This window comes from Monodon monoceros, unplaced genomic scaffold (genome assembly GCF_005190385.1).
Source record: "Monodon monoceros isolate NGI ecotype Baffin Bay Population unplaced genomic scaffold, NGI_Narwhal_1 Super_Scaffold_6, whole genome shotgun sequence".
Classification (NCBI taxonomy): domain Eukaryota; kingdom Metazoa; phylum Chordata; class Mammalia; order Artiodactyla; family Monodontidae; genus Monodon; species Monodon monoceros.
In genome coordinates, this window is record NW_021703783.1 from 83,122,753 (window position 1) to 83,266,931 (window position 144,179).

At 42.9% G+C, this 144,179-nt stretch overlaps 3 protein-coding genes and 1 non-coding gene across 5 annotated transcripts; 2 read left to right on the forward strand and 2 right to left on the reverse strand.

Annotated features, from left to right (window-relative positions):
• Nucleotides 1–17,536: 17,536 nt before the first annotated feature.
• TRNAA-UGC lies at nucleotides 17,537–17,608 on the reverse strand. Its single transcript has one exon. It is a non-coding gene; the product is annotated as a tRNA-Ala (tRNA).
• A 7,511-nt stretch (nucleotides 17,609–25,119) lies between these two features.
• TXNRD1 (thioredoxin reductase 1) lies at nucleotides 25,120–99,259 on the forward strand. Of its 2 annotated transcripts, none has more exons than XM_029204409.1 (14): nucleotides 25,120–25,242; nucleotides 46,215–46,337; nucleotides 47,787–47,859; nucleotides 49,426–49,545; nucleotides 63,973–64,115; nucleotides 64,529–64,644; nucleotides 66,234–66,459; nucleotides 68,725–68,817; nucleotides 69,407–69,483; nucleotides 70,773–70,929; nucleotides 77,375–77,482; nucleotides 80,296–80,391; nucleotides 83,776–83,910; nucleotides 93,643–94,137. In XM_029204409.1, the coding sequence occupies exons 2-14, from the start codon at nucleotides 46,251–46,253 to the stop codon at nucleotides 93,703–93,705; spliced, it is 1,494 nt and encodes a 497-aa protein (XP_029060242.1). In that variant the 5' UTR covers nucleotides 25,120–25,242; nucleotides 46,215–46,250; the 3' UTR covers nucleotides 93,706–94,137. The 2 variants fall into 2 exon arrangements, with proteins under 2 accessions (XP_029060242.1, XP_029060240.1); XM_029204407.1 differs by lacking the exon at nucleotides 25,120–25,242 and adding an exon at nucleotides 26,520–26,708 and having other exon boundaries at nucleotides 93,643–99,259.
• Nucleotides 36,495–37,842, forward strand: EID3 (EP300 interacting inhibitor of differentiation 3). Its single transcript, XM_029204410.1, has one exon. It carries the CDS (start codon nucleotides 36,600–36,602, stop codon nucleotides 37,704–37,706), a length of 1,107 nt encoding a protein of 368 aa, XP_029060243.1. The 5' UTR covers nucleotides 36,495–36,599; the 3' UTR covers nucleotides 37,707–37,842.
• Nucleotides 53,259–57,645, reverse strand: LOC114885073 (kelch-like protein 15). Its single transcript, XM_029204406.1, is given in 4 exon segments — nucleotides 53,259–56,791; nucleotides 56,793–56,883; nucleotides 56,886–57,265; nucleotides 57,267–57,645. Coding segments are annotated over 4 exon segments (1,830 nt in total). The 5' UTR covers nucleotides 57,551–57,645; the 3' UTR covers nucleotides 53,259–55,716.
• Nucleotides 99,260–144,179: the final 44,920 nt, after the last annotated feature.

The following is a 144,179-nucleotide window of genomic DNA, read 5'->3' on the forward strand; positions in this document are numbered from 1 at the left end:
GATAACTACCTTAAGTGTGAATGAATTAAATGCTCCAACCAAAAGACACAGGCTTGCTGAATGGATACAAAAACAATACCCATATATATACTGTGTAGAAGAGACCCACTTCCAATCTAGGGACACGTACAGGCTGAAAGTGAGGAGATGGAAAAAGATATTCCATGCAAATGAAAATCAAAAAAAGCTGGAGTAGCAATACTCATATCAGATAAAATAGACTTCAAAATAAAGAATGTTACAAGAGACAAGGAAGGACACTACATAATGATCAAGGGATCAACCCAAGAAGAAGATATAACAATTATAAATATATATGCACCCAACATAGGAGCACCTCAATACATAAAGCAACTGCTAACAGCTGTAAAAGAGGAAATAAACAGTAACACAATAATAGTGGGGGACCTTAACACCTCACTTACACCAATGCACAGATCATCCAAACAGAAAATTAACAAGGAAACACAAGCTTTAAATGACACAATAGACCAGATAGATTTAATTGATATTTATAGGACATTCCATCCAAAAACAGCAGATTACACTTTCTTCTCAAGTGTGCACGGAACATTCTCCAGGATAGATCACATCTTGAGTCACAAATCAAGCCTCAGTAAATTTAAGAAAATTGGAATCATATCAAGCATCTTTTCTGACAACAATGCTATGAGATTAGAAATGAATTACAGGGGAAAAAACGTAAACAACACAAACACATGGAGGCTAAACAATACGTTACTAAATAACCAAGAGATCACTGAAGAAATCAAAGAGGAAATGAAAAAATACCTAGAGACAAATGACAATGAAAACACGACGATCCAAAACCTATGGGATGCAGCAAAAGCAGTTCTAAAAGGGAAGTTTATAGCTATACAAGCCTACCTCAAGAAACAAGAAAAATCTCAAATAAACAATCTAACCTTACACCTAAAGGAACTAGAGAAAGAAGAACAAACAAAACCCAAAGTTAGTAGAAGGAAAGACATCATAAAGATCAGAGCAGAAATAAATGAAATAGAAACAAAGAAAACAATAGCAAAGATCAATAAAACTAAAAGCTGGTTCTTTGAGAAGATAAACAAAATTGATAAACCATTAGCCAGACTCATCACGAAAAAGAGGGAGAGGACTCAAATCAATAAAATTAGCAATGAAAAAGGAGAGGTTACAACAGACACCGCAGAAATACAAAGCATCCTAAGACACTACTACAAGCAACTCTATGCCAATAAAATGGACAACCTGGAAGAAATGGACAAATTCTTAGAAAGGTATAACCTTCCAAGACTGAACCAGGAAGAAATAGAAAATATGAACAGACCAATCACAAGTAATGAAATTGAAACTGTGATTAAAAATCTTCCAGCAAACAAAAGTCCAGGACCAGATGGCTTCACAGGTGAATTCTATCAAACATTTAGAGAGGAGCTAACACCCGTCCTTCTCAAAATCTTCCAAAAAATTAGAAAGGAAGGAACACTGCCAAACTCGTTCTATGAGGCCACCATCACCCTGATACCAAAACCAGACAAAGATATTACAAAAAGAGAAAATTAGAGACCAATATCACTCATGAATATCAATTCAAAAATCTTCAACAAAATATTAGCAAACAGAATTGAACAACACATTAAAAGGACCATATACCATGATCAAGTGGAATTTATCCCAGGGAGGCAAGGATTCTTGAATATACACAAATCAATCAATGTGATACACCATATTAACAAATTGAAGAAGAAAAACCATATGATCATCTCAACAGATGCAGAAAAATCTTTTGAGAAAATTCAACACGCATTTATGATAAAAACTCTACAGAAAGTGGGCATAGAGGGAACCTACCTCAACATAATAAAGGCCATATACGACACACCCACAGTAAACCTCATTCTTAATGAAACTGAAAGCATTTCCTCTAAGATCAGGAACAAGACAAGGATGTCCACTATCACCACTGTTATTCAAAATAGTTTTGGAAGTCCTAGCCATGGCAATCAGAGAAGAAGAAGAAATAAAAGGAATACAAATTGGAAAAGAAGAAGTAAAACTATAACTGTTTGCAGGTGACATGATGCTATACACAGAGAATCCTAAAGATGCCACCAGAAAACTACCAGAGCTAATCAGTGAATTTGGTAAAGTTGCAGGATACAAAAGTAATGCACAGAAATCTCTTGCATTCCTATACACTAATGATAAAAATTCTGAAAGAGAAATTAAGGAAACATTCCCATTTACCATTGCAACAAAAAGAATAAAATACCTAGGAATAAACCTACCTAGGGAGACAAAAGACCTCTATGCAGAAAACTATAAGACACTGATGAAAGAAATTAAAGATGATATAGGGGCTTCCCTGGTGGCACAGTGGTTGAGAGTCTGCCTGCCGATGCAGGGGACACGGGTTTGTGCCCCAGTCCGGGAAGATCCCACATGCCGCGGAGTGGCTGGGCCCGTGAGCCATGGCCGCTGAGCCTGCGCGTCCGGAGCCTGTGCTCCGCAACGGGAGAGGCCACAACAGTGAGAGGCCCGTGTACTGCAAAAAAAAAAAAAAAAAAAAAGATGATATAAACAGATGGAGAGGTATACCATGTTCTTGGGTTGGGATAATCAATATTGTGAAAATGACTATACTACCCAAAGCAATCTACAGATTCAATGCAATCCCTATGAAATTACCAATGGAATTTTTTACAGAACTAGAACAAAAAATCTTAAAATTTGTATGGAGACACAAAAGACCCCGATTAGCCAAAGTGGTCTTGAGGGGAAAAAACGGAGCCGGAGGAATCAGACTCCCTGACTTCAGACTATACTACAAAGCTACAGTAATCAAGACAATATGGTACTGGCACAAAAGCAGAAATATAGATCAATGGAACAGGATAGAAAGCCCAGAGATAAATCCACGCACCTATGGTCAACTAATCTATGACAGAGGAGGCAAGGATATACAATGGAGAAAAGACAGCCTCTTCAATAAGTGGTGCTGGGAAAACTGGACAGCTACATGTAAAAGAATGAAATTAGAATACTCCCTAACACCATATACAAAAATAAACTCAAAATGGACTAGAGACCTAAATGTAAGACCGGACACTATAAAACTCTTAGAGGAAAACATAGGAAGAACACTCTCTGACATAAATCACAGCAGGATCTTTTTTGATCCACCTCCTAGAGTAATGGAAATAATAACAAAAATAAATAAATGGGACCTAGTGAAACTTAAAAGCTTTTGCAAAGCAAAGGAGACTACAAACAAGATGAAAAGACAGCCCTCAGAATGGGAGAAAATATTTGCAAATGAATCAATGGACAAAGGATTAATCTCCAAAATATATAAACAGCTCATGCAGCTCAATATTAAAAAAACAAACAACCCAATCCAAAAATGGGCAGAAGACCTAAATAGACATTTCTCCAAAGAAGATATACAGATGGCCAAGAAGCACGTGAAAAGCTGCTCAACATCACTAATTATTAGAGAAATGCAAATCAAAACTACAATGAGGTATCACCTCACACTGGTTAGAATGGGCATCATCAGAAAATGTACAAACAACAAATGCTGGAGAGGGTGTGGAGAAAAGGGAACCCTCTTGCCCTGTTAGTGGCAATATAAATTGATACAGCCACTATGGAGAACAGTATGGAGGTTCCTTAAACAACTAAAAATAGAATTACCATATGATCCAGCAATCCCACTACTGGGCATATACCCAGAGGAAACCATAATTCAAAAAGACACATGCACCCCAATGTTCATTGCAGCACTATTTACAATAGCCAGGTCATGGAAGCAACCTGAATGCCCATTGACAGACGAATGGGTAAAGAAGATGTGGTACATATGTATAATGGAATATGACTCAGCCATAAAAAGGAACGAAATTGGGTCATTTGTAGAGACTTGGATGGATCTAGAGACTGTCATACAGAATGAAGTAAGTCAGAAAGAGAAAAACAAATATCATATATTAACACATATATGTGGAACCTAGGAAAATGGTACAGACGAACCGGTTTGCAGGGCAGAAATTGAGACACAGATGTAGAGAACAAATGTATGGAAACCAAGGGGGGAAAGCAGCGGGGAGGTGGAGGTGGTGGTGTGATGAATTGGGTGATCGGTATTGACATGTATACACTGATGTGTATAAAATGGATGACTAATAAGAATCTGCTGTATTAAAAAATAAATAAAATAAAATTCAAAAAAAAAAAAGAGCAAAGATACACACACCCCCCAACCTTTTCAGAAAATGTGATTTTTGTTTCAGTGGGAAGTCAGAAGTATGCAGTTGGAATTAGCAAATGATGTCTCATTACAGCTTATCCACTGCTTGATATCCAGATCCACTGCCATTTCTCCATAGTGTGTCTACTTTACAGACAAAATTTACCATTCTCTACTTTTATCAATAAAAATACACTAGAAACTGGCACTTCTGATATTCAGTACAGATCTTTAATCTTATACTAATGAACAATGCGTAAGTTTAATCAGAGTTAAAATAACCTACAAAATAGTTTCTCGAAGTGGGGTCATGTGTCCTCTGGAATTTAGAGAGTATATTTTCTAAAATTTCACATATTATCATATTTTGATAATTTTGAAATTTTGATAATTTACTTTTAGGATTTACTCTCTAAATCTGGAAAACTTTTTTTTCTTTTTTTTCTGGTAACAAACTGCAAATGCTTTATTTTTAAAACTAAGCAGATAAGGAAGTCTTAAGAGTCCATGCTTTCATGTTATGACCTTTTTATTTTTAGTCTTAGAAAATGAGCACTGGCAAATGAATTGTCTTTTGTCCATGCAGTCTTCCAGCTATAGCTTTCCTTGCCCTTTCCTTCAAGTCCCTTTTTATGTAGCCCATCATTCTTAGAAAGGATTCTTATCTTTAAAATTTGGGGGTTTGCCATTAAAATTTATGTAACCTTGCTCATATGACTTTTGTAACTGATTTGTTGGTTAAAATTTACTTGGCCAAAAAGAAATAATACTTTGACTATAGTAGGATGTGTTTTTTCTCAGGGTTGCCACATGATGTTTTGGAAACCTTAAGTATTCCAGTGCCTTTTTAAACATGGTTAGTATTAAACCCATTTTATAGTGGGGTAGACTGAGTCACTAAACATGTAAAATATATTTTATGGAGCCATACAGGTGAATCACTGAAAACAGATTAGAATCAACAGATTTCAAATACCCTCTTAAATACCTTTCTGTTAACAGGGAGTATCTTGTGGGTTACATAAAAATGAACTAGAAAGTATTCAGAGGAGAAGGCTGATTGAGGAGGAAAGTAACAAACGTGGGCAAGAGACTCTACTGTTGGTTATAACTTTTTTTTTTTTTTTACATTCTCCCCCTTGTTTTTCAACTTCTTCCAGGTAAAGAAGTTATTTAAATCTATGTCTGTTCCTTATTTTTTGCTCGAACTTGATCAAGCAGGTAAGATTCTGTTTAATATGTAAATTATATCTGATGACTGTACATTTTATTTAATCTGTTCTGTCTTGTTTTTATTTTTCTTCCTTGAGGTTTTTATTGTTTAATAAGCTCTTACCAGTTTATTCCTCTTTTTGACTGTTTAGGCAGGGCTTTCCCCTAGCACTAATCATATTTACCTTTAGTCTTTAGTTTATAGCCTTGGTATTACTCTGAGTTTCCTATTGTTGAAATCATTATTTCTACTAACCTTGAGTCTAGTTACAGGTACAGTATTTGCTAGTTTTATGGTAACTTTATTATTTTTGCAAATTTGCCTCCTTTCTGGAAAGTCATATCAAATAATATTTTAATTAAATATAAATCGAGATGTATTTAGAAACTGTGGCAAGAACATATAAATACCAGTAATGATAAAGATCCATGAAAGGAACCATTGGGAAATAGTTGCATATGGTTAGAAATCCCGGGGAAAGAAAGGTAGGTAGAGGAAAGTGGATAGCCTCTTCCTAGGACCAGGGCAATCATGCTTTTTGTTCGTGGGTCAGAAAATCCCAAAGACTCAGCAGTCAAACATTATTAAGAATCTGATCAAGTGGCCAGCATCATCATTTCTCTTCTAGAAAGTGGGTCCTTCCAGATCAGGAAGTATAGGTAATCTTCAGGCCTAGTAGCTTGGGGAAGCAGAGTCCTAAGCATTTATAGTCTCAGCCCAGTCTCCAAAGGAATAAAACAATAGAGAAGAGACTCAGCTAGAGAGAGACATGGTAACTAGGATAGAAAGCTCATTTCTAGGCTCAGCAGAAAGGAGGTAGTGGTGGGGCAGGAAACTATTATTTGATGCTTCTAAAGACAGCCCCAACACAGACCAGATAATAGCTGCCTCTTATTGAATGCCTGCTGTTTCATAGGGACTCTGCTGGGTTTATATACAAAGTCACTACTCCTTACAAGAAGAGATTATCTATATTTTACAGATGAAGAAATTGAGTCCCAGAGAGGTCAAAAAACTTCCCTAAAGTCATATAACTAATATATCTGTAATTTGGACCCAGGCCTAATTCAAAAGTCTATGTTCTTTCCGTAATACCATGTTGTCTGTCTCTCCTAGCGTGAGCTTTCTATCATTCCATCAAGGAAGACTCTTGCTCCTAAACACTCCATAGTATATGAAAGGAAATCCCAATAATTAAAATTTCATTCAGGCCAAAAAGTAGCCTTTTAAAAATAAAAGTTTTCCTGGGAAAGTTAAGTCACTTGCAACTTGGTGCGAATTAGAAAAAAAAAAAAGGTAATTAAACTAACAAGATAAAGCAAATGAACATGTCCATTAAGGATGGGAAAAGTAAGGGAGGTAACACTGGAAGAGGATAGGCAGGATAGATGTGCCAGGTGCTTGAGGGGCATGAGTCAGAAGGCAAGGAGGTTGGCAAGGGTGCCAAAAGGTGGATGGGAGATCAATTAAGGCAAGCATCAACTTCTCTGAAATTTTGATTCTGGCAACACTAATCAGACAGGAAGCTCTCGCCCTGTGAGCCATAGATATATAGGTCACTGCTGGGAGCTCCCACTCCCCCCTTGCTAAAGTCCTGCTTAAAAAGTATGTGAATTGGGATAGGTTGAAGCTGTCTGTGGTTGAAGAGTGGGAGCCTCTTACTAGATGAGGGAGTGGATGGTGCTCTGTGTCCTCACTTGTTGCCTCATCACACATAAGAAGCTTTCTTCCTGTTTATGCTCACAGTCTGCCCAGCTTGCAGAGACAGATCAGGATTTATAAAGTAAGCCAGCAGTTCTCAAAATGTGGTCTGCAGACCTCTGGGGGTGCCTGTGACCTTTGGGGATACTCAAGGTCAAAATTTTTCATAATAATGTTGAAATGTTATTTACCATTACTGTTTTGACATTTTCATTGATGGTGCAAAGCAATGGTGGGTAAAACTGCTGATGGCTTAGCATGAATCAAACTAGGGGTACCAAACTATACTAGTTTATATTATATTCTTCACCACCACACACACACAGTAAAAGAAAATGTCTATTTTACTTAAGACTATTCTTGATGAAGTCATAAACATTATTAACTTTATTAAATCTCAACCCTTTGAGTATACATCTTTTTAATATTCTGTGTGATGAGAAAAGAATGCATAAAGTGTTTTGCCACAAGGAGTGTGATGATTTTCTCAAGAAGAAGCGCTTGTGCAATTAATAGTTTGCGTTGCAAACTGAACTAGCTGCTTTTTTCATGGAACACCATATATACTTGAAAGAATAACTGACAGTCAAACTATGGTTATTCAAACTTGAGTACTTGGCAGGCATTTCCCCCAAAATGAACAAAACAAGTCTGTCACTTCAAGGAAAACAACTGACAGTGTTTGTTGCTAATGATAACATTTGACCTTTCACATGAAAATTAGAATTTGGGAAGTTGTATCTGCCATGTGAGCTCAATAGCTTTTTAATACTTAAGGACTTTTCTGATGAGGGTGGTACTATTTATGAATATAATTTTTAAAAAATATTCTGGTTGAAATATGTCAATATTTGGAAGAGCTGCATAGCTTAGTGAATGAATATTTTCTTAATGATGAATGTATGATCTTACAAAGTCATTCATGGGTAAAAGAGTCATTCAAAGTGTAAGATAGACCAATGCGTTTTCATGTGCTAGAGTATGAAAACCTCATCCACATGGTTTCAGATTCCACACTGCACCTAACCTTAGTCAACCACCACTTGTTGGGTTTTGGTGTAGTATCAAAAAAGAATATCCACAATTATCTGAAAAATCTATTAAGTATTTCTCTTTTTTCTAACTACTTGTCTTTGTGAGACTGGGTTTTCTTCCTTCTTTTGGGCCAATTTTGAGCCTGTGTACATGAATTAAGGTTATTATTTGAGAACAACTGTCAAGGTGAACTCAGATCTATCGCGATTGGTGTTGGAGAGGGGCACTCAGCACCGGAAGGCATGGCAGTAGTATCTGTGTTTGGGCCGTGGTAACGGTCACAAATCCTATCCTCCCTGTGCCAGAGGCTTATGCATGCTCCCGTATTTAATCTTCAAAATACCATCAGTGAGGTAGGTAATATCACCTTCATATGATAAGGAAACAAAGCATGGAAAAGTATTAATAGGATAGTTGGCTTGCCAGTGAACCCACTGGTAATTCCTGGTCCCTCCCCTCTACTTCCACTGCCTCCGTCCTCAGAACGTTTCGTGACTCGAGCTACCTGCCTTGTGTATGGTTTTCATGGCACTGATACTATGGTAGGTGTTCCTAGATGTGAGGATGGCTGTTGTACCCGGAGGTTGTGCCACCTGCCACCGTGGCAGCTGTACGTTGGCTGCCACTCACAGGGCTGGCTGATACACGAAAGCTTGTATCTTGGTCTCGAGTGTCTGCCCAGTGACTGATCTGAGTAACAGACAACATCAAGGTAATCATCTTAATTTTGTCTGGCAGCTGCTACCATTCTTCAGCTGTCGATGTGGAAAGCAGATATAAGGTTTGAGAGGACATGTGTGACAGTTTGCTGAAAGTATGGATCTGGATGCCATATGTTACTAGCCCAGGGGTTCTGAGGTGTATCATCCTTGTCCCCTGGCTGCTTATAGAAGGCACGGCTTTAATGCCTTCAGCAAGAGGGAGCGGAACTAACATTTGAGATATATTGATGAACTAACATTCCTTTTTTATGCCAGTGTTTCACATCTCTCTCACTCAGTCCTCACAATGACCTTGTGGGGTTGCTGGATTTAATTCTGTTTCGCAAGTGAGGAAGAAGATGCTCCGCATTTTAGTAGCTTGCTCAGTGTTGCTGTGTCAAGCCCAGGCCTGTCTGGTTCCCCAGTTGCCTCTTCAGAGATTGCTTGCCTTAAACAAATAAAAGCCCCTACAGGCAGAGGAGCCCAGGCTAGCTCAGGTCTCACCACTTTGGTACTGATGCTTATTCGTTCAGCAGATGTGTTTTGGGCACCTGTTAATGTGCCAAGCACTGGCTGGAGAGAAAAAGATGAATAAGGCAGTCTCGTTCTTTAAGGTCATTCTGCTTATTTGTATCTGTCTCTCTTCTAAAGGCTGTGGGATCACAGAGTAGCTGTGATAGGGTGTTGATAGGTGTTCTCCCAGTGGAAAAAAGTAGTAAGGGAGGAATTCACGGCCGTAAACAAAAACAAGTTAGAAAACATCACGGCTTGTTCATTTAGAGTGAATGTAGTAAGGAGGGCCTGACAGAGAGAACGATCAGAGATAAAAGTGGAAAAGTAAAGAGACTTTATCCCATAGGAAGTGGGGATCCATGGAGGTTGTTCTGTTTGTTTTATGAATGAAGCTTAAGATATTCCTTAAGCATTTTGGTTTGGTCTGCAGGAATGTTCATTTGAGAAAATATAGAGGCTGCGTTATAATAAAATACAAAAATAACATATAGTTATACCCAGAGATACCCACTATTAATATTTTTGTGTATCTTTTATGTATCTTATATTCTGTTTTATTATTAAACTAGTTTGCATGTTATTACAAGTTCTTAATAATTTTCTCAGTTATGAAATATTCCATACAATATTTTTATTTAGCCATTCCACTATGGTTGGACAAATAATCTGTTGCCAATTTTTTGCTATTATGGAATAACAAGTTAGAAATATTTTTCTTTGGGCATAAAGTTTTTGCTGTATTTAGAATTATTTCTCAGGATAATTACTGGAATGAATATCTGGGTCAGAGTATGAACATTTCTAAAGTTCTAGAGCCTTTTAAGTGATGTGTACTAATTGATAACTCCACAAGTTCAATGAGTTTTCCCTGTTCTTAGTGAGTCTTAGAAATAATAGGTTTTTAAAAATTATCGTTTGCCAATTTGAGAGGTAAAAAAATATAGCTTTATTTCAATTTGTATTTCTTTGATTACTAATGCAGCAAAATTTTTCCATATGTTATATTATTGTTATTTCTATTATCTGTTCATGTTTCGCAGGAAACCCTTATATGGCAATTTCTATGAGTCACTGCTATAAGCACTTCAAGTGTTAACTAATTCAGTCATACAGTTCTGCGAGATATTACTGTTTTCTCCATTTCACAGAACAGGAAATAAAGGCACAAAGAGGTTAAAGAACTTGCTCAAGGTCATACAACCAGTAAGTGACAGAGCTAGAACTTGAAACTAGGGAATCTGGCCCAAAGGCCAGGCTCTTAATCAATGCTGAACTGTTCTCTGATCTAAGCTGTGCTTATGATCTTATTGGACATGGTACTCCCCACTAATTTCTACACACATGCATGCACACACACACACAGACACACACACACGCCTCACACACCAGGCCAGTTTTTACACCTGTATTAGTGCTATTTACGGAAATAACCACTGCATTGGTTGGACCCGTCATGTGTGCTTTGCTTTTGTATAAATGGATCAAGAGGATGGAGACCAATGGTTATATAGAAGTCACATCAGAATCCATACATATATACTTCTATTTAAGTAAATTTCTGTTTTGGAATGAATGCAAGGCAAGTAGGGAAGCTGATTATCTATTTAAGAAAACAACTTACACATTTTATAAAAGGATTTCTCTTAAATAGGAAGTAGAAAATATATCTTTGTATTATGCAGACCTGGGTTCAAATCCATGCAGGTGGGATAGTGTTACTCCTCTGTTTGAGTCGTTAGGATTAAATAGGGTGTTTGTAATGCATCTAACATGGCGTTTAATTAATGTCCTCTTCCCATTGTATTCAGATATGAAAAGGATAGATTAAGCTTTTTGTAAGGCAAGATAAATCTTTTTAATTGCCAGATACACATTCTAGTAAATTATTGATTATTTTAATTCTTTTGACAAATATTGGAGGGCCTGCTCTTATACATAAAGGATATGAGTTCTGCCTTTCATGGGCTCATTGTCTATTGTGGGTTATTAGTCATAGTCACCACAAGTAGAGGACTCTTTGCTCCTCTGAGCCTTTGTTTTCTTATCTATAAAGTGAGATTGTATGTAAAATGCCTAGTACTGTTCCTGACACATAGTCAGTGCTTAGTAGTAGCTGCTAATTCATGTAATATTATGCAGCCATTAAAAATGATTCACATAGGGCTTCCCTGGTGGTGCAGTGGTTGAGAGTCCGCCTGCCGATGCAGGGGACACGGGTTCATGTCCCGGTCCAGGAGGATCCCACATGCTGCGGAGCAGCTGGGCCCGTGAGCCATGGCCGCTGGGCCTGCACGTCCGGAGCCTGTGCTCCGCAACGGTAGAGGCCACGATGGTGAGAGGCCTGCGTACCGCCAAAAAAAAAAAAAAAGATTCACATAGAATATTTAATAGCATGGGGAAACTTTCAGTACTATAATGTTTAATGAAAAAACAAAGAGTTTAAAATAGTTTTTATAGAATAGTCATATCTTGCTTGAAAAAGTGTAGGAAAAGACTGGAAAGAAAGGCACAAAATACGAATAATCACTCAAATATTGTGCATCTATCTTGCCATGCAGTAGGTACTGAGGAAACACAGGTGAATAAGATCTGGTTCTTCCTTAGGGGGAGGTTTTAATAGACAGATGATCACAATCCAGCATTGGCTGAAGCAGAGGGAGAAGTCAGGCAAGCTGCTTCAGTTTCTGCCGTGAAGAGGGAGGATGGTTGTATCAGTCATTGAGAAAGGAGACAGGGTTTGGACCAGGGAAGATGATGAATTTGGTTTTGGACATGTTGTGATTGTCCAATGTGGATATATAGGCTAGTAGGTATATAGGTCTGGATGAGCGGGAGATACAGATTTGGAAAGGTTTAATCTATAGGTGAGGTTTGCAGCTGTGGGAAAAAATAGAAGCACTCAGGGAAAGTCTGCGGACTGAGCCAAGAGTTAGATCTTGATTGCATCCAGATGGTGAAATTTTGAATAACTCTTTTTCTTCCTTTGCTTTATTTATTTATTTATTTTAAAAATTCCTATAGTGTAAATGTAAGTGTCTCCTATAGTGTAATGTAAATGTTTCAGTTAGGATTAGGTTTTGCCATATGTGACAGCAAACCTAAAATAACAGTGGCTTAAACTAAATGTAAGCTTATTTCTCTCTCACCTAAAAGAAGTTTAGATAGGGGTAGTGTGTCCAGGGCACTTATGGCACTCTACAGTGTTGGAACCAATGTTGAGTCCTCCTATTTTCATGTTCCACAGTCCTCAGCATTTGTCTTCCATCTTATGTCCCAAGATGAGTGGCCAAAGTCCAGCCATCAGTTGGAAGAAGAGTTGAAGGACAGCATGTCCTTTCCATTTAAGATCATTTTCTGAATGTTGCACATGACACTTTGCTTACATCCTATGGGCCAGAATTTAGTCACTTAGCCATATAAGAAGATGGGGAAATGAAATTATTTTAGGAAGCTGAAAGTCAAGAATCCAGTTCGTGTTTCTAGTAACATCTTGGTTTTGCTTACCTGTGGAACAGCTGAGGTTGATTTGTCTGAAGGGATTAGTACAATAATTTCCACACATTTTTCTTCTACTTCAATTTTAAGAATAGAGGCACCATACTAAGGTCATCACATGATGGTAGTAAGCTGGAAAATACTTTGTTTTCTTAGAAAGGCCAATGACTTTACAGAGTGAGGTAAGTCAGAAAGACAAATACCATATGCTAACACATATATATGGACTCTGAAAAAAAAAATGGTTCTGAAGAACCTAGGGGCAGGACAGAAATAAAGACACAGACGTAGAGAATGGACTTGAGGACATGAGGAGGGGGAAGGGTAAGCTGGGACGAAGTGAAAGAGTGGCATGGACATATATACACTACCAAATGTAAAATAGATAGCTAGTGGGAAGCAGCCGCATAGCACAGGGAGATCAGCTCGGTGCTTTGTGACCACCTAGAGAGGTGGGATAGGGAGGGTGGGAGGGAGACGCAAGAGGGAGGAGCTATGGGGATATATGTATATGTATAGCTGATTCACTTTGTTATAAAGCAGAAACTAACACACCATTGTAAAGCAATTATACTCCAATAAAGATGTTTAAAAAAAAAAAAGGCCAATGACTGAACATTGAACTAGAGGCCTAGTAAACTCACTTAATGGGTAACATTGAACCCTATCAAGATGAGTAGGAGGTAGTCCAGCCTCCTTTATTGCAACAAGGCCTCAAAAGAGTTCCTGAGATTATTGAAAGATTAAGTGAGCGTTGTAAATCTGTAGATAAATGAATTCAGAAATATTCTGGTGGAGAACCACAATGTTCTCATCTGTCTTTAGAGTGGGAAAGTTGGTCTTAATAATACAAGTTATAAATGAGACATAGGTCACTCTTAGTTCAAATCAGCTCTGCCAATCAGGAATATTCAAGGCTACTTTATGGGTGAACATAGCCCTCCACCAACGATTTGCAGTCATAAACTCTCTTGGGATTCTGGAATTTGGGCTCTTGGAGAATTAGAGGGGGATGTTCCTCTCAATGTCAACTACCTAATAGGGTTTAAGAATTTGGAGGTTAATAATGATAATAAAGTATATGGCACTTCTTTCATCTGTAAGATCTAAAAGCTGTTTATGACTATTAATTAATACTCACACAACCCCTTGGCTCGTGGTGAGGGTGGCTGATCTCCAGTTTTATAAGACAAGACGTCTGAGGCTTGACTGCAATAAAGCCTGTACCTCCTGAGGTTCTGCTGGCCAGTTGGTTTTCTAGATTAAAAAGGTTTTCTTTCCTCTAGAATTGAAATGGGACGCTGAGAGACCTAAAACAAATGGAATGCAGGAGGGGGATGTTTCTGCACTAGTGTTTGTACATTATGCATGTATGTACATGTGATACAAAATGGATTAAAGACATGAGGAACTTTTTTTTAAGTTCCTCATGTCTTTCCATTTCTTTTAGCAAGTTGTTTGAGAAAATTACATTTTTCTTCTACCAGAGAAAGAACAAGCTGTGAGCAATGAGAGTGGATGACTGTGAAAAATGGCATGCTTAACAATAGACTGCTAATTAAAAGAAAGATGAATAGGTTACCCCCTTGAATTAAGTTTTAAACGGAGTCTAGTGTAACGCTTTTTTTTTTTTTTTTTTTTTTGCGGTACGCGGGCCTCTCACTGCCGTGGCCTCTCCTGCCGCGGAGCACAGGCTCTGGACGCGCAGGCCCAGCCGCTCCACGGCACGCGGGAGCCCCCCGGCACAAACCCGTGTCCCCCGCATCGTCAGGCAGACTCCCAACCACTGCGCCACCAGGGAAGCCCCTAGTGTAACACATTTTTAACAGTTACTGTGAATAACTAAATTGTCAAAGGAGAAAATCCAAACTCTTAACCACACTGAGGTCTTCCTAGATTTGTACCATGCCTAAGGACATAATGATGATAATAACAACTCAAATATTGAATACCTACCACATTCTGAGCCCTTTACATCTACCTACTCATTTAATTTCCACAACTGCCACATAAAATGCAGGTGCTATTTTTTATGGTCATTTACAGATAAGCAAACTGAGGCACAGAAAGGTAATGGAACTTGCCTAAGGGCATGCCACTTGTCAGCAGAAACACCAGGTTATGTGATGTCAGAGGAGGCTCCCGTAACTATTGGGCCATACTGCTTGTCAGCAGAAAGCTAGATGAGGCTGTGAGATCAGCTGAAATATTCACAAAAGAGGAGACCTGGGCACATTTGAAGACAGAAGGCTTAAATATTGAATGGTCATGGATGCAAGTTAAGAAGAGGATGTTTAAGGGATGTGGAGTCCCTAAGAGTACTTGGAATTAGAATAGGTCATGGGCTCTAATAAAGGTGAGCTTTAGCAGAGGTAGAAGAATCCTTATCCTTTTGGGGTTGCAGTGAAGTCTAAGTGTAGAGAGCTGCCGTGCAGAAGACATGTAGGAGGGAAAGTAGTTTGTACCTGATGACCTTGAGGTTTTAGATGGTGTGCTGGAGCTGGCTCTTACCAGCACAAGAGAGCCATGGTTAAACGTTCGGGAATATTGCAGGCAGGTGTGTAGCTTGAAATCAGCCAAAGTGGGGGTATCTATACCACAGAAACTGACAGATGCTACAAGTGAGGGCTTCTCCCCGCAACTGCCACCCAAAGCTGGTTTACCAGGACACCTTAGACTCTCTTCTCTTTACTTCATGAACATTCGAAAGCCTGCTATCCTGCCAGTTGAATTCAAACCTTGAGTGAGTGCCTGCCTACTATGGGGAAGGCACTGTGCCAAGTACGGGGGGTGCAAAAACCAGCCCCCAGAGTGAAAATGACTGTGGTGGAGAGGAAAGAGCATGAGGACATAAGTCCTGGACTAGCTCTCAGAACTTTGGCCACTCTCTTATCCTTGGTTTACTCATCTGCAAATGGAGATGATAATATGTATCCCAAAGGGTGAGTAAGAGGATTAATGAGAACATGTAAAGCTCTTGGCACAGAGGTGCTCACTAAGTGACAGTTCTGAGAGTGGCAGACATGTAAACAGACAGCTTTTCTGTAGCTTGACATAAGAAATAAAGGAGTAACTAATTCTGTTTGATCAGAGAAGGCTTCACAGAGATCTTGGTGCCCCAAGCAGGATTTCAGGTAGATGCTTCATGGATGAATTCTGACCTGGCTCTTGTCAGAAAATTAATCTTTTTTTTTTTTTTTTTTGGCCCTAGAGCATGTTCCTTTTGCCTTTTTTTTAGCCCTTACCTCACTATACATTATTGAGTAGTAAGACAAACAATAGATTTGGAGATAGGCACACCTAGATTTATATTCCATCTCCAACACACCTGCTTTGTGACCTTTGGCAAAATTCTTAACTTCCTGGAATTTCTGTTTCTAATTTTATAATATGGGTGTAATACTTGGATGATTTTAAAAATTAACTGAGAATGTAGGGGAAAGAGCCATACACTTGGCTGCCTTGGGAACCCCAAACTGAATCCAGTATATATTTATAGTTTCATCTCCCCTTATGTTTCTGCATGTCATGCAAAAACACACCATTTCTTTCCTACTACTGTGTCTTTGTACCTATTGCTCCCTCTGCCTAGAAAAATTCTGTTCAAGAGTTGAACAGGGGCTTCCCTGGTGGTGCAGTGGTTGAGAGTCCGCCTGCCGATGCAGGGGACACGGGTTCGTGCCCCGGTCCGGGAAGATCCCACATGCCGTGGAGCGGCTGGGCCCGTGAGCCATGGCCCCTGAGCCTGCGCGTCCGGAGCCTGTGCTCCGCAACGGGAGAGGCCACAACAGTGAGAGGTCCACATACAGAAAAAAAAAGAAGAAAAGAAAAAAGAGTTGAACAGCATCGTGGTAATAGCCAAGGGCTGGGCATCAGTCTCGGCTCTGCCAGTTATTAGCTAGGTGACCATGGGAAGATAATTTTCCTCTTTATATCTCAGGTTTTTTTCAGATATCTGTAAAATGGGGGAAATAATGGTATCTTACTCATTGGATTATTGTGAGGATTAAATTAGCCATGTAAAGACCCAAGTTTATGCCTGGCATATGGTAAGCACTGAAAAATTCTTAGGTATTACTCCCACTGCCATTACTACTACCTTTATTATTCCTCCAGGTATGGTTCAAATATCACCTGCTTCCTCAATTTCCCTACACCATGATTTGCTTGCCCTGTGTGAAGTTGATGGACCACCACATGTTCTGGGCACACTCCTAGGCATATTACAGGTGTTATTTTATTCAGATACCCAATATGTTCTCAGCCACCCTCTGGGATTGATCAAATTCTTGAAGGTCAGATTCACCTTTATAAGAGGACTGAGAATCTTTGACAGTTACTATGTAAAGACTCTTTTTCCTTTCCTCTTAGAAAAATAAGAAATCTACAAGTTAACTAGTAATATCCCCACTGTACAGATCGAATCTTTCGACAAACATTTTTTGAGCAATTACTAAGTGTGGGCACTATATTAAGTGCTGGGAACACTGTGGTGAACATAAATAATCCTGATCCCTGCCCACATGTAGCTATTTACATTTAAATTAATTAAATATAAATAAAGTTTAAAACTCAGATCAGCACTTGCACTAGCCATATTTTCCAAGGATTAAACAAGGAGAAATCAGATGGAGATGCTGGGGATTGAACCCAGGACCTCATACATGCAAAGCATGTGCTCTACCACTGAGCTACATCCCCATATGCTCTAGTTATGCTTTATTTGCTCAATAACTACATGTGGTTAGAGGCTATTGGGTTGGACAATGCTAATATAGAATATTTGCATCACCATGGAAAGTTCTATTGAACTAAGCTGTTCTAGAGGGGGAGGCTGACATTGATCAAATAACCATACTTAAAAATATAACTGCAATTGTGGTAAGTACTAATCAGAAAGAATACCTGGTAACACAAGAGCATTTCATAGGGGGATTTGGCTTATGTGACTGAGACATGTTTGAACTAAGATGTGTTGAGTGATTGGGAGTTAGCAAAGCCTGTGGTTAGATTAATTAAAGGGATTGAAAAAAGGCTAATGGCTGGGGCATAGAGACGGAGGGAAGGTTTGGGTGAGATAAAGAGGTAAAAGGACCACAGAGGACCTTGTAGAAAGAGGATGAGAAAGCTGAGAGGCTTAGTAATTTGACTGTCTAATCAGTGATGGAACCTAGATTTGACTTAAGTCTGCTGCATAATAGATGTATATAGTCAAAGTACTTTGCCTCTGTAATTTACAGATCTCATCTTGCTCCTTTCTTCTTTGGAAATCACCAAATTTCCTCTACTAGATTATTTCTTCAGCATTGAAACATGCTATAATAACTTCCTTCTTAGACAAAATCCCATTGTTTTCTGCTTTTATAGCAAAACTCCTTGGAAGAGTTGGCTATACTTACTACCTCCTTGTCCTTTTTTTCTGTTTCTTGTTGTTTTTTTTTTTTTACGGGTACGCGGGCCTCTCACTGTTGTGGCCTCTCCCATTGCGGAGCACAGGCTCTGGATGCGCAGGCACAGCAGCCATGGCTCACGGGCCCAGCCGCTCCGCGGCATGTGGGATCTTCCCGGACCGGGGCACGAACCCGTGTCCCCTGCATAGGCAGGCGGACTCTCAACCGCTGCGCCACCAGGGAAGCCCTCTGTTTCTTGTTGAACCACCTCTACTTAGGCTTTCTTTCCCCCAATCATTTTCAGTAAAGTCAGCAATAACTTCCATGATTCGGTCCTTATCTTGCAGGTTTTCTCAGCAGCACCTGATATAATCTTCCTCCTTTTCGGAGCACGTCTTCCTTGGCTTTTGATTTAGCACATTCTCTTGGTTTTCCTCCTACCTCCCTTCTCAGCCTCCTTTGCTGGACCCTTCTCCTTTGCACTTTGCCAGGGCTCAGTCCTGGACTGTCTTCATTTCTCTAAATGCATTAACTTACTAGGTAATTTCATCTAGTCGCATGATGTGATGGCTGATTTTATGGTACCCAGTTGTTTGGTCAGACACCAGTCTACATGTAGCTGTGAAGGTATTTTTTAATGTGATTAACACTGAAATCAATAGACTTTTGAGTAAAGCAGATTACTCTCCATAATGTGAGTGAGCTTCCTGCAATCAGTTGAAGGCCTTAAGAGAAAAGATTGAGGTCTCCTGCAGAGGAAAGAATTGTGCCTCCAGACTGCCTTCAGACTCGAGACTGCAACATTAAGACTGCTGGAATTTCCAGCTTGTTGACCTGTTCTGTAGGTTTCAGACTTGCCAGCCACCAAATGCTGTGAGTCATTCTCTCAAAATAAATCTTTCAAACTTCCCTGGTGGTCCAGCAGCTAAGACTCCACGCTTCCAATGCAGGGACGGCATGGGTTCCATCCCTGGTTGGGGAAGTTCCGCATGCTGCGCAGCCAGAAAAAAAAAAAAGAAAGAAAGAGAGAAAAAAAATCTCTCTCTCTCTCTCTCTCTCTCTCAGTTTCTCTGGAAAACCCCAACATTATCTACAATGCAATATCCATGTCATTAAATACCTTTTATATTTGACTAACAATTTTTATTGTTTGACTAACAATTTTTATTTCTAGCCCTGACTTCTCCCCTGAATTCCAGATTTGCATACCAACTACCTACTCAAAATCGCCATTTGGATAACAGTAGGTTTCTCAAACCATACTATGCATTTGTCCCAAACTATTGCTTTCCATCTCTCCCATTCCCATCTTTTCTCCTCCTCCCTGAGTATCCCCCCTTTTCATTAGGGAGTGCCCCCATCTACCCAGTTGCCAAGGCCAAAACCCTGGAGTCATCATCGATTCTTTTCTTTCTTTTACACCCCTCGTTCCATCCATCTGTAAAACTAATTAGGTTTATCTTCAGATATATGTTCTCAACTCACTAATCCAAACCTTCATCATCTCAGCTTGGACCACCACGGTAACTTCTTGACTGGTCTGTGTTCCTCCACGCTGAGTCCCTACCTTAGTCTCTCCTCCACACAGCAGAGCAATCCTTTAAGGATACAAACTAGATCATTTCCCTCTCCTCTCTTGTGACACTTTGGCTTCTTATCACATTAAGAATGAAATCCAAATTTCTGACTGTGGCCTTTGGGATCTGACCCCTGGCTACTCCTCTGACCTCACTACCTACCACTTTCTTCCTCACTCACTGAGCTGTAGACACATTGGTTCCCTTGCAGATCCGTGGACAAATCGGGCAGGCTCCCAGCTTAGGGAGCTGTTTCCTGTTTCCTCTGCTTAGAAAGATTTCCCCCTCTTAAGTCTTGCTCCTTCATCTCACTCTGGTCTCTGCTCGAGTGCCATATACTTAGATCTTTCCTGACCTCCCTACCCTACTTTATTCTCAGGGTACAAAGAATCCTTTCCAAAAAAATTTTTTTTCCCCCTGTGAGGGGAGAAATGATGTTGGGTGGTAACTACTGGAATTGGGCATATGGGATCTTGGGAGACTTTAAAAAATGGGAACATTACAGTGTGCTTGTATGATGATGGGAATGATCAGGTAGAGAACAAGAAACTGATGATGCCAGAGAGGGAGGCTAATGGGAGGAGTGAAGTTATGGAAGGCTGAGAAGTCAAGAAAAGATGAAAATGCGCACACAAGTGGAGAGGCTGGCCTTCATTAAATCAAGAGCGAAGGTGGGGAATATGGCAGCTTGGTGGTTGAGATGGAAGTTGGTGGGACTTTGGGACTTTCCTGGACAGTCCAGTGATTAAGACTCCTTGATCCCAATACAGGGGGCACGGGTTTGTCCCTGGTGGGGGAACTAAGATCCTGCATGCCTTATGGCACAGCCGAAAAAAAAGGGAAATAGGTGGGAGTTCTGTCTGGTTGATTCTCTTTTCTTAAAGTAGAAAGCAGGTCATGAGCCAATGGCAAGGAGTAGGTGTTGTCGACTTAAAGAAAAACACACAACATAGAAGTTGTGAGTTTAAGTTTTATTCAGGGTCTTATTGAGGACTATAGCCCAGAGACAGCACTCAGTTAGCTCTGAGGAGTTGCTCCAAAGAAGTAGGGGAGAGACCCGTTTATATATGATTTTTTTTTTTTGGCTAGGAAATACACACTGTCAAGTATACATCTTGGTAAAAGATTACTGCTAATCACAAAGAACAGATATCTCAAGTTTAAGTGCTTAGCTAAATATGAGAAGATGCAAGAATCTGGGGTCATTGAAATTCTTCCTGAGATATGCATCTAGCTACTTAAGGGCCTGTTTATCTAAAGCAGGAGTGCTTCATCCTGTTTCCATCCTGAATTCCTCTCAGGTTGGTGGGCAACTAAATTGGGTTCCGACTTAACCCTTGTAGAACTGGGTGGTGAGTGTTGGCGAGGGGGAAATTTCCCAGTCTACCCCTCTTGAGTTCTTATAGCTGGACCAATAATAAAATTGACACAGGAGGGCTTCCCTGGTGGCGCAGTGGTTGAGAGTCCGCCTGCTGATGCAGGGGACATGGGTTCGTGCCCCGGTCTGGGAAGATCCCACATGCCGCGGAGCGGCTAGGCCCGTGAGCCATGGCCGCTGAGCCTGCGCGTCCGGGGCCTGTGCTTCGCAACGGGAGAGGCCACAACAGTGAGAGGCCCGTGTACCGCCAAAAAAAAAAAAAAATTGACACAAGACATTAACAGGAGAAAGAGAAACAAATTTTAATTCATGCACATGGAGATCCCATAGAAATGGTACCCAAGAAGTGGCCAAAGCAGGCAGCTTTTATACTTTTTTAGACAAAGAAACAATACATTTGTGAGGAATTGACAGGACAAAGAAACTTAGGTTTTGGGTGCCCAACTAGTGATGATTATCAGCAGAGTTTGGGCTTGGGGTAGTATATTAAAGAAGTAATGAGTTTGTTTATATAGGCTTCCTGGCCCCAAATTCCCTATCTTTTGCGTTAAGGGTGTCCTTCTACCTCTAGATGCAAGGAGTGCACATTTCATGTGAATGACTTATTTCCTATTTTCAGTGAGACAGAAAGGAGAGTCAGAGTGTCCCTCTTGCGTTGGCTGTTTCTTTTTTTTAATTTATTTATTTAATTTATTTTTATTTTTGGCTATGTTTGGTCTTCGTTGCTGTACGTGGGCTTTCTCTAGTTTCGGCGAGCGGGGGCTACTCTTCTTTGCGGTGTGCAGGCTTCTCCTTGCGGTGGCTTCTCTTGCTGAGGAGCACAGGCTCTAGGGGCGCAGGCTTCAGTAGTTGTGGCTTGCGGGCTCTAGAGCACAGGCTCAGTAGTTGTGGCGCACGGGCTTAAGTCGCTCTGCAGCATGTGGGATCTTCCTGGACCAGGGTTCGAACCTGTGTCCCCTGCATTGGCAGGCAGATTCTTCACCACTGCACCACCGGGGAAGCCCTAAAGTGAAATTACTTTTAATTTCTGTGTTTTCTCCAGCAATGTTTTCTGGTTAAGTAGGGTACAGAATATGTGGACATCTAGGTTTAACAAGGGTGGCTGTTGCGAAGTCAGTACAATTGAGGAGTTTGGATTTTATTTAGAGGTTCCTAGAGAACTACTGGAGGATTGCACAGAGATCTGGGTGTCAGAAAGGTGGTTCTAGCTCAGTGTGTATGTGTGAGAAAGACTTATTGAGGAATGGTAGTTTAGTGCAAGAGGACCCTTGATTGAACACCCTCATAGACCTGTTAATAGTGTCCTTAGATGACAGCTCAGGAACAGAGGGTCTTTTCCAGCATTTTCTGCATACTTACAATATATAACAGGTTCTGGGAGGGCATGATAAATCAAGCAAGGTTTTGCCTTCTCAAAACTCTCTTGGCTTTAGATGATTTGTAATTATTTTTAGGTGTTTGGGGACACAGAAGAGGGAAGGAGTGATAAACACAGTGTAGAAATCAGGCAAGCCCTCCCACAGGAGATGACATTTCAGATGAGCTTTGAGGGGGTAGGCCCTTAGGGAGGGAAGATAATTTTAGGCAGGAGGAATAACATGAACCCAGTCAAGAGATGCAAGATGTACCACTAGAACAAATGCTGCATGATGAGAAATGAGGGAGGGGAGAGTGAGTGCCAGTGAGCGGCTCTTCTTCCATTGACCAGCAACTAAATAGAACTAAGGCGTTCTGTTTCCTGACAAGGGTAAGGCATCTGGGCCCTGAACTGTAGCAAGAATGGTTTGAAAGGAAAGTGAAGCTTTTTTTAACGGTGATATTTTTTTTTAACTTAAAAAATAACTACATGGAGCTGCTCTTGGAATTTGTGCTATAATCTGCTCACTTAAGAACAGTTTGAAGTTAAAATGCCTTATCTAGCCTTTTCTGGAATGCCATTAGAAAATGTTAACTATGGTAACTTGGACCTGTCTGTCCCAGAAGGCTCTTAGAAGTCAACCCTCATCACTTGCTTTTAGCACATTAAGTTAAATGATTTTAAAGTCCCTCTGTATCCTAAGACATGCTTTTGCAATAAACTGTAGCTTCTATAGATGTTTAAGAATGTGGAGTTATGACGCCAGCTCATGGGTTGTTTTGTGTAGATTAAATGAAAGAAGGCATGTAAACTGGTTAGTACAAAGCTTGGCACAGCAGCTGGGAGTAAATGGTAAGTTCTCTGCCTTAATCCCAGCTGTCTTTCCTTCACATTTTTCATTCTTCGCTTCCTAAGTCATCTTGTTTCCTGAACACCTATGTGCTAGACCCATCTTCTCTTCTAAGGACCCCAGAATCAGGTTAGGCACTCACATAAATAACCACCAAACAGAGTGTCAGTTTAGCATCTTGAAGGGGAACAAAACTTTCCACCCCCAAATGTGTCTCTTTGGTTTGAGGATGATTTGGGGCTGATTATTTTTAAGAAACAAAACTTCAGGAAGAACTTTCTACCTTCTGCCCTTAACCGCCTAAAGGGCCTATTCAGGAAGAACAACTATCACCATAGAAAACTAAAGTATACCATGAACTAGGTGTGGTAGACTAGGGGCACTCAGCAAGGCCTGTTTGATCAAAGTCCTCTCTGGGTCCCATTGTGTCTGCATGACCCAGCAAACATTTGTTTATCAAACATTTGCTCATCTTCATCTTCCTTCCCTTTGAAGTCCCAAACACTTACCCTCTTCTCCTTCTCTGGGAAGGTATACAAGCTTAAGTCGCCTAACTTGTCCTTGGACCTCATATTCTCATCTTGCTCTGCTACGTATGTAATTAAATTTGATTTTCTCCTGTTAATGTGTCTCATGCCAATTTAATTCTTAGACCAGCTAGAAGAACCTAGGAGGCTAAAGGGTTTTTTCCCTCCCCCACAATGTGTAGAGTGTGTGTGTGTTTGTGTGTGTACGCGTTCTGAAACTGAGAGGCTGCAACAAGCCTCTGCCTTGCACCTGGGAGGGGACTCAAAAGGAGCAAATTGTGGCTTCACGAAGCCTTTAGAAACCAGCAACCTGAGCATGTTTCAGTCTGGCAGTATCCAGACAAAGAAGTGGGAAAGACATTCATTTATTTATTTCTTCATCAAATATTCATAGCCACCTGCTAGCACAAGGTGCTGAGTAAGAATATGAGTAAGAGCAGGGAAGTATGAGGGAGTGTGGCTCACTCGGGTAGCTGGCTGCAGGTGCCTGGCATGGCTGGAGTTAAATATACGCAGTTTTCCTTCAACAACATGACGAACCAAAATCTGAGTGGGATAAGGAGGAAGTACTATAAAGTGAAGTTATGTGTTGGTGTAAATTTGTCACTTCTTTTCAGAATTAGGATGGACTAGACTTTTTTTTTTTAAAGCATAATCGCTTCCTTTAGGGAATCGCCAGACTGACTAATCTATTACTTTAGGGCAGTAGGTCCCAAACTGCTGTTCACTAGAATCATCCAGGGAGTTTTAAAAACCTCAGATGGCCAGGTCGCAAGCAATACCAATTACATCAGAATGTCTGCGGGTGGGAGCCAGGCGTCAGTGTTTTTGAAGATCCTCGCATGATTACAATCAGTAGCAAAGTTCGGGAGTCAGTGCCCGAGGGCATAGTCCAGTTTTGTTCAATTAAGGCACACTCTTTTGGTTCCGGTTCCAAACATTTCTTAAATTGTTTTTGCTCCTTTCTTGGGTTGGGGGCGCTGTGAGCAGGAAGAGGATGTGCTGTCACCCAATTAGGAGATCCCACTTTGCTAAGCCCATCAGCCTAGTTGCCAGTGCTGCACGAAGAGTGGGTTTTTGCTTTGTCATTCTGACTCTGGCGGTTTGCCCGCCCATTCAGAGGAGGGCGCGGCTTCTCGGAGCTACTGGGAACCCGCAGCCTTTCCTCCTCAGTTTGCTTCAGTCCCGCATTGCACCGGAGCGGCAGGTGCTGGGACGTCGGAAGAAGCGCCTGGTGCCCAAGGACTCGTGTTCGTGTAAGCTTGGGGTTTACTGAAAACGGAGGAAGCCCCAAGCCCCTGGGCTGTGAGCACTCTGGGCCGAGAGCATCCTCCTGCCGGGTGCCTTGTGGATGCAGGGGAAGGGGAGACGTTTGAATGCGTGTCTGAGTAGGGCCGAGGCTTCTCTTAAGTCGGGTAAGCTTGGCGGTGTTCATTGTTTCGCCCGGGTCGGTGAAAGCTTGGCGTGTTGGTAGGTGAGACCGGCCCCCTGTCGGCTGGTGGTTTCCTGTCTCTAGCTCTTCTTTATAGAGACGGTTTGCAGAATATCGGAGAAAATAGTTTTTGTATCATTTCTTAATGCACGAGTCTTGAAATGTAGGTGATAATATGATGAATAGATTGACAGAGGCTTGTCAGCATTAAGCGAGTATAACGATTAAAGGATGCCTTTCGAGGAATTTTCACAGCACTGAATCCTCAGAAATTGTGAGAGATTGGCAAATCACGTGTGTCTCCTTGTGTTCAAGTGGGGAGACCAAGGCTTAGACTCCTGTGACTTTCCCTAGGCTGTTACAGGAGACAACTAAGAGGAACCGTTGCTTATCTCAGTGTATCAGGCAGTGCAGGGTAGGGGTTAAAGGCTACACTGCACTGCCTGGTTTGAATCCTGGCTCTGCTGTTGATGAACTAGCTGCTTGAATTTGGGTAGGGAAGCTTTTCTGTGCCTCAGTTTCCCTATTGGTGAAATGGACCTGATTGGACCTACTTCAACAGGGTAGTTACGAAGATTAAGTATTAACATATGCAAAGCACTACAGAATCGTCAGCTGCTATTATTATTGTTATTGTCAAACAGCTATACTTTGGGGGCTGGTGTGGTTTTTGTCTCATGAATGGACCTGATGTCAGTATAGCTAGAGTCTATTTTTAATTCTCACTGACTCATTCTCTACCTGAGTTCGCCCGTTTGTAAAATTGGACCAGTTGCACCAAGCATGTCATTTAGGGTGTTGCTGTATTATTTCAAGGTTCTCTAATAAAAGCACCCCAAGTGGGCAGTGTTCTTAATTTTGTCTCGAGGTTTCAAATTTCAGAGAAACTTTGGAAGTTGGTTTTTTGGCATTCTGTGTATACGATGCAGAGTTCAAAGGAAGATTAAGTAGGGAGGTGTTAGTTGCCCTCGAGGCCATGTTTCCAGCCCGCGTGTAGGTGCGCCGGTCCGGGACCCGAGCTGGTGGCCGGCCTTAGTCAAGGTCAGGGCCGGGGCTGGGGCCTGGGCTGTCGCCCGGGCGAGTGCAGTTTGGACGCGGAAGCCCCGCCCCCGCCGCGCACTTCCCGCCACGGCCCCGGGCGGAAAGACTGACCGGATCCGCTCTGCTTTTGCGCCCCAGAGAACGGGCGGGGGCCTCGAGGGAGCGCTCTGCGAACTGACCTTGAAAACCGACGTACCCGTTGTGTTTGTGAAACGGAGAAAGCTAGGCGGCCATGGTCCAACCCTGAAGGTAGGTGGGGGACCTTAACGTCTCTTTTGCCGCCTGAACTGCAAACGAGCTCATCGATCCGGCCGTGGTCTCAAAGCCAGGGTGATTGTGAGCGAACCTCCAAACGGAGCACATCCTTAGAAAACGACAAAGAAACGTGGGGGCCAGCTCACGTGTTAATCGATGTGGATGAGACACACATTTCAGAAGTGGGAAGCTTGGAAAGGCAGACGGCCTATTTTCATCTTTTAAATAGGTTTTTTAAAGTGTCCTTTTTCTTTCCTTCCCCGTAAATCCACATAACAAAATTTTTTAGCAGCAGTGTAAACTGCTGAAAGTGAGTCGTTTAGAGAAGTACTGAGAAAAGTGGGGCAGGAAATGCTTTATCTTTGTCCGTCCCTATCGTCATCTCTTTTCTAGCCCAGAGTTAACAACTGGGTAGAGGGAAAGAAGAGAAAGAAATCTTTCCTTTGGGTGGTGGTGAGTGTGGTGGCGGTCCTCCCTTAGGACCATCCACTGAGGGGTGGATGGGTCATGGCCTGCCATACAGGCAAGATGCTGGGAGGCTGGATGGGTCATGGCCTGCCATACAGGCAAGATGCTGGGAGGTTGGGTGCACATTTAGGGGGAGATATGCAACGTGGAAGACCAGGTTAGAAAGCCTTAGAATCCCATCACCTTGATATAGCTTTAACTTTTGCTGATTTTTTTGTCCTCCTTGTCTGTATCAATGTAATGTTTAAGAAATGCATCTTATACTTGAACATTGCCTTCTTAGAAGTAAGCTTGAGGCCTCAGTTAAATGTAACAATGTATTTAGATGTGTGTGTGTTTAGGAAGGTTATAACAATTTGTATTTTAATTTACTACCTTTTCTTTTAAAAGAATCTTATTTATTACCTTTTTGAAGAATGGGTATAAGAAGTGGAGATAGACTTCAAAGACAAATAGTAAACTAATGGAAAATAATTAATGGAGATTAAGACTTTTAGCTTGGTATAAAATACACTGTGTTACTCAAGACCTTTAGTTTGCAAGTAAAATGAGACAAAGTCCTGTTAATATTCTTTCCTGTCTGATCTTTTCTCTGCCTATGTCATAAATTTGTACTTAAAAAGCTGTATAGGCATTTGATCTTTATATAAATTCTACACATGGTCCTAGTTTTAACACCAGTGGGAGTAAAAAGTAAAATCACTTTTTTATAAGCTTTGCACCCACTTTATTGGTAAGATCTGATGTTCTCAATTCTATATGATCATAGTTAATTTCAGACACTTAGTGAGGTGCGATGCCATGCATGAAAAGCCTACCACCAAGTTATAATTAAATTTTAAAAAATGAACATCTCTTTTAAGTAAACTTACCACTCTCCTTTGTATCATTTGATATATTTTTGGTTTTTAATAAGTACTAAGATATGGAAGAAGACACAACAAGGTAAGGCTACTGCTTTGAAATGTTTGTGAATTTCTAGATAATTGTTGCCCACATTTGGAACTAAATGGTAGGTCTTCAAATTCTTTAGGGAACATTGGGTTTGAGTGGAGAAAGGCATTTATTTAGTGGAGAGTTGAGTGCTTATAGAATTAGTGTTATAATCCTGAAGTCCACACCTTAAAAAAGGTTAAGATTTCCTGCTTTAGTTGCAACCTAAATAATGGAGAGGGAGGGAGCTCGTTAAAACATGTGCTTTTCTTTTCTCCTCTTAATATTGTTTCTTCCTTTGTCTTCCTTTCTCCTCAATAAATAGCAGCAGCAGCAAAACCTACCTTGTTTTCACAGTGTACCATGGAAGACCAGGGAGTACAGCCCTACTACAAGGAGCTGATAAATTCAGATGACTACCTACAGGATGAAGGCTTTAGTGCCTTTCAAAAAACTGTAGACTATGGACCACCTGCACCACCCCTGGAGTGCTTGTTAAACACACATGCTTGGGCTTTACCTGAGATCTTGTTCATTGAACCCTCTGGAAGGGGCTAGGTTCTGCCTTTAAATTTATTTTAAACAAGCCTCCTCAGGTAATTCTTATGATAAATATCACGTTTGAGACTTACTTTAATGTATAAGGCAGTTTGGTCACGATTAGTTGCTAAATAATTAGAATCGAGGAAAACCAAACAAAAGATTACTATTTAATACCTAAAAGGTGTTAGTTAGAAGATGGCAAATAGTAACTCAACAGGCAAGTAACACTTTCTACCTGAATAGAAAAATGAGGAACTGTGCTATCTGTGGTCAGGGCTTGTATGTCCACGTGTGAAATTAGCACTAGCTAGCTACTAAATTCTAAGAACTATGAATATAGTTCCTGTTGCACGAAGACATATGGCTTTCATAAACATTTTAGTTCTTAAGAGCAAGCTTGCAAATTTTCCTACAGGGACTCTTTCTTATATGTAAATCAGTGTCTCCAGGATTCCAGAGTTTTGAAACCACTCATATAAAATGAATGCCTGTTGGTGGTATTGAGAGGTAAAGCAAAGTGAGTGAAAAAGTGCTTATTGGAATACAAAGTGCCAGACATAGTTAAGACTTCAGTAGTTTGAGATAATAATCTTGGGAGATTAAGACTAAAACTTGCAACATGGGATTTAATTTCTTCCAAGATGGACACAAAGTGGTGCATGATTAACATCCAAGGGAATTATGGAGCCAGTGTGGGAGGAGCTCAGAGGTGATGGTGTTGTGGTCAGGCTGGGAGCCCCCCACGTTCTGTGCCTGGGGTAGGCACTGAAACAGGCAGGTCTCCTTTCAAGCCTAACTTCTAAAAGTTACCAGAAACCAGACTCCTAACTGAATAGACGTCGGGAAATGAATGGTAATTTAATAACTCTGACCATTCCCTTTCTTTCTTAATACTCTACCAAAATGGGCAGAAAACTTGATTCTCTTCTCAGATAATAATCCCTTCCGGGGAGATTAGTAGTGTATGTGCTTTTTGGCCTAGTTAAGGTTGAGGCCTAAGGAGAATTGAAGGACTGCTTTGACTCTGGTTTATTTAAGAAGGTAAGAGTAAGGACTAACAGTGTTTACAAGAGGCATGGATTGTTAGTACAATAAATTTGTTTGGTGCTGATTATATAGTAAAATTTTTACTAGCTGTGAATGCATGGTGAGACCCAGTGCCTTCTCCCACTTTAACCAGGTGACAGCACAAGCCTCTTCTTTGCTGTCTGTCAGTCCTTGTACAATGGTGTCACTCTTCTGGTCCAGGCTTTGGATTTCCTCTCACCTTTCCTGTCTGTTCATTTACCAGGGCCTGATGGTTTCCCACACAGGTGCCTACTTCTTCTATTAACTTTTTACCCAGGCTACTTCAGGTACTGTTGCCTCCTACCTAAATGGTCTCTAATTGGCTGCCCACTTCTGATCTCCCTGTCCTTGCAGTCCATCTGCTGCAGAACCATCTTCCTGATTGCATCTTTGCTGCCCCCAGATCTGCATCCAGAATGAGTATATATTTCTTAACTTGGTTTTCTGTGTCCTCCAGGGTCTGGCCCCAACCTGCTTTTCTGGTGATCTCGTGCTCTGACCCCGTTTACCTCTACTGGAAGCTCGTGGGAATACTGTTGGAGCTGTGGTCCCTAAAATTTCCCTCCTTTGTTCTGTTCTTCATTTTCTTTCCTGACTTTTCTTCCTGCTCAGACCCACTTTTCCAACTGCCTACCTGTGTCAGAGTACAAGGCCAGATTTGCCTGTTTCTCCCTCCTCCGCTCCCGCAGCACTCCCGCAAATCCCTGTCCCTGGGAAAGGAGTCGTCCTGCCAATATCAGAAGTGAAGAGTTAGACTTATTCCTTGTGCCTGGGATTCTAGATCTGCCTTAGAGCTCATCAGATATTTAAATGAATGTCTGTCAGTGATAGCAGCTACCATTTATTGAACGTCTGCTGTGTGCTAGCCCCTAAATGCTGTGGTACCTAGTTGACTGAAATCCTCCCAGGAGTAGTCCTGTGAAGGAGGTGGTGTGATCCAGTTTTACAGATGAGCAAATGGAGGCCCTCAGAACTTAAGGAGTATGCCCAGATGACACAGCTAGTAAAGCAGCAGAGCCAGGATGGAGCGCAAGCCTGTCTGTAAAGTTCACTCTGGTGTTCTCACACTTCTGGCACTTGGCTCTGTGTTATCGCTATTGGGATGCGTGCCTGATCTCCCTGGTGTGATTGTGTGCTCATGATTCATGGCTGAGCCCATGCAAATCTTGGTATTCCTAGCATAGCTCTGGCACATTGGCGTTTGTGCATAGCATGCTTGCTGAGTGAAACTGCATTCCTCTGTGCCTGCTAAATTATACTCGCCTTTAGGATGAAAATGGTTTATCTTTGTATCTTCCATGTGTTATTTTAACACCTAGTATGCACTCAGCAAATACCTGTGGAATGAATGGTTGATGGTAGGGCCAGAGGACTGACTTCAGTGAGGGATTTAGCTACAAGGTGTCTGATTTGGTGAAAGTGGACTGTCTCTGTTAGCGATTAAGCCCTAAGTATAATAGTTCAGGAGAGGTTCTAGGCAGCATATAAAGCAGTTCAGACTTTTAAAAGAGCTGTATGATAGCGGCATTGTCCATCTTCAGTTTATGTAGCTGTGTCCAGGTCAGTTGAGAAGAAAGTCACGTTATGTCTATTTAGCTACTGTTTACTGAGTCCCTGTGTTCTCGATGTTGAGCTAGGCTCTGTCTTTGTTATCTCTAACTCAAGTCTGTAGGGCAATGTATATATTTTAAAATACCTTTGTCAACAGATGTTTGTATATGATTTTTTACAAAGAGTCGTGGCCGCTCTGTATGACAGAGAAGACGTTGGATAGAAGACATTTACAAATGAGGAAACTCAAACTCCGAAGAAAGCACTACTTTTGATTTTAACCCAGAGCTCCAGAGCTGAGTTTTTTCAAGGCTTCCTCCTTTAGAAGCCGAATACCCAGTGCTTTCCTACCCTTAGTCTATCAGAATGATGCTCCTGATCATTGCTGACTTCTGAGGTGTCCCAAGAGAGTTGGTAATGGCTCTTACAACGGGAAGGGCTCTCTATTCTCATCTCACACCCTTGTTTATGTTACTTCTTCAGGCTTGGCAAGTCAGCCAGCACTTGGTTTTCTGAAGTGTCAGTTAAATATATGACTTTCAACCACAGAGCAAGGGCGGAGGTTTTATATACTCTAAAGTATTTCAGTGGCAGGTCCAAACTATTTTGTGGGGCTTGACTGTCATTTTATCTTTTACTTCAACTAACAGCAAAGCCTTCTTATTTGAATAGAACAGTTATTCAAAGCCTCTTTTAGATACCAGGTTTTTACAAAGAATCTGCTGAAGTCCAAGCAGCCATTTATGAGAAAAATATACATAAAGAATTGTGCGGGAATTCCGCGGCAGTCCAGTGGTTAGGACTCTGGGCTTGCACTGCAGTGGGCACAGGTTCGATCCCTGGTCGAGGAATTAAGATCTCACATGCCACGTGGCACAGCCAAAAGAAAAAAATTCTATGCCATTTAACTGACATTAGAATTTAAATAAACCCACACTGATTAAATTTAATAAATTTTCCAAAAAAAAAAAAAAAAAAAAGGAATTTTGCATATAATCTCAGACTCTTCATGGCCCTGATTCAGAATTTCTAGTAGAGTGGTTTACCCTTCAAAGTGCTATACACAGTTCCATTAGTTGAAGCCCTAGTAGGTTTTTAAATTTTATTATATGACAGATTTCTTTTCACTGGTATTATTATAGTGAGATATATTTCTCTGTCTTCCTTATGGATATTTAGCCTTTAAAATATTTCTCTGTTCCTAAAACAACATCCCAGGAGTGAAGCTACTGGTTTGTATACACTTTTTTTTTTTTCCTATTTAGTGTCTAATGTTTATTAAACACTTGCTATCTTTGGGATAACTGAAGATTTAAGTACCTGCTCAATAGTTGAAAATATTGTCAGATCTATCACGTAATTCTCATTTGTTCAGTACTTAAGGTAACTTTATGATGTGAGCAGTAGTATTCTCATCTTACAAATGAGGAGACTGGAGGCTGACAGGTTAAGCAACCTAAGGTAGTGCTAATAGCTAATAGGTCATGATTGGAACCCAGGTTTGCCTCCTTCCACTGTCCATGGTCTTTTCAGAAACTCATTTAAAAAACACAGATATCTGCCTTGATCATTGGAAAGTTTACCTTTAGTACTGAAAAGCCAAACAAAGCAAAAATATACACACACAAACATAACCTTAAAGGAAATTCAGATGAAAGAGAACATATACCTAACATCCAGCTACTCCAGCAAATCAAGCTAGGCCTTCACCACATCTCTTCACAGCTCAGTATTAAATCAATACCCTGGCAGGATGAGGGGAGAAAAACTGCTGTGAAAGGAGGAACAGAAAAGTGTCAGGAGGTAGCTAACAGCAGGATAAGCATATCTTTTAGAGTGCGGGACTCAAACCTGACTGGTTCTTGGCTTTGGCTCAGAAGTCTCTTAAATATCTGTTGGTTGTAGATTAATCAGGCAGTAAAACCCCACTGGAAAAGATAGTGGGTCCTATGTGACTTCTAAAATTTGACCATAGAGAGACCTATAACCTATAACATTCATCCGTACCATCATGTTTGTGTTGAACACTAGGGGTTGTGGGAAAGAGCTTAAGAATGCTTGGAATGAATGAATCTGAACTCCTAGCAAAGGGACTGAATAATAATACTGGAGAAAAAAACTGAAGAAAAGAAGAAAGGAAATGGAGATCCTGTGGAGCCTTTAGCAGCAACTCCTGAAAGAGAAAAAGGGGGAAGAGGGAAGCTAAATTATTTTGGAGGCCAAGTTGTGTGTTAAGGGACCTGAACTAGTCTTACTGCAAGAAGAAGGTAGACTTCAGTGATTTCTATGAAGTACTCGCACTTTTTGCCTTCTGGTAAGAGTCACGGAGAAGTTTACTGGTATAACAAATTATGTATTGCTGTGCATTCTTTTTAAGCTGCATTTATATAATTATTACTAGTAATTGGACCTCGGGTTGGAAAATCACCGTTTAGTAACTTAAGGATTCACAAGTGTAGAAATCCCATTCTTCAAATGATCAGGGAAAATCATTAGGTTTGAGATTTTTATTTTGTAGCCACATCTAAACTTTGCAGAGTATAATGCAAGTATGAGTTTCTAAGGATGACCTAAGTTACATGTTACGAAGGTTCTTATGCGCAGGGATCTAGCAGAGAATAAATTCAGCACTGAAAATCACAACTTAGTAATATGATGCTGGTCTTGATGTGTGCTGTTGCTCCGAGCAAGTTGTGTGGGCTGTTATCTCCTGTGACATCCCTATAAGTGATATATCAGTAATACTTTATAAGTAGGTTGGGAGAATTAATTTATTTTTCTAAGGCATTTAAAAATTGTTTGAAGAAAGGCTCTGTATGGAGCAAATTGGTGTCAGTCTGTTTTCCATCCTCTGAGCCAGGAGAAAATAGGCACCTTAGGGTGGGAAGGTTGGCTTATCTTTCGGAGTTCTTTTATAAATCACTTTTAGTGAATTTGAAATGGATATCAGAAGCTCCCAAGAATATGGTTAACTATAAAAGCAAACTGTTTTGGACTTGGAACTATGTGTTTTCATCAAAGATTTAAGACAGGTAAGTATTAGTTTGTAATTGGCCAGACTTGGGGGTAAAATATGGCCCTTTGATGATCCTGGTCCCCAGCTTTGTTTTTCTCTTGCTTTTTTTTCATTTCAGAGAAGAGATAAGGCTGACTTTCTGAAAAGCAGTCAACTTTACTTTTTCTCAAAAATTAATTAATTAATTTATTTTTGGCTGCGTTGGGTCTTTGTTGCTGTGCGCAGGCTTTCTCTAGTTGTGGTGAGCAGAGGCTACTCTTTGTTGCGGTGCACAGGCTTCTTGTTGCGGTGGCTTCTCTTGTGGAGCACAGGCTCTAGGCACGTGGGCTCAGTAGTTGTGGCTCGCGGGCTCTAGAGCACAGGCTCAGTAGTTGTGGCGCATGGGCTTAGTTGCTCCGCGGCATGTGGGATCTTCCTGGACTAGGGCTCGAACCCCTGTCCCCTGCATTGGCAGGCAGATTCTTAACCACTGCATGACCAGGGAAGTCCCAACTTATTGTCAGTGTGTAAGATCTATTTCTTCCATTAATCTGTGAAATCTTTTGCTCCAAATAAGTTGACAGTAGGTACCGGAACAAAGGTTTTCATCTACGCTTACACTTTCAAGTGTGCATACTCAAATGCCTCCATGTGAAAATAGCTTTGCTTGGAAGATTTATAACCAAATTCTTGCTTTAGGGAAGCTAACAGTCTAATAGGGCAGGGTAATGTATATGCACAAGTAACAGTACTGCATGCTGTTTTTGAAAAATGCATGTTTCTTTCTGAATTTTACCCCTACTTAAAAAGAATAATGGTGAACGAAGAGTAATGTAACTATTTTGAAGTAACTTAACATGAGGCTTGGCTGTTCATGTATTTGCAAGAAACTTTATGCTAATGTCAAAGAAAAATGAACCAGGGTAGGGCTTCCCTGGTGGCGCAGTGGTTGTGAGTCCGCCTGCCGATGCAGGGGACACGGGTTCGTGACCCGGTCCGGGAAGATCCCACATGCCGCGGAGCGGCTGGGCCCGTGAGCCATGGCCGCTGAGCCTGCGCGTCCGGATCCTGTGCTCCACAACGGGAGAGGCCACAACAGTGAGAGGCCTGCGTACCGCAAAAAAAATAAATAAATAAAAATAAAAAAAATAAAAATAAAGAACCAGTGTAGATGCATAGGAAGGAAGGTAGGGCCAATATACTTCCTGGTGCCTTGAAACCAGAGCTTCAGATGCAATGTGGTGGTCTCTCTCCCTCTCTTTCCCTCTCTCCTTCCCCTCTTGTGACTGATGAGCTAAGCCCTTTCTCCAATTGTATGTGATTTCCTAGTGAACTGGGGGGTGTATTTTTCCAACATACATTAGTCACCCGACTTACAGCATTCACATTCATATCCTTATAACAGATTGTGTCTAAAATCTTCACAGATTTCTCACCTTTTAGGGTTCAGATTTACTGTCCACTCGGAGTCTGTGACCCTTACTTTTGGCAAGCCTCCGAACAGCTCTTTGATGGAGACCCTGTCCACTTTATTCTTGTACCCTTGGGTGGCGCAGCACCAGAGATCGCTTGCGTAACGCTGGGGGACGGGGGTGGGGGTGGTGGGAGTGGGGTAGGGTAGTGCACCTTCGCGCATGCGCCAGTCCGGACCCTGGTTTACCCGGTGACCCCGCCCCCCACTGGGGTAGGTTAGAGAGGATTTGGCTTTTGAAGGTTTTGAGGGCCCGCCTAGGTAATTAACACAATTTACATTAGTATAATGAAGACGGAGTTCCAAGCAACCACCTTGCAAATGGACCCTGAGAGTTCAGCCTATCTGTAATGGAGATACCGCAGGCCACGATCTTTGGCTTTGTGAGCAGTTTATAATTTAGCCAGATTTAGTTTCCCCCCCTAAAAAGTCTTTTAATCACAGAGCGAAAAAGCGCTGCCGCAACATGTGACAGCAAATGTTTTAAAGCACGGGACGTTTGGTCCCCATAATTTTGTCATAAGATTGTCCAAGCGTTTCTTTGAAAGCTAGAGGACACTGCCAGTAAACGCCAAAATAGTAGCTGTCGCTTGAACCGAGCGGTGTTACTCTAGGGTGGGGGTGGGACCCATTCTCGCGCGCCTTCTGCGCCGGCCGGGGGCTTGTTTGCGAACACTGAGGGGTCTGGGCTCCGCGGGGCGGGACCGCTGGGAGGCGGGGCGAGCCGGGCGCGGGGCTGGCGGGACTCCGCTAGTGCGCATGGTCAGGCGTCCTTCTCCGCCCCGGCTGACCCCTTGTTTCCGCCGTTGGCCGAAACACTGCGAAGCCCGTTACCTGAGCGCTACCGGTCGCCGACATGGCTGAGGAAAAAGATTGCCTGAGGGGAGACGTAGAGAAGGGCGAGGAGCCGGTGGTGACCATTACCGGTGGTGCGTACTCTGGGAAGCAGGCGGCGGAGGAGCCGATGAAGGTGGAAGCGGAGGCGGGGGCTGATGCCTGCTCTGACGACCTCAGCTGTGGGGAGGCCGACATCGACCCAAGCCTGCTGGAGCTGGTTGATGAGGAGAAATGCCGGAGTATCCGCAAGCAGTACCGGCAGCTCATCTATAACGTCCAGCAGAACCGTGATGACATAGTGAACACGGCGAGCGAGTCCTTAACCGAGGCTCTCGAAGAAGCCAATGTCCTGTTTGATGCAGTGAGTCGAACGAGAGAAGCGGCCCTCGATGCTCAGTTTCTTGTTTTGGCTTCTGATTTGGGTAAAGAAAAAGCAAAGCAGCTCAACTCTGACATGAGCCTTTTTAATCAGGTGGCATTTTGTGATTTTCTGCTTATATTTGTGGGTCTAAACTGGGTGGAAGATGATGGACATGATGCGCTGAGTGACTGTGATGATAATATAGTTCGATCTTTTTGGGAGACAGTACAAAAGGAAGCAACGTCGTGGATGCTGCAAGCTGAAACATTCCACTTTATATTCGGTTCATTCAAATCAGAGCCTTCCGCGCGGAAGCCCCGACTTGAGCACCGGAAAAGAGTTCACAGAATGGAAGAAAACGGGGATATGCCTACAAAGCTGAGGAAGCTGGACCTGAGTAGTAATCAAGAAGCGACAGAAAAAGAAGTAGAAAGAATCTTGGGATTGTTGCAAACGTACTTTCAGAAGTATCCTGATACTCCCGTGTCCTATTTTGAGTTTGTGATTGACCCAAACTCTTTCTCTCGTACTGTGGAGAACATATTTTATGTTTCTTTCATTATAAGGGATGGTTTTGCAAGAATAAGGCTTGACCATGACAGGCTGCCAATATTGGAGCCCATTAATACTAACCATGTGGGTGAGGGGAATGATTCCAGTTCCCATTGCAGGAAACAAGGAGTTATATCTTTGAGTTTACAGGACTGGAAAAATATTGTGGCAACTTTTGAAATTTCAGAGGCCATGATCACAAACTCGTACTAAAGATTTTTGTTCTTAGTGTAGGAGACATTTTGTGGCTTTTCTTAAGCATCTCAAAATGGAGAGTAAAATCCAAACAGAAACACATATTGTATCTCTTGTAAAGTGAAAAAGTATTTTCAAGAACATCAGAAATTGTTTCACTGTGCAGTGTATTTTTCTTGGTAGTTTATAAAGTTGTCATGATCTTCTGTTGCTAAAAAAAACTCACTGGCATGTTCATGGGAAAATTATTTTGAATGCTTCTTAAGACTTTAATAATAAAAGTTCTGAATTCCATAAATTAAAAGGTATTTGATAATTTTCCAAAAAAAATTAGTTATGGTGCTCTTTGATACTTACTGCCTTGCTTCCTCTGCTCCAGGGAACCACAGGAGTCCCAAATGGGGCTCTTGACCAGGTTGGGGAGAAGAGTGGGTGGAAAAAATGGTCAAGGAAGACTATCTGTAGGGCAGAGCCTAAGTGACGTTAATACTGTAAGAAAAAAAAAAATTCAGATGCCATGCTTCATTGCAAAGAAGACTCAGTAAGATTAATGAGTGGGTATCCATATTCGAAATAATTTCTCCTGTGATTGGACTCAACAAAAGTAGAATATCTCTACTGTAGTAGGTGAGCCATCAACTAAATGCTGAAAGGCAAGCAGGAATTGGTCAAAGGTAAGGAAGGTAGTCTCGCAGAGAAATATGGAGGCCAAATACATGGAATTGTGAGAAGTTATGGCTCCAGAGAGACCTGTAAGATTTTTTGGAAGACTACTCCATTTGAATGTTATACTGGGCAAAAACTGGCATACCTCATCTGTTAGTGACCTCAGGAGTAGAAGGTAACCTTTGCCAGATTATTTCAAACACAAAATCTTTTAACATCCAGTTACGTAGTCTTCATGTACTTGCTTCATTTCTTCTCTGGCCCCTAGCTTCCGTTTGTAATTTCTGTGGATACAGAGTGCCCCTCAGAATCAGTGATGTTTCATCATGTTAACAGCTTTGAATATTTGTTCCCAACTCCATTCTGATTTCTTAAGTAGGGCTTTAAATGCCTGGAAACTTCCTGTTTAAACTGAAATATATGATTAATTAATCCAAGTTTTCTTCATTTTCTTCACTTAGCATAAAGCCAGGAAGGCTTTTTAGTGTTGTTGCTTGTAATTGTTTTAAGAATATAAATTACCACCTTATTTGGACGCTACTGCTGAAAATTTGGGTCTTTAAGAAAACAAGTTTTGAAGGTGCAGTGAGCATGCCTATGCTTTCCTTGATCCCTGTAGAAACTAAATCTTTGGTAGCAGGGGGTCTTGCCATTAAATCTTATTTGGCAAGTGGATAAGCATCTGCTTTGCATAGCAGTAATGATAAACTTTCCCACTAAGTCTAAATGTAATACAGGGAAGGGAAATCCAAAGACTAAATGAATGACTTCGAGATCAAGAGAAGATTGAGATTGAGAGGTTCTTCAGTAATAGTGGAGGTTTTTAGCAAAAAGAGAAATTTCTCATGAAACTGGGCCAATTATTTTCTGAAGTAGTCAGTTTTTCCCCTTTTTTATATGAAGGGATGCTCACCCTTCCCAGTGTCTACCATCCTTTGATCTAGCAATTGTGGAAGCATCATTTGGTCTCTGATCCTCCCTTTAGCATGCCTCAACCAACTGGGTTCCTTAGGTTTTCCAGAGCTTTGCTGTTTGGGGAAAAGATAATGATAGCAAAAAGATCTTGCCTCAGGTCTACTCACCACCAGTTCTCTCTTTAAACGCCAAGTGCCTTTACAGGAGTATTTGAAACTTAGTGATGACTAAAAGCATTAACAGAGAATGTGGAGGTTTGGGAGGAAGGTAATCTTCTGGGTTTCCTCTAAAGTAATAGCTGTTAACATATAAATCAGGTTGACCACTTGTTTCTACTTTTAATTGGTTGTCATGACACATAGATTGCCTCATCACTTGGAAATTAAAGTGATTGTTTATCTTGAAGAAAAAAGGAAAATTGACCAATAGATAATTATAGACATTAGATATGAACCAAGCTGCAAGTCTGCTGGTTTCCCACTAATATAGTTAGAGTGTCTTATATTTCGCAGGTTCCGTAAAATCAGCTGAACTTCAGGAGAATATTATGGAAATCTTTTAAACTAGGATTTTGTTGTTTGACAGAACCACTCTCTGATCAAAGGACCTGGTATCAGATCCTCTGTAACGTTCTAGTTGGAGACTTTGGGCAAATTATTAAACCCGCAAACCTTTAGGTTTTTTATTTGCTAAGTGGGAGTAATTACCTGTTCTCTTAAATTTACAGTAAGGGTAAAATGAGAAAATGTATGTGACAAGTACTTTGAATTAATTAGGGTGTGGTATAGTGAGAAAAGCAAGAGATTTGTAATCATTTAGACCTGGGTATAATTATTGACTCGTGGGGAAGTTTCTTAATCTCTAAGGGTTTCTTTTTTTTTTTTTTTAATTTTCTTTATTTTTGGCTGCGTTGGGTCTTCGTTGCTTCGCACGGGCTTTCTCTTGTGAGCAGGGGCTACGCTTCGTTGCGGTGGCTTCTCTTGTTGCAGAGCACGGGCTCTAGGCGCACGGGCTTCAGTAGTTGTGGCTCGTGGGCTCTAGAGCACAGGCTCACTAGTTGTGGTACATGGGCTTAGTTGCTCCGCGGCATGTGGGATCTTCCCGGACCAGGGCACGAACCCCTGTCCCCTGCATTGGCAGGCGGATTCTTAACCAATGCGCCACCAGGGAAAGCCCTCTAAGGGTTTCCTTATTGTCATTTCTGAAATGGGAATGGCATGTGATTAAATGGGATGATATATACCAAACATCTAGCCCAAGGTTGGGCTCGCTGTGAGCACTCATGTTGGTCCCTCACTCAGTAGTAGATCAGCGTCAGAAAGTCCATGCTGCTGCCTCCTTCCATGGTGACATCTCTGTCACGGTTTGTACACTTTGCTTTAAGTCTAGATGTTGTGACTTTCTCATATTCTTGCCTTTGTTCTGGGGAAACCATTACCAAGTGATTAGAATTGGTACTTTGTTAATTCACTCAACAACTGTGCCAGGCACAGCTCTAGGCAGGGGGGCGGGGTGGTGGTGGAAAGTTGGTGAACTGAAAATTGTCCGTCTCTCATGGAGTTTATATTCTAATGGCTGTATTAGTTTCCTATTGCTGTTGTAACGAACTACCATTTAGTGGCTTAAAAACAACACAAATTAAAAAAAAAAAAAACACAAATTAATTTTTTTATGGTTCTGGAGGTTGGAAGTCTGAAATCGGTTTCTCAGGGTGTCAGCACAGCCGGTTCCTGTTGAGGCTCCGAGGAGAGAAATCTGTTTTGCCTTTTTGGAGGCCACCTGTGTTCCTTGATACACTATTCCTCCATTTTCAAAGCTGCCAGTGCAGCCTCTTTGTCTTCACATTGATTACTGTAATGCAGTCTCCCTCTGCCTCCCTCTTATAAGGATACTTGTGAATAAGTTGGGCCCGGTGGGATAATCCTGGAAAATCTCCCCATCCCCAGATTCTTAAATCACATCTCCAGAAACTCTTATACAGCTAATGTATTCACAGGATCTTCAGTGTTAGGGGACCATTGTTGAGCCTGTCACAGAGTGGGAGACCACAGTAATTCTGTCAGTGATGACTGCTCTGGAGAAAAACTGCTTGGAGAGTGGCTGAGAGGCTGGGTCAGGGTGGCCCCTGGGAGGAGGCATTGAAATGGCGTCTGTTTGTTGTAAGACATTTGCCAGAATACTCGATACAGAGTGAATGTTAAATATTACTGTGGCTCTAAACATTTTAGGCACACGATAGCTGGTTAACCAGAACCTCCCTGGTCCTCCTAGGAGGAAGGTAGTGTAGCAAAGCATCTCTACTTCACTGACTGGGCACAAAGACAGTTCTCCGATTTGTACTCACCTCAGTATTACCGTTTGATAATTTTCACCCAGCACCACCTGTCAGCATTGATCGAAATTTTCCCTAGGCCAGGAGTTGGCAATGTTTTTTCTGCAAAAAGCCAGGTAGTAAATATTTTGAGCTTTGTGAGCCATATGGCCTCTGTTGAAACTAATCAACTGTGCTCTTGTTGCAAAAACAGAAGCTCTAGACAATATTGAAACAAATGGGTGTGGCTGTTTTCCAATAAAATTTTATTTATTGATACTGAAATTCGGGTTTCTTATAATTTTCATGCATCATTAAGTATTGCTCTTGATTTTTTTTTTCCTTTATCATTTAAAAATGTTAAGAAGAACCATTGTTAGCTCAGGGGGTGTGAAAAAAAAAACAAAACTACAGGCCTGCTGGGTTTGCCCCTCAAGCTGTAGTTTGCCAGTTCCTGTTATAGACCTGGGGCCCAGGCTCTTCAGAAAGTCTGTAGCATATAAACCATCATTTAGTTTTCTTTCTTTCGTGGCCCATAATCCTCCAAAGCAGAGGCTTGAGGTATATCGCCTAGTGGGTGCTGCAGCGTGCTGGCAACAGCAGTCAGATTTCAAAGGAAACAAGCAGTCAGCAGTTCGTATCGTTTGTATAGTCACTGCAGACAAGGAACCCAGGCAGGAGAATTTAAGCAGTTTGCCCAGGATCACGTAAGTGACACAGTCAGGTTCAGATTTGGACTAAATCCAAGCTCCTAACCTATTATGCTACACCCCTGGTACTTTTTCAGTGTTTTCCCACAGTTTTATTTTCAGGGATGAGAAAGCTGAACTGAAGCCCAGCCTCTCAGTATACATAACAGAGTAGGAATTAGCACCCAGGTGTTTTATTCTAAGAATATTTTTGAACATCACATGCATGTGGAGTTGGCACTGGTGATGCAGGAATGAGACAAGATGCTTGTCCTTGTAGAGTTGATGGGATTGTGTGAAGATGCCAGCAGGGGCATCAGAGGAGGATCCAGCCTGCGGGGCACAGTCAAGTAAAGGCTTCCAGCTAAATCTTGAAGGACAGGAAGGCGCGGAACAGTCTTCACTAAGTGCTCTGAGAACCTGTGTTAATACAGTTGCAAGAAACAGGAGAATGTTGTTTGGGAACCTTAGGGAAACAATGGAAGAAACGGGCCTTACGTTGGTGTCTTAGGATGTTGGTAAAAGAGCCTAAAGGAATGCTTTAGAAAGGGTGACATGTTTATGTACATTGAATAAAAATAATAAAACATCATGCAGTTGAAATACTGGATCAGAATTTGATGGGAAGAGGGCATTTCAGGTGAGAGGCGATGCAGGTAAGTGCAGGGGACAACATCTGTAAAACATGCCAGAGCTTTTTGACTTAGCCCCTTGGGCAGGCAGGTTCCCTTTTGTAGGAAAGGGGGAATTAGTGACTGAAGGGATTTTTCCTACCAACCACGGTGCCAATATGCTTTATCTCAGGCTCAGCAGTTGGGGGTGGGGGTGGGGTGGGGGGAATGTTGATTTTACAAAAGGAAAAAACGGACTCCCAAGGATTAGGTGATGAGCCCAAGTCACCTAGCCTTGAGAGTGATAGAGCAAGTATTTTCACCTAGGTCACTTCCACACCAGAGCTCATGTGTAATAGTTAAAAAAACAAAAACCTGTGCCCAAAGGATAGGAGTCATGTTTGGGGGAAAAATAAAGATGTCTTACTCAGATTTTAAAGAAATCTGAATTGCTTTCAGCATTGTGCTTTTCTGGGGGAGTCTGGAGCACTGTTTTTGCTAGGGGTGGGGTGGAGGAAAGGCATTGAGAGGCAGATGGAAGAATATACAATCTGTAAACCTCACAAACAGCTGCTGGGGGGAGGGGGGGTGTATGTTTACACTGCTGTCCTTGGTTCTCAAAATGTGGTCTTCATTCTGCCCACCCCCTTCAGGAAGTCCTTGAGGTCAGAATTATCTTAATACTAAGGTGCTCTTTGCCTTTTTCACTCATTCTCTTGCAAGTCTACCATGGAGTTTTCCAGAGGCTACATGGCAGGCAGAGTGGTGCAACAGACTGAACACAGAAAAGATAGTCATCACAGAGAATTACAGAGATATAAAATAATGCCACTCTTCTCACTAATTAAAAATGTTTTAATCAGTTGTTTATGTTTAACAATGATGTTTGATATTTAAAATATAAAGATATTTTAATAACTTAAAGTATTTTAATATTTAAGATATTACATTTTTTTTCTTAGTTTCCAATATACTAAGCGCCACATTAACCAAAGCTCTAAATAATTTAAGGTTCTGTAGGGATCCTGAGACTAAGAGTTTGAGAACTCCTGTTCTTTATCAGCTTCTCTGGTCAGTAGTTACCAATATTTCTAGCAGTCGTAATTGGAGAACGCGGGGCATTTTTCTCTTGTGTCTCCTTACCCCATCTGTGTGCGCCTTCCTTACACTGTGGAGGAGAAAGCTGTCTTATATTGTCTATCTTACTTTTATCTCAGATGGGCAACCACTTCCTTGCAGTTGAATGACAGCAACTTCAGTTTTAAGTTGGATTAAAATTTTAAAGCATCATGTTTAGTTCTGGGGTCAGCTGAATGCCTCAGTTGCCTGTCTTGCTGATTTTACTTTACAGAACTAAAAATGTTCAGGCTCACTGAGAGCTTTCTTGGTAAAATCTGTGTGCCCGGTTGATATAATTTGATTTAAACTTGAACCATAAGAACCCAGGTCTGATACAAAATTTCAGTACAGAACAGATTTTTATAAACATTGGTAGAGGGAGTATGTAGCTTTCCAGCATGACAGTGCATTTTCCTTCTTTTGTTTCAGTAGATGTGTTGGGGGAGGCGGTTATAAGAACGGGTGGTTTTTATTTAGGCAGCCAGTGATTGTGTTTTGGCACCATCTGTGTTAAGTACATGCAGATAAAATGAGGCTGAGATTAAAAATGGTTATTTTTCCAGAAAAACATCTAGCTGCATCTATTTGTTAATTTTTTTCAAACAGCAGGTCAGCCCTTCCGCTCTGAGATCAGCTAGAGAGAGGAACGCTTGTGACCTGAGGCTTATATTGCTCCGTTGATTTGAAGGGCTGTCATTACCAAATTGTTTTTCTTCCCACCGTGCCTTGCATTGGAGGAGCCTCAGCCATAATGCCAACCAGCCTCTCATGTTAGACCTTTTGTACAGACGGTCAGGGTGATGCAGGCTTGCCCCTGCTGTTGCTGGTTTCCAGGTGCTCTCCCTTCAATCCCTGAGCCATGGTGTGTACCTGCCACGCTGCCCCGGGGGCAGCCACGGTGCCGCGCCTCCTCCACCTTTCCATACTGCACCCCCTTCTACATCCCAAGCATCCAATTCTACTGATCCTAAGCTCTGCCTTTTGTCCCCCACATCTGATGGTAGGCAGGAGAAAAATGTGCAGTCTGGGCTGGTAAATTTGGGGGCTTTTTTGATTACCAATGTTAAAACTTGACTTAAAAAAAAATAGAAAAACATTTTTGTGTGCTTGTTAACAACCTTTCCAATCATTCTCTTCATGTTAGCAGATTTTTTTTTTTTTTTCCGTATGCGGGCCTCTCACTGTTGTGGCCTTTCCCGTTGCGGAGCACAGGCTCCGGACACGCAGGCTCAGCGGCCATGGCTCACGGGCTCAGCTGCTCCACAGCATGTGGGATCTTCCCAGACCGGGGCATGAACCCGCGTCCCCTGCATTGGCAGGCAGACTCTCAACCACTGCGCCACCAGGGAAGCCCCAGATTTTTAAAATAAGAAATAATTTTAAATATTCACCGAAACAGTGTTCCATGCTAATATGAAATGTAACTAATGTGTTTTAAAACTAGTGGAATCAAAGGATGTTTTAAAATTAAAAGTCTAACGTTTATATTATAAATGCCAAGTACATGGAAACTACCAAATATAGGAGGCTTCATACATAAGCAGATTAAAGAAATGAGCTTTAAGGGTCACTTGTTTATTTATTTAACCTTTTTTCCCCATTTATTTAAAATGTCTTATGAAAGCAGGGACTTTTAACATTTTGTTCAGGTCAGTGTCAATTAGTGATTTTGTTCTGAATTTCTAGATTTTATGCTTTACCTAAACAATGAAGAAAAAGTTTTAAATATTTGGCTAACCTGTTTCAGTTGCTATTTACCAGGTCCCTATCTTAATCTATGACCTTAGCCTACTCATTATTCTACCTTTGACTAGAAAGTGAAAATGATTGCCAAATTGTATTGGGTCTATTAAAAACATATAGTACCGATGTTTTTAAAACCTAATTTAAAGCCTACTTTAAAAATTCTAGGAAAAAAGAGCCGATCAAACTTAATTTAGGTCTAAGTTGCTTTGTGGGACCATCAGGGCCTTAGTTTCGTGTACTATGAGGACACTTCAGAGTAGCTATCTGTGATGTGGAGATGCATTAGGACAGTCCTAACAGAAAGCAGGTTACTGATGACCACTTGAAGGAAGGTTGAACATTTCCATTGCATGCTATGATGTAAATCAATATTTTTCCTTTGCTTTTCTTTGAGGAAAGGTTTTTCACAAAACTTTTCAGACATTGCTGCTTTTAAGTTATTTTTACTTCCATTGTTTTTCTTCTTTAGGCTTATCAGGAGGGCAGACTTCAAAATCTACTGAAAATGAACGGCCCCGAGGATCTCCCCGAGTCCTATGACTATGACCTCATCATCGTTGGAGGGGGCTCAGGAGGACTGGCGGCCGCTAAGGCAAGGCTTCTTGTGTGTTCTGGGATATGGGTAGAATAGTCACATCCCCGACAACATTCTCCAGGTCCCCTGTGGAATTTGAGCTACTCTTGTGATGTTTTATACGTTAACTTGGGCAGGGAACGTTAAGGACATTTTTCCAGGTTTAGCTGTATATTCTTTGTATAAAAATACTGGGGCCAGTATTCTGGGACACATTTTCATTCATTTTAAGTTTGGTTGATTTTTTAAAGATAATAAGGGGTTTGTATGCAAATGGCTTGAAAAGAAATAAATATATTTTTATTCTTTATAAATACGATAATTATTAGTTGTTTTCACTTTGATGATTTCCCTAATCACAGAGCCTCCTCCCCAATAGAAAGATGGAGAGCAGTTGGATTTCTTAAGCTTAATTACTAAAAGTTTTTGCCTCCCCTGTGTACGAAATGAGGTAAGAGTGTATCCACTAACTCTGTGGCCTGGAGGTGATGGAGTACAGGACATATAAATACAGGAGATTAGGAGTACGGCTCCTGGCCCTGAATTGAGATACATTTTCCATGTGTGAGGGGCCCTTGTGCCTGTCGTTGTTCCCTATTGTTTTAAAAGATGAGGTAGTTGTCCTCCTCTAAGGTGTAGCTTGTGGTGAATCAGTAAAGGTAGATTCAAATGAAGCTGTTCAAATTGGGAGCAGGCCAATGTCTGGCATCAAGCATTGCTTTGCTGTAAATGATTCAGGAGTAATCTCAGATTTTTTTTATTCTAGCAGTGGTGGCTTTGAAGGACACATAGACTCAGTCCTTTCAAATAAGCTTTGGAGGTCTAGTTGCAAATACACAAAGCTTATTCTCTGAGAAAGATAAAGGATACTCTGCAAAATGAACTTGTGATGGTCGTCACTCCCCTAAAATAGATTCGGAAACCTTAGAGAGATCATCAACTTCTCCATTGGCTCTTCACGTGAACATTTTAGGAAATCTGACAATTTCAGAAGAAAAACTTTTCCAGTATTCTGTTCAGAAACTGAAGTAGATAAAACTTCGAAGTACTTATAAAAATATTGTCTTACTGGATACAGGTTGAATCAAGGATTGTAGACTATCAGTATATCTGTTTTACTGCCTGTTTACCACTTGCTTAGAAATGGCCACATATTTTTCAGATTATTGCTTACTTTATTATCGTTTGGCTGGAATCACATAAGAGGATTCTAGGGATTCCAGCTGACTCTGACAGTTCTGCAACTGTAATCTGCATATTCTTTAAAGCTACCCTTATTGACTAAGTATTGCTTAACTTTTACCTTGGAGTTGCACTAATCGTTTTGGTATATGAAATTCTCAGGTATTAATGATTGGTTATGTTTTAGGCATTATAGCTTAGTAAAAACAACATGGGTTTTCAACAGCCCATTTCCAGTCCATCATGTTAACCACTCCAACTCATTTTAATAATTTTATTTTCCAGGAGGCAGCCAAATATGACAAGAAGGTGATGGTCCTGGATTTTGTCATTCCAACCCCTCTTGGAACTAGATGGGGTAGGCTTTTAAAATACCTTAGAAGTGACTTTGTAGGAGCAGGTTTTTCCCTGGCACTGGTTTAAATGGCCACTAAAGTCCAATTTTAAAATTAAAAATTAAATAAGAAAAAACCCCCAAACATGTACTTCTTTCACTTGTGCTAAGTTAAAATGGACTCCAGTTAAATGTTGAAATAGGTAAGTCTTACCAAGATGACTCAGCTGCTTCAAATTAGAAGGAGGCAAGAAGAAGCAGGAAGTCTGGATAAGACAGTGTCACAATTTCTAATTCATTCATCAAATATTTGTGAAGGTGTCACTTCTGTGTCGGGCACTGTTCTGGTGCTGGGTGTAGTCCCTCTGGCCTGTGGAGCTCACATTCCATAATGACACTCGGCTAAGCATTCTCCTGAGAGGGCTTCGATTTCCTTCGCTGTGGAGTCCACTGCCATCTTGCAGTCTTACTCATGCCATTTTGGCTACCTCCCCACCTGCCTAATGGAGACAAGTTATCACCATGTTCTTTAAACTCAGGGACACTAAATCTTTTTTTTTTTGGGGTGTGGGGGGGGTGGTGTCATGAATCCTTTGGTGAGAATCAGCGAAGGCTATAGACCGCCTCCGTAGAGATGCTCGTATACACCAAACTTTCTGTGTGCTCCCAGGCCCACTGCAGTCCAGCCACGCCCAGCTCAACAACCCCTTTATCGGTTCTACTCCTAGGGCTGGTGGCAAGTGTAAGGTTGTACGCAAAGTAAGGCTTCAGTTTCTGACATTTTTATCAGCAGTCAATTAACTTTGAATCTTTGAAGTATATGGAAGTTGTGGAAATCCGCTCATTTTCATTTTAGGGTAATGTTGCTGTGTTTGGTCTATAAGGCTCTCTGAACTTAGAAATGTCACGAGACTTAGGAATAAACTCATATAAAAAGTATTGGCTACATTAAGCAAATAAATTATGATGTTTAATACAATAGCACTGGTGCTTGGGGCAGGCCACCCCAAAATACACACAGTGGCATATTGATTATTTTGAATTAAAGTTACTTAAGAAATGGCCAGTGCAAGAGGGACACTCTGGCTCTCCTTTTTGTCTCTGAAAGCAGGAAATAAGTCATGCGAAAGGTGCACTTCCTGCATCTGGAGGTAGAGAGGCAGGCTTATCACAAAAGATACGAAATTTCGGGCTGAGGAGCCTATTGTACACAAACCTGTCACCTCTTTAATTCGTCCCAAGCCTAAACTCTGTTTAGATTCTTAAATAATTGGGCACCCAAAACCTAAGTTTCTTTGTCCTGTCAATTTCTCACAAATATATTGTTTCTTTGTCTAAAAAGTATAAAAACTGCCTGCTTTGGCTACTTCTTAGGTCCCATTTCTATGAAACCTTCATGTGCACAAATTAAAATTTCTTTCTTTTTCTCCTGGGGATCTGTTATGTCAAATTTATTATTAGTCCAACCACAAGAACTCAAGAGGGATAGAAGGGAAATCTCCTCCTCTGTGATGTTAGTAATAATCGTTGCCTTTTTTCTTTGGAGGATTGTAATACGGGCTATAAACTGATCTCTCAGTGTTGTTGCAGGTCTCGGAGGAACATGTGTGAATGTGGGTTGCATACCTAAAAAACTGATGCACCAAGCGGCTTTGTTAGGACAAGCCCTCCGAGACTCTCGAAACTACGGGTGGAACGTCGAGGAGATAGGTATGTGGGGGAAGCTGCTCTTCCGTTTGTGCTTCTGAGGGGTTCAAGCTGGGATCTTGCAATGCGCCATCCATCTACAAGTAACCCGGAAGTCGTTTCTGTTGTTTGTTTTTTTGTTTTTGTTTTTGTTTTTGCGGTACGTGGACCTCTCACTGTTGTGGCCTCTCCCGTTGCGGAGCACAGGCTCCGGACGCGCAGGCTCAGCGGCCATGGCTCACGGGCTCAGCTGCTCCACGGCATGTGGGATCTTCCCGGACCGGGGCACGAACCCGTGTCCCCTGCATCGGCAGGCGGACTCTCAACCACTGCGGCACCAGGGAAGCCCTGTTGTTTGCTTTTTTAATGGATAAAATCACTGGGGTTATCCTGTGTCGTGTTAGCTCTGTAGCTATTATTATGTATGGTAAGAACAGATATTGCACTTGGGGTACCTTTTTATAATAGAAAACCAGAATTCTTTCAAATAAATTCTCGTAATTGTATAGAGTTTCCTAAGGAAGTGCAAACTACATTTGCTTTCCTTTGAAGCTATTACATTTTTCTCTCACCAGAAAAGTCTGTTCCATGAGCTGATATTTGGGGGGATTGTTTGTTGAGAAGGGGGTTTTGTTGGATTAAAAATATTTAGACTACCATAGAAACCCTAGAAAAGTTGAACAGGAATCGGTTGACTTTAGAAGGTATAGATGACATTATCTGTAGAAGAATAAAATGAGGTCTGGCACAGCTTCCTGGCTAATTAATTACGTAGGTCACTATGTCCTTGAAGAGTGAGACTCCAACCCTTATCTGATTTTAGTTCTATGGGACATTGGAGGGAAAATCTTCTAGCCAGCAGCTAGGGTAAATTGTTTTGTGGCTTTTTCTGAGTTTTAATTAAGAGTTATTAGATACCCATGTGTAAAAGGTATAAACACATGCTTTGAAAATTTTTGCTCTTCCTCTAACCTAGTCATGCTTCCTTTGTTGATGCTTTTAACTTGAAGTTTTCTTATGCTGGGGTCATATCTCTTTCCTCAGACCCTTAGAAGGCTGCTTTCTGTCAGTGACCTTTGGAGGCCTGAGACTGGTACTGAGAGTTTTGTTATTTGGTTCTAAGGTGCCATGCTCCATGTCCTTTTCCCTTGCCCAACAGAAAGGCAGTTGAGCAGACTCTTGACCTATGGAACGTGAATTTAACACTTCATCTGCTGATGGTCCACCTCTGTTTTTCACCTCTACCCTCCCCCCCCACCTCCCAAGTTATTTACTCCTGTGTCTGAATGCCCAACTGAGTCTGCTGTTAATCCACTCTTTGCCTTCCTGGGAGCCTACTATCAATGTACTACCCAGTTAACAACAGAATCTCTCTTCAGTTAATGTATTAGATTTTTTAGTAGACTTTTTAGAAATCCTACTAGTGAAGTTATATAATATTACTATCGAGTGCTCGTTCTTTGTACTTGAGTCTGTGCTGGGGAAATACACAGATATTTATAAAGATAAATAACACAAATCTGTAGGTACACAGGTTTTATCATCATTGATGTACCAACTAAGTACCCTGGGAGCCCAGAGGTGGGATCGGTAAATGATTTAAGAGGTGACTGGAGATGACTTTTTAGATGTTGTGTCCTTGACAGCCAGCAGAGGAGGGGAAGGTCAGTTCATTTAGACAGTGAAGGAACGAGGTACATATTTGAAGAATAGTAAATACCCTGGCATCTCTAGAGCAGGGAGCATGTGGGGAACATAAACGAGGACATTTGCTGTGGGCTGAACACCCTGGGTGGTTTGGAACAAGGGTAGGAGGAGGAATGTGGACCAGCTTAGGGAGCTGCACAGTTGTGCTGAGGGCAAGTTGGAACAGATGTTTTGTGATTGTTGAGATAGTAGCGGGAAGAAAATGGGGAGAGGAGATAAAGACCATAGCTGTAGCAGAAAGGAAGCTACCATCTTTCCCCACTACCCACCTCAGCCTCCTGCCAGCCTTATGGATTCATCGAGGTCCTATAGGACCAGAGTCGTGATTAAAGTCAGATCATCTCATTTTCCTCTTTATTCTCCATTCCATCTTTTTTTTTTTTAAGATTAAAAATATTTTAATTTAAACTTTTCTTCATAAACACTTTTAACTTTTTTTTTCAATTTAAAAACAGAATGGATAGCATAAACATGTTTTGAATAGATTATATTCACGGCTTGGGAAAAATTACCTGACAAAAATGTAAAGACTTCCAAAAGAGGTATAAAAGGCAAACCTTAAATTATTCTAAGATTTTTAAATCGGCCCTAGGATTATTTGACTACTGGCCCAAAATGTACCTAAAGGTCAAAATATTTTTTCTATAGACAAAATATGCCCAAGGGGGTATAGGGCATATACAAGTTAGATAGAAAATAACCTCTCTGATCACCTCACTGGAACATTCCTTCAGAAAGCAAACACCTAATCCTTACTGATATACTGATTAATAAGGTTTTTAATGTAGTTGTTCCCAAAGATGTAAAAAGAAAATCTAAGAACATTAAGGAGGAACAAACAAAGCTGACAGCATTCTCTCAATGTTACTCGTGTAATGTTGAAGTTATACTGGTATACTGAAAGGAAACGACTTCCATGAGTTTACCTATTCCAGTCTATGTCTATTGAATATTTGACTTTATAAACTCTTGATAAACTAATTTTTCAGAACTGTCATTTTTAAGATAAATCTCTTTTTAGAAGATATTTATCCCCAAACCAACTCTAATCTGATAGAACGTATGATCCCTAAAAATGTTCAGAGTACAACAAAAAATAAAAAAATGTATAATAGGCAAACAGGAAAAATGGCACGAGCAGTTTTACTGCCATATAGCCCTCATTTATATCTAATTTACACTACTATCTATGTTGTGTTTTACTTCAGTCTAAAATTTTAAATTACGTATTCTCAAAAGGCTAGTCTTTTCTGAGAGGTAGCTTATAAACTGAAATAACAATTTATATTATAAACTGAAATGTCATGACCTACAACCACATATACATATATAAAAATAGTCCCACTGAACGTTTGACATGTTTAGATAATGCAGCTCAAATAATTTGTTATAAAATATTTTAAAGCTTAGTTTCATGTAATTAAGACAAAACCATTTTTACCACTTCTCCCCACACAAATGTGTGTCCTTTACTATGACTCGAGCAGGCTTCCCAGAATGAGGTGTCCAAAGGTGCTGCTTTAGAAAAGATAAGTGAAGGGCTCAGTCGATATTTCACAAATTACAGTAACTCTCACACAGAGTAATGAGGACACAGAGAAAGCTGTCTCAAGAAAAGCTAATAATTCTATTAATTAAGCTTTACTTTTTAAAAACCAGTAGTATTTCTTCCAATACAAAACCTTCAACGTGAGAATCTTGAATTTTATGAAAAGGTTGTAGTGCAAGGATTTTCTTTAAGCAGATTAAAATAAAAACTTAGAAGGTCAAAGACATGGAAGAGAACGAATGTTTCTAATTAAGATGCAATTAACAAAAATCAGCTATTTTTGTAAAGTCTGGCATTTAAAATGTAAAGTGAAAATTAACACACAAAGATCACAGCAATTACACTGTATAGTTTTAAATCTTGCTGAATTTTAAAAAAACTATTTTGAGCACATATAATGTATAGAAACAAAAATGGTTCCAAATGAAGCACACAAAAAATAAACTTGAAAAAAATTCTATGAAAAAATTTTCCATAGTTTAGTATAACAAAAATCAATCTCTTTCAGCAATTAAACCATACTTTTAAAAGGGAATGTAAGTTAATCATGGATTTAAAATAAGCTAAATTAGCACTACATATAAACAGAAGAGTTTTCTCATACATTCGGAACCCAAAGCAGTAACAACGATTCTTAAAGCTCAAAACTGATTACAGGTGACATCAGGTCAGACATGACTTACGTGTGAAGCTAAACCCAGAGTCAGTTCAAGTTAAAAGATTTCACCAATTTTCCAAAACATGAACTTTGACCTTGGCCTTGTGTTTTTACAATGAAGACCAAGAATATTCAATTGTTTGCCCAGATCTTACTTTAACTAGGACTACGAAGTCATATCTAAGCAATTAAAGAGAACCACCACTGGAGTGTAAAAGCCTGATGGGGTTCCCTGTCTCGGTCTTTTCCAGCAAAAGACAACAATGAGGAAAATAATGAAGACGTTACTGTTATTTTCTTTAAAGCAAGACGGCACACATATAAAACACTAAGCCAACTAATATATTAGAAAAAGAATTAAAAGGCTAATCTAACTCCCTAGTTTTCAAAAGTAAAATGACTAAAAATGATTTTTAAGATGTAGAAAAAGACTTTTAACCCATATTACCATGGGAAACAGGATACTGAATTTCGTTTTTAGAAACTGAAAGTAAATGATAGGACCACTTAATAAAAATTTAAGTCTCATGTACAAAAAAATATTAAGTTGATTTCTAAAGCCAATCCCAGTGTTTCGCTTTTTAAAAAACTACTTATGTACCTGACTGTAGCCTCCAGTTGTAGAGTTTTAAAATCAGGTTTTTTTCATAGTTGTCTATTTTAATTGCAAAAATGAAACAAGTCTTCTCATTTCCATGATTTCACTCTTCCATTTTATATTCAGTGGCGGCAGCAGCGAAAAAAAAAAAAAAGTAAAACTAGAAAATTTACACAACAGCCATATAGAAGGCATTGCAATATTGCACCAATATCCTAAGATCTGGCAAGTTTTGCCAGTGTAGATCTAGTCTGTATCATATACGGAGTCTACGCAGAAGAAAATGGCATCAGTTTGAATGATCCACTCCCTGGTTATTCTTGCTTAATTTTGACAACTATATGCTTTTTCTTCGAGTTTAAAGAGTTGAAAGGTGCGGCTAATCCTAAAACACTTATTATAACTGCTTTTAAACAGTTATTCTTGATCCATTCTGAACTTTGAGGTTACTGTCTTTCATGCTAGTAGCTTTCAGTAAATAAAACAAAAGCTGAGGGCTTACATCCCCAGTGCCACTAAATATTTTGTACTAAATAAACAAGTAGATATGACCAGTTAAGATTATAATTCTATTCCTTACCTCTAAGTCAAAACTGAGCTCAAATTTTCCACAAGTTGCTACTTTCCATTCAATAACAGATGCAGCAGCCTTATTGAATGTAAAGAATGGGAGTTGCACTTACTTTTAAGGGGCCTTTATTTAGGACTCTGGTATTAACTAAATTCTCTTTAAAAGTGCTTGCACGCTGCAGGGCCAGGGCTTGTCATATGCCACTCCGATTCTCGCTAAAAACAGGGTAACATTAAACAGACTGCAAAGAAAAACATTTTCAAAAAGAAGACATACATCGATAAGCAACACTAACATTTACTTTTGAAAATAAAACATAAAATGTTAGTTTTCATAAGACCATACATGTTTCAGGAATATAAGGAGTTTGAGTATTACTGAATCAGTATGGACTGAAGATAGGCTACTCTGATACCAAACGAGGACTCCAGTTATTTTAACTTTCTAAAAATGTTAATACATGAAAAGACGTTACATCTAGAATACAAGTATGGCAAATTGTGTGTGCAAGTGCACTAGCTTAAAAATATAGAATCCTAACCACGCATAAAAGGGGATGTGCCTTATATATTCATAAGATGTAAGCAAGTATGGCTATGCTTTCACTAACACAATGCAGATAAGAGAAGGCAGCTTAGAAATAGTGTTCTGAATATAAAAAAGTTAAATTTGTAGAAATTTTATATTTTTGCATTTTCAGCAAAAAGCCATGCAAAAAGGTCAAGAGTTTTAAACTTAAAAAATAAAATCAAAAAGTCTAACAGACTGCAATACACCGAAATAAATGTTCAAAAAGATTTCAGATAGAGATAGGAACTGAAATTACATCCAGTGACACTTATCAGGTCTTCTCTTAGAAGATGCATGACTCCTACACTGACATTTGAAAGAAATGTTTAAAGCATAACATCAACTTCCCAGATAAGTGAATCGTTCTATTAAACTGCTTCTGGAAGTAGTTTCAAGAGCTAGTGCTTAGAATTGACTTATTGCATGAGTTTGAGGCCACTAAAAAGAAAAAAAAGGATGCGAGAACAGAATGAAAACATTTTCATGTATTAGACCAATGGCTTTGATAGTAAAACTAGTGAGGTTCTTCTTTATGTTTTTAATTAACTACTTTGTCTCAAACAAATTTTTTGTTTGGCTTTATTGAAGGGAGAAAGATGCCATTCGTTGCAACGTCTGACCTCGTCCAGTATATATTCTGGAAAATGCAGGTTGCATACTTGTAAACCATCCAGCTTGCAGGGCATCCGCGGGTACTCATCTTCCTTCCATTTGTTTTCATCCGGATCAAAAGTGAGAATAGAATCGCTGTAATGACCATTGTAGCAAAGGCCTCCAAGAACCATTATCTGTTTGTCCAGCACAGTCACACCATGGCCACTTCTACCAATTGGCATGGACGCCAAGATGGTCCACTGATCAGTCTCTGGGTTGTACACTTCTGTGGAAGGGCATCCCTGAGACTCAAAAGAGGCCCTCAAGATCACACAGACACCACTGAAGACATAAAGCTTGCCGTTGTAAGAAATCATCTTGTGAAAACATCTAGCGTAATTCATTTTGCTCTTATTCTCCCAACAGTTGGTAACTACTTGAGTTCTCCTGGTCCGCTGTTCTATGGTCCCTTCTCTACTGGGGTGAAACACGCACACTTGTTTGGAGGTGGAAGTTGAGGTGATTCCACCAGTGATAAACAGCTTGTTATTGAGCACTGTCCCCTCATGTCCATACTCGTTAACTGGATAAGGATCCACAAATTCCCATTTATCATTGGTGATATCATATCTCTCTGTTGAATAGAAAGTCTCATCTCTGGTTCTGCCTGCTACAGCATAAATAAACTTTCCAATAACACCAACTGCAAATTCTGAACGTGATACAGACATGTCTGCCATCCGGAGCCAAGAGTTTTGTTTCGGGTCATACCTGAACACTTTGGAAGAAGCATGGAATTCGCCATCTGGGCCCAGTTCTTCCCCACCCAACAAGAACACGAAGTTATTCACGATAGCAAGGCAGTCCGGATGCAGAGGTACTTGTGGGCCCTCCAGTTCCCACCAGACTCTTGGTTTCTTTAAGAGAAGTATTTTACTGTTAACCATGCTATGTCCAATCATGCCTCGGAATACTGTAGTTTGGGGTTTGGCAGAGCGGATGCGGCTTGATTTCATGTCCAACAGGCTGCTGGTGAACGTTCTGAAAGTAATTCAAGGCTTGGTCAACTTCATGGCGCAGCTGTCGGGAGAATCTATAAAATTCTGATGTCTTAACCTGATGTTCTGAATGACAGTATCGGTATGTCTCCAGCGTCTTCTATCATGCCGCAGCCAAGACTGCACAGCCTCGTACAGCTCTATCTCTGGGAACCTGCTCAGATGATCATTATCCAAGTAAGACATGAGCTTCTCAAAGCTCAGATAAGACAGGAAGTCAGGCCTGGACATGAGTGGTACGAAGTTGTCTAGCAGAAAGGCGTCCAACTTCTCCCTGACTCCCTCGATGTTTACACCGAAATCATCTAAGAGTCTCATAATTTCTGCACAGTTTTCTAAGCAGATTTCTGCTAATAGGAAAGAGCAGCAGAACTTCACCACTTGTATAAGTTGAACATACGTGGCAGCCTGAAGAATCTCATGAACAGTACTCATACTGTTCTATCGTTCCATAGCACACAAACTGAAGGACGTGGCTGAAACCGGTAGCAGTTAGACCTTTTAAATGAATTTTGTCCTGATCTCGCTCCCTCATATCGGCGGTAAACATAGTTCTGAAGTAATCACTCTGGGTGGCCAAGAGTGCTTTATGGGCCTGGAACTGATGATCTTCAATAACCAGAGTGACATCAAGAAGCAATCCCTCCTCATACAGTGCTCTGAACCCAGCAGAGACACTGGTGTCATGGATGGAGGAACAGAATCCTTCCACGTCCCCTGCCATGAATCACCTAACACAGCAAAGTATGCACAAGATGAAATTAATATCATAAATTTTTATCAGCACTCCATTAATCCAAAAGCTATATACTTTCATTTTGGAAAGGTAGAACACAAAAGCGCTGTAAATGAACATGTGAAACAAAACCAACTTGTTCACAATCCATACCCTGGAATCTCAGGGGTCTGTCCAGCCTCTGGTGGACTGCAGTCTGCATCAGGAAGAAGCGGGCTGGACGGTGGGCGGTCGGGCGCCAGGACAGCACTCAGCTGGCTCCTCGAACGTCTACAAGGGGCCGCTCCGGGGCCGGGCCGGGGCGCTCCGGCGGGGGGCGAGTCTGCGCGCCTGCGGCCCCCACAAAACCAGTCCTGGGAAAGAAGACAGCGCTGAGACGCGATTCGAGACAGTCGGGATCTGCGCGAGGCGGAGCGGCATCGGGGCCGGGCCCGGCCTTGCCAACACCAGGGACCTCGCAGCGCCCGGCGGGGGTCGGCGGTAGGGCCGACTCGGGGCCTCGGGCGGAGAGAGGGGCTGGGGGGTCGCGGGCAGCAGCAGAGGTGCAGGCACTGGCGACGTCGACGACGGCGCCTCTGGGCTTCTCTCTCCATTCTATCTTATTCCAGTACATATGTAAGCCTGCTGTCCCTGGAGGGAGATCCCGTTGTTCCATTTGGCAGACGAGGAGACTGAAGCTCTAGGGGGTGGGATAGTGCGCCCATGTCATAGCTGAGAAATTGGCAGCACTAAGGTTTAGACTGAAGCCTTACTGACTTCACAGCAGATGGAGTGTAGACAAGTGGTGTTCTTTAAGCCCTCGTGGCTTCAGTGGCAGTTCCTTTGTAGGACCAGAGTTTTAGGAGCTGTTGTAGGGGCAGGTACTTTCAGAGCTTTTGACATGGCTCTGTGTTTACCTCTCCTCACCATGGTCCCCCCAAAAGGGGCAAGTTCTATATGTGGTCTGTAGGCCATACTCCTCTGGGTCTTTGGGAGGAAAACCTAAGAACCACTCATTTTATTTTCTAACCACTCTCATAAGATCTGTGATCCCTCTCAGCCCCATCATTCCACACATACTCTTTTTACCAGTATTGTCAGTGAGACTTCTTTCTCCAGAGCACCTAGGGTTAAGATCCTTCCTTTGCCCCATTAAAGTGTAGGTTGTTAGCGTAGACAGACTTGGGCACTAGTGCTGACTCTGCTATGTACTACCTGTGTGGTGAGGATTAAATTCAACAGTGTGATTAAAATACCTGCCACTCAGTGAATGTTAGTTTCTGTCCCTTCCTCCTGGACTTGCTTCTTGTAACTCTTCCCTATTCAGAGCGTCAGTAAATTGGAGCAGACTCCGCCAAGCACTTTTCTTGGCTCTTTGTTTAATGGGTTGTAGGAAACATTTGTGGATCTTACAGGAAGTTGTATATTTGAACAGTTTATTTCCCTCTTAAAGAGAAGGACATGTAACAAGAATATTAATCTGAAAAAGTCTAGTGTTTATTGGGAAAAATAAGGTTGTTCCAAGCAAATTTTGATTTGCGCTGTAATAATTTCCATATAGTGTCTTCTTCATAGTGAATGCCACTGGCCCTTAAATCTCAATCAGTAACAGTTCTGGAGAGCTATAACTCAGAGTCATGAAAATGTTATTCATTCATATAAGGTCTAGTACTCAAATTGGTATGTAGAAGTAGTGGATGTTAGCTTTAAAACTGTCAACTCTCATGAAAAATGAAGGAGGTGGAACAGAATACTTAGTTTGGTTAAAAATGTAGGAAAGTACATATAATGGGTCTTTAGAATCTTTAAGAGATAAGTATAGGCGTGTGCCGAATGAATTTTATTAACAGGGTCAACAAAGTATAATTCTAATAAATTCAGTAATCAGGTGGGTGGTAAAATATAACTTGATGAATTGACAAACCTTCTTTCCAGCAAAAGAATATATAGGTAGCTGTCACGTAACAATAATAACTCCTTTACTTATTTATGTTGAACTTATTTCTAAATTATATGATGAGGAACTACTAAGTGTACAAAGGCGAGGCAATAAAGAAGCCACTACCAGCACAGTCCAGATCTGCACATTAAAACCAGCAGAAGCTCCTGAATTCCGTGGGGTTTTAAAACTTGAACCAAATCAAAGTTATGTTATTTTTCTATCCCTACAGAAATTATTTATTCAACTAATTTAATAGTTTTAGCTCTTTGGTGTTTCTTCCCCGTTTCCAGATTTTAAGGTAGAAGTATATAACTTTGTATTTGTATACCCCCCACCCCTTGTATGCCTTTGTCAGCAGCAGCAATCCCAGAGTCTTTGACGCGAGCTGTTTGAAGAGCTGTGCCTACTGTTTAAATCCCCTCACTCTTCCTAAATGAAAGCCTGGTGGTTCGCTTACTGTCATCTTCAGCTTTTCTCATTAAGCCTCGGGAGCAGGCTGTGGCCTGGCTGTGGGAACCAGAGCTGGGCGTCACGGGAGTGGCCTGCTGTGCCTGCCGGGGCCAACACCAAGGGAGAGGGAGCCCACCAACTGGGGGAGCAGTCATTGCCTCCCTCCTTTTGTGCTAAAATGCTTTGTGGTGAAGAATACAGTGGATTTAGACAAATATCACTTCGTCATTAGATCTTCGAGGAAGAAGGAAACTTGGAGGTGTATTTTTCAAATGAGAAACCCCTAGAGGCTGCTGGTCCGTGTTCCCAAGAGATGAAGCATGAAGGCTTATTTTGCATTTTTCAGAAAGAAACACACCTAATCTCATGTCCTGGACCAAAGAACAGCACTCCCGTTTTCTTGGAAGACTGTCCTCTCTGACACTGCAAATAGTTCTGAGCGTGGTGAAGGAGGAAGGGCCCTTTGGACCTGGACCAGGCAGCACAGCTGAATCTGCCTGGTGATGGGGTTGGGATGGGGGGGTGACATATCCAGGACTCAGCCTGTGATCTGCTCTTTTCCTAAAAGCTCCAAGCTGAGACTGTGCCGAGAAAAGAATTATGTGAGCTCAGTCATGTAAACTGGATGAATCGGAACTTTCTGAAAGATTTATTGGCTTCATATTTTTCAGATTTATCTGTTTGAGTTCTCTTGTGCTCAGGAATTAAGTGTGCCTTTAAAAAATTAAGCGTTTGTGAAGTTTTAGGATCCCATTGTCATTACAGAGAAAGCAAGGTCATTGGTTTGCAGTTGGGGGCTTGCAGAATTTCTGGATGTACGTATTCTCCTACCACACACCTGAGGGTTCACATACAGTGTGTCTGTGCTGCCATGAGTTTATGTGTGGCCCTGGGCAGGTCACCCATCCTTCATTTCCCTGTGTATATAGTGGAAGGAATTTTTGCCCCTTCAGGGACTTTGAGGTGCAAGTGAGCAGGTGAGGCGAAGATGTAAGGATGCTAGTAGTTTGATTAGTATTGTCGAACCCAGGGGTGTACAGTACAGTAGGAGGGGGGCGGATCAGGGGCATCCGAGAGTTGGCTTTAAGACCCAGTTGCTGAGGTGGGCATAAGGGCACACCCAGGTGAAATACAGGTCCTGCCTCGCCAGCTAGAATCCACATCGCAGAGGCTCAGCATTGGATTACAGCTGGTAGACCAAGCAGCAGAGTCAGGAGGCCTAGGGGAAATGCTGGGCCATGCCAGCGGATGGGCTGAGTGCGGTTGGGGAGCATCCAGGTGGTATTTGGGAATGCAGGAAGGCAGTGGACTTGGGGCATTACTGGAAGGCAGGGCAGCCCTAGAGAACTGGGGTTCTGGGCATGTAATCAGTCCAACAAGGATCCATTTACTACCAGCAGGATGTAAAGTAGGAATTTGGATTTTATAAGACAGAAACTCAGTTCTCAGAATGGAATGCAAGACCCAGGACCATAGGAGCAGGTGGAGGACCTTGGTGCTGAATCCTAAACTGGTGGGCTGCAGCTTTTATTTTTTTTAATTAATTAATTAGTTTATTTTTGGCCACGTTGGGTCTTTGTTGCTGCTTGCGGGCTTTCTCTAGTTGCGGCGAGCGGGGGCTGCACTTCGTTGTGGTGTGCAGGCTTCTCATTGCGGTGGCTTCTCTTTCTTGTGGAGCACGGGCTCTAGGTGCACGGGCTTCAGTAGCTGTGGCTCTCAGGCTCTAGAGCCACAGGCTCAGTAGTTGGGGCGCACAGGCTTTGTTTCTCCGTGGCATGTGAGATCTTCCTGGACCAGGGCTTGAACCCGTGTCCCCTGCACTGGCAGGCAGGCTCCCAACCACTGTGCCACCAGGGAAGTCCCTGGCAGGCGGATTCTTAACCACTAGTAGGCTGCAGTTTTTAAATTTCTTCTGCCTGAGCATAACCACACTAGAGATTGGTGCCTGCCTACTGTACCAGAGGATGAAGGAACTTTGGTAGAGAAAGGGGGTTTAAGGAGTTTGGAAATCAGATGGGGCCTGACAGTTACAAAGGAAGGCTTTAACAACAGAATTAAGGTTGAATTAGGTCTGATCATTGAATCTGAATTTCTGTCATTGAAATAATTTATTGGTACTATTATTTAGTCCCAGCTGTGTCTTTTAGAATATGGTATCTCCTGTAGGATTAGCAGAGTAGAATCCACTTAGTACTTCTACCACTGTAAAGTTTCAGAAATTAATCCTGCCTTTGATCTGTTGTTTCTCCCTGGGGCTTTATTGGCACATTGCACTGGACAGTTCCTAATTGTAAGGAACTGTAGCGGAGGATAGCATCACTGGCCCTTGGGCATCCCTAATTCACAGTGACAGCCAAAGCCACCACCAAAAATGATGTCTGGGATTTGCTTAAAATATTTTAGTAGAAAGACGTATATGTAATGAGATTGGTAAAATGTTGGTAATTGTTGCAGCTAGTTGATTGGCAAGTGGGAGCGAGTTACACTATTCTGTTCCATTCCTGGTGGGGAAACAGTGAGTCCTGCCTCCTCTTCTTTTTTTTTTTTTTTTTTTTTTTTCCGGTACGCGGGCCTCTCACTCTTGTGGCCTCTTCTGTTGCGGAGCACAGACTCCGGACACACAGGCCCAGCGGCCATGGCTCACAGGCCTAGCCGCTCCGCGGCATGTGGGATCCTCTCGGACTGGGGCACAAACCCGTGTCCCCTGCATCGGCAGGCGGACCCTCAACCACTGCGCCACCAGGGAAGCCCCTGCCTCCTCTTTTTGTAGTGGTGGTGGACGGACACCGGATGGACAGGCTGGCTGAGGCTCCCTGCAGAATCCCTCACGCCCCAGCACGTAATCCTCCTGGCCTCATGACCACATGGCCTCCAAGGTCCCTTTTTTTTTCTCCCCAACTGAACTGATCTCTGAAGGTTTGCTCCAGTTCTGACATTTTATGGTTCTATTAATTGAATCTTTATAATCTGTGTTCTGGGAGGCCACAAGCCAATTTTTGTGCTGTCATTCCTACTTCCAGAGGCTGGCCACTGGTACTCATAGAATTGATTGCATCACTTCCTGCCTGACCAAGCTACTTAGCCCTGACTCTTAAGACTCAGACTCTCATTTCTGTGACAGAGGCTTTCAATGCATGTTGATTCTCTTCTCCTTCCTTCCAAACCACAGCTTCCCCAGAACCTGCCTTCTACCACCAGAGTATATTTTACCCGTATCTTTTTTTTTTTCGTCATTGTTGAAGTTAGTAATGAATGAATGACAGGATTGATTTTTATCCATTGAAATTCAATATTATGTTAGTGCCTTGGCTCAAAGGATTCATTTTATGGTAGAATTTTAAGACTCTTCCTTTCTTTGGTGAGATGGGAAGCTTGGGAGGCAATGAGGCAGGCTCTTAAACTTCTCGGTCTAGACTAGGGATCAGCAAACTTTTTCTGTAAAGGGCCAGATAGTAAATATTTTAGGCTTTGTGGGCCATCTGGCTTATGTCACAACTGCTCACCTCTGCAGTTGTTGCATGAAGGCAGCCCTAGACGATATGGAAATAAATGATCGTGGCTGGATTTCAGTAAAGCTTTATTTACAGAAAAGGTGATTGGCTGAATTTGACTGGTGGGGCCTTAATTTGCCAGCCCCCTGGTCTAGACACTGTTAACCAGTTTGGTAACTCCAAATCTGGCTACATCAGAATCTCTTAGAGATTGTTACACATTCAGAATCTTAGGAATCTTAGGTTCTCAAGAACCTAAGTACCTTGTTACCCCAGCAGTCAGTGTTCACAATCCAAGGTACAATTCCCATTCGTTTCTAGATAAAGAAGAAAAAGCTTTGGGTATGGTTATTTTAGTCTTAAGAACTGCCAGAGATTCTGCACTATTTAATTGTCTGGTAGTTTTCTAAAAGGGAAAAATAGTTGAAAAGATTGTTTATGTGCTTGAAATGAAGGACTTGCCCTTTTAGACTAAATAGTCACCGGGAAATGATATTTACTAGGTGGCAGCAGAAAAGCTAAACATTTTGTCTTACTCTCTTGTGCAGTGAAACATGACTGGGAGAGAATGACAGAAGCTGTCCAGAATCACATTGGCTCTCTGAACTGGGGCTACCGTGTGGCTCTGCGGGAGAAAAAGGTCACCTATGAGAACGCATATGGGCAGTTTGTTGGGCCTCATAGGATTAAGGTAACCATGTGACAGTGTAAATAGCTGTTTTTGGTGTGTTTTTAAGCTTTTGTTGGGGGAGGAAAAGAGAAGGTGATTATCCTAATAAAAATGATGGCCACTGCGACCCAGACCGTCCAGTTTGGTGATTTTGCAATTACTTCTTAGGGACTTTCTCTTGTGGTGTAGTAAAGGGTAATCTGGATTTGGGGCCACATTAGCTGGATTTGAGTCTTGGCTCTGTCGCTTCCTAGCATTGGGACTTTGAGCGATCCCTTAACTACTCAGAGTCTTAGTATCTCTTTCTTACTGCATTAGCAAATTTTTATGAGGATCAAATTGGGCAATGTGGTAAAACAGCCTTTTTAATTATAACGTTTACAATTCTAAAGGATAATAATTTGTTAAGAATTGATATATTGGTTCCTTCGTAGGCAACAAACAACAAAGGCAAAGAGAAGATTTATTCTGCAGAGAGATTTCTCATTGCCACTGGTGAAAGGCCACGTTATTTGGGTATCCCTGGTGACAAAGAATACTGCATCAGCAGGTAAGGACAAATTGCAGGGAGAAAAGGGGATTTTTGCTTTTTCTTTTTTCTTCAAACCCATTTAATTCTTTTCCTGAAACTTAGTTTTTCCACCACATTTTTGTCCAGAGGGACAGGGAATTAGGAAAAAGAGAAAGGAAAAACTATTTTAAACCAGAGAACATTAAAATTCAGAACTATAAACACTGGTCATCTTATCACCAGGAGTTAATATCGCTGCTAACATATAGATACATGCTTACAATATTTATATTTGAAATTTATATTTGTGTGAGTATATGTTATACGTGTATACTATATAAAACCAGATGGATATTCACATTTTATAAAATAATTGATAGATACGTTCTTGTTTTTTCAAAACTAGAATCACATATTACCTTTATGTAGATGCTAAAAAAATTAGAGGATAGCAGGCCATTTAGGTTTCTCAGATCCTAGTTTTTCCTTACTCCTTTGCCATTTGTATGGTTGCATTGTCAGTGTAGAGGGACCTTCTGAAATCAGTGAGTCAAGCAGGAAGGTTTTGCTGTGTGGTTTATTTTTGTCCATCAAGTGACAATAATGGTGACATTATTGTTCAGGAGTTTTGAATTTATGAAGTCATTAAGACATTGTTGATAAGTATGTCTTCTTGGATGCTTTTTGCCCAGGACTTTCTGGTTTTCTGATGGTGTTATAAATTACTTGTTTTCAGGCTTTTTTTTTTCTTTTTTTTTTTTTTTGTAATAGGAGTTTATCCTTTGAGCCTCATCGGGGGCAGCTCAGATGACAACTCTTGTCATTGCTGTCTTGGATGGGCTCCCTTCTCATATTTTAAAAAACTCATCTCCCAACAATGCTTTTATGATCTCTTATGTCTTGTATCTTCCTCATTCTGCTAGAAGATTCTGTCAGGTTTTACTTTTTATAGTTGGTTTTCATATTATAAAACCCATATGTTGAAAGTTTCCCCCACCCCTCTCCCCACTCTTTTTTTTTTTTTAATATTTATTTATTTGGTTGTGCTGGGTCTTAGTTGCTGCATGTGGGATCTTTTAGATGCAGCATGCGGGATCTAGTTCCCTGACCAGGGATCGAACCCGGTCACCCTGCATTGGGAGTGCGGAGTCTTAACCGCTGGACCAGCAGGGAAGTCCCTCTCTCCCCCCCCCCGCTTGATAATTGGTGTTGTAGGTGAGGGGGAAGTAACACCGGGTTTGTACCTCAGGGAGAGCTGAGTGGTGGGAGGAGGGTGGGAGTTTGGGTTTGCAAATGTATGGTTGTAAACACGTAAGTGGAGAATTATTCTGGATAGTACAGAATAAATGTGTTTGACTGGGAGTTGGGCTAATGTCAGAGTTGTATGGTTTACTGTGCTCAGCCATGGTAGCTCGAGCTGCTTCCAGAGCAGCTAAGTGGCAAGAAAGGAGAGTGTCTAAGACCTTATAAAATCTTCTCAAATATTATGTGTGTAGCTAATTGAATGTTTTTAATTTTTAAAGTGTCTTGTTCTTAGGAAAGTAAAAAGGTCTACTTTGATATGGTCATTATTCACATATGAACATTTTTCTTTTCTTCCTTTTAAAAAAAAAATTTTTTTTTTTCAGTGATGATCTGTTCTCTTTACCCTATTGCCCGGGTAAGACCCTGGTGGTTGGAGCATCCTATGTTGCTTTGGAATGTGCTGGATTTCTTGCTGGCATTGGTTTAGATGTCACTGTTATGGTACGGTCCATTCTCCTAAGAGGATTTGACCAGGACATGGCCAACAAAATCGGTGAACATATGGAAGAACATGGTATCAAGTTTATAAGACAGTTTGTACCAATAAAAGTAAGTGGGGTTGCCTATATGTTTGTTGATTCTATACTCATGTTAAAAGGCAAGAGAAGAGAGTTGGGGTGAGTGATAGAAGCCTCCTTTCAGCATTATAAACCATCGGGAATGCTGTAATTCCTCAACTTGTGTGGTTTAGGTGTATGAACTGGTACCTTCCTACCACCTGAATAGCTTTGTTCTTGTTTGCAGATTAATAATTGCCTTCCCTTCTCAACTTTACCACCTTTATTAGTTCTCTTCTGCTTAATGCTTTCCTTTATGCATTCCATTATTTTATTATCTTTGGTCTATTATACTTGTTTCGTTCTACATACCAGTTATTTAAATAAGAGTTTAAGATGACTGATTTTTTTTTTTTTTTCCTTTCAAAAGACATTTCTACTTTGCATACAGTATAGTCCACAGCTGCATTGTATTATTCTGGCCTCCCTGGAAGTGATTATCTAATTTTGTTATGTGGGCTGGCCTGTTTTGCTTATTTAATCTTCTTTTGAAAATGCTGAATAATATGCCAAGTTACATTTGAGACTTGTTAACATTACCACAAATGTTTTGATACATAAGAGTGGCAAAATCGATCACCTTGCATACCTCAAAGTAACAGTTTCCTTTAGGGCAAGTAAGGATGGGACTGTTTTGTTAAAATTAAGGAATTTTAGCTGTCATTTTGAAAATTGCTTATTGGGTTAATAACATAGGTTTTCTGTGGGACCATGAATCTCTTGATGCCGATAATCTCTTGATGAGCATGGGCATCAGAATGACTTGGGTGCAAACGCTGTTCTCCCAGTTTCTTACTATTATGACTCTGGGAGAATTACTTAACTTCTCTGGGCCTCAGTTTCTTCTGTAAAATGATGATAATTGATAGCACCTATCTTAGAGTTCTCATAAAGATTGCATTAGCATTACGACGATGATTAGAAAACGACAGCTATATGTATATGCTATACTGATAGAAAAGTGGCATCTTCCTTTATAATATCTTAACATTTGGGGCATTGTAGGCCCTTTGAGAATGTGGTGGACTATCCCTAGTGAAATAAGCTTGTGTCTGTGTACATAATATCTTGCTGGGGTTACCAGGGTGCCCCTGATCCCCGTAGGCAGGTGGTAAACGCTGGCTGTATTATAAAGTGACCCAGTGGACGAAGCCTTCTGTGGAGAGGAGGGAGAGAGAATGCATTTTAGGCAAGAATATAGCATGTGCAAAAAGGCCATGGGGAATGAAATTGTTCTAAAGGCAGAAAATGTGCTGGTTACAGGAAAGACCTGACTGGAACACAGAAGTGAGTGAGGCAGAAAGGAATTTGAGGGAGGGATGAGGCCTTTAATATGTTTAAGCAAATCTAAGCCATGGACCAATTCAACTCTTCCCCCCAAAATTAGAATATTTTAATTTAAACGGAAAGACATTTCCAGTATGTTCAAAGGGGCTTAACTACGTAAGAAAGGAAGGGAATTTTAGAAGGGAATCTTTACTATTTGTTGATGTTGAAAATAAAATGACGCTTCACAGTTTTCCCATACAGAGTGTATCGTATTTTAAAGGTAGGGTAGAAATTGCAGTTGATTTTATGGGTCTCTTCAGTAAGTACTATATAGAAACCCATGATTTGGCTGTTGACATCTACGTGTAGCAGGTTAATATGTTCAGACTCATTTGCCAGAGCACAAGTACCAGGGCTTGCTCATCATTCCTACGTCCTCACCTGAAGACAACCCCTAGTTATGACAAGCACACATACCTCCTCACCCACTATGATTTTTAGGGCTTTCGAGCTCTTACCTGTATCGTGATTGATCTATTTCCATGTCTATTCTTTGTTGACAAAGCAGAACATATGTAGTCAAAAGGGAATCTATGAATGTGAGCAGCATGGGATTAATGGTTCTGGGTAAGTCATAAGATAGGAGCCTGGCAGAAGCAGTAAGTCATTGGTTTAATTTTAGAGATTGTAGTGTACTTTCTCTGGCTTTCTCCTTTCCTGCTTTCTCTCTGAATTTTATTCCGTTTGAGAACTATTTGAAGGAAAGCCCCTCTAGCAAACACTAAGCAGTGAGAAAGAAGGAAATACATAAAAGAACCACATGTCATCCTAAAGATGTTAATGCGAGGGAGGTGGGACGTAAAAGACCTTCCAAGCCAAATTTCATGTTTTAACTTTGGGTTAACCAGATAGAAGGAGAGGACCTAATTAGCCATCTTGATACTGATACATGTCTTTATCGTGGAGTAAAACTTTATCACTTTTGTAGGTTGAACAAATTGAAGCCGGGACACCAGGCCGACTCAGGGTGGTAGCTAAGTCCACTGATAGTGACATAACCATCGAAGGAGAGTATAATACGGTAAGGAATGGACCTCGGTCCTACTTCATTAGAAAACAGATCGTGTGCTCACTGGATGTTTGCTGGGTTGCTAGTTCCAAAACCCTTGGTTCTGTTCCTATTCTAAGACACCTTTATTACTTGTGATATTATAATTTGTTTTGGTACAGGGATGGATTCAAATATTCTCCACTATAACTTAAATACTGTTTATCAGATGGCTATTAAAAGGTATCAACATTTAAAAATGAGCTAGAATTTCTCTGCTCCATGTTCTTTCATTTTCCCAGCCCACCACTTTAAAAAAATAACTTATTTCAGTCATAGGCTATGCTGTCTTTGTCACTATACTTGGCTAGACTTATTAAGGAATTGTTAACTCCCTTTTTCTTAACAAGAAATGGGTAAGGCTTTTTACTATGTCATGTTTAGAAGATTTAATTTAAATGATTTTGATTTGTTTAAACTCTTGCATTATTATCTTAATAGAATATGTCTTTCCAGGTCTGGAAAATGAATCACATCGCCTTAATAAACAGAAAAAAATATGATTAAATAACTCATGCAAAGCCTTTCTATTAACAGTCACTATATATTAATAATTTTTCAGGTATTGCTGGCAATAGGAAGAGATGCTTGCACAAGGGAAATTGGCTTAGAAAACGTGGGGGTAAAGTTAAATGAACAGTAAGAAAAAATCTTTATTATGTTTTATTAAGTACTATTTCAGTTATTTATAAGATCGATTAATACTGGAGTTTTAGATTTTAAAGTTAGTTTTTACCATAGTTGGAGCGTTCCCTTTTTAAGCTTAGAAGACTCTTCTTTCAGTGCCAATCATGATATTTCCTATTTGTCTTTTTTTTTTTTTCTTTTCAAAATCTAAATGAGAGGTACGCTGGCTTGCATTTTGTTTCTTCAATGTATATGTGTACAGAAAAAGATCCAACTTCCCAGTGAATTGCAGGTATATGCTTTGAAAGCTTCATTGAATATGCAGATCTGAACCATGTTCAAAGCTACCAAGTTTTAGGATCACTAGAGTGGTCGCTACATTTCTAGTGACAGCTACGAGTCTGAAAACTTTGATGTTTCATAAGTTAAAATCCCTTTGGACTATACCACTGCACTGGGTAATTGAGACTCTGTTGTCTGCTTACAGGAGTAGCATGGGGTATTTCCCAGTATCACCCTTCTTATATCCAAGTAAAAACAAGTGCTCTGAGAGGCTAGCTGCCTTGGAAATTGAAAATACAGGGTGCCCCCTCTACCCCCTTCCAGGAATAACATTTATACAGAAGAGATTTCTTAATCTTAGTGTGAACATTTGTGCTTTATTATTTTCTTTCCCCTTTGGGTTGGAGAGACAAAGGAGTTGGGGAGGTCTGATAAGATTTAGCAGACCAAGTGTTCCACCATTTTAATAACCTACTCGCCTGTTTCCAACTGGGGCCAAGGTTTAGATTTTGTATAACGTTAACACTTATTCTGCGATTACTGGACTCCGTGAACTACTGTGCTTAATGTTTTATGCACATTCTCATTCAGTCCCCACAGCCCCTTAAGGTAGATGATGGTATTCTTTTTCCTCTCACCAATTATTCCCATTATCATTATTCCCATTTCATAGGTGGGCAAATGAGGCTTAGAGATGTTAAATAGCCCTCCCAGCATCACAGAGGTAATAACTAACAGACCTGGTTATCACACTTTCGAATCCTCATTCATTCTTAACCAGTGTGTTCTACTTTTCCCATCCCAGGGTTTCTTAACAGTTTTCTTATTCCTTTGATTTTCAGAATAGCTAGAATTTCTAAGCTTTTGGTTCCTCTGAGTTTTGTTGTTGTTTTGGTAATACATGAGAACATTGCCCTCAGTTAGAGCCACAGTTTGGGGCTTCTTTGGGAGAAAGGGGATTTTGATCTACTTACTGAATAGTGGTAATTGATGATGATTTTAACTGAATGAATTTGCAGGACTGGAAAAATACCTGTCACGGATGAAGAGCAGACCAGCGTGCCTTACATCTATGCCATTGGCGATGTGTTAGAGGGGAAGCTGGAGCTCACCCCAGTGGCAATCCAGGCAGGAAGGTTGCTGGCGCGGAGGCTGTATGGGAGCTCCACTGTCAAGGTGAGTGTTGGGGCTGTTACCACGGACATGCTGTTGTAATGGTACCTCCCGGTGCTCTGTGTAGGGTGGTTGTGAAGTTTTCCAGGTCTTGAATAATTTAGTTGTTTTGATGATGGCATCCTAGATGTGCTTTATTAGCTATTCCAGACAAGACATTGCTAAGACCACTGTACCTTTGTGATTTATTATGGAAATTGTCACTCTTAGAATCACAATAAGAATAAAATGAGCCTGGTTAATCAAGTTTCAGCACTATTATGTTCCATATACTCCTAATAGTTGCACTTTATATCAATTTCATTATTACCAATTTGAGTTATAATTTTCTAAATCTTTTTATGGCCCCTGTCTAGGCTGCAAAAGGATTTGGGGATCTAGGTAGTAATGTCAATGTGCAGAGCTATTTAAACCAATATTCAGGCTTTATTCCCCTGTCCTTTCTAAAAGCAGATCTTCTGCTCTTGGAATGTTGAATATGTAAGTGATTTTAAAAGTCATTGCGGGAAATGGAAACTCTTGGTTGTGTCTCATGGGACTAGATGGCAAGAAAAGAATAAATATGCTCTAATTAGTTTTTTAAGACTTTTTAAAGAACAGTTTTAAGTTCACAGCAAAATTTAGAGGAAGGTATAGAGGTTTCCCTTATATCCCCTACCCATGCAAAATTTAGAGGAAGGTATAGAGGTTTCCCTTATATCCCCTACCCATTACCATTTGCTTCCCTATTTTTTTAAAAGGATTCTAGAAATATCGATTGTAAAGAATTTAGTCACTACCCATTTTCCTTGTGCATAAGTCATCATGGGTTGATTTAGTTTGGTTACAGCAACTGAAACTTCAAAGAATACTGCTAGTAGAATTTGTGACAAGCATTTTGAATGTACCTGGGGTTGGTTTGGATTGTAGCATGATAAAATCTTATGTTTTGAGGATAACAGGATTGAGGTTAAAAAGGGTTTTTAATCCAGGGTTGTCTGATCATCCAGGGAATAGTAGTTGGATCATATCACTGTTTTTTTGTGTGTGTGTGTGTGGTACGCGGGCCTCTCACCGCTGCGGCCTCTCCTGCCGCGGAGCACAGGCTCCGGACGCGCAGGCCCAGCGGCCACGGCTCACGGGCCCAGCCGCTCCATGGCACGTGGGATCCTCCCAGACCGGGGCACGAACCCGCGCCCCCCGCATCGGCAGGCGGACCATCAACCCCTGCGCCACCAGGGAAGCCCCCATATCACTATTTGAAATAAACTTATCTACCTCTTTAACTGTTGGAGTTTTTGAGTAATGGTGAACCAAGAAAGGGGTATTCAGAAATAAAATGTGAGGTGCATTTGTTTTTGACCTTGAGTCCTTGTGATTTCCTAAAATGGAAAGAGATTTTTTTTATACCAATAATAACCAGAGGGCAAATATACAAAAATTTGGTACTAAATAAATTTAAAATTATTGTAGCACAAAATTCCTTAAAAAAAAAAATAGTGAATCCACTTACTTTGGACATATTCTTCTGTGTGTGAGAATAGTACTGTATTCTAGCATCTGCCAGGTAGAGCAAATTCTTAAAGTGCCTTAAGCTTTTATCAGCATCAGAATTTAATGTAAATTGAAATTAAAGGACACTTTTTTTGTTGTTCGTTCTTTTTCCCCCGTTTTTAGTCTAACTAATATGACAAGTGCTTTACCGAACAGGAAAATAAACAGGTGGTGCTAAGTCCCTGAGTTTGAAATCTCACCAATCTGTCCTTCAAATATAGTAAACAAAGCTGAAATGCTAATAGATATCTAGGTTAATTGTATTTGGGGAAATTACACAGTTTTGTTTTTAAAGAATTGCATAATCCTTTTAATTTTGCCCAGTATGTATTAATAGAACATTCCCACATATCTGAGAATGTCAGAGGATCCACATCTGCCTGCCTTCCTTTTTTTTTTTGGCGTTATGCGGGCCTCCCACTGCCGTGGCCTCTCCCGCCGCGGAGCACAGGCTCCGGACGCGCAGGCCCAGCCGCTCCGCAGCATGTGGCATGTGGGATCCTCCCGGTCCAGGGCACAGACCCGCATCCCCTGCATCGGCAGGCGGACTCTCAACCACTGCGCCACCAGGGAAGCCCCCTTCCTTCCTTTTAAAGGAGCAGCTCTCTGTTGAAAAATTCAGCTTAACATAAACACCTACCTAAATTAAATCTGCTATGGGATTTTAAGAGAACCCAAATTGAATCATGGGTGTTTGTGCCTTCCCTCAAAATTGATAACATATTCATTGCTTCATGAGAGTGTTGGGAGGAAAGGGGACAGAGAGCGACTATGTTTGACGTGCTTGGCACTGTGCTAATAAGTGCTGTATACACATACCTCATTCCACCTTAGGGCAGCTGTGGAAAATGATGACATCTTACAGGAAATTAGGTAATTGTCCAAGGTCACAATGCTTGGAGGTAGCCAAGGCATAAATCCAGTCCACATCTGATTGTAGGTACTGCTGTCTTAACCATGAAAATGTATCGCCTAAGAGATAGGAAGATTTGGGAAGTATGGATTATAAAATGTGCTGAGGATAGAGCAGATGTCTCAAGACTTAAAGAAGCCACCACCAAGTACAGAGGTGCTTCTCCTAAATAAAATGAAGTGGAAAATATATTGGAAAAATTTAAATGAATCTTTTTTAACAAGATGATTAAAGTCATTTTCAAAGCTGCTAAAAATATTTGCCACTAAATATTCTGTTATTTTGGGAACATACATAAATGAAGGAATGAAAAAAAATGTTTTTATCATTTCAAAAACAGAACAGGTCATAAAGCTGAGTCAGCCTGTAGATGATGGACATTCCACTAGGCTCTTTAAAAAGCCAGATGATAAGGCACACGGAACAGCTTTAGAACCCAGTGTGATGGGCATTCCAGCTGTCATCTCCAAGGACCAGTAGTTATCTCTTGGATCGTTTTAGAATTGCTCTCAAACACTTGAAATACTTTTATTTTCACAAATAGCAAATGTTAGCATCTTTTTTTTGTTTTGTTTTTTGTGGTACGCGGGCTTCTCACTGCTGTTGCCTCTCCCGTTGCGGAGCACAGGTCCCGCGGCCATGGCTCTTCCCAGACCGGGGCACGAACCCGTGTCCCCTGCATCGGCAGGCGGACTCTCAACCACTGCGCCACCAGGGAAGCCCTAGCATCTTTATTATTACTTAAAGTGGTTCTTTGTAAATTAGTTCAATTTTACAGTAAATGTAAAACTATTTTATGTGGAAACTACAGAGAAACCATGGTACACATATCTGCAACTTGAGGATGGGTTGTGTTCTAGAAGCTTATTACGTTGTTTATTGTGAAAATTGCAAAGTATTTTATCCAAATAAAGTATTAAAAACAAGGATTACATTTCTCAGGCTAGGCCACAATAGTCTATTTAAGCCAATTGGAAACTGAATTTTGAGACCAAGGAGAAAAAATGTCTTTTATGTGGATCCAGATTTCCGTCTGATATACCATTTTCTGCCTGAAGAACTTCCTTTAACAGTTGTTTAGTGTATGTCTGCTCAAGGGGAATTCCTTGGCTTTTTTTTTTTTTAAGTTTATTTTGCCTTTATTTTTTTGAAGATATTTTTGCTGAATATAGAATTCTAGATTTACAGTGTTTATTTAAGTATTTGCCCATTGTCTTCTGGTTGCATAGATTCTAAAGAGAATATGCCATCATTTTTATCTTTGTTCCTCTTAAGATTTTCTTTTTAATCACTGTTTTTTAGCATTTTGATCGTTGCATGTTTTGGCATTCTGCTGGTGGTGTGTAGAGATTTGGGGTTTATCTGTTCATAGTTTTCATCAAATTTGGAAATTTTTTAGCCATTCAATTTTTCTGCTTTCCCCCTCTTTTTTCCCCCTCAGCCTCACATTAATGAATGTTGGTTCCCTCAGTGGGTCTCTAATGCTCTGTTCATGTTTTTTCTCCCTGTTTCTGTGCTTTATTGTTTTAGAGAGCCTATTGCAATGTCTTCAAGTCCACTGATCTTTTCTTTTGCACTGTCTTGGGATATAAATCCCATTCTGTGTAGTTTGCACTTCAAGCAGTTTCTTTCATCTCTACGAGTTTTACTTATTTAAAATATATTTTCCTTTTCTCTCCTCAGCGGATTCCTATTTTTCTCTAGGTTCTTGAGTCTACAGAACACATTTATAATAGCTCCTTTTTAAAAAAAAAACAAAAATATTTATTTATTTAATCTTTGTCTGTGTTGGGTCCCCGCCGCTGTGCGCAGGCTCCCTCTAGTGCAGCGAGCAGGGGCTACTCTTCGTTGCGGTGCGCGGGCGTCTCATTGCGGTGGCTTCTCTTGTTGCGGAGCTCACAGCCTTCAGTAATTACGGGCTTCAGTAATTCCGGCACGCGCGCTCAGTAGCCGTGGCTCGCGGACTCTAGAGTGCAGGCTCAGTAGCTGTGGCGCAGAGGCTCAGCTGCTCCATGGCATGTGGGATCCTCCCGGACCAGGGATCAAACCCGTGTCCCCTGAATTGGCAGGCAGACTCCCAACCACCACGCCACCAGGGAAGTCCTTATAATAGCTCTTTTAATGTCCTCTGCTAATCCCCTTCTCTCTTTTGCAATGTCTGTTTCTGTTGATTGATTTTCCTCTTGGTATTAGCTTGTGTGTTCTTGCTCATTTGCATGTCGTGTTACTTTGGATGGATGCAGACTTTGTGCATTTTACACTGTTGGGGGCTGGGTTTTGTTGAATTCCCTTATATAGTGTTGGACTTTGTTCTGGTGGCCTGTTATGTTACAGGGGATTAATTTTATTCTCGTGTAGCTTGCTTTTCAGCTTTTTTAAGGTTTGTCAACAGCAGCCTTTCATTTAGGCCCAATTTAGTTCCACTACTCAATTGTTGCCCTTTCAAGGACTCTGCCCCCCTTCCTCTTACTACGAACTCTTTCTGTACTCTGGCCTGTGGGAACAGAAACTGATTCCCGTCCTGTAAGAGCTCTGGTCATTTGGGGGCTCACTGATTTCCAGTGGTTCTTTTCCTCAACCTTGAGTGCTTTCCTCTGGCATCCGTTTACAGATCAGTCCTCAGCCCAAATCTCAGGAGGCCCTCTCTGCAGATCTTAAGTTCTCCTTGTGCAGCTCTACCCACTTTGGTGTTCTGCCCTGCAGCTTCGGGCCACACTGGCTTCCCTGAACGGGGATCTCTGTCTCCATAACTCAGGAAGACCCTGCACTCTGTTCCCTCTCTTTGCACCAAGCCCTGGAAACTGCTCTGGGCAGGAGACTAGAGCAATCGCTGGTCTCACCTCATTTGTTTCCCTTCTCACAGGGACCACCACAGTGCTGCACACCCTGCCATCAGTGTCTTAGAAAGTATTTCATATTTGTCCCGTTTTTTAGTTGTTTAAAACAGGAAGTAAACCTGGTCCATTATGGCTGTAAGTAGATGTCTGCCTTTACTTTTGAATTGGAATTCCAAGGATTTGTGCTCTTTTTAGAGAAAAAAGACCATATATGCTATTTCTAGAGGGAGGCACATTTTGAAAAATCCCACCCTATGGTGTTAGAGAGGGAGAATTGTATTTTTCATATTTTAAGCGCTTACCTTAAATTTAGGCTTTACCTCTATGTCCAAATGTGACTGGGTAGGTTTTTACCAAATAGCATTGGCAAACATATTTGGCACTTACCTAATTACATTTTTCACAATTCACGCCAGCGCATCAAAGGCTCTGAGGAATCTGAGAGTTGAGAAACCTGTTTATTTGCTAATTACAGCATTTTACAAACGTGTTTCACTTCAGAACCCTTCCGTCATCTACGCCTATTAAAATGTGCTTTGGAAATACTGTCATAATCATGAACTTCTTTGTTGCTGTGGCCTTCATTACCATTTTAATGGCTGCATAAGATTGCATTGGAAATATGTACTACAGAGTCACTTCCTTATTTGCATTTTAAAGCCGCTCCGACATTGCCACTGTTGATGAGAACGGCGGCGTTGCTCGATTAATGCATGTGGCTTTTGCTATATATTAAATTATTATTATAGATTTCTAAAAGTGGTGTTATTGGGCCAAAAATTATTAAATGTTCTTATGGCTCTTGATTTGTATTGCCTGATTGATTTTCCAATAAAGTCTGTTAACTTCTGCCACGAATAATCGGAGACTTTAAGCATTGGGTGCACTGGTGGTGTTTTTGGCTGCTTTATTTATGGTAGATAAAGGATGTCCTTGTAATATCTGTTGGTAGATGGGTGGAGAGGCCACGCAAATTGTTTATTCATGACTAGTATTAACGGACTTCAAACTGCTGCTGAAATTTTATCACATCAGTTAATGGTTCTCAGCATAGTAGGTTTTTATTAGTCTGTTTTCCTCTCCTAAATTTGAACCTTTTTGAAGTATATGCTCTTTTGAGTTATAATTCCTTCTGTCATGACTCTTTTCCTCCATTTTGAAACAGTGTGACTATGAAAATGTTCCAACGACCGTTTTCACTCCTTTGGAATATGGTGCTTGTGGTCTTTCTGAAGAGAAAGCTGTGGAGAAATTTGGGGAAGAAAATATTGAGGTAAGTTCTACTCTTTACTACTACTTTTCCCCCCAAAATTTAAAATAATTTTCAGCATACAGAGAAATTGAAAAATAGCCCAAAGAATTTCTGTATACCCATTATCCAGATTCATGCATTATTAACATTTTGCCCATTCGTTTTATACTTTGCATGTTCCCTTCCTCTTTCTTTGTGCATCTGTGTGTATTTCTTCTTCCTGAACCATTTGAGAGTAAGTTGAATGCCCCTTTACCCCTAAATACTTGAATGTGTATTTCCTATGAACAAGGACATTTTCCTGTATAACCACACAGTGGTTACTATTTTTTAGACAATGTAATGTTGATACTATACTTTTATCTGACCTGCCTTCCATTTATCAGTTTTATCAGTTGACCCAGTAATACTTAGTTCTACTTTTCAAAACCACTTTTACTGGTTTCTTTTTATTATTTATATGGTTAAAAATACAAGGAAGGAAACTAAAAAGTACCTACATTTCTACTGTCTTAACTTTTTTTTTCCTACCATTACCCTCTAATTTATACTAACTTTGTCAGTCACCTTTTATCCTGTATATAGTCGAGGAAAATGCACATGAAATAACTACTTTTATATATACAAATAATGCTGCACATAGGGTCTGCTGTTTTAAATCACTTGGGAAAAAAGTTTCCAGTAAAACCTTCTAAAAGACCAGATTTGTGAATCAGAGTAAATTTTGTAATATAAAAGTCTATTTTAAATTTCTTAATCTTTTCTTTATTATATGCTTCAGTAGTAGCTTGTAATATCAGTCTGTCAGTAACACATTATTTTCATATTTCTTGATGAATTGGTAGATTGGGATTGACATATTACACTAATATGTATTAAATGGATAACTAATAAGAACCTGCTGTATAAAAAAATAAATAAATAAAATCCAAAAATCAAAAAAAAAATAAATAAAATATTAGCCTAAAGCCAACATGCTTTGGAAGGCAATCCTTCTTCCTATCTTTTTTTTTTTTTAAATAAAATCACAGGTTGCATTCTAAAATCAGGAAAGTTAGTTTTTGGATTGAAAAATAATAAAATGATATAATTTGTTGTTATGTATCTTTTCCACTAGGAATGCTAAACATGAGTTGACTGTATTTAATAGGAGCTTTCTACTTTTTTTTTTTTTTTTGCGGTACGCGGGCCTCTCACTGTTGTGGCCTCTCCCGTTGCGGAGCACAGGCTCCGGACACGCAGGCTCAGCGGCCATGGCTCACGGGCCCAGCTGCTCCACGGCCTGTGGGATCCTCCCGGACCGGGGCACGAACCCGTGTCCCCTGCATTGGCAGGTGGACTCTCAACCACTGTGCCACCAGGGAAGCCCAATACTTCTTTTCTGATTGTAAAAAATAATATATCCTCTCTCTCTCTCTCTCTCTATATATATATATATCCTCATAGGAAATTTGAAAAATTAGGAAAATATAAAAACAAATTTTAATTCATGAAAAGATAACTGCTATTAATACTTTTGCATATGCTAATCTCTAAGTATTTATATGTTATATATATTGTGTGTATATATAATTTTGTGTAGGTATATACATTTCAGTTTAAGCGTGATTAAGTTATGTGCAGTTTTCTGTCGTACTTTGCAGTTAACATTAGGTCACAAGCCATTTCCCTCTAAAAACACCGCTTTTAAAAATGACTTGTGCAATATTTCCTTTTAGGGATGCTGTACGGTAATTTGGTAAGCCTTTCTTTTATTAGATTATTTACAGTTTTTCACTGTTATTAATAGAATTGTGAACATCTTTGCTACTCATTGTCTCTTTCTCTGATTTTTTGCTGAGGATAGATTGCTATCAGAAGGTATTTAAATTTTAAGGTTCTTAATGTATATATTCTGTGTTTCTTCACAGATAATCTTTGGAATTCGTTTTATTAGAATTTGCATTTTTTATTATAAAAACAATGCATTTGAGTTGAAATCTTGAAAACTGCAAGGGAAATAGTAAACAGTTACTCATAGGCTTATCTTTACAATGCAGTAGTTGTTAGCCTTGGGGGTAATTGCTTTAACCAATTTTTTCTCGGTGTAATGGTTGCAGTACTATGATACTACACATTCAATATTTAACACACATTAAAAAAAAATCACATCATATTACAAGATAAAAGAATGTTATATAATGTTTATATAATCAGTATGTTTTTAAAGGGTCCTACCAACCATATATGTTTTGAATTGAGGCTAGCAGTTGGAGGAGAAAAAAATCCCTTTAGTCATCCAAGACTTAAGTTTATGAAATGTCAGTAAGGATGTCTGTTTGTCCTTCTATGTACCATCTTCCCTCCCTCCTTCCTTCTCTCCTTCAATACTTTTGGTGAATAATTTCAGAGGAGAAAATTTTTGGAAATATTAAGTCAGAGAACTAGATAATTGCTATAATTGTTCCTGGCACCTTACTTGTTTCTTGCCCAAAGTTGTCATTCCTGTGAGGTAGCTAGATGGTGTTTTTTTGTTTTGTTTTTTTTCTAATGCAGGACAGCAAGTAATCACATGGCTTCTTTCTCTCATTTGTTTGCTCTTGTTACATAAGGTCTATTCGTTGGAGGTTGAAATGTAATTAAGGGATGAGCTTATAGCAAAAGGGCTTGTCACCTATGAGTTTAAAGTTATTTACCTTCTGACCAGGTTCCTATGTATCCATGAATTTTACACTGTTTAATGAAAGTCTAATTATTAAACATTAAAGAGCCTCCACCGTCTTCACACCACAACTTATGTTTGACAGACATACTTCTTAAGATGATGGGTCTAAATTGTGCTTCCCTCTTCTTAGGTTTACCATAGTCACTTTTGGCCATTGGAATGGACGATTCCATCAAGAGATAACAACAAATGTTATGCAAAAATAGTCTGCAATATCAAAGACAGTGTAAGTGCTAATCTTATTTACGCCTTTCTACTAATTTTTCACATGGTACATACATTGCATTCCTTTAGCGTTCAACCTGTAGGTTTCCTGTTGGGATGTTATCCCAGGGCGAGGCCCATGATGACACTGCTTGACTCACGTCTGCAGTGGATGTAGTGGGCAGGCAGTCAGAACTTTCTGGAGGAAGGAACCAGAGGGACAACTTGAGAACTGCTTGTGTTTATTAGAGGGGACCAATGAAGCTGTCAACTGTCTACAAATAATGACAAAACAAAAAGAACAGTAATAACCCAAGTTTGTATCCTATCTGTCACCATTCAAAGATATTTCATAATTATTGACTATATTCCCCACATTGTACATTTCATACCGGTGACTGATTTATTTTGTAACTGGAAGTTTGTACCTCCTGATATCCCTTCACCTATGTGGATTGAATCTTTATGAGAATTGGTATTTTTAACTTAACTGAGATCTTACTTTTAAAAAGAGTGTCCCCAGTAAAACTATAAACAATGCTAAAGAATCCATATGTTAAAAGGCTAATAAACTCATTTCCTTATCTTGGGATTTGAGTATAATTAACTGATACATCCTGTTTAGAAACACAGTAGCACAGCTGCAGATTGCTTTTTGCAGAACCCAAGGTTCTAGGAAAACCTGGATCCTCTACAAAAAAGGTCATCATAGATGCATTTAAAAAATGGACATACTATGATAACCTCTAACAAGCTATACAGAGTAGAAATAGAGGACAATTTCATGTAGAGTTTTATCTTTTTAGACATAAGTTTTAATAAAGTCATTTGTTTGAGTATACATTAGATACCATGCTACTGTAGAAGAGAAAGGAGAAGATGTCAGACGTTCTCATTGGCAGCCTTATGTCTGGCAAGAGATACTTCATTTGCACAAGGCAATCAATGAAACCTCAAAAGTTTCACACTGAGCAAGTCTTTAATTTTAACTGTATCCAGTTGTTCTTTTTTTTTTTGAACTGCCGTGTCATTTGTTCGAATCGAATTTTTTTTTTTTTTTGGAGGTACGTGGGCCTCTCACTATTGTGGCCTCTCCCGTTGCGGAGCACAGGCTCCGGACGCGCAGGCTCAGCGGCCATGGCCCACGGGCCCAGCCGCTCCGCGGCATGTGGGATCTTTCCGGACCGGGGCACGAACCCGTGTCCCCTGCATCGGCAGGCGGACTCTCAACCACTGCGCCACCAGGGAAGCCTGGCATTTTTTATATAATATGAAAAATAATTTTCATTACCGGTAAACTCACCTTAATTAAAATGACTGAGGCGATAAATAGGATGACACTGTTGTCAATTATTTTCATTAAAAAAGATAGTATTAGAAGAGACGAATACTTGGCATTGCTCTTTTGTCATGAGCCGTCTCATACAAAAGCTTGCTTCTGGAACTTGACCATCCTTGGGGCTTGCTTTATTCATTTTGAGTCGGTCACTTCACAGCATCTAGATGTGCTTGGTTTTAGATAATACTTGCTTACCAGGCTTTTATGCTTTTTGTGTGCTACTCTTTTACACGAAATACTTAAAATTTACAGAAAGGGATGGGAGAACGTACCTACCATCCAGACTCAAATGAATATTAACATTTTGGTGTATTTGCTTCAGAGCTTTTCTCTTATCAGAGATAAACCATCACAGAGGCAGTTTATAATAGCCTATATGTAATTGAACTCTTGAAATGTGCCAGAGGCTACTTAATGGTCCACATGTACGAACTTATTTAATCCTTACATAACCCTGTGAGGTATGTGCTATTGTTATCCCCATTCATAGACGAGGAAACTGAAGCGTGGAAGTTAAATAGTTGTGCCAGGGTACTTACTAGTTAATGGCAGGGCTGGAATTCAGTCCCAGGCAACGTAGAATCTGTGCTGCTAACCACTAGCTGGTGCCGGTGCTGTCTTTCGTATTCTTTCTTGATCCTCTACCCCTCATTCCTTCCCTACTCCAGAGGCAGCACTGTCCTCAAGTTGGACTCTCTCACCTGTTCATATTTGTATACGTTTGCTGCCTGTTACTTACCATAAATGTCATACAATGTGGTTTAAAGAAGAATGGTATCCTCAGCTAAATAGAAGCCTGCACTTTTTTTTTTTGAATCTCAGTTTGAGATTTATCCATATTATTACATGTAAATCTAGCATATTTTAAGAGCCTAGTATATTTTGTGTTTTATTTATCCATATACACAACTCCTGACTGTCAGGATGAATAATGTAAGAGTCTAGCATGGAATGTATCACATACAGAATGCCTTTCCTGATTGTTTCCAGGGAGCATTGCACCTTAGGTCAGGCTCTGCACCTCACCACCTGAGCTACCTGGTCTGTTGTGAGGGTGCTGGACTGGATGCACTACCCCCGAGCTGGCTCGGAAAGTCTGTGCAGTAGAACGCAACAGGCTTCCCTGCTCTTGGCAGAGGTAGCCTGAGTGTGGGATTTAGAATTTATCCAAAATAATTCCCACACAGGTATTTCAGAGTTGCCAAATATTTTTTGTTCTTGCTTTCACTCGTAGAGATTGACAAATATCATATGATATTGCTTTATGTGGAAGCTAAAAAAAGGGCACAAATGAACCTATTTACAGAACAGAAATAGAGTCACAAATGTAGAGAACAAGCTTGTGGTTCAGGGGGTAAGGGGGGGAATAAAGTGGGAGATTGGGATTGACATATACACGCTACTGTATGTAAAATAGATAACTAATAAGGACCTACTTTATAGCACAGAGAACTCTACTCAGTACTCTGTAATGGCCTATATGGGAAAAGAATCTAGAAAAGTACATATATGTATATGCATAACTGATTCACTTTGCTGTACACTTGAAACTAATATAACGTTGTAAACTACTATACTCCAATAAAAAATTTTTTAAAAAGTGTTTTCACGTTGGAAGGATCTTAAGTCTGTGCTATCTACCCCCAAAACTTTAGTGTAAATGATTTTTTAATTTGAATGGTTGCTCTTCAGTGTTTCAGCTACCACAGGTCGTTTATCTGGAGCTTTGAGACAATCAGATAGAGGAGATGAGGGCACAATGGAACGGCCCTTTGAAAACATTTTCCAGAACATTTTGGTGCTTATGGGTTGCACACATTTTTGCTTTTCATGTGTCTCTTCATCATCATCCATGGCCAATTCCTGTCTTCCCCTTCTTGCTTGATGTGACCACACGTGCTGTACTGGCCCACGTTGGAGTATCTGCAGCCTAGACAGCTTTTAGCAGCAAGCATTAGTATAAGCCTTGGCCATTTCTGAATGGGGGTTTTAGATTAGACTGGGGAAATATTCCAGTCTGTTAAGGGGGGGAAAGCCGCATAATTTTATTACTTTTTTGTACCTTAGGAGCGTGTTGTGGGCTTCCACGTACTGGGTCCAAATGCTGGAGAAGTTACCCAGGGCTTCGCAGCAGCTCTCAAGTGCGGGCTGACCAAAGACCAGCTGGACGGCACCATCGGAATCCACCCCGTCTGCGCAGAGGTGGGTCACTACGTTTTAAAGGCTCTGTTTCAAAGTGACAGCGTCACCTGGCTTACAGGGGGCAGATCTAGGACTCTGCAGCTAGTGTTCTTTCTGCTGTACTCGAGCTACTTTTACCTCCTTAGAGCTTATTAGTGGTGGAGAATATCTCAAAAGAAAGCCTTGTCTCTAGAAATGATTTTTTCTCTTTCATATGTTTCTCATTCCTGGTAACCAGATAGTACCGTCATGCTATTAAATGGTAAAAATGATGAGAGTGCTTTATAGAGATGTGCCTCAAATCTTTTATTTATCATGTGTCCTAAATTATTTTCCTGGCAGTCAGCTAATAATGCTGTTCGTACCCAGAAAGAGCATCAATCCTAGTTATCCCTGAGCTACCTGGAGGCTAAATGATGTTTACCTTGTGAGCTTTTGACATTAAAGAATGAGAATGAAAGTGAGGCTTGTAAAAGATCAAGCAAATGGCAGTAGAACTGGAAATTGACCAGTGTGGGCCTCTGGGTGTCAGTGTTTCTTCATGCCTGTCAGTGCTCATTCCAAGAGTTGAATATTGTGATACCACTAAGTAGGGCCTGGAAACCAAAAAAAGTGTCTACGCTGGAGAACTTGGAGGTGGGGAGAGGTTATCTCATAAAGAGGCTTAGGTATGGAACTGAGAACTGCAGCCTGGAAAAATGTTCTCATTTCCTTTTTCTTTGCCTTTTCCCTGAGTAGGGATAGTGTCTTCCTCTGTATTAATAAGCACCTGTTTAGTGGCATTATTCACAGAAAACTTTGTGTGTATGTGTTGTTTTGTTCTGTGTGGGGTTTTTTTTCTTCTTTTTTTGAAAACTTGTTCTTGTGAAGTAAAACTAAATTTCAAACATTACAAATAAAAATTGAAAAGAGAATAGATTTTAAAAGCTCTTAAAGAACAGGCAGTATGTCTTTTTTTGTGTGTGTGGTACACGGGCCTCTCGCTGTTGTGGCCTCTCCCGTTGCAGAGCACAGGCTCCGGATGCGCAGGCTCAGTGGCCATGGCTCACTGGCCCAGCTGCTCCGCGGCATGTGGGACCTTCCCGGACTGGGGCACGAACCTGTGTCCCCTGCATCGGCAGGCGGACTCTCAACCACTGCGCCACCAGGGAAGCCCAGTATGTCTTTTTATTCAGTGTAATGACTGAGACTGTCTAGGGAAGGAGCCAATTAACTTAATTTTTTTTTTCAAGAACACTTCGTGTGTTAGTTTCCTGGGGCTGATGTAACAAACCACCACAAACTGGGCGTTTGAAGACAATGGAAATCTATTCTCTCAGAGTTTTGGAGGCTAGAGTCTGAAATCAGGGTGTCAGCAGGGCTGTGCTCCCTCCAGAGGCTCTAGAGAGGATGGCTTCTTTGCCGCTTCAGCTTCTGGGGTTGCAGGTCTTGACATTTCTCAGCTTGTAGACACATCACTCCAGTCTCTCCCTCTGCTTTTCATGTGATCTTATCTCCTGTGTATCTGAGCCAAATTTCCCTCCTATTGTAAGGATAATTAGTCATTGGATTAGGGCCCACGCTGATCCAGCATGATTTCATTTTAACTTGGTTACATCTGCAAAGACCTTGTTTCCAAATAAGGTCATGTGCACATTACCAGGGCTTAGGACTTGAACATCTTTCTGGGAGACTTAATTCAACCCACGACAGTGAGTATATTTAAAAGTCTAAGATACTTTAAAATAAGAACAGTCATCTCCGACAGGGATAAAGACGTAACTTCCCTACTTGGTTCTGCGAGAGTCTAACTTTTTAATCTGAATTTGGTTCGCAGTGGGCTGGTTGAAAAGGCTGACGTGTGCTTGCCTCCTGCCGCCTCACTTGGTTGTGTTGTATCGTGTCGTGTCGTGTCGTGTTGTGAGCCAGCAGCAGTGAGAGCGCGGCAGCATCTTGGCAGGATGACTGCCAGCTGGGCAGAGAGGTGCAGTGAAGAGGCAGGGTGTCCTCCTGAAGCCCGGGCCCGCAGGGAGGTCAGCCAAAGGCCTGCTCCCGCCGTACACCTGGCACCATGGGAACCCTTTTTAAGTCTTGATGTTTGCCACTGTGCCTCTCCATCTGTTGGTTCTCTTATGACGTTGAAGCTCAGAGGTGAATGTTCTCCTCTGATGGGGCTTTTTTTCTGTTTCTTTTTTCCAAGCTGGCGGCTGATTAACGAGATTAAAACCCTGGATGCTATTTTCTCACCCTCTGAGCGCACCTGTCGTGCAGCCATGTGCCTAGCACTGTGCTGGGCACTGGGGAGCAGCAAGGATTTAGGATGTGAGTCGGAGCAGGGAGGCAGGTGAGGGAAGTGCCAGTTACAGTCCAGTGTGGCGAGCCCTAGGGTCAGGGCACACCAAATACGAGAGCTCTGTGGAAGAGCTCATGGCCTTTCAGGTCCCTGAGCGCTGCTGTAGCTTGAAGAGCTCAGAGAAGGGTAAGAAGAATGATAAAATTAGTCTGGAGAAGTAGGTAGGAAGGTCATGGCCTCATAAACCAAGGCGGGACATTTTGACTTTATCCCGGGGCCATTGCAGTTCAGCTAAGAGAGCTTTAAAGTTCAGCTAAGAGAGCTTTAAAGCTGGGTCGGGGTCGGGGTCCGGGGGTGTGGGGGGGGGGCGTGATCAGACACCTTACTGAGAGAAATCCCTCCGGCTGCGCTGTGGGGAGAGGTCCCGCCGAGGCACGTCTGGAGGCGGGCAGGGGCAGGGGCCTGAACCGGGGTCGTGGCAGTGTGTGTCAGAAGACACGGTCCAGGCGAGAGGGAATAGGAGATGGAGTTGATCGCACTAGCCCTCTGTTCACATTTGCGGCTTGAAGTAGGGAGCCGTCGTAGAAAGAGCAGCTTCCCGGGGATTCACACTGCGGAAGCCCTGAGGTTCCTGAGGGCTTACTGACTGTGTCAGGACCCTGCCCTCCGCGTGCTGACCTATTTATTAGTCCTTACAGGAACCCCACAGGGTGGGTGGCAGGAGTGTCTCCATTTGACACCCGAGGGAATTGAGGACAGAGCGGTTGAGTGACCTGGCAGCTTGGAAGTGGCAGAACCAAGATCCAAACTCAGGCAGGCTGGCTTCCGAGACACCACGCAGTGCAGACGATGCTCTACACACCTTCCCACAGCATTTGACGTGGAGATGCTGTAACTCACAGGGCCAATGGACCATGCTGTGCAGAAAGTATCTAGGGGAGTCCCTGGCATTCGGCAGATACTCAGTAACTGCATGTGTTAGCTGCTTTTCCCCAGGGTATTTCATTACAGAAGATGTGGCTTGACTAAAAAGTCATCATTACAGTATTTTGGGGAGAGGGGAGGTGGAGGAAGGAGGTATATTTCGAGAAAGCTCCTCTGGTGATTGCTTTTACCTCTGGTTTTGAGCAACTTGCTTAGAAACTAGATTTTGAAAAACCAAACACTTATGACAAAATTCTGATTGTGGAAATCTTCCTTAAAGCTTCTTGATTAAGGGAAAGTAAAATTTGATCAGTAGGGGATTTTTGGGGGCACTCTTGCTAAATGCTGAGTTCTGGCTGGCATAGTATGTAATTGGATTTGCTACTGGACCCACTGGTTGTTTTTTCTGTTTGTTTTTTTAGCAAACAGCCATGTGCTGTACAGGAGTGCCACTCAAAATGCAGTCCAGAGAATGTTTGTTACTAGTCCATAATGAGATCGGGATGGAAATGAAGAAAAAAGGTTTAGAAACTTAAAGGGTAATTTGACAGTATCTGATATAATAGAAAATTTGGGTTTTAATTTTACATGCCTTTTAAAAGTTTGTTTCCTAATCATTTTTATCAAACTTCACAAATGTCAGTCCGTTGGATGGATTAGAAACAGTAATAATTTGAAAATTGGTCCTGGGCATTGCTTTCAAGTATTTAGAACTAGCCCGGCTCCCGTGCCAGCTGTGGGTGGTTTGCAGAATGATTCATTGAATGAACTCTTCTGTACCATTTCGATAGAATAACCTTTGGCTCTCAGAAGTATTTGCTTACAAAAGTTGATGAATTCCTCAGTGGAGGCTTTGCTTTTTGGAGCAAAATAGTTTCCAAAGGGTTTCCTTCTGGAATTGCTGGAGGAGGAGGAGGGACTCCTGTTGTTTTGACTGAAGGCCCCTTGGTTTCAGTACGAGAGAGGGGGTCTTAAGGCCTGGGGTGTCAGTGATGGCACGAGCGTTATTCAGTGTGAGGACGATATGGTGATAATTTATTCTGGACATCTGAGCAGTAATAGTTGAATAGGAAACGGATTACACATCATTTTGAGTAATAATTTCAACTTAAGTTTATTTGTAGAGAAAAAAAAATGGCTCAAGAAGAAGGAGCGTCAGAGAGAAGACCCTGTGAAATGTCTCAAAATGACTTGTAGTGCCAAACGTCAGAAGTTTTGTTTTATTAATAGTCAACATAATCACAGTCTTCAGTGAAGGGGGTCTTGGGAGGTGTTGGCCAGATAAGAAATGTGAGGTACAGGCCTATCGCATTTGCCCTTTTGTGAGTGTTCTTTGTGCTGGGATCGAAAAGCTGCCTCCGCTCATTTTTTTTACATGTATTTTTATGAAAATTCTAAAGCAGCTCTGCACGTATAAAATATGTGTAAGAATTGACCCCATCAGTTTTTCCGTTTAGACTAACCAGCAGCAGCAGTTTGGCTTCCCCCATCTCTTTAACATCAGCATGTTTTCCAGTATAAGAAAAATAGATACGAGCTCTTTTTTTTTTTTTAATATCTTTATTGGCATATAATTGCTTTACAGTGTTGTTAGTTTCTGCTGTGCAACAAAGTGAATCAGCTATATGCATACATATATCCCCATATCCCCTCCCTCTTGAGCCTCCCTCCCTATCCCACCCCTCTAGGTGGTCACAAAGCACCGAGCTGATCTCCCTGTGCTATGCGGCTGCTTCCCACTATATCCATTTTACATTTGTTAGAGTATGTATGTCCATGCCACTCTCTCACTTCGTCCCAGCTTACCCTTTCCCCCTCCCTGTGTCCTCAACTCCATTCTCTACATCTGCGTCTTTATTCCTGTCCTGCCACTAAGTTCATCAGTCACTTGATACCATATATATGTGTTAGCATACGGTTATTTTTCTCTTTCTGACTTACGTCACTCTGTATGACAGACTCTAGTTCCATCCACCTCATTACACATAACTCAATTTTGTTCCTTTTTATGGCTGAGGAATATTCCATTGTATATATGTGCCACATCTTTATCCATTCATCTGTCTATGGACATTTAGGTTGCTTCCATGTCCTGGCTATTGATAAGAGCTCTTTTTTTCCCCCTTAATTTGTTTCCATTTTTGATGGGTTTAGTTTTTTAACCACATGTCCTACAAGTTCTATTTCTAAATTAATTCCTGAGAAATAAAACATAAGCTTGCAAATTCACAAGCCTGGAATTTGCTTTAATGTATTCCCTACCTCATTATTTTTCTTCCTTTATGAAAATTGGAGAGAGAGCATGTTTGATGGTGTTTTAAATTGCCCGTGATACCATCACCCGAACACAGCTATTTTCATCATTGTATATCATCTTTCTGTCCTCATCCACAGTCACGCATTTTTTAAACAAGGGAGTTGTATTGCTTTTCAAAGAAGAATTGTACTAGCTTACAGTGTCGTCAGCGTTGAATCTGAGTGCTAATGAAAACGTTGCAAAATTCAGTGTAACTTTTTCTTTAATAAGTATGAAAGATAACTTTCAAGGATTTTCACATATCTTTATTAACAAGGATGAACCTTTTTTTTTCTTATAATTACTGTTTTTTTGGATGCAAGTTGTTCACACATTTTTCTTCTGGGTTCATACTTTAAATGTTTTACTAGCCATTATTACTTGGGTCTGACTTTTTTGAGGCGCTGCTGATATATAGGAAGAAAAAAGGCTTTGTTGCTGCTTTTAAGGCTAAAATAGACCACGGGTTTTTCTCGGTATTGTTCCTCCTTTACACAAAAGTATTTTCCCCTTTTATTCACAAGTATTTTTGATGTTGATTCCTGTTGCTTTGACCTATATAAGTCAAAGTGGCCTCGATTTCTTGTGCTCTTTCCTCTTTGTATTAAAAATCAGGAGACCAGGGCTTCCCTGGTGGCGCAGTGGTTGGGAGTCCGCCTGCCGATGCAGGGGACGCGGGTTCGTGCCCCAGTCCGGGAGGATCCCACGTGCCGTGGAGCGGCTGGGCCCGTGAGCCGTGGCTGCTGAGCCTGCGCGTCCGGAGCCTGTGCTCCGCAACAGGAGAGGCCACAACAGTGAGAGGCCCACATACCGCAAAAAAACATAATAATTAAATAAAAATAAAAATCAGGAGACCAGTTGTTTCTCAGGAATCAGAGAATGCAGCTGCCCAAAAAGCTTGTCCAGGTGCGCTGCAAGCACTTGATGAGTCTCGCTTCCGCTGGGGCCTCTCCCAAAGCAGCCATAGCCGCCTGTCTCAGCGTGACACTTACTCAGTGGTTCTCAAAGGTCGGTCTGGGTTAGAGTAGGACAAATGGACTCTGCAGAATCTTACTTAGAGTTACCTTTCAACTTACTTGGTGTGACCGAAAAGATTTGGATTGAAATTTTTTTTTTTTTTGCGGTACGCAAGCCTCTCGCTGTTGTGGCCTCTCCCGTCGCGGAGCACAGGCTCCGGACGCGCAGGCTCAGCGGCCATGGCTCACGGGCCCAGCCGCTCTGCGGCATGTGGGATCTTCCCGGACCAGGGCACAAACCTGTGTCCCCTGCATCGGCAGGCGGACTCTCAACCACTGCGCCACCAGGGAAGCCCCTGGATTGAAATCTTAATTGTATTCAGTAGCCAAATAAGTTTCTAAGTTTGTGTAAAAATTGATTTTACACAAAGTCGTTTTATGTTTTCATGCCTGGGCAGTATAGATGATCAGTTTGGGTGGTGATTTTGTTTGGGTTTTTTTTGCCTGTAAAAACAGAGGTTTATTCCTTGTGGTGCTCTAAGGTCATCATGGAACAGCTGCAGCTCAGCTTCAATTCCATCATCACTCCAGGACCTGGCTGGCGGGGCAGCCTCTCCTAGGGGCACAGCTGGCTGAATGGCAGAGGGACAGGAGGTATAGGAAAAGCACCTTGGTGCCCAAGGCTTCTGTTCAGGAGTGATGCTTCCCACTTCCACATGTATCCTTGGCCAGAGCAAGCCCCTGCCCCCCACGTCTGTGTCCAGTAGGGCGGGAATGTATAATGTATGGTCCACACAGTGTCATCACAGGGAGGTGAAGGCACCATATGTTTTGGAAACTAACAAAAATCTCACAGTTCAGTCAGAGTTAACATGAAGAGGGATCAGATTTGACAGAAAAGAAACAACATATCTAAGACTGACTAATTGATGGTACATCAGCAGTAATGGAAATAGAGGAATTAAGGGTCAATGAAGGGTCAATTCCAGATGCGTGGCGCGTGGCCTGGTCAATCAAGTAGTGGCGCTGCCATTCACTGGGAGCCATCTGCCTAAAAGGGAGTAGTTGCCTGAATGAGACCATGACGAGAGCATCTAAAGGGGAGAGAGCTGAGGAAGGACCCTTAGGGCCATGCTGCCTGGCCTTGTTCATGTTGTGCACGTGTGGACGGTGGCATTGTTTGGGCAGCACACTGGAATAAGCAGATCAGGCACCTGGTTCTGCAGCCCACCCGCCCTGGGGCTCTGACCACCCTAAGGACTGGGGAAAATCAGTGTTTCAGGGACGTGCCACCTGGAACGGTGGTTAAGAATCCGCCTGCAGGGGACACGGGTTCGAGCCCTGGTCCGGGGGGAAGATCCCACGTGCGGCGGAGCAACTAAGCACGTGCGCCGCAACTACTGAGCCTGCGCTCTAGAGCCCGCGAGCCACAGCTACTGAGCCCGCGTGCCTGGAGCCCGTGCACCGCAATGAGACAAGCCACCGCAATGAGAAGCCCGCGCACTGCAACGAAGAGTAGTGCCTGCTCGCCGCAATGAGAGAAAGCCCGCGCGCAGCAACCAAGACCTGATGCAGCCAAAAATAAATAAATTTATTTTAAAAAAAAAATCGGTGTTTCAGCAGCACACCTCTAAGCCGTGGCTGAGGAGTAGCCACAAAAGAAGGAAACAGGAAAGAGTGCTTTCACGGAAGCAAAAAGAAGAAAGAATTGTTAGAAGATCATTGAGATCGACAACAAGAAATGCTACAGAGAGGCTGAGGAATGAAAGCGGCAAGGTGCCCTCTGGATTTGGCAATTTAGAGAGTTACTGTTACAGATAGACTGTAGGAGAGCTGCAGGTTTCCTGTTTGGGGAAACTACAAAGTTAAGCAACCAATGGTTAGTTTACCACGCAGTGGGCTTCTAGGCTTTGAATTTTGCGTTAAATTCTCAGTGCGTCGCCTACACTGGTGTTCCTCAAGAAGTTCTAATCTGTGGTCTTTAGGCAACCTGCGTTAGAATCACTTGGGACTCTTGCTAAAAATGAGATTCCTGGGGCCCACCCTAGATCTGCCAAATTAGAATCTGTAATTTCCGTGTATTTTAATCAGCGTGAACAGGCTTTAAGGTTTGAGAGCCCTTGTTTTTTTGGTATAGGCAATCCTGAGTAGTAGCAAATCAAAGCCACCTAAAGTTCTTAGGCTCTAAGTCCGCAAGGACCAATGTTTCAAGGATGTGAAACCAGGAGAACTTGTCCGTCACTGCAAGTGAGAGCATCAGTTCGTCAGGCACTTTGGAAATCTAGCCAAGTCAGAGTTGCACCTGCCCTCGCACCCAGCAATTGTACCTCTAGCTCCAGGTGCAGGGAGATGTACCAGAATGTCATAGCACGTTGCAGATAGCATATTGGTTATAGCTTGAGTGGCCAGCAAAAGGAGCCTGGGTATGTAATTTGTAATATACTCACTATTTGAGTGATTGAATACTATAGTGCAGGGGTCCCCAACCCCTGGGCGTGGCCCGTTAGGAACTGGGCCACACAGCAGGAGGTGAGCGGCAGGTGAGCGAGGGACGCTTCATCTCTCAGTCCCCGTCGCTTGCATTACTCCCTGAACCGTCACCCCCTTCCTGCCCGCCCCCCTCCATCCACGGAAAAATTGTCTTCCACGAAACCGGTCCCTGGTGCCGAAAAGGTTGGAGAGCACTACTATAGTATATATACTATACTCTAATGTGGTATCGTATACTATAGTAATTGAATACTATTCAGTGAGAAATGAAAGAATTAGAGCTATCTGTGTCTGTATGCGTGAATAATAGAAATAAAGTATTGAGCCAAGAAAGCAGGTAGCAGAAGAGGATGTATATACCATCTTGCCATTTGCATATTAAGTTTTTAAAAACCTACAAAAGAAAAGCACCAGTCAGGGGGCGGGGAGGGGGAAAGTTATCAGGAAGGGGATTACACATGGGGCTCGAACCATGTGTTACGAAGCTCCCTGAGTTGGGTGGGCACAAGGGTGTTCGTGATAGTACACTTCACTTCTTTCTATGTGTCCAGAATATTTCATGGTACATTTCTTTTAGAGAACTGATAAACAACCAGGGTATTATTTTAATCACCCTCATGCAAGTAAGTGCTTTATTAGATATAAGCTACATTTTTTTCTCTTTCACCTTGGTGTTGAAGAGCTTACCTTGGTCATATTACATCTCTGTTGTAAGTAGTTACTCAAGTCATTCTTAGTCCCGTGGTGTTATCTGAGCTGCACCCAGTTAACTTCTGCGCCCGTGTCCAAGTCTCATGCTGTCTCCTCCCCTGCAGGTATTCACGACACTGTCGGTGACCAAGCGCTCGGGGGAGAACATCCTCCAGACCGGTTGCTGAGGTTAAGCCCCAGTGTGGGTGCTGCTGCCAGGACTCGAAACCACTGACGTATTTCTTGCCCAAGTCCAAGGCGAAGTTTGCGGAGGTTCTCGGGCTTCAGCAGCCACGTGTCCTGTGCTTAGAGCCCCGAGGCCCCCTTGGATCTCATGGGCCGGAGGTGACGCGTGGGTGGCAGGCAGCATCGCACTGGGGTCAGCATGACGCACTCGAAACTGGCTTTCGGCAGCGCTTCGCAGAGGGGCGTCCATGAAGTCACCAGCCTCAAGCCCGCGCGGTGGGTGGTGATGGAACCGTCGAAGCAGTTTTTGCATGGCCTTTCCTTTGTAGGTTTTCTTATTCTCACTGTCAACCTTTCTCAGGTTGGTTATTTTTTTCTCCGCCGTGTTAGTGAAAGTAGAGATGATAGCAGACAATTTTTATCCAGAAGCAAGTAGTGGCCACCGTGTGCAAATAAGGTGGCTCGTTGCTGGGACGGTGCACCGTGGCTCCTAGGCTTGTCCCGGGGAGAGAGCATCTCCCCAAAACAAGTGGTCACCACTGGCCAGGTGTGCTCCCAGGCACTATACCACTGATGATGAAATGGCTACCTGGCCAGCCTGTTAGGAGGAATATTCCAATGCAGGGAACTTGGTCGTACAGCGTGATCTCCACTGTTCTTCATCATGGAGGCAGATGCACAGCTGAAATGGGGAAAAACAATAAATGTCTTTATTTAGTCCATTGTGTGCTGGTCTAAGTGAGCTGAGATCTTTTGCAATGGGAAACATTTAACACTGTTTAAAGACCTTTTGGGGGGTAGCTTTTGCTTTAAGCTAAAATCACAAAATACTACAGCTTTATTTTTCATGTGTGTTATGCATCTATCCCTTCCTAAGAACTGTATTCATAGGAGAAATGTCTTTCCACACTTAACAATTCAACTCTTGTGGTAATTACTTTTTTAAAGAAAGCTGTTAATATCATTAATATCATAATTTATTATTTTTGAACACAGGTGGATGTGAAGAACTTTCATGTAAAAACCAAATGGTTTTGGCTTTTTCTGTTGACTGTATTTGGTGGAATTTGGGCAGAAGTGTTTCTGCTCCATTAGCATTCCAACTCGTATTATCACAAAGAGGTATTAACCCTACAGTTACAGATTTCTTCCTAAATGTACTGACGACGGATCATATTTAGGCCGTTTTCCCACTACAGAAGTTGGATTTTAAACATGTTGTGGACGTCAGACCTCCCACCAGCAGTTCTTGTAGCTCCTTTTTCATTTCCTCCCCTCTGTGTGTGTGTCTCGGCTACAGCACTGAGTGGTTGATTGAAAGTACGTTTCTCGGTCACCTCAGGGAGCTCAGTGTCTGCCCAGCATTTAGTCAGCAGATCCCCTGACCCTGTCTGCCTCACAGCCCTGCCTCACCCTCCGTCCCATCTGGTTGTGTGGAGACAATGGGAAAAGGAAAAGAGGGGAGGGGAATTGCGACAGCTGACTGTGTTCAGTTTTCTTTATTTATTTTTAAATTTGTTTTTTTCTGCAAGTCTGCCAATCTCTGAAACCAGAAGATAGGCGGTACGGGGTGATCATGCCTAATCATGTTGTGACTCTGTCTCCTTTGTGGAGTAGAATGTTCCGCCCCCACGAGAAGGATTCTACTTTATAGACGTGTCTGCGTAATTGCCCAGTGTATCAGAACTCGTATTAAATTCCGTGTATTCTTGTTACAAATCTTCTGAAAAGAAACAATGTGAAACCTTAAAAGCTGTTAATATCCACCCTGTGTGGCTCTTGTTGAATGGTGGTCTTGGGACTGTTCAGCTGACAGCCAAATGGACTTTCGGGCTCCTACTGGCGATCGTGAGAACTAGGTGCTGAGTAAGTTTCATCGATGCTGTGCTGCGGGGCCTGGTGGGTGCGCTGAGGTTCACATTTTAGCCGTGTTGGCCTTCCAGATTCCATTTTTCAGCTTATCCCCACTTGATCTGTCCATCTTAGTTTTTAAGGTGGCAAAACCGCCCCACCTGACAACAGCACTGTGAGGGTGCGTGAGCCTTCCTTTCTCTCTGAACTGGATCGGGCACATACCCGGGGTTCAGTAAGTGTTTACATTCATGTTTATTGTCAGGCTCAGATTATTCACTCATATGCACTTAATTTTCTCATGCATCAGTTGATGAGCAGAAACTCCTATCTTGTGGTAATCCTTAACAAAAACCTTCCCGAAGTTCCTCTCTGTCCTGAGTAACTGCAGAGTGCTAACAGTACCACTAAGTGCTTGTTACTGCAGCGTGTACCAGGCACATAACAGCCCTCTCAGGAAGCTCCTGTGCCCGCTTACAGATGGAAGAGCAGGCTCAGAGGTAGGAATCCTTGCTCAGGGTTACACAGCTGGTTAGTGGTATAGCACACTTTTGAAGCCAGAGAAGTCTGTGACTTCAAAGGCCCAGACCTCTCGACCACCTTGCAGTCTGCCTCATTCATCTCTGACGGGTGGGAGCTTTCATGAAGGGCGACTGAGCTGAAGCCTGGGGTCCCGTCGTGTTTTCACGTGCCCTCGAGCAGTGTTGTCCGCACAATTAACAAACACCTTGTCTTGACATGTTTTAGTGCTTTTTCTAACTGATCGTAACACTGCCGGTGTATTTCCACACTATTGCCAGGATCTTATTCCTCAGACTTCCCTTGCCCCGAGTCCTCAGGGTCTTCCAAAGCCCTGTAAATAGGCTCTGGGCCCTCTGTCAGACCCTGGGCCAGTCACCTGCACCTCTGACCTCTGCCCCAAAGACACCGCTCCTAACCCCCCTGCGCTGGGTTGTCTCCAGCCAGAACTCTTTCTGCGTGTACTCCACAGGACTCTGTACTTTCTCTAGAGTACTTCAGGTTACCCTGCACGAGGCCACTCCTAGATAATTAGGGTTCTTTGCGTCTGTGTGCTGCGTAGCTTCCAGCACGAAGCCTACACGTGCACTACGGAGGCACATAAAACTTTGTGTAATTGGGTGGGCAGGTAGAGCCTTACCACTTGGATCAGTACCTATCAGAGATGACCACTTCAGGATACTGTTAATCTCTCGTGTCAGGAACCTTTGACCCAAATGTTAATGAAAGTAGAAAGGGCATAAACATAAAAATGGCCAACGTCACTTGTTGAGTAAATACAATTAAACTGCTGTGAAATACCACTTCTGACCCATTCTGTGGCACAGTTTAGAGAGTCTGACAGTATCAAACGTTGGCAAAGCTGTGGTGCAAATGGGACACATTTATTGCTGTGAGGAGTGTAAATTGGTACAGTCACTTTGGAAAATGATTTGACATGACCCAGTAAAGTCAAGATCCTGTGCATACTCTAGGTATGTACCCAGCACAGATGCACATCTATGCACCAAAAGACACGACACTGTTAGCAATAGCAAAAAAACGAAACATGGAAACAACCCAAATATTCATCAGAACAAGAATGGACAGGTCAACTGCGGTGTATCCATACAACAGAAGACAAAGTAACAGCAAGATATATGTTACAAACAGTGGATCAATGAGTGAAAAAGTCAAAGCATATGTACAGTGTGATTCCATTATATACATAAACAGGCAAAACTAAGCAATATGTATGTGTGTTTAGATGGACAGTTGGAGTAGAACCACAAGGGAAACAGAAATTCAAAATGAAGAATATGGAGTTTAAGCTGGTGGTTACCTGTGAAGGGACAGGGCAGAGGCTGGAGTCAGGAAGGGGCACCCAGGACCTAAAGGCTTCTTTCCTAACCCAAGTGGAGGACTTGTGCATTTGTTGCATCATTATTTATGTTTGTTACAAATGTTCCTTTGTATCTACTCAGTAGTTCATTCAAATAGCTTTAAAAGGTGGGGAGGGGGTAGCTGGGAGTATTAGAATGCCCGGAGCAAGAATGTGTCCATCAGGGTCTCACACAGGAGCTAGGAGACCAGACTCTAAAGACAGAGAATACAGCAGAAGGCCTTTCCTGACCATCCATGAGTCCATCCTTGATATGAGGTCTGGGAATGGGCTAAACATGCACTAAGTTTGGGAGTAACTGTGACACAGCAATCGATAATGAATACGTGGGAGTTGGAGGGGTCACACAACAAGCAGGCCAGGTCCTCTTTCCTTAAACCCACTTAAAATCAGAGCACTCAACTTTTAACATTTCAAAAGATTTTATTTAGAAAAAGAAAAGAGCTTAAAAAAAATTTTTTTTAATTTGAAATTCACTCTAAGGAACCAAGGTTTTTCCTGCAGACCCTTTCCTGCTGATGCCCTGTGTCACTGATGCTGTACGTTGCCCTCTGGGCACTCCTAAGAGTCTCCGGAGGAGCTGAGCAGAGCAGGGTTTTCTGGACCCCTTGGCTATCTCTGAGCCTGATCCCATCACTGCACAACCTTACTGCAGCTGTTCGTTTCTCAGGCACTATTTCATAGGCTTTGAGATTGGCAAGGGAGGTCAGCTTCTCCAAGTCCGTCTACAGATGCAGAAACTGAGGGCTGGACAGGTGAAGCTGACTGATCAACATCAAGGTCAAGGTTAAGCAGCTAAACACAGATCTGAGACCAGAAGCCATCTGGCTTCCAACTATGTGCTTTTCTACAACATGATACTACTTTGTTCCTGCCACCATCTCCTTTGTAAATTCTCCTACGTGCTTAAAAGCACCCAGCCATGTAAGCACACTCTGATTGCTGTGAAGCTGAAGGGCATGGGAGCATGTGTTGACTCTGAAAAAGCCAATAGGTAGGTCCTTGGCCCTGTGGTCAGCACACGGTAGGTGTGCAGGAAATGCATGCAGACTGACCTGAAGGGAGGCATCAGAGCCCTCCGTGTTGGCTTTCCTGCGTGCATGATGGGGACGCCTTCTTGTCTGTCAGGAAAATGAGATAGAGCCTGCCTCGTAATTGCAAAAGCAGCACCTTGGAAGAGCAATTGCTAAAGGAGTGAAGAAACAAACTTCATGGCATGTGCTGTACATCAAGGCACAGTGGATACAGAGTGAATGAACACTGATGGTTAATTTATGTGTCAGCTTGACTGCGTCACAGGGATGCCCAGACAGATGGTTAAACAGTATTTCTGAGTGTGTCTTGAGGATGTTTCTGAATGAAATTGCATTCATCAGTGGACTCAGTAAAATGGTTTGCCCTCCCCAGTGTGGGTGGGCATCACCCAATCCATTGAGGGCCTTAATAAAAGGAAGGAAGAATTTGGCTCTTTCTACCTGATTGCTTGAGCTGGAACATTGACCCTCGGCGGTCCTGGTTCTCAGACCTTTGGACTCAGACTGAACTACTCCACCGCTTTCCTGATTCTCCATCTTGCAGATGGCAGATGGTGGGACTTCCAGCCTCCATATTTGCATGTGCCAATTCTTTATAATAAATGAATCTATCTGTCTATCATCTGTCTTCTACTGGTCCACTTTCTCTAGAGAACTTTGGCCGAAACACACACAGACCTCACTCTGAAGGTGTGTGCAGTCAGGTAGGGTGGGTGAATGTACACAGTTACTCCCTCATTTTTTCAACAAATACTATGTACCAGGTACTGTTCTAGGCAGGAGAGTTCAGCAGTGAACAAAAACATCAATAATCCGTGTCCTCAAGGGGTTTACATTATAGTTGAGGGAAATAGGCAAAAATAACATAAGTCATTATATTGAATAAGTGGTGACAAGTGCCACGGAGAAAAACCTAAGCAGGGAAGGGGAGGTGTGTGGGGCGTGGGGAGTGGAATTTTAATTAAGGTGGTCAGGGAAGACCCCATAGAGAAGGTGGCATTTGACTGAACACTTGGAGGAGGTGAAGGAGATCCTTGGGGAAGGAACATTCCAGGCAGGGAGGTCAGCAAGTGTAAAGGCCCTGAGGCAGAGAATGACTGGGATGTTGGGGGAAGAGTCTAAGTCCATCATGGTGGGTGGAGTCCAGCAAGCAAGGAGGGGAAGAATAAAAGTCAAGGTCAGAGAGAGAACAGATCAGGTAGGGTCTTGTTGGTTGTAGTAAGAAGCAGCAGCATTGGGAGCCACTGGAGGGCTCTGAACAGAGGAGGGGTGTGACCCCACTTCCTGATCACACTTCCAGGTGGTCAGGAGCACACGGGTGGCTGATCTGAGGGCAGCCTGAGGCTTTGGGTGGGTGGAGGCTGCTGCAGTGATAGGGGTGAGAAGATGATGTCTTAGTCCAAGGTGGTAGCAGTAGGTATGGTGAGTAAATCCCAGTCTGACATAATTTGAGAGGAGAACCAGTAGGACTTAGTGTTGAATTGGATGTGGGATGAGAGAGAGAGAGAGAGAGAGGTTCAAGGGTGACTCCTACATTTTGGGCTTCAACACTGGAAGCATTGAGGCTGGAGGTGCCATTTCACTGAGATGGGAAAACTGCGGAGGAGGGGCAGGTTTGAGAGGAATATCAGAAGCTCGAGTTCTAGGTGCCGAGGTTGAGATGCCTTGTAGACATCCGAGTAGAGGTTTTGGATGGTTAGCTGGACACATGAGGCTGGAGTTCCAGAAAGAAGTTCAAGATAGAGAGTTAAATGTCGGAGCGTCAGCCCAGAGAGGATGTTTAAAGTCCTGAGAAAGATGAGGCCCTGAGGGCATGAGTGCAGATAAAAAGGAGAAAAGCTCTGCTAGAAACCAGCAGCTGCCCCAAAGGAAGGTACCCCGGGCCAGGAGAACAGAGCAGGACTAGGGTGAAACTGTGCAACTCAGATTGGGACATGAACCCACATGCTGGGACTCGAACCCAGCCAGAACCCAGATTGGGACTTGAACCCAAGGCCTTTTAATTGAGATCACACACTTGGTCTCGGGATTTAATGAAGCTCAGGTTCTTGATGTCTCCTTGCAGAAAGATTTCAGTGAGAGACAAGGTGATAGGTAAGAAGTGGATTTATTTAGAGGGAAACACACTCCACAGACAGAGTGTGGGCCATCTCAGAAGGTGAGAGGCCCTGAAATATGGGGTGGGTAATTTCATAGGCTAATGAGTGGGAGGATCATTCCAACTATTTGGGGGAAGGGGCGGGGATTTCCAGGATTTGGGCCACGCCCACTTTGACCTTTTAGGGTCAGGGCTGTCATGGCACCTGTGGGTGTGTCATTTAGCTAATGGCGTATAATTAGGCTCAAGGTCTACTGGAAGTCGAACCTTCTGCCATCTTGGACCTAGTTGGTTCTAACCAGTTTTTGTCACATTCTATGGCTATGTCATTCTTTTAAAATGTCATGCCCTGCCCCCTTTCCCTCCTGTTTCAAGGGGATCTCCTGGGGACCCTTCCTGTGAGTGCCAGGTGGCAGGTTTTAGATCCACAAGGGGTGGTAAAAGATTCAAGGGGTGGAAAAAGGATGTTCCACACAGACAAGCAGTCAAGACATGGAAATAGAAAATGAGAGAAAGATGGAGAGATGAGTTGTAAGTTGCCTCAAACAGCAGGCCAACGCTTTGGGGCATCATCCTGGGGCTCTGGGAAGCAGAGAAAGTACACAGCTGCGGGGCCGAGACGGGGTGAGGAGAGGCACACTGAGTGTCCTGTAAGAGCAGGAGCGGCCCCTGCACAACTCAGAATTAGGTTCCGCACCCTCGGCCCCTCACTCACCTCACCCTAATCCCGGCCCTGCGTAAATGGTGAGTAGCCAGGTTTGGTGCGGATTAGCTTCCTCCCCTACTCCAGACCCATGCAGTGTAGGTTAGAATCACAGCTCTGCCACCTCTTGGCCAAGTTGCTTAACCTCACTCTGCCTCGTTTCCTCATCTTCAAAATGAGAATATTAATTGTACCTTCCTAGGGTGGCTGTGAGGGTTAAATGAGCCGATAACACGTAAAGCACTGAGAGTAAGCATGTGGTAAAGTCGACTGTTATGATCGCACTGTTTGGTCAGAATAAAGAGTGGAAGGAGGGTTGGAGAGATAAATTTTAGGCAACTGCAGGTCAGAGTAAGAGATAAAGGGAGCCTAAAGAGGGAACTTGTCATGAGAAGATGAGGTGATGGATGTTATCAAGAATGATAAAATCAGTGGGACCCAGTGCTGTGCTTTCATTCCACAATTATGTGTAAAGTTACTACTGTGAACTTGGAGTTGTTCTGAGAGCTGGTTGATTGGAAAGCAAGGGAAGTCTAGTCTTCCAAAAAGGACTCTGAAGGACAGAAGGAGACAAGTGGCCTCAGCTCAATCCCCAAACTTCCAGCTGGGCAGTTCAGCAGAACAAGCCTAAAAACGGGCTAAAGGGAATCCCAGGTGATTTAGGGGCTGTGGGTCTCGAAACAGGAGGAAGGTTAGAGTCTCCAGCAGGGCCTGGGGCAACACTTAACCGCTGCTGCCCAAGGCGGCCTGACCCATGCATGGGTCCCTCAGCAAAGAGCGAGGTCTGAGCCCCCTGAGCTCTGAGGCAAGTCCACTTGCTCTGTGAGTCGCAAGCGAGGCCCCAAACCCACAATGGGCAGGCTGAAGTGGAGGTTGGGTCATAGGTAGTACTTCTGGTCTCCGTGACGGGTCTCACCTGAGAAGGGAACTACCCATTCATTCACTGTGTATTAGTTTGCCCAGGCTGCCGTATCAGAATACCGCAGACTGTGCAGATTAAACGACGGAGTCTGGAAGCCAGAACTCCAAGAGCAAGGTGTTGGCAGGTTTCGTTTCTTTTGAGGCCTCTCTCCTTGGCGTGTGGATGGTCACCTTCTCCTTGTGTCTTCACATGGCCTTTCCTCTGTGCATGCATCGCTGTGTCCGTGTCCCAATTTCCTCTTCTTTTAGGACACCAATCATGTTGTCTGAGGACCCCACCACATGCCCTCTTTTGACTTTAATCACTTCTCTAAAGACCCCATCTCCAAATACAGCCACATTTGGAACTTAGGCCTTCAACATAGGGATTTGGAGGTGGGGAGGGACACAGTTCAGCCCGTAACACGTTCATTCTCAAACATTTCAGAGCCTCCAGTGCCCTGTGCTAGACCCATATTCATGTTGAGCTAAAAGGACAAATGACATTGGTTTCCCTTGAAAATAAATGTATTAAATAGCAGTATAGCTGACACATGGATACAGGAAAAATCACAAAGGTGAGTTTTTTAATGGCTCCAGTTTAGAAAACACTGAAAAAGACCAAAATAAGCAGTGAGAACAGACTATTTGACCGACATGATCATTCAGTTTGTTTAACTCTGCCCTTACAAATAGAAAATACACATTTTTCTTTTATGTCCATGAAACATTTGTAGAAACCACAAAAGAAACCTGAGCCCGTTTCACAGAGATGTGATATAACAGCTATAATATCTGATTACATAAATCAGAAGCAAAAATATAAATTCAGGAAACTTACCCACCTGGAAATTGAGAAACGTTCTTCAAAAACTGAATCAAAGAGGTGATTAAAACTATGATAACTGAAAGTAACAGAAAGGAGAATACTTATGGGATACAGTTAAAGTTGTATTCAGAGGAATATTTAGAGCTTTTTTTTTTTCAAAAAAAGAAAAAACAAACCCAGAAAAATTGTTAAAAACAATTTTCAAAAAATGAAAATATAGAAAGAAATAGTTCAAGAAGCTATTGTTTTTATGCAGTGACTAAGATGAGAAAAAGGAAAGGAAGCTATGCACCAGGCATTATGCAGAATGATACAGGCTTTACTTTTTTAATTCTCACAATAATCTACATAGGTCTTATTCCCATCTTTCATAGGAGGAAACAGGCTTAGAGGGATTCTGTAATTTGCCTAATGATTCTTAGATTACAAAATCGAGATTGAATCTAGGTTTTGAGCACTTGTTAAAATACAGATTCCGGTGTCTCACCCTAGACCAACAGAATCAGATCCTCAAGGGAATCAACCACCTTGGGGAATGTGTATTTTTATCAAGAACTCCAGGTGATTTTTATGAGCAAGCCCATCTTGGAGACACTAGGGTACATCCTGTGGAGAAGACAACTTCTCTGAACAGAACGGTAGTAATAGCAAAAGGGAATTTAGTACTTGTCCAGGTACTTTGCACACATGACTCCTTTTCTATAATCCTCACAACTGCCTTTCTGAGGTCAGTGTCATTAATGTCCCATTGTACAAATTAGGAAGTGAGCATAGAGAGGTTAATGAACTTGCCCAAGATCACAGCCAGAAAATGGCGGGACAAGAATTTGCACTTGGCCTAGCCCAGGGCCTGCGTTCTTGGCTCCTGCACTAGAAACAAATACCGCACGTCCTCGAGTGGACTTAGTGGGGTTGATTGAGTGGAAGATGGGTAGGTGGGTCTCAGGCTCAGGAGGCAGGGGAGGTGCCGGGTTTGAGCCAGTATCTATACAGCAGGGCTATCGACAGCCACAAGGTGAGTTAGTGTTGCTGAAGCAGAGAAGGCTGGGCTGTTTTATCCACTAAGTACTATGAGCAAAAGACCTAGTGTTTATAAAGACATTTGAGACCTTTTACAAAATGCTTCAAAATATGAAGGAAAAAAAAGAAAAATTGGTGCAGCAAAAATTGCAATGGACGAGTCTTTAAATGCCTCCGTAATACTATTTCAGCCAATCAACTGACGTTGGATCCAATGCCCATATATTTATAAACATTATATTTAACACAGGAAGGGCTGCAGTTCACTATGTTTGGAATGACGGGGTAGCTCTGCAAGTACAAGGGCCTGGGGGGAACAAAGGCCTTGAAGTGGCCCCAAGAGGAACTATGAAGAGAAGATGCATTACTAATGCGGGCTGCAGACAAGGAGAAACAGCTGCACCCCCAGGCCACTTCCTGTGCAGTGAGTGGTTCTGTTTTCATCTCTGTAAGAGCCCTTAGAACTGTGGTACCCGTTTTTCAAGTGAGCAAAATGAGGTTGGGAGTTACCTAGTCTTGTCCAAGTTCACACGGCTTGTGTGGAGCAGAAAGAGAAGGCATGCCCCCTAGTGTCCACCCTTGTGAACAGCAGGCTGCCGCTTCTGCTTCGCAGCGCTCCGTTATTTTGCTTGGAACACAAACTACCCTCTTGAATAAATAAAGCCGCAGAGCTAAAAAGTTGCAGGGCTTGCAAATCAAAAGAAAAGGACAAACACCTTAGCAGATAATACTGGAGAAACTCGATCATTACGTATAACTATAAAACTGCATCGTCATCAAGCACCGTATAACAAAGCTAGGCTTGAAACAGTAAAGACCTAAATGTATATGGTACAACCATAAAGTTTATATGACAAATACCAAAAATATCTCTGTGATCTAGAGGCGGAGAAGGACTTCATACACCGTGACCTCAAGGCACAAACCATAGGGAATTCCCTGGCGGTCCAGTGGTTAGGACTCAGCGCTCTCACTCCCGTGGGCCCGGCCGGGTTCAATCCCTGGTTGGGGAACTAAGATCCCACAAGCTGAGAGGTGCGGCCAAAAACAAAAGCACAAACCATAGGCAAAACGACTGCATCAAAAGATCTGACTCAGGGCTTCCCTGGTGGCGCAGTGGTTGAGAGTCCGCCTGCCGATGCAGGGGACACGGGTTCGTGCCCCGGTCCGGGAAGATCCCACATGCCGCGGAGCGGCTGGACCCGTGAGCCATGGCCGCTGAGCCTGCGCGTCCGGAGACTGTGCTCCGCAACGGGAGAGGCCACAACAGTGAGAGGCCCACGTACCGGAAAAAAAAAAAAAAAAGAGAATGAGCCCTACAACTACCTGTGTACATTAAAGATGCAGGCACATACTGCCATGGCCTGAGTCTTACAAGGACCCCCGCAGACAGCACATATCCAGCAGATCAGAGCAGCCAACTGTGGAGCTATGGCACTACAGGGAAGTTGAAGAAAAAGAGAGCCTCTCAGGGTCTCTCTTTTCTTCCCCATTAAATGGGGATAATAACAGTGCTCACCTCCCAGAGTTGCCTTGAGGATCAAGTTAGTTACGCACCTGATCAAGCGCTTAGAACAGGGGGCACAAGGCCGGCGGTGCTGGGTGAGTGGATGCTATTGTTATTTATTATTCTTATTAGTTGAGTATGAGTAACTCAGCTCTCAGCAGATGAGGTCCAAAAATGTGAAGGGGCAGCACTGAGATTCAAGTTCAGGACAATTCCGTGTCTCTCTCTACTCCAGCCCCACTCACTCCCACCTACAACTAAAGCCTCCAAATGTCTGTCATTCCTGGGCCCCAAGCCAGGAAGTCTGTTGGGAATTGAGAGAGCACTACACATTTTTAAATACCTTCCCGGGGGACCCTGAGCCCAGCTGACGTGGGGTGTGTCTCAGAGCCTCCGCTGATGCTCAACGATGTGAGGGTGACCCCAGGGCAAGCGTGGGGCCAGCAGGAGGGAGACCAGAAGGAAAGGCCTGTCCCTGCCTTGGGGACAAGCACAGAAGCCAGGGAAGGAAAGGCCCCTCCATGCTCTGGCCCCCATCAGCCAGCGGGAACCCACATAGGCCTCATCTGAAAGTAGTTACAAAATTAAACAAGAGCGCAGCCTTGCTTTGTGCCTTCCCATTTAGGAACCCTGTAAGGTAACTTGATGGTGGGTGTTATCAGGAGCCAATACCCCCCAGCCCTTCCCCAAAGCCCTAGCGTGGAAAGGGGATTTTGTGGGACGAGTCCCCGCTCTAGGGTGTGGGGTGGTGATTGACTTCGTCATAGGCACCTCCCCTCCCCGGCCCCTTTCCTGCTGTAGTGAATTTGAGTCTAATAGTTGGTGAAATGAATTTCTCATGGTGAAGTGAGGAGACAGGAACGTGATTAGGAATTCAATTACCTTGCCTCCTGTGTGGCTTGCACAGCTTAATGACTGCCTTGGTCTAAATTTCTTTTTATGATTCTTGTGGCGTTCTGCTGGAGTCCACATTCAGGGCCATTAAGCAAAGGAAGGGAAGAAAAGGCCATCAGCAGCTGATCAGGGCTGGGCCTGCCAGGGGTCATTTCTTGGTAGGTGTGGTGTCAGGCAGCTCTGGAAGACTGGGGTGGGACTCCCCCACTGCCACATGCACAATTTGAAGAGCTGTGCTTCACAAGGGCTTAGTTCGCTGTCACTGTTATAAACTCTACTCTCCCCTGAATCTATGAAATAAGGATACTCTAAGAAAAGCACCGCCTCTCCGCACACCATCTGAGGCACTTTCATGCATCATCTCGTTCAGCTCCCAGATGGACCCAAGAACTGGCCATTATCATCCCATTTTCCAGAAGAACCTCTGGGTGGTAACACATGTGCAGAAAGGTAACACATGGTTTCTTCAGCAAATAAAGTGCAAAAGGGGGAACAAGATGGAAGGAACCAGGGTTCCTTCAAGGACCCTCCATCTGCTGGATGAGAGACAAAGACACGTGTCTTATCTGGACCACTCTTTGATATAGCAGCTTAGCCTGTACTTCAACTAATGCAGCCGTTAAAATATTTTTCCAGAAAATATTTAACGATATGAGAAAAAGCTTATAGATTGTAGATCAGGGGAAAAGTCAGTATATTAAAGGAGATGCTTAGGGCAGTGAAACTACTCTGTATGATACTATAATTGTGGATACATGTCATTATACATTTGTCCAAACCTGTAGCATGTACAACACCAAGAGTGATCCCTAATGTAAACTATGGACTTTGCGTGATCACGATGTGTCAATCAATGTAGGTTCATGAACTGTAACACATGTACCGTTCTGGTGGGTATGTTGATGGTGGGGGAGGCTGCGTGTGTGTGCGTGTGTGTGCGTGCATGTGTGCGCACGTGCGCATGTTTGTGCGTCCGTGCGTGCGTGTGTGTGTGCGTGTGTGTGTGTGTAGGGTCAGGAAGTATGTGGGAAATCTCTACCTTCTGCTCAATTTTACTGTGAACCTAAAACTGCTATAAAAAGTCTAATTTTAAAAAACCCCAGCTACATAGGTGTACACCAAATATAGAAGACTCACACGTTTTTCTGGGGTGTGGCCTCAGCCTTCCCACAGCTCCTTGAGAGGCCCACGTGTCTATTGAAGGCAGCGCCTGGAACTTGGGGTTTTGTGTTCCAGTGAATAACTCTCTATGTAAGATGCTCAGGTAGGTTCAGCTGGGCCTGAGGGTCTCAGCATCCCTCCAATCAGTGAATAAGCAAGAATCCAGTGATCACAAGAAAATCAAGCCTGTTACTACATAAGGGACCATAATGGCGTGACACGTGGCATATCACAGGCACTTCTGAGCATGCTTTCATCTGATCCTTTTTTTTTTTTTGCGGTACGCGGGCCTCTCACTGTTGTGGCCTCTCCCGTTGCGGAGCACAGGCTCCGGATGCGGCTCACGGGCCCAGCCGCTCCGCGGCATGTGGGATCCTCTCGGACCGGGGCATGAACCCGTGTCCCCTGCAACGGCAGGCGGACTCTCAACCACTGCGCCACCAGGGAAGCCCTTCATCTGATCCTTTTGAAATTAATCTTAGCATTGTTCTGTGCAATGGTAAGCATGCCCCACCTCTTTTGAATTCAACACAGCTCCTAAAACTATTTCTGAGAAGTACACGCTTCGAGTTATAAGGACCGATTTTGAGAGTCTGCGGATGTCTTCTGAAATCTGAATTCAGTTATGGATAATGACAGTATTTGACTCTCTCTAAACTTTGTTCATTAGATCCATGAGGTGTTGTATCTGAGAAGAATGAGAGTGTTAATTGTATTTATAATGAAATTCATTAGTGCATAAATAAAATGCATTAATATTTTATTCATAACAATTAAGGGCCGTGAGGCAGGCCAGCACTGTGCTGGGTACAAGGAATTTTGAGCTATTGCTGCATTTCTGCAGCTTCCCTGCTCCTTTGTTCAGACACACGGGGACCCAGAGGTACTCAACGTGGGCACGAGTGTACACGTCTGCACCGAGGCCCCTTGCACAGCAGGAAGAAGGACGGTGTCCAGGTGACTCATCCTTTCTGGAAGCATGTCAGGCGTTATCTAATGGAACCTCCATTACTTGGATGTAACCGTAGAAACAGAGAGACCCCAAATGGTCTGATGTTCTGTGGGAGACAGGAGGCCCAGGTCCTACCAAGAGATGCCCTCTGTGGTCGGGAGCCTTCTCAGTAGGGTCTGTGCCCTCTGCCTGGGCTCCCCTTCCTTCAGGGGAGAAGGGGTCCTGGGGAGGGGCTGCTCTTGAACCTCAACAAAGCACTTTCCAGCCTCTCTCGCTGGGGGGAGGAGGAGGCGGGGGTGAAGACTCTGCCCCCCAGCCCCCTCCCCTGCAGAGATCCCTGTGGACTTCCTGTGCGTGTCATCCCATACCCGATTCGTACTTTTTGTCACCTCTGTATTTACTTAGCACTATACCTTAAAGTGACTCCCCTTCTTTTAAATGTAAACACATTTATTTGAAAAGAAAATATATATCAAAATCATAAGTGGGAACTAGCCTCATTTGCCATAAATAGATATTAATTTTTTAAATAAATGCAAAAGCATATTTGCATATGCTTACATACACATAAAATATTTCCGGAAGGAAGGCATATGGATCTTCTATGGAGGGAAGAGCTGGTGGCTGGGGATGGAGGTGGGGACAACGTTTAGTGGCTATTCCTGTATATCCCCATTGATACTTTCTGCTTTGGGAATTCAATAAAAACAAACAGTTTGAAAAAATACAGTGAAAGCAAAGCGTTGGCATTAAATTCTGGCTAGATACGTTGCTTCCTAAAGGTGACGAGCTTGAGGCCTTTCGCTGATAGAGGTTCAGCAACTCAGGGCAGTGGTAAGGAGGTGACACGCGTCCAGCTGAGACTTTCTCTCTGATGTGATGAAAGGACCCAGCACAGTAAGACGCTATCTTTCCCACGCTGTCATTCACTCCACCTTCCTTTCTGCCCTCAGTCATCCTGTCCCCAGGTCGCTGCAACCTGGCGCTGACTTAGGGTCGTCAGCGTTGCTCCAGCGTTGCTTCCAGGCCCCAGGAAGTAGGAATGGAAAGCAGTCCTAGAGGCCTCTAACCAACTATTCCTGCCCTGGTCCAGGCATCCTCAAAGGGGCCCTGTGAACTCCTGAAACTTTATGCAACGTTTTATGCTCACGCGTATCTCCTAGGGAGATGGTGCCTGGTTTTCATCAGATTCTCAAAGAGGTTTGTGGCTTCAAAGCTGCTCACTTTGCAGAAGCAGAAACTGAAGCTCAGAAAGGAGTGATGAGCAGCTCACCACTCCCCACCACAGTTGGCGTCTGTCAGCAAACTCTTGTTGGACACGTTAGTGAGGTCATGGGTGTGGGGAGTGGTCCTAGATCTCTAACCTGCAAGGACCCATTTTGTTCAGCACTCTTCCTTGGAGCAGGTGAGGGCTTCCCAGCCTCAATTTCCAAAGGAGGCGTGGAGGCCCAGAGAAGTAGCTTTGAGGATGCTCATGGCTCCAACATTTACACAGTGGTCGAATGTCACACTCGTGCAAAGCAAAGCAACCCGAGCGTGGGGCGCTCGGCCCTGACCATGGGAAAATGGGAATTTCTGACATCACCAACTGAGAAGGTGCTAAAGACAGATAAGGCGCCGATGACGCGTGCTCCAGGGCACCTCTGCTGTTCAGGTTGTGTTCCTTCCCAACTGTTAAGATGATTCAAAGACTGGAATGTGCATCAGGCCTAATTTCTCTGTAATTTTTGAGGTTGTCTCTCCCCTAGAAAGTGGAGCCCCAGGACTAGGTTTTGGCCGCGTGTTAGTTCACAGCCTCAGGTCTTATGCGAGGTTGACGGATCCTTCCTTTGATTAACAGATGTTTTGGCTGTTTGGGAATTTCTAACCCGATGGTTCTAGAGCAGTAGTTCCCAACTCCTGAATGTCCCCAACAGGGGACATTCAGCCGAGTCTGGAGCCAGTTTGGGGAGGAGGTAGGGAGGGAGTGCTACAGGCATCTAGTGGGCGGAGGCCAGGATGCTGAGAAACATCCCATAATACACAGCACAGTTCCTGCCATAAAGAATTATCCAGTCCAGATGACCAGCCTTGTCAAGGTTGAGAAACCCAGCTCAGGGCTACTTAGAATGTCTTTCCAAGCTGTTTCCAAGACCCCACACGAAAAACCCCACAGGACTCTAAAGGGACCCAGGCATTTGGTATTGGGTTGAGTCACCTCTATACTTTCAAGGCCTAGGATAGAAGCCAGATTATAAGAGGAGGGAAAATTGCATCTGCCAAGAGAAACTTCCCGAACTAGGTGGAAAGACTAGGGTTCTGAATTACAGGAAGGAGAAAGAGCCACTGAAGCCGTTTAGTTATCTGTTCATTTATTCACTCAGAGACCATCATCAGGGGCTCCTATGCCCAGGCTCTGTGCCAGACTTGAGGGCACATCTGTAAGTAAGACCAACAGGGTCCCTGCCCATGTGGAGCTTCCAGTCCAGTGGGGGGAACAGACCTTAAACAAATAATTGCATAAATAATTATTTAATTACATTGCAATAAGTGATACAACATACAATGAGTATTTGAAGAGAACCTGAGTATTTGAACAGGGTGAACCACTATAGTCTGGGGGGGTGGGGACATGGGAACTGGATGGGACCACATTAGTGTTTACACAGGCAGATGGAGGCTGAGGGTCATTATGTCCCTTTGCGCACATAGCAATTGTCCATTTTTCCTGACATCATCCAAGAAGGCGGTGGCCAGGACCCAAGGGTACCAGTGACTGCATTCAGCCATACCTCTAAGATGTGAGGGACGATTTGCTCAGTATTACTTAAACCAGACTTCTGACAGCTAAGACAGTTTACTTTTCCTTTCTGTGACTAAAGTCCCTACTGGTTAATGTCTGAAATTAATTGAGAATGCCCTCTTGCTGCACACAAACCTGGACCACTGACCCAGGAAGACATATCAATTGCTTGAATGAAGTACTAGACATTCATAGCCAATAGATTTTTCTGCTACATGGAATTTCTGCCACCACTGTGGAGGCAGCTGTGAAACAGTGGGGAGAGGCCAGGAAAAGGCATGAGAAAACTTTAGTTCATGTGATATCAGTGATATCAGGGTTCCAAGTATGTTTTTTTTGCAATTCTCTTGTCCTTTCCCTCATGGTCAAAGGATGGCTGCTGCAGCTCCAGGCATCAACTCCATATTCAAGGCAGTAAGAAGAAGGGGCAAAAAAGGGTGGAACTGCCTCTTTACTCTTAATTCAGCTGCCCCAACATTCTCCAGCAGACTTTTGCTTTTATCTCCTTGGCCAGAGCTGTGTCCATGGCCACCCCTAGCTGCAAGGGAGTCTGGGGAAGTGAGGTTTTCTTTTTTTCTTTTTAGCTTTTCTAGTCTAGTGAGTGGATTAGCCAATGAACAGCATGTAAAGCAGAGACAACCTTGGGTAGTGGGGGGAGGCAGAGCAGAAACTAATCTTTGTTTCATGTCATCCTCCTCCTACAGCCTCCATCACTCCCCCTCACAGTTGTTGTAGCACTCAAAAAAGATTGTGTGCATGAAAGAGCTTCGAAAAGTTATAGTCATCACGAAGAATATCAGAGCTGCCAGGAGGGAAAGCAAAACTAACCATCCTAAAACAGTCTGCTTTTCCCCCGTTTACTTGTTAGAAGGTTTGGATTTGAGTTAAATCATCATTAAACAGTTTCAGCATTTGCTTGAAAACCTCGCCTTTTGTGATCCCTCCTTGTTCTGTTCATTCTTTCTTCTCAGTGCAACAGGGACCAGTCAGTTCTCTCTACAAATAAAATCAGTGAGAAAACTTCCATGTACGCTTCAAGGCATATATAGCGCAGAGAATGCCGACTGGGCTGGGCTGTGTTAATTCATCAGCGGGAAAAAAAAACCTCTGTCAATATTTGCAGAGAAGAGAAGTCTCCACAAATAAGAAGGGCCACATTATGGAAATGGAATGTTTTGTACAGAGAGATATTTTAGAATCAGAGGGTCAACGCAGAGGCTCGGAGGGTTAAGTACTTGTGCATAAGAGTAAGGCACAGACAAGTCTACTGGCTGAGAAATAAAATGAGACTTTGTAACCTACCCCTCCCCACTGCCCCACGTCCCCATTTGACGAAATAACGGGCATTTCCCAGGAACAATTTTGTGGAAAAATCTAGAGGTGTTTATGCCAAAAGGGCCTCGGGGAGACCCACCTCTATGAATCACCACAGTGTCCTGTGTTCTGAAATGGATTGGCTGCTTTGTTCCTCTTCAGTCAAAAAGGATTTAGGGGAGGGTGGCTGAACCAATAGCTTCTTAAGCGGGACAAGCTGGGCTCAAACCTAGCTTACCACGTACTGTGTGACTTTGGGCTTGTCATTTAACCTCTCTGTACCTCAATCTCCTCAGCTATACAAGGTGAAAACATCAGTACCTCCCTCGCATGGTTGTCACGAGGACTAGATCAGTTAACTCTGGTCAGTAGGGTACTGACAACGGAGCTCGCCCGCAGAAAGTGCTCCGTTGGTGTTAGTGATCATGATTGTACGTGAACCATTGGCAGATGGCGGATCTGGCCGTCAGGAGACACTGGCTTTTCCCCAGCCACGCCCATGAATGTCTCATGTAATCAGTCAAAAGACACGTTTTTCCTTTCTTTCCTCTTCGGTAACCGGAGCAGTGATTTTGCGAGCAATCACGCCTTTTCAGGAAGGAAGGCACAAGCGACGGGGGTAACCAGGTGCTGATCAGTGGCATAGCCCAAAGGCTAGGAATCCAAGCTTTGCCATCAGACATGTTTTGGTTTGAACTCAGTCGCTGCTACTCACTAGTGCGGTCCTGGGGAAGTTATCTACCCTCATGTGTAAAGCAGAGCTGGTAAATGCTCCTGGGTCAGGGGGCTGCTCAGAAGATTCAATAGGACAGTGATGTAAAAAGGTTGGCACCATGCCTGGCACACAATAAGGGTTCCATAGGTTAATTTAGTAACGATAATTCGGTCAAAAGCAGCCTGTGGCCGAGGGATTTGCGTCCCGATTTTCTGCCCCGTGATCTGTCATCCCGCCAAACGGCAGACCCAGACCAAGTGCAGGTGGAAGTTTTGCTTAGGCCCTGGCTTTGGGTGGAATGCTGCCATTTTCCCACTCCGCTCATTTCCGGTCACCCCTCAAGCCTGCTGACAAGGTCCCCGAACCCTGGAGGGCCAGTCCCAGTGGCTGGGCTTTGAGGGGAGGTGGGTGTCAGGAGGTGGTGTTGGATGGGGAAGGGGGCTGTAAGCAGAAGAGACTGGACGACCTCCCCGCTGCCTCTGGAGTCCCCATTCCTGTTTCCATGCAGCGTGAGGGCGGGGAGAGTGGCTCCGGATGCAATCGCATCCTTCCCTCCGTCGGGAGAGAAGCGAGTTATCCAATCCGGGAGCTCAGGAGAAGGTACTAACCATGCTCGGCACATCCTTTCCCCTCTGAGAGCAGCCTGTCCTCAGGAAGAATACTTTCCACCAACCCTGCACTCAACATCCTAGCAGTTTATAGGGGCAGGCCCAGGGGGTGGAGAGAGGCCTGCAGAGGCCCAGACCTGCCCCCATGATGGGGTGCAAGTTCATGCTGCAGTGGCCTCTTAGGCACCTTGTGCATGGTCCCTGGTCTCCTGGCCTCCAGCCTGGCTGGTGTAGAAATGAGCTGCTGTTAATGGAAAACAAACTGATGGTTACTAGAGGGGAACGGAGGGAGGGATAGATTAGGAGTTTTGGATTAGCAGATACAAACTACTACATATAAAATAGATAAACAACAAGGTCCTACTATATAGTACAGGGAATTATATTCAATATCCTGTAATAAACCATAATGAGGGAATTCCCTGGCGGTCCACTGGTTAGGACTCTGCGCTTTCACTCCTGAGGACCAGGGTTCGATCCCTGGTCGGGGAACTAAGACCCCACAAGCCGAGTGGCCTGGCCAAAAAATAAAACCATAATGAAAAAGAATGTGAAAAAGTGATGCCTATATATACGTACATATATATAGGTATCACTTTGCTGTACACTAATACAACATCGTAAGTCAATTATACTTCAACAAAAAGACAAATGAATGAAATGAGCTGCTGTTTTGCTCTCCATCCTGTGACTCCTGCAGGCTCTGGTGGGGGGGGTAAGAGAGGGGTATCCCGATTCCCCCCAACTCTGCACGTCACTTCTACAGGCCCCAGTTGATGCTTCTTGGCTGCAAATCCTACAGTTTTTCATTCAGAGGGTCCTTTTTGTATTTGAGACTCGCTCAGGAAGATCTGAAAATTATTAAAGGATAGACTGTTTAGCCTTTGGGGCAGAGGCTGTGTCTGTTTTGTTCACTTATTCCCTGGGCCTAACATAATAGGAATCCAATAAACATCTGTTGAATAAATAACTGAAAATCAATTTAAGTAGTGAGTCTGTGAATATACCCTATGTACAAAGATGTTTGTTGCAGCATTATTTATAATAATGAAAAATGATTTTTTATAGTCTGGTGAGGAAATCTGTGGTATTGAATACAATGAAATGGATGCTATTATTAGAATCAACATGAGGACTGTAAAAAACATGAAAAACTTTATGGAATATAAAGGAAAAGGATATAAATGAAATTTAATAACACTGTGATTAAAACAATATGAACATGGAAATTTATACGGGTTAAGATAGGAAGGTGCATTTAGAAGCAAATTATTGTGTAAAATTAGTGGGCTTATGAGCAATGAAGAAACATTTGATGAAGTCTGACAGTGGATTCTAGGATATTTTCTAAAAATCTTTTGAAGAAACCCCAGCAGTCCTTTCTAAACAGATGAGCCAGTTGTCTGCTGTTTTCCGGGGTCTATTTGGTAAGCTGTGAAAGGCCCCACTGGATAGGGGGCTTCTGAAAATTTCCATCTCCCCACCTCCTGGTGCAAAGCAGTTCGGACCTGACAAAGTTATTCTTGGCAAATGTAATCTGTCTGAGTCCTCAGTGCAGAGAGCTTCCAGCAACCAAGGTGCTATAATCTGTGCTGGTAAAACTTGGTCCAGAGCGGGGATTTGACAGAGGGCTTTTCAGGCTTTTCTTTACAAGTCTGTTCCTTCTCCTTTTCTGTTTTTCAATTTTGGTAAACAACCCAGGGGTGTAGTCCTGCGTTCCTCCAGGTCCATGTGGTTGGGACACAGGGAAGGATGCCTTGTCCTGACTCCACCCCCCCTGCCTCTGCCCCTGCAGCCCAGCCCAGACCTCTGTCCCCCCAGCCACTCCGGCTGCCCTCATCTACCCCTCCCACCCTGGCACCCGCTTGCGGTCTCCCAGAGGACCCCAGCGCTCACGGAAAGCCAACCTGCGCCCGCTCTCGCACCTCTTCCCGCTGGACCGCCCGTGTCCTTAATGCCACAGCTTGACTCTGTGTGGGACCTGCTGGGGTCCTGCCCAAGCACTGGGGTAACTTGCCTCTGGAACTGCAGCCTTCGAACTATCCAGGGCTTCATTTGCAACAACTGCACCCTGGGACAGCGAAGTAGGTCTCTGAGGAGGTCCAGGGGGGCTGGCCTGGGCTCTGCTCCTCCAGCCGGCGTGCCAGCGAGACAGAGGGCCCCAGCACCACCACGGTGGACACAAGCCAAGCAGGGCCACTGGGCGAAATTCCACCGCATCTCCTGGTGGCCCCTTCCTCTTACCCAAATTTCTGGGCCTTCCACTTGGGTGAGTTAGAGCAGAACCCTGAAGGTCAGCTTTGGGGGCTGATAGATTAGAAGCGTCTCAGTGTTTATCTGGTCCCACCTGACATCACAGGACAAGCAAAGGCTTTCATTTCTCTTGTATTTCCCAGTGCTGCCATTTACTAGGGCAAGTTTAGTAACTGCTGTCATCTATGCAGCGCTAGTTAGGGATACGCTAAGTGTTTTGTATGCTCCGTCCTCTGTAATCCTCTCCACAGCTCTGGGGTATGTGTACTCTTCAGAGATGAGGCCCAGAAAGGGCAAGCTGCTGGCCCAGGGACGCCCAGCTTGCAGCTGGTGAAGGCAGGATCCAAACACAGATGGATTTTCCTCCCAAGCTAACAACTTCGTCCTCTCTCTCTGCGCTCCGTCCTCCTGTCCCGCTAAGCCAATATCCCTCACAAAGCAGCAGGATGATATATATACCACGTTCTCTTCTCCATAAATCTACACTGAAAAAATTCTGACCTCTGAAAGTTGCTTTTCCTTTCTTAAACATGCTTCTAGCTCCAAAACTTATCCACTGGCAAAACCTGCCCTGAGCTGCCACAAGGCTCTGTGTGATCTTGATTTATCTCACTTATTGTGAACGTTCATGTGTTTTACTGAGGAAATATATATTTTTTTAATTTTTATTGGAGTATAGTTGATTTACAATGTTGTGTTAGTTTCAGGTGCACAGCAAAGTGACTCAGTTATACATATATCCACTTTTTTTTTTAGATTCTGTTCTCATATAGGCCACGGAGGAAACCTTAATGATGACTTGGATTGTGGGTCTGTCCTGGAATCTGCTGGAGATACAATACGGTGCATAGAATGTACACTATGGTACTTCTCTAGAACCTGGAAAATTCTGAATTCTGAAATACATCCAGTCCCAGGGGATTCAGATAAGAGCCGTGGACCTGTATAAAACTGCCCACTCACCTCACAGGGCCCCCCTGCTTACCCGTTCCCTGCAGGAACTCGACAGATGTAGGCAACTTGGTCATAAATGTCAAAAGTTGACATGTACATGCTCTTTGACTCAACAATTCCTCTTCTAGGAATTTCTTCTCAGGATTTAGGAATAAGGATATTCATCCCAACAAAAATCTGGAAACAGCCTAAACATCCCAAACTAGGGAAACAGTTTAAATAAGGGCTAATACATCCGTACAGTGGAATGCTATGCAACCATTAAAATCGCTGCCTGACTTGTAAATTTAGTACTACGGAAAAAGGCTCATTATGTGCTGTTACGTGGCCTGGGGTGTGGGAAACCCAAATTTACAAAATGGTACATACTGTATGGTCCCATTTTTGTGAAAAGGGAAAAAGGAAAAGATAAAATGACAAGAAAGAACAGTGTCAGCACATTTGCACTCCTGGAAGAACGTTGCCTGCTTTGCATTTCTCTTAGACAAAGGGCAGCGCTGCGCCATCAGAGCGCTGAGCAGGCTGAACTGGCTGTTGATCTGTGATGATAAAGGACACCATCTGTCCTTACGTCACTAGGACCCTTCCTGTCTTCATCACTGCCCTCCCGGGTGAGGGGCCCCGGGCATAGGTGGCCAAAGCGCCAAAACAGATTTTAATTGGGCACTTTCTGTAAACTGATGTGGGGTCATTTAGGGATTTTTTCACCCATTCCTTCAACAAGCATGTCTTTTCTTTGCCAGGCACTGTGCTCAATGCCAAGGGTGTGGAAATGAATGAGACAGGAGGCTCCTGAATTGTACGCTGCCCAGCGGCTGTGGCTGCGTCTATTCATCTCTGTCTGCCATGTTTAGCATGGGACCTGCCATCTCCTAGGTGGGGCTGGCCAGACGAATGATGGATGAACAGGGTCCCTGTCATGGTCTAGGGAAGGGAAACAGATGAAGAAATACGCTTGATGAAGTGCAGTTGGTGGCATGTCCCAAGGTGGGGGGCATACACAGGAGGGAAGATTTATTCTGGGGGGACAGTGGGAGGGGAGAGCTGGTGCTAATTCAGCCTTCATTGGTTTCACAAGCACTCTCTCTGGATGGATGATCTCATTATGCCTAACCGCATGGTTAACGCCAGCGCCAGCGCAATGAACAAGCTTATTCAGTGCCTTGGAGCAAAGAGGGTAAATGCCTTCGAGGTGCTGGGACAAAGGGGCCCTCATGTTACGTCCCTAATAAAGGATGGTGACAAAGAAGACAGTTCAGGCTCCTGCCTGTTTAATCCAGGGGGCTCTCTTCCCCTTTGATCTCTCAAGTCATGGGGACCATGGGGAGGGGTGGAGTCCTGGGGGAATTCACAGGTAGAGCTGTTTTATTTTTCAGAATAGTTTCCCTGCCCAAAAGATGCCTTGTGATCTGCTTATCCCTCCCTCCCCCCAACCACGGACAACCACTGATCTCTGTACGACTCCATAGTTTTGCCTTCTCCAGAATGTCATACAACTGGAATCCTACAGGACGTAGCCTTTTCACACGGGCTTCCTTCACTTAATAATATGCATTTAAGGTTCCTTCATGTCTTTTCATGGTTTGATAGCTTGTTTCTTTTTAGCGCTGAATAATATTCCATTGTCTGGCTGTACCACAATTTATTTATTCCTTCACCTGCTGAAGGGCATCTCGGTTGCTTCCAAGTTTTGGCAGTTACGAGCAAAGCCGCTATAAACATCAGCGTGCACGTTTCCATGTGGACGTGAGTGTTCAACTCCTTTAGGTAAATACTGATGGCGTAACTTGGTTCATGGCCATTCTGCTTCCTGGTTCATGACCCAATAGGAAGAATCTGGCTAGGAGATGCACAGTCAAGGGCAGGACCAGAGGTGAGGTGGATCTGGGCACCGATAGACAACTGGGATTTTTAAAAGTGTGTAAATCAAGGATAATACCAGCATTGCCTACTTCATGGAATTGTTGGGGAGAGGGGTGTCAAATGAAAAATGGATGTAAGAATGCTTGGTAAAATGTAAAGCATGATACTCTGAGGCTTGAGGTTTTACATTTGTGCAATAGCCATTATGGAGGCACTTGATAAATATTATCTGCTTAGTTTTTTAAAAAAGTATTTATGCTCATTAAAATCAGTTACTTAACAAGTAGCTCCAGAGTGCCTGCTCTGTGCTAGAAACCAGGTTCCGGGGATTCAGCGATGAACTGAAGGATCCACTCACATAGATCTGACTTTTCAGTGAGAGCCCCTTGCCCCTTCAAGCGACAATGCACGTGAAAGCGCAATTGTAGGCCAGGAGCTCTGAGGACCCAGAGGCACTGGGGTATCTGTCCTTCATGGGGAAATGAGTAGCGGACACATGAAGGGGGACATTGGGCAAGGGAAGCCCCGTGTCAGCCTGGAGCCTTCCTGCATCATCTTCCCAACCCTGGAAAGTTCCCTCTTGACCTTTCGGAGGCAGTCAGAGAGACTGGTGTCTGTCCACCAACCAGAAAATACAGCCACCTGCAGCTTCCTGATCACCGTGAGGTCACTTCAATCCCTTAACCGGGGTTTGTGGGTTCCCTTCCTTTAATAATAATTATGCCTAATGGTATTGAGCGCTCTGAATATTCCAGGCACCATTCTAAATGGTTTACGTGCAGTAACGCGTGTAAAATTCTCACAACTCCATGAAGATAGGTCCTGTGTTCTTCTTTTTATATCCGTTTCTCAGATGAGGATGCTGAGGTAGAGAAAGGTGAAATAGCTCGTCCAAGGTCCCAGCTGATAATCCGTAGAGTTAGGGTATGAACCCAGGCAGACTGAGCTCAGCACCCATTCCCCTAACCCATAGGCTCTGACGCCTGTGATTATATGACGGTGGATAGGATACAGTCCACACACAGGAGGAGCTCAGGGCTTATCAAGGGAGACAGGCCTATAAATAAGTAGCTAAAATGCGATGCAGTCTGAACTGTGATCATGGTATGTGTCTGGTGGTGGAGAAATGCTGATGAGGTGACTGCCCAGCAATTGTCTATCTTCCTTCCTCTCTCCCCTTCCTTCCCTCTGTTCCTACCTTTCTGTCTTCCATCTCCAAATATTGATTGAGCATTTATGATATACAAAGGTATGGACCAGGCTATAAGACATACAGGGTCCTGTCCCTGTGGATCACTGTCTAATGGGGAAAGCAGAGAGTAAGCAATAATTATACTGATCCCATGAGTCTTGTGTAGGGTTATCAAATCGTCCTGGCTTTATCACACAAAGTCCCCAATTCTGGGAACCCCCTCAGTCCTGGGCAAACTGGGATGGTTGGTTATTGGTTACCCTAGCTGTGTGAAAGGGGAAGCATGAATTATTAACTTCTGTTTGATTTACTTGTAAATTTGCTCATTTGACTTTTTTTTTTGGCTGTGCCACGTGGCTTGCGAGATCTCAGCTCCCTGACCAGGGATTGAACCCAGGTCACGGCAGTGAAAGCCCAGAATCCTAACCACTAAGCCACCAGAGAACTCCCTTGACTGCTGTTTTTATGTTGCCTTTCTTTTGATCATCAGGGAGGTTGAACGATGCTTTCGATGCTTTTTAACCAGATGTATCTACTTGTCTGTGAATCAGTGGCTCCTGTTATCAGAATTTGTCTACCAAGGCAGAGGCTCTCAAACTTGAGTGGACATCAGAATCGCATGGAGGGAGGGCTTCTTAAAACACAGATGGCTGTCTCTGATCCAGCAGGTATGGGGTGGGGCCTGAGAATGTGCATTTCTATCAAGCTCCCAGGTGAGGCTGATACTGCTGGTTGGTTGGCCCATCCTTGGAGAAGCAAGGGGAGAGCTCTTCATTTCACAAAGTGGTTCTCAACCTGGCTGCACGTAGCATCACCTGGGGAGCTTTCCAAAATACAGATGCTCAGGCCCTCCCCTGGACTGAGTGAATCAAATCTCTGGGAATGGAACTTGGGCTTTGGAAGTTTAAAAAAGTTTCTCATGTGATTTCATCATCACTGTAGGGATGAACAGCAAATGGGAAGGTGAAGAAAATAAAATGCTTTCTACTTTATCTGAAATAGGTTATTGTGTGTTTTATATTGTTTTAAATAAATTTATTTATTTATTTATTTTTGGCTGCGTTGGGTCTTCGTTGCTGCGCGTGGGCTTTCTCTAGTTGCGGCGAGCAGGGGCTACTCTTCGTTGCAGTGCATGGGCTTCTCATTGCGGTGGCTTCTCTTGCTGTGGAGCACGGGCTCTAGGTGTGCGGGCTTCAGTAGTTGTGGCTTGCAGGCTTTAGAATGTAAGCGTAGTAGTTGTGGCGCACGGGCTTAGTATCTCCATGGCAACTAAGTTGCTCCTGGACAAGTTGCTTAGTTGCTCCGCGGCATGTGGATCTTCCTGGACTGGGGATTGAACCCGTGTCCCCTGCATTGGCAGGCAGATTCTTAACCACTGTGCCACCAGGGAAGTCCCGTGTTTTGTATTTTTAAAAATTAAATTAAATTAGCCTAAACCCAATCCCGAAGATTTTCTCCTGTCTTTTCCTGAAAGTTTTACAGTTTTATGTTTTGCATTTAAATCCATGATCCATTTAGAGTTATTTTTGTATTAAGTGTATAGTTTAGGTTGAGGGGTATTTTTTCTTTTGGTTGTGTTTTAGGTTTGTTTGTTTGTCTATGGAAGCCCAATTCCACTACCACTATGTATTGAAAAGGCTATCTTTCCTCTATTGAATTACTTTTGCACCTGCCAAAAATCAGTTGAGCATCTTTGTACAAATCTGTTTTGGGGCTCTCTATCCTATTCCATTGATCTATGTGTCTATTCCTCCAGCAACACTACACACTCTTGATTACTTTTGCTTTTTAAGTCTTAAATCTGAGTAGACTGATTCCTGCACTCTGTTCTTCTCTTTCAAAATTGATTTAGGTATTCTAGTTCCTTTGCTTTCTCATATAAAGTTTAGAATAATCTTGTCTATATCTACAAAAATCTTGCTAGGAGTTTGACAGGAATTGGGTTAAACCTGTCTATCAAATTGGGGAGAATTGACACCTTTACTATATGGAGCTTGCCAATCCATGAACATAGTATGTCTCTTCATGTATTTAGATCTTCTTTGATTTCTTTCCTAAATATTTTGTGGTTTTCAGCAGAGGAGCCCTATACATGTTTTGTTAGATTTACAGCTAAGTATTCCATCTTTTTGTGAACAACTGTAAATGGTATTGTTTTCAAAATTTTGATGTCCATGTGTTCCTTACTAGTATATAGAAATACAACTGATTTTTATATATTTATCTTGTAATCTGTGTCTTTGCTAAGCCCACTTATTAGTTTGAGGATATTTTTGTAGATTCGTTGGCGATTTTCTACCTGGATAATCATGTCATCTGCAAACACATCTTCCTTTCTGGTCTGCATGCCTTTTATTTCCTTTTCTTGCCTTACTTCACTGACTAGAACTTACAGCACTATTATAAGAGTGGTAAGAGTAGATGCCTTTGTCTTGTTCCCAGTTTTAAGTGGAAAGCATTCAGTCTTTCACCATTAAGTAGAGTTTTGTGGGTTTTTTGGTAGATATTCTTTATTAAGAAAATATTCCTCTCTTCTCATTTTTCTGAGTTTCTTTTTATCATTAATGGGCATTAAATTTTGTCAAATGCTTTTTCTGCATCAACTTATATGATCATGTGATTTTTCTCCTTTAGCCTGTTAATAGATTCCACTAATTGATTTTCAAATATTGAATCAGACTTACATCCCTGGGGTAAACCACACTTGGTTGCAGTGTACAATTCTTTGTATATATTGTTGAGTTCCTCTTGCTAATATTTTATTAAGGGTTTTTGAATCTAAATTCATGAGGAGTATTGATCTGTAGTTTTCTTATTTTGTACTCCCTTTGTCTGGTTTTGATATCAGGGTAATACTAGGATAATACTAGCTTCATAAAGTGAATTGGAAAGTGTTCCCTCCTCTTGTATTTTTTAAAATTAATTAATTAATTTATTTTTGGCTGCGTTGGGTATTTGTTGCTGCGCACGGGCTTTTTCTAGTTGTGGCGAGCAGGGGCTGCTCTTCATTGCGGTGCACGGGCTTCTCATTGCGATGGCTTCTCTTGTTGTGGATCACAGGCTCTAAGCGCGCAGGCTTCAGTAGTTGTGGCACACGGGCTCAGTAGTTGTGGCTCGTGGGTTCTAGAGCACAGGCTCAGTAGTGTGGCACATGGGCTTAGTTGCTCCGCGGCATGTGGGATCTTCCTGGACTGGGGATTGAACCCGTGTCCCCTGCACTGGCAGGCAGATTCTTAACCACTGCGCCACCAGGGAAGTCCTTGTATTTTTTTTTTGATCAAGAATATATATAGTGTTATTTTTTCTTTAAGCATTTGATAGAACCTTCCAGTGAAAGCATCTGGGTCTAGAGACTTCTTTAGGGGGGAGCTTTTAAATTACAAATTCAATTTCCTTAACAGTTGTAGGCATATTCAAATTATCTAGTTCATATTGAATGAATTGTAGTCATTTGTGTTTTTCAAAGAATTGGCCCATTTTATCTAAGAAGTTGTTAAATAATGTGAATTCTCAATGGCTTTTTAAAATTCACTTTCCTCTGTTAGTTCCTCTCACATTGAAATGAGATGCTGATTCCCCCACACACCTTCCCTACCCTCATTCAGGTCACAGAGCTGATAAATGACAAAAAGCATTATCCTGTGTATCAACCCAGAACCAGCATCCTGGACCCTCAGGCAGAGCCCAGGATGCGACAGTCCCAATGTAAGCTCACAGAGTTTCAGGGAAGCAGCTGGCCTCGGGCTTCCCTCAAGTGTCCTGGAATCCGAGACGGCTGGAGCTCCTCTAAGTCCTCCAAGCCTCCCTAGAGCGACCTCAGAGGTAGGGAGATCGTTGGAGCCCCTTCCTCTGGCCAGGTTTCACAAGAAACGCTGGGGACCCTGGGCACCACTAGGTGGCGCTCAGAATGCACACTTGCTTGCAGTGGCCAATGGTGGCTCCCAAGATGCTCAGCTTAGCAAGACAGGGCTGTGGGGTGTTTTGTCCTTTCAGTGAGATGAGCTCTAGAGTGCAGAGCCTGCAGAGGCTCCAGGAGCACTGGGCTGGTGGAGTTTGCAGCAGTTCCTGAGATTTCCCTGCAGACAAAGGTGCTGAAGCTCGAGAGGGTGGAGCTGTCTTTGAGATGTCAGAAACACCAAAGAGCAGCTACGGAGAGGAGGGCATCCACTGGGAGGCTCTATCTGGTTAGGGAGCAGTGACCCCCCAGCCAGTCCTGAAGCAGAATCCTGAAGACTCTACCTCGGTCCCCTTCCAGGCCTGGCCCCTCACCGTCCCCCCTCCCATCCTAATTCCTCGACCAGGGATCAAACCCACGCCCCCTGCCCTGGAAACGCGGAGTCTTAACCACTAGGCCACAGGGAAGTCCCTCTTTTTTTTTTTTTCAGCCCTTGAGGAAAGAGTCCTCTGGTCCTCTGGAATCTGTTGGGACGCTGAGGTTGTTCCTGCCTCTGCCACTAACTGTGCACCTTGGGCAAGTCTCGTGCAGCATCTTTTCTAGATTCTGGACTAAGTCCAAATCCTGACTACCACTCACAGGCTGTGCCATGTTGCACAGTTTCTTAACCTTTGTGAGCCTCAGGTTCATGTCTGCCGCGTGGAGATGCTGACACCCATGTCATAGTGTTGTGGCGCTTTTATCTAGGTTGACGTGCAGGACAGTGTAAGCCCTCGGCGGCTGTTAGCGGTTATTTTTATTGTCACTCTTATTACTAGTTTTTATGCCTTTCCCACCCCAGCCCGAGCAGTGGATGTATCTGTTTTCTGCTGCTGCTGTAACAAATGACTACAAACTTTGTGGCTTAAAACAGTGCAGATTTATTCTCTTACAGTTCTAGCGGCCAGAAGTCTATGATCAAGGTGTTGGCAGCATTCTCTCTGGAAACTTCTGTGGAGAATTTGTTTCCCTGGCTTCCAGAGGCCACCCACATTCCTTGACTCATGACCCCGTTCTCACATCCCTCCAACCTCTTGCTTCTAACTCCCATCCTCTTTCCTCCCTCTTTTTTTTTCTGGCTGCACGGCTTGCGGGATCTTAGTTCCCCAACCAGGGATTGAACTCATACCCTGCAGACTCCACTGCTTCCTGCAATGGAAGCGTGGAGTCTTAACCACGGGACCGCCAGGGAAGTCCCTTTCCTCCCTCTTTTAAGGATCCTTTTGACCTTGGACCCATTCAGATAATCCAGGATAATTTTCCCATCTCACACTCTGTACCTTAATGATGTCACCTAGTGAGGAGAGGAGCAGGTTGTGAGAGACTCCAGGGAAAGTTCTCTCTTCCACAGGACAGGAATGAAAAGGAAAATCCCTTAAGCAGTAGGTGTATAAAAATGCCGTATGCAAAAGATTTTCATCACGGCATTACCTGTAACAGTGAGCAACTCGAAGAAACTGTAGAATTTGGTTAAGTATGTGCTGGTGTATCGATAAAAAAAATGCCCTGCTGTTACTTAAAATTATATGGTAACTATAAAACATGAAGAAAGGTTTAGAGAATAATATTAAGAGAAAAAAATTATGCACACAACTCTGTGTGTGTGTATGCTGTGATTATAACTATGTAAATGTTATGTGAATTTATAAGAATTAAAATTAAAAGGCCATTATTAATAAACGGAAATCATTACTTTTAGGGCTGCTGGGATTTTGAGTAGTTAAAAATACACTTTAAACTATTCTACGGTGGACTCTATATATTTTATTTTCTCTAAAGACCCCCCTGCAGTAATTTCTGAACAGGCAAACCAATTGGTTGCCATTTTCCAGGGCCTGCTTGGTGAGCACATTATCCCAATTTCCCTGGCAGTCACCCTCCGCTCTCGAGGGTCCCAGCCTTCATAGGGACGCTATGTGTGGCAGAATGGAGGGATGGAAAGGGACAAGGTCCCTCAGGATCTCAGCAAGGTGCTGGCCCAAACTCTTGCCCTCCTCCTGGGTGGGCCAACATATTTCCCAATTGTTTAGCACGGCTGGGATTGGGCTTTTGATGGAGACAGAAAGCATCTTAACCTCAACCCTTTCCATGACTTCTCCACAGATTTCATCTCATTTTAACAACACTATAAAGTCAACATACTACTTTAAGTATTGTATATTAACGCATATATGTGGAATCTAGAAAAATGGTACAGATGAACCTATTTGCAGGGCAGGAATAGAGACGCAGATGTAGAGAACAGACATGTGGACACAGTGTGGTGGGGAGTGGAGGGTGAGATGAATTGGGAGATTGGGATTGATGTATGTGCACTGCCATGTTTAAAAAAGATAGCTAGTGGGAACCTGCTGTATAGCACAGGGAGCTCAGCTCAGTGCTCTGTGGTGACCTAGATGGGTGGGATGAGGGTGGGTGGGAGGGAGGTCCATGAGGGAGCTGATTCACTTCATTGTACAGCAGAAACTAACACAACATTGTAAAGTAACTATACCCCAATTTTTTTAAAAAAAGCTGTTTAAAAGAGCCACTTTTGATACATCTCAGTGTTCATTGCAGCTCTATTTACAATAGCCAGGACATGGAAGCAACCTAAGTGTCCATCAGCAGAAGATGTGGCACATATATACAATGGAATATTACTCAGCCATAAAAAGGAACAAAATAGTGCCATTTGCAGAGATGTGGATAGACCTAGAGACTGTCATACAGAGTGAAGTAAGTCAGAAAGAGAAAAACAAGTATCGTATAATATCGCTTATATGTGGAATCTAGAAAAATGGTACAGATGAACTTATTTGCAAAGCAGAAATAGAGACACAGATGTAGAGAACAGACTTATGGGTGGGAAGAGGGGGTGGGATGAATCGGGAGACTGGGAATGACATATATACACTGTTGATACTATGTATAAAATAGACAACTGAGGGGAACATACTGTATAGCACAGGGAGCTCTACGTAATGCTCTGTGGTGACCTAAATGGGAAGGAAATCTAAAAAAGAGGGGATATATGTGTATGTATAACTGATTCACTTTGCTGTACAGCAGAAACTAACACAACGTTGTAAAGCAACTACGCTCCAATTTAAAAAAAAAAGAGCACCTTTTGGAAACTGTGTTCTGTAGAAACAACTTTCCTTATGCTCCCCTCCCCCCCATGTCCTTTGTCCCATCTTTTGCCCATCTTTTCCTACCGTCTTTTTTTCTAGAGCTGTGACCCTCAAACTTAGGTTATGTCAGAATCATGGGGAGGAGCCAGTTTTTTAAATATAAATTCTTGGATCTCACTTTCAGAGTCTGCTTTAGTCCAGTTCCCGAGTGTGGTCTTTGTATGTACATTTTTACCAAGCTCTCCAGGTGACTGTATAGGCACTAGATTTCAGAACCAGGGGTGTTCCCTGGAATTGTGGGCAAACCTAGAGGGGATAAAGAGAAGAGACCATCTGAAGAGAATCAACACTGTGCTTGCTTCCTTTTCCTTCAGATACGTAATCAAACATCCAAATGAAAAATGACAATGATATTTGCAAATTATATATCCAATGCAGGGTTAATCTCCTAAATATATAAAGAACCTGAACAACTCAATAGCGAAAAGAAACAAACAATGCTATTAAAAAATGGGCAGAGGATCTGAATACAGATGGGCAACAGGTACATGAAAAGGTATTCAGCATCACTAATCATCAGGGAAATGCAAATGAAAACCACAATGAGATCACCTCACACCTACAGGTGAATGTGGCTATTATCAAAAAGACGAGAGATAATGTGTTAGGGAAGGTGTAGAGGACTCTTGTGCACTGTTGGTGGGAATGTAAATTGGTTCAACCCCTACGGAAAACAGTATGGAGGTTCCTCAAAAAATTAACAATAGAACTACCATATGATCTAACAATTCCACTTTTGGGTATTTATCTGAAGGAAATGAAAGCACTAATTCAAAAAGATATAGGCACCTCCACATTCATTGCAGCATTATTTATAATAGCCGAGACATGGAAGCAGCCTAAGTGATGGATGAACAGGTTAAGAAATGCTTGTATACGTACACAATGAAGTATTGTTCAGCCATAAAAAAGAATGAAATCTTTCCCATTTGCAGTAACATGGATGGATTGGAGGGCAGTATGCCAAGTGAATAAGTCCAACAGAGAAAGACAAACACGGTATGATCTCACTTATACGTGGAATCTAAAAAACACAACAAAACACAGAGCTCAGAGGCCGGAGGTGGGTGTGGGGATGGGATGGGAGGGTGACATGGGTGAAATGGATCAAAAGATATAAATTTCCAGTTATAAAATAAGCAAGTCATGGGGATGTAACGTATGTATATTTGAAAGCTGCTATGAGAGTAGTCTTAAAAGTTCTCATCGTAAGAAAAAAAAATTTATGTTAACTAGACCTATTGTGGTGATCATTTCACAGTATATACACTGTATTATGAAGTACAACATATTTCACAAATATTGAATCATTATATTGTAACCTGATGCTAATATAATGTTACATGTCAATTATATCTCAATTTAAAAAATGACTTGTGACCTGCAAATCCAGAAGAAGCTTTGGTAAAGATTTACATGCACCTGACTGGGGTCAAAATTCAGCAGCCGAGCTGAAAATTGTGCCCTCGTGGAATGACAAATTGCATGTGCTCAAAAGATGCATTTAAGCAACTGGTTGAGATTCTGATGGAGGTTAACAGTTCCTTACAATTAGATGAAGGTGTGGACTTTGATGATTCAACCATTTTTATACACTTGGTCCTATTTATAATGAGAATGCAATACTATTAACATATTTTCATTGATTCTAAGACACAACCCCTGCCCCCCCCGTACACACACTTTTAGCAGCTGTGTAATTGGGATGCCTTATGATCAATGTGTCAAGTCATAACATCGTTGTCATTGCCTGACAGATCCAGAGAGTAGCACCCTTAAAAGAAACACTCCCTCATCGATGCCACTGATTGCCTGGAAGCCTACTTCGGGTTGAAAATATGCGCCCTGACAGCCTTGAGCTGAAAATCACTAAGATTTGGTCTCTGTGAAGAAGTTTTCGAGAATAACTTAACCAATTTTTTTTTCACTTATACCTTCCTCTTTAGGTGGGCCCAAGGGCGACATGTGATATACCTAAACAAGTACTTTTGATAAACCTAAAATAAAAATGTTGAGCTAAAGCATTGCATCATAGCTTAATTGGCAGCATTTTTTTTCTTTCTTAGTTGTACATAAAACAATGGTGTTTCTTACAACTGATGGCATCTTAGATACAATGAAATGAAGGAACACCTCACACACAGCACTCCCTGCTTGCCAGGCATTAACATTTTATACCCAGGACTTCCCTTGTGGTGCAGTGGTTAAGAATCCGCCTGCCAATGCAGGGGACACGTGTTCGAGCCCTGGTCTGGGAAGATCCCACATGCGGAGCAACTAAGCCTGTGCGCCACAACTACTGAGCCTCTGCTCTAGAGCCCGCGAGCCACAACTACTGAAGCCCGCGCGCGGAGAGCCCCTGCTCTGCAACAAGAGAAGCCACCGCAATGAGAAGCACGCGCCCCGCGATGAAGACCCAACGCAGCCAAAAATAGATAGATAGATAAAACTAGATAGATAGATAGATAAAACGCTCCAATCTTAAAAAAAAAACTTTATACCCACTAACTCATTCAAATCCTCCTAATTTTTAGTCTGTTTTACAGATAAGCAAACTGAGGCACTTGGGAGATAAGGTCACACGACTAGAGATTGGTAAGGCTGGGTGGGGTTCCCACCCAGGCAGTCAGCTCTAGGGTCCAGGCTCAGATGCCTCACCGCAGGATCTCACGTAGAAGGGTGTAAATGTACAATGTGTCAGGTAGTAACTGGTGAAGTGTTTTCAACTGGATTGGTATTTTAGCATTTGAGGGAGCATAGAATTAATTAGGGAAAAAAGGTGCAAATATGTTGCAAAGACAAGGTCAAGTGTGTGACAGGCAAAATGGCAGTAGAGGTAGCCTACATCAAGGTTATTTCTCACCCTGAACTCCCCAGCAAGCACTGCCTCATTTTACCACAAGCATCTCACATCAGTGAGTTTCTCTCGGTTTTCTCCTTGCATCCAATGAACATTGAAAAGAGCAGAAACAAAAGCTGTTTGGCTGCTCATCTTTTTCCACATGACATGGAAGTGGGGAGTGACTTTAATGAAGACTTTTGCACAGATATTTGCTGCCTTTGTCAGAGAAAGAGACGGTCCCGGTGTTCAGGGATCAAATTCGGGGTTGAATTATTCTTCTTTGCAAAGGATTAAGTAGACATGAGGACAAAGGGTAAAAATGTGGATTCAGTATTTGACCTGATGGTAAAGGCTGACCTCCTAAGTTTACTTTACTTAGCAGATTTTTTAAAAGCCTGAATTAGGGTAAATTTCATATTATTTTACTGCTTTTACACACATGACAAGATTGATACGATGACAATGAAATTTGCGAGATGGGTACCTGCAGTCGATCACGAAGACTGAATCTTTGAAGGATTAGTTCATTTACAGGTGACAAAAGTTACAACCACGGTGATAAAACAAGAACAAAAGAATCAGTCATCTTTGTTCATGGAAAATTTCTTTTGAAACCTGTTTTTTTCTGAGGTAAAAACAACCATCAAAAAAAGAGACTGGGGGCTTCCCTGGTGGCGCAGTGGTTGAGAGTCCGCCTGCCGATGCAGGGGACACGGGTTCGTGCCCCGGTCCGGGAAGATCCCACATGGCGCGGAGCGGCTGGGCCCATGAACCATGGCCGCTGAGCCTGCGCGTCCAGAGCCTGTGCTCCGCAACGGGAGAGGCCACAGCTGTGGGAGGCCCGCGTACCGCAAAAAAAAAAAAAAAAAAAAAAAAAAGAGACTGGGATCAGAGACCTTAAAGCCCATTGTCTGACCCAAGCTTCCTGCCCTCTCAGCAAGAGGCTGCTCGTAGTCTGTCTCAGGACAGGAGCCCCAAAGAGGTGCAGGAGGCTTCTTCACTCCCCGCCGCCCACAGCAGCACTGTCTCCTGTGAGTTCCCTGCCGCCATCTGCCATCTGACTTCTACAACCCACATCTTTATGGGCATCTGAATTCTCAAAAACCAGGAAAAGAAATTGCCTGGGTCCTGAATCTGCTATGCAGCAGGCACTCCCTTCAGTTCAGCCTGAATTTTCTGAAACTGACAGTCTTGGTAATTTAGCATTGACCAAAAAAAAAAAAAGGCAGAAACTTTTAGGAAACTTATAAGTAATTTAAAGCATTAGTTTTGTATTAAGAATCAAATGCAAAAAAAAAAGAATTAAATGCGACCTTGTTATTGAGGAAAATGTGAAATCTAGATGAATTTTTTTAAAGGGAAAATTAAAATTAGTAGATCCATTTCCGGCTTCATGGTCTGCTTCAGACTAGACACCCCCCTAACCCTGCCCCCGAAGCCCCCAGGGTTGAGCATTCATTTTCAGCTGCCCTGAGGGATACTGATGTGGAAAAGTTTGAGAAGCTCCACTTTACAAAGAGTCCCTTGAGCCTCATGCCTATTGATCATTTGGCAGAAAAATACAGCCAGTTCCTTCTGTCCTAGGCTGCTTTCCATTGCTGTCCACCCATGACCATGGTCTGCCCGTTGATGGGCAGGGGCTTCGGAGTTGAAGGCTCTCTCGGTAGAATGTCCCCTGTAGTTTTAGCCCAGGAGCCCATGTAGTGTGGTTTTCAAGGTTAAATTGGAGACCACCCTAGAATTTCGGGTCTGAAATGAGGCCTTTTCCTCTCTCTGTCCCATCTGGCTTTGGTAGGGAGTCGGAGCTGTGACGGGCTCGATTTGGGAGCCTAGTGAAACAAACCAGAGCACTTTGAAAAACCAACAGAATCCACACCTCTGTGCATAGAGAGGATGGAATCTTTGCAAATCTTTGAATAAGTTTTTCTTGTGGTACTGAGCTTTTAAAAGAAGATAACACATTTCCATGTATTCTGATATTCATTCATTCAACAATATTTTTTTAACATCTTTATTGGAGTATAATTGCTTTACAATGGTGTGTTAGTTTCTGCTTTACAACAAAATGAATCAGTTATACAGATACGTATGTTCCCATATCTCTTCCATATTTTTGTACTGCTTTAGGCATGAGGAATATAGCGGCAAACAAAACAGATAAAAATCCCTGCTCTCAGGTAGCTTACGTACTGAGGTGTGGAGAGAGAGAATTTTAAAAATCATTAAGATATCTAGAATATCTGATGGTGATCTATAAAGAAACATAAACGAAGAGGATAGAGCATGTGTGTATTAATGCGTTGGTTGTGATATTAAGTCAGATGATAAAATATCACTCAACAGGTGACATTTGAGCAAACAATTGAGGGATTCTGGCTGTGTTGTTTTGAAGGGACAGCCTGTTGGGTTGCCTGATGGATTGGATATAGGGTGTGAGAGAAGGAGAAAAACTTGGGAGTATTCCAAGGTGAGACAGGCCCCTTCTGGTCCCCGCTTCCTGGTAGTCATGTCTCTGTGTAATTCTGTTCCTCTTGAGTGACTCCTCTTGAGTCACTAGGTCGGGCCTAGTGACTTGTTTCTAATGACTAGAATATGGCAAAGTCGATGGAATGGCACTTCTGTGATTAGGCTACAAAAGATTATGATTTCCTCTTGCTGGCATATTCTCTCTGTTGCCCTCTCAGCTTGCACACTTCAATGAAGCAAGGTCCACATGGCAAGGATCTGAGGGCAGCCCCTGGCCAACAGCCAGCAAGGAATTGAAGCCCTTAGTCCGACAACCCGTGAAGAATCAAATCCTGCCAGCAACCATGTGAGCTCAGGGCGGGTCCTTCCCCTTTTGAGCTTTGAGATGAGACCGCAGTGCCTGCTGATACTGTGATTACATCCTGCGAGAAACCCTAAAGCTGAGGGCCCAGCTAATCCATGTCCAGATTCCTCACCCACAGCAACTGAGAGATAATACATGTATGTTTTAAATTGTCATGTTTGGGGATAATTGATTATGCAGCAATGTATAACTAATACACAAGGGTTTTGGTCTGGGCAACTGGAAGAAAAAAATGATCACTAATCATATCATAAGATGAGTGTAGATAGAATAGTTTTCTGGTTGAGAAATAGTCAATTCGGTTTTGGATATGTAGAATACACACATATTTCTGTTTCTGTGATCATGTTTTAAATGGTAGTTAGCTACCAATATCTATGATCTAAATGCTCTCCCATGAACCACTTTAAAAAATGTTAATGCAGCTTCAGAAATCGGATTCTGTAATAATTTTAGTCACAATTATTTCTAGAAACTGAGAACATCAAATCCAGTACCAACCTATTAATTCTGGTGTCTCATTTTTGGAGTTTTTTTTTTTTTAAGTTTATGCAAAAACTGGGATAATTTCATCTTTTTATCTCTATAAGGAAAAGATTTGCTGGAAGAAATTGACAGTACAAACCATTTAACAGAAAGAATCTTTAATTTTTAGCATTTGAGAAGTATGTATTTATATGTTAACAAAGTTATTCCCTGTCAGTAGAAGATTGCCAGCCTACTGAGGTTTTGAATTATGATAGCCTAGATGGTGACCAGCAGTAAGGCATGGAACCAAGAGAAATGAAGGAGGTAAAACTGGCAGGCGGTGGTGATTGGTAGGGCGCTGGGGTTAGGAAAAAGGAACTGTGCAGACATTGTATACTGCTTATCCACTCCCTCATCTTTCCTGCCCAAAGAGCACCATTTTGGTTCTGGTAACAGGTGGCCAGTGCGACCAGAGAGACTGGGTCTCTACAGGACCCCAGAAGGTGAATCATTGTTAATCTCAGCCGTTCTTATGATTCCATTCCCTATGCCCATGACTGGCTTAGGAATGGACATACGATGAAATCCTGACCAGTGGGATGTGACGGAGATCTCCACTGGGGCACCTCTGTGTAGGGTTTCTTTGCTCTTTAGAAGAGAATGCTGAGGGGAAACTTTCCTTTTGTGCCTCTGGGCACTGTTGTCTGCTTGTGTGACCTGGAACCCGGGAAGCCATCCATCCTGGGAGCATGAGGGGAGTCAGGCTAAGATAAGAGACTGAGTCAACAGGCTGAGGGTGGCCCAGTGGAAAGACAGAGGAACTTGGGTCCTCGGTGCTGTGTTTGCTCCACCACATTAACCGGTCCTAGAGCTGCTGCATTTGGGGGCTTGTTTTTATATGAAATGGACTATTTCCTAATGGTTTAAGCCAGTGAGTTGGGTTTTCTGTTACCTGCAGCTGAAAGCATTCTGAGAAAGGAGAATTCTAGGATAAGTTCTAGTTTTCTGGCTTGGTCAGCAGACTCATTTACTGAAACAGGAAATTCAGAAGGAGAAGGTGCCAAGGCTGGGGACGTGGAGAGAAATGATGGCCTGGGTTCAGGATACATTTATTAGAGGTACCTGTGGGACAGCAAGGTGAGGACATCTGTGGAAGTTCTGATGTGCGGTCCTGCAGGTCAGGAGCGAGCTCTGAGCCGAAGAGCTGTGAGAATCCTCGTGTAGCACAGTGGGTGGCTTTATCACAGCCTTGGCTTGGGCTTGAGTCCAAGCTTTACCTCTTGATACCTGTGTAAGCTGGGTCAGGGAACTTAACGTTTCATTTCCTCATTTGTAAAGTGGAAATGCTTACCTTAGTGCTTCCCAAGTAAGAATCTGACAGTACTGTAGCAGAGACCATGCTAGATCTTCACTAAACCTGTTTTCCTTTCCCCCTGGATCCATGGGCAAACCTCATATCCCAGGGTTCCATGCTATTAGGTGGGGTCATAGGGAGGAATTCTGGCCAATAGGATGTGATGCTCTCCCTTCCCGCATCTGCCAGCTGGATGCAAAGGATCCAGGGGAGGCCCTGAGGCTCCAGGGGATGACGGGACCTTTAGATGGAAGAAGCCTGGGTCCCTGAGTGACTTGCTGGAGAATCCCCCTCCCAACCTACACAAAACTGTGACATGAACAAGGAATAAACCTAGACCATGTTGTTTCTATAGCAACTAGCGTTCCCTACCCTGACTCACCTACCCATCATCCCCTGCCCTGACTCACATACCCAGTATCTGATAATCAAGATGATTTAGATGGTATCTAAATGGTTATAAACTTTAAATTGTTACCCATTTATTTTATAGGTATTAGAAAAAATATAGACATGCACAGAAAACTAGCTCACAAGTCTTATGATTTCAGAGATATTATTACTTGAGACAAAGGTTGATTTACTACATTGAGAAGGTTAAAAATATCGAGTAAATGCAAGACAGGTGTTAGTTGAAAATGGTAAAAATGGTAATGGTGGCACACACAGACGGGCTTACTTTGCGAGGTGGTTGTGAGGCTAAAAGGACAAAATGTATGCAAAGTACCTCTCCTAGGCCTGGCACATAGTAAGTGTGTGATAAATGGTAGCTCTTATCTTGTAGCTCGCAAGCCTGTATCATAGGGTTTATCATATGCATCCTGTGCCTGGCTTGTTGTTTACTTGCTTATCACCCCCGATAACGGTGAGCGCCTTAGGGATGGGGATGTGTCTTACCTCTCACAGAATCTCTAGTACTAGCTCAGTGCCCAGCACCTAATGGGAAACTGATAAATGAAGATTGAATGTTGATAATCTGGGGGCATAACATCCTTACTAGGATTACAAATTTGAATACACTGGACTATGAACCCCACACAGACAAGACCCATGTCTGACTCAGTGCTGGGTCCCAGCACGCAACACAGCAGCTGGTACATCGTTGGTGCTCAAAAAAGTTTTGTTGTAGGGGCTTCCCTGGTGGCGCAGTGGTTGAGAGTCCGCCTGCTGATGCAGGGGACGTGTGTTCGTGCCCCGGTCTGGGAAGATCCCACGTGCCGCGGAGCGGCTAGGCCCGTGAGCCATGGCCGCTGAGCCTGCGCGTCTGGAGCCTGTGCTCCTCAACGGGAGAGGCCACAACAGTGAGAGGCCCGCGTACCGCAAAAAAAAAAAAAAAAAAAAAGATTTGTTGTAAATGAACGTACTTGTTTTAATCATTCTCACAGACTCCTACACCGTCCACATGGGCCTGGACCTCGAGAACAATGCTTCTCACCATAGATGAGGGAAGTAGGTCTGGAGAAGCAAAGTCAACCTAAGAGATCACACAGACACAGGAATATGCAGTGGGGCCTTTGAAAGTCCCATGGGATGTGGAATACTTCTTCATTATATAAGACTGTCCTGAGCATGGCGGGACATCTAGTATCCTTGCCAATGCCCACTCATGCTAATGGTGTCCCCCGTCATTGTGATCATCAAATATGCTCTCACAGATCTCCAGAAGAGTAGCCCAACTGGGAACTACTGGTCCCAGAGGGATGAAGACTGAGAAAAGGAGAGTGACTTGCCCAAATGACTGAGCCAGGGTTTAGACACAAATCTCTGATATTGCGCCAATAATCTTTCTCCAATCGTTGATAGTATGAAAGTTCAGATCAAAAAGTGAGTTCTGGGCTTCCCTGGTGGCACAGTGGTTGAGAGTCCGCCTGCCGATGCAGGGGTGTTCGTGCCCTGGTCTGGGAAGATCCCACGTGCCGTGGAACGGCTGGACCTGTGAGCCATGGCCGCTGAGCCTGTGCATCCGGACCCTGTGCTCCTCAACGGGAGAGGCCACAACAGTGAGAGGCCCGCGTACCGCAAAGAAAAAAAAAAAAAAAGAGTTCCGGGAGGGAGCAGGGGTTTGGGGTTAGTCATGACTTAGTACCCCAAGGTGGTGTTGGGGCTCCTGCCACCAGCTGATGAGGAGCAGAACCATGGGGCTCCCCTCCCCTGTCCCCTTGTCCTTCCTGCTGTTTCCCAGCAGCTCAGCCCTGCCCGGGGAAGCAGGCAGCATGCAGAGGCCGGGAGAGTGGGGCAGATGTATCTCCCTCCGAGGTAAAAGCTGGCTGCCTCCTGTAGAACTGAGATGAGTGTGTGTGTTTTAAAGCAAATGCTTCAGGACCCGAGAAGGGAGATGTTAATGGCTCCATTCGAATCCAGTGGAATTTATTTTCCATCAGGACCAGACTTTCTGAGAAGCGTGGTTCAACCAAGGTTAGACATGAAAGAAGCACTTGTGGGCTGAATGGACACAAAGTCAACCCCCAAACATTCATCCACTGCACATTTCTTAATTAAATCTCCAAAACTGCAGCTGCTTCTGGTTGGTACACGGGGAGACATGCTAGATTTTTCTTGCTCTTTTTGGCTTTTTTCATGGTGGAAAAGGTAATCTTTTCAAACTTGTTTTCACAATCAGCATTGAGACAACCAGCTAACTACCTACCCAGGCTGACCTCTGTGTCTCCATTGGAGGGTCCCATCAGTCAGTAATGACAAGTTTGGCGTGCCCTTTCAAAATGATTATTTTAAACAATGAATGGTGTTTACAGAAGTGAGGCTGGGAGTAGAGATTCATAATGAATAGCTCTAGCAATAATTGCTTATTTTCTATATTTATCGAAAATGACTGCATGCAGTACTGCTGTTTTCTCTGAAAAGAAAAATGCGGTAATTATCACAACTATTTATCTACTTTCCTATTTTAATGAATAACAATTGGCATTTTTTAATTATTAGGGCAAAAAGGAAAATGTTACCCCTTGGATGAGAGGGCCCTAATGTCATTAAGAACACATTTGCACATTTATATCAGTAACAGTGTGCAGAGGAAAAAAAATATATATATATATATATATATGACATTTGAGCCTTGCAACATAGCATCCAGCTGTTCGGCCTATGACAGAAAAGTAACTTGGGGTTGAAACTGTCCCTGGAATCCTCGAATGAGTTAGTTTTCCTTGGAGTTGTATGGGAACTACCTCTCTTAACCACAGAGGCATATTCTAATAGCACATGTTCATTTATGTTTTTGTTTTTTGTTTTTATTTGCGGTACGCGGGCCTCTCACTGTTGTGGCCTCTCCCACTGCGGAGCACAGGCTCCGGACGCGCAGGCTCAGTGGCCATGGCTCACGGGCCCAGCCGCTCCGCGGCATGTGGGATCTTCCCGGACCAGGGCACGAACCCGCATCCCCTGCATCGGCAGGCGGACTCTCAACCACTGCGCCACCAGGGAAGCCCTCATTTATGTTTAATGATATACTGGCAAATGCTCAATAACCAGCTTTCCAGGGAGAAAAAGTCCCCATATATGTAGCACTGGCCAATTTCTATGGTGTAAATATTCCCTTCATGGCAGATTTTAAGATACCAACACGATATCATTGAACTTGCGTTTGGGTCGAGATGTGTATAATTGACTCTCACAAGCTGTGACTGGCTCCAGCACATCACTGGATATAAGTCACATCTGACACACATTTATTGAGACCCTACTATGTGTGAAGCACTGTCCTAGGTGCTGAAGTCACAGCAATGAACCAAATAGGCAAAGTTCCTGCCCTAAAGGAGTGTAGATTGAGTAAGAGACAGATGATCAACAAACAAGCTACATTTGTAGAAACGTGGATGGATCTGGAGTCTGTCATACAGAGTGAAGTAAGTCAGAAAGAGAAAAACAAATATCGTATATTAACGCATATATGTGGAACCTAGAAAAATGGTACAGATGAACCAGTTTGCAGGGCAGTAACTGAGACACAGAAGTAGAGAACAAACGTATGGACACCAAGGAGGAAAAGCCGCGGGGGGTGGTGGTGGTGGTGTGATGAATTGCGAGATTGGGATTGACATGTATACATTGATGTGTTTAAAATGCATGACTAATAAGAACCTGCTGCATAAAAAATATAAGTAAAATTCAAAAAAAACAAACAAGCTAACTAGTGAACATGTAACATACCTTTGAGGAGCAATCAGTGAAAAATGAAGCAGAGTAAGAGGGAGGGTTGTGACAGAGTGGGGACAGAGCGCTTTTGTGTACAGTGGATGGGGAGGGCCTCTCTGAGGGGCATCACAAGCACAGGTTCAATGAAGTGAAGGAGTGAGTCCAGAAGGATGCCTGGGGAAAGAACATTCTAGGGAGAGGGAAAAGCAAGGGCAGAGTCGATGACGTGGGAGTGGGGACGATGCCTGGCGGGGTGTGTTTGGTCTTTGTTTCCGAAGGGCCTGAGATGTGGGAAGCCTGGGGCTATCTTCTAGGACACAGATGTATTTCTGCCTATTCATGTTCCGGTGAAGCATTCTCACCCTAAATTTAGGCAAGGGTCGAGACTGGGCTTGACCCACAACTCTCTCTCTCCCACCCAAGTGCAAAGGCTCTCCTTCGGGATGTGTGATATCCTAGCTTTTATTCTCATGTCTACCATGCCTCCAGCTCCTTCAGCTTCCTCAAGTAGATGGCTCCTGATCTCTACATCCCTCTTATGTTCAGACTTACGCCCCCTGCCTGGAATGGCACTCTGAGGGGAAGGATTTGTTCACTGCTGATTTCCCATCTCCCATAAAACTGCCTTGTCTCCTGCCCCCTGTTCAGCATTCAGTAAATATTGAGTTAATTAACACAAGAAAATGCAAGCATCTAATTAGTTTATTAAGACTTCCAGCGAGGTCTGGCCTGAGCTGTTAACTTACACCCTCAACATTTTAAAACCCTCTTTCTGCCTGTTTTGCTCACATTTCAGCACCTACAGGATTGCCTGGGGACAGGCACTCATAAACATTTGTTGCATGATTGAAAGCATGAACATTGTTTCATTCTAATTGACTTTTATTTTTATTCTAAATTTATTTTTATTTCTCCTTCATACATTATAGATAGGGCATTCTATTCATTTTCTTTCTTCAGTTGTGTGGGCAGAGAGGTAAAATTATCTATGAATTTCATTTCAATGCTGTGGAGGAGGCATTACAATCTTTTGTTCTGTGAAGTGGTTGTTGCGTCTGACAGGTGTGAGAATTCCTGGGCTGGACAGAATGAGCCTCAGTTACTTTCCAGTTACTAACAGCCCCTGGGGGGTCACCTTGAACATCTCTGAGGCTGTAAGAGAACTTGGGCAGGCCGAGGGCAGCTCTGGGGACCTTGGGAAACTTCACCGGGGTCTTCAGTGAGACCCACATCTGGCACAAAGGCAGGCCTTCCTTTCTGGGCATCCCCGGTGAGCATGAGTTGGAATCAAGAGGGAGGACCGTTTCATTTCCAGCGCTTTTAGAACCTGTGCAATGACTCAGACAGTGGGGGCTTGAAGTGAGTTTCTCACTTCAAGCCGTATTTGATGTTCAGCGCACAAAGAAAGTGCAAAGTCAGAGAGGTGACCCAAGAAGTGAGGGTCCCTTTCTTGTCAGAGCAAAGTCTTGCCGGGTTTAAACACAAATCAGTGTGCTCTGTGCTGATAATGAGATTGGGAAATGTATTGACAGTGCAGGTGTTTTAAGTGTGAAGATAAAACAGACAGCTCTTTTTATCTATTTATCGGTGACAAGTCTCCCAGCTCAAGAGATTTTGTTGTTCTTTTTTTTTTTTTTTTTTTCACACTGACTTCTAAAGTAAAGAAATTCACAGCAGGACCTCATCTTCAGAAATAGGTAACTGGCAGTTCAGGTTGGACTGTCACAGCAGTAATCATTGGCTCTGTCCCCCGCACCCTGCGATCAAGGCTGGAATGGTCATCTCTGTGTGAGAAACTGGGAAACCAGGCTCAAGAAGGTGAATGGATTTACCTGAGACCAGCCTTCTGGTAAGGGGCAGCTGGCTGTAAGACTTTTTTTTTTTTGCGGTACACGGGCCTCTCTGCTGTGACCTCTCCCATCGTGGAGCACAGGCTCCGGACGCACAGGCCCAGCGGCCATGGCTCACGGGCCCAGCCACTCTGTGGCATGTGGGATCCTCCTGGACCGAGGCACGAACCCGGGTCCCCTGCATTGGCAGGCGGACTCTCAACCACTGCGCCACCAGGGAAGCCCCTGTAAGACTTTTGACAGGGGAGTTCATAATAGAAGGCAGGAACCATGCTGTACAGGGTTCTCCAGAGAAACAGAACCAACAGGATGTGTATACATACATATTTAGAAAGAGAGAATTTATTCTGAGGAGCTGGCTCACAGAATTATGGAGGCTTGGCAAATCCCAAACCTGCGGGTTAGGCCAGCAGGCTGGAGACTCAGGGAAGAGTTGCAGTTTGAGTGCAAAGGCCATGTGCTGGCAGAATTCCTTCTTCCTCAGGGGAGGTCAGTCTTTGTTCTATTCAGGCCTTCAACTGACTGGATGAGGCCTGCCCACTTTATGGAGAGTGATGTGCGCTTTCCTCAAAGTCCACTGATTTCAATGTTAACCTCATTCGAAAACACCTTCACAGAAACATCCAGAATAATGTTTGACCAAATATCTGGGCACCGTGGCCCAGCCAAGTTGGCACACTAAAATAACCATCACACGTTCATTTTAAAGTACATTTCTTAATGATAGCAAGGGTAGGCCATATTCAACATAGAAATATGAAAATTGCAAAAAATATAAAAAAGGAAAAACTCTGAGTCCTGCCAGGGTCTATTAGGATGGATATTCCTTACTCTTTTCATTCTGGGCATGCAAACAGTATAACAGTGTGTTTTCATGCCCCCGCATGGTGTCATTTCACAGTAATGTCTGGCAACACCCTTTTTTTTTTTTTTTTTTTTTTTTAGCAAGACCCTATGAGTTTTTACCCAGGTTAATCAATATTCTTCTCCATCCTGAGGTCTGTCTCCTGATGGCTGTAATGAATGGCTTCCCCTACTCCTCAACATCCTTTCTCTTTTTCTGTCTGATAACAGCATGTGGCTCAGGTGGTGCTAAGTCCTACCTCTTGAGCCAAAGGATAGACAAAAGTTGTAAATATCAAGAAAGAGGGTTTTCTTTTCTCTAGGTTTATAGGCTGGCGCAAGATAGGTCTAGGTCCAGGGCTGCTGGAGGCCATTTTTGTCAGTACTTGGACTTGGTCCTAAGAACAAAGCTGGTCTAGAGGAAAGCAAAGTAGAGAAATGAAGAAAAACAGACTCCTGTGTACATTGTTTGAACACCTGGATCCAGCCATGCCTAAAGCTACTCTCCTTTACTTTTCAGCTATAGGAGATCATAAATTCCCCCTTTTTGCCTTAAGCCAGTAGAATTAGATTCTATCACTTTCCCCTGAAAGAGTTCAGAGTCCTGTCTGATATGGTATCACTCCACCTGACATGCACCAGTACATGACTGTGTGATGTTTTTTGGTTTTGGTTTTTGTGATAATTTATCCATGATGGGAAAGATATTGCAAAGGGATATGGAGATTGCAGGATGACTTAGACATATGCCCTGATCTCAGGGAGCCTGTGATCCAGTAGTTGCGGCCAAGTGCATTTTTGTCATCTACAGGGATGTAATTCCAACAGCCTATGGGGATCAGGACAGCTTCCCAGAGGGATAAGCATTTGACATTGACCTTGAGGAGAGGGAGAAAGGGTTTAAAGTTCCTTTTCAGGATCTAAAAGGTCCTCCATGGCCTAGTTTTGAACCACATATTCATGTGCATATGAATGGCCTGGAGATCTTACTAAAATGCAAATTATAATTCAGGAGGTCTGGGGTGGGGACAAGTTCCTGCATTTATAATGAGTTCCCAGGTGAGGTGGGCTGCTCTTTGAGGAGGGAAGGGAAGGCTCTTGCCCATTCCTCCAGCCTCACCTCACAACAGCCTCTACGTGACCCCTCTGCTCAGCCTTCAAGGCTCCTTTGCGTCCTGGGAGCTCACCCAGCTCTGACCTGCCTCAAGGCCTGCAACCCACTGGACCTCTGCCTGGATTGCTCTTTCCTGCAATGGCGGGCGTGCTTCTCTGCAGTCTCCCCTCACAGGTCCACACCTCAGCAGGCCATCAGCATCCTTGCCTGTTTCGCATGGTGCTTCGCTATTTTCAAGCTTGTTTCACATCGCCGCTAAAGCAGAAAATGGTACTTGCAGGGCTCACCGGCCTAAATGGACGAGGGAAATGTGGAGGGGCTCCGTATCTCTCACCTCTGTAGTCCGTTCTTGGCGCGTGGCCTGGAAGCTTTCTTAGCAGTTACTAGAATCTGCAGTTATCAAGTTGAGTTGTTCACCGTCTGCCTGAAAGGCAGAACCTGTTCATCGCACTCGCGGCTCTCTCAGACGCGTGGCAGGTGCTCAGCAACTAGTCCCCGAATGAATTGAACGCGTGTGTGGAGTGAGACAGGAGGCAGGAAGGACACTTTCGGCAAAGGGAAGACGGTGAGCAAGGGTGGGGAACCGGGTTGAGCTGGAGCCTGGGGAGAGCCTGTAGAGGAGACGAGGGACGGGAAGGAGGGCCGGGACCGTTCCGCAGAGAGTGCCCCTGAGGCAGAGCCGGTAGGTGACGGGCACCACGGTCAGATCTGATCACAGACCAGCCCGAGGAGCATCGCTCTGGCCGGTGGGAAGCGGGAGAGGGAGAATGGGAGCTGGGAACGGGGCTCCAGTAATTGCCAGAAAGCTCTTAAGGCAATTCAGGTGAAAGTGGAGGTGGCGGTGGAAGGGAGGAATGGAATAGACGTGAAGGCAGGTGAGGAGGGTGACGGGAAACGCAAGACTTAGTGATTGAGTCAGGGTAAGGGACCAAGGACGTGCACCCAACAAGGGTGATGCTCTGATTAGAAATGGAGAGGTTAAAGGGAGGGGCAGATTCTGCGTGAAATTAGAGTCATTCCTTGGTTCGCTGATTCTAGTTTGGAGGACGGATAGAGTTATATAACATGAACTTCCAAACTTAATGAAGGTGTATACCTGCGCTACTGACAGCAGAAGCGGGGGGCGCATCACCTTCTTGTTCTGAGCGTCAGTGTCTACGATCTAGAATGGGGGTGATAAGCATGTCTTGTAGAACTGTTGGGAGGTGTTGAGACAGCACACATAGGTGAGTGTTCATGGGAGGATGCAGGGGAGTGCGCGTCGTGCTGTGCCGGCTGGAACTCCTCCAGGGCAGAAGCATTTATTTCCCCAGTTGCTGGGTATGTTGGTGGCTGATGGGTGACAGAGAGCCCTGACTCACCCAAGGTCAGCCACATCCAGGGACG

What these genes read in the sequence shown, in the direction of transcription:
- EID3 (XM_029204410.1), top strand. Translation starts at nt 36,600, where the DNA reads ATGGCTGAGGAAAAAGATTGCCTGAGGGGAGACGTAGAGAAGGGCGAG.
- TXNRD1 (XM_029204409.1), top strand. Translation starts at nt 46,251, where the DNA reads ATGAACGGCCCCGAGGATCTCCCCGAGTCCTATGACTATGACCTCATC. An exon ending in GAGGACTGGCGGCCGCTAAG is followed by an intron (nt 46,338 to 47,786) that starts GCAAGGCTTCTT and finishes TTTATTTTCCAG; the next exon opens with GAGGCAGCCAAATATGACAA. An exon ending in ATGGGAGCTCCACTGTCAAG is followed by an intron (nt 70,930 to 77,374) that starts GTGAGTGTTGGG and finishes ATTTTGAAACAG; the next exon opens with TGTGACTATGAAAATGTTCC.